At 54.1% G+C, this 101,683-nt stretch overlaps 1 protein-coding gene and 1 non-coding gene across 5 annotated transcripts; both read left to right on the top strand.

Moving 5' to 3' along the window:
- Positions 1-7,208: 7,208 nt before the first annotated feature.
- TRNAC-GCA (transfer RNA cysteine (anticodon GCA)) lies at positions 7,209-7,280 on the top strand. The gene has a single exon. It is a non-coding gene; the product is annotated as a tRNA-Cys (tRNA).
- Positions 7,281-14,631: 7,351 nt separating this feature from the next.
- On the top strand, positions 14,632-84,416 carry PLXDC1 (plexin domain containing 1). Of its 4 annotated transcripts, none has more exons than XM_075911684.2 (14): positions 14,633-14,859; positions 31,594-31,745; positions 48,646-48,789; positions 49,533-49,602; positions 50,250-50,372; positions 52,304-52,422; positions 54,286-54,385; positions 55,736-55,831; positions 58,285-58,366; positions 63,652-63,712; positions 65,064-65,193; positions 71,027-71,062; positions 74,402-74,562; positions 78,305-84,416. In XM_075911684.2, the coding sequence occupies exons 1-14, from the start codon at positions 14,739-14,741 to the stop codon at positions 78,419-78,421; spliced, it is 1,512 nt and encodes a 503-aa protein (XP_075767799.2). In that variant the 5' UTR covers positions 14,633-14,738; the 3' UTR covers positions 78,422-84,416. The 4 variants fall into 4 exon arrangements, with proteins under 4 accessions (XP_075767801.1, XP_075767800.2, XP_075767799.2 ...); XM_075911683.2 differs by having other exon boundaries at positions 14,635-14,859; positions 78,302-84,416; XM_075911686.2 differs by lacking the exon at positions 48,646-48,789 and having other exon boundaries at positions 14,632-14,859; positions 78,302-84,416.
- The last annotated feature ends 17,267 nt before the right edge of the window (positions 84,417-101,683 follow it).

The following is a 101,683-nucleotide window of genomic DNA, read 5'->3' as shown; positions in this document are numbered from 1 at the left end:
CCAAGTTCCATTACTTGGGATCATGCAAGGGGCACAGACGGTCACGAAGCAAACACGGGAATGTGGGTTTGTGAGCGAGACAGCAAACGAGAGAAGTAGTTTTGCTTTGACTAGAAATCTGTTTGGATCTGGCAACTCCCTGGCCGCACGACCGCTGAAATGTGCTAGCCACAGCATTGTTATTATTAGCTGCCTTGGAAGGCCTCGGTTTTTGCTGAGAAACGACACACAAGCCCAGGCAAAAGTACTTCCAGTTGGTGAGCCTCGGAACGGAGAGATAAGCCAAGTTAGACAAGTGCTGGTCGGGAACGGATTTGAGGTTGATTTACAGATGTTGCCTTTCCTGCGTCGGCTGCGTGACACTGACTGTTTGTGCCTTCACGGGGATAAAGCTTGAACGTTTTGAATCTCATCATGTCCAGTAATTTTCGGCTCTTCCTCTGCTCAGAATTTCCTGCAACTGTGAACACTGAAAAGGAAAAAAAAAACAAAAACCAAAACGATGCTTCAAACTAAACATCAATATTTATCTGTCAAAATTATACAAAAATAAAAATCGAATTCGGCCAGGCCTGAGGATATCCTGGCTCTGTAGAGACAGCAACATCCCTAATGGACTTACGAGCTGAAGAGACAAGGCAGACAGGCTGGCTGTCCCCATTTCACAGATGGGAGAACTGAGGCATAGCTCCTCAGAGGTACTGAGGTCCCTAATTCCTAATGACGTCAGTGGGAGCAAGGCGCCTGAGGTGACACAGGCTTAGCTGTGGCAGGCAGAAGGATTGAACACCGATTTTCTGAGGCTTTGTTGTGACTGGAAGTGGCTGGGTGGAACAGTGGGAGGGCCGGGGTCTCATTCAGTGAAGGGGTCACTACGAAGGATGTGTCCTTTCCTGTGTTGGGGTCTGTACAGGCTGGTGTGGTTTTCAGGTACATTACCAGGCACCGTTCATGCCAGTCTGCACCTGCCAGGGCTTTGTGACACCCTTTTAGATACTTGAAAACTGCTCTCATGTCCCTTCTCAGTCTTCTCTTTTCTAAACTAAACAAGCCCAAATCTTTCAGTCTTTCCTCATAGCTCATGTTCTCTAGACCTTCTCCAATTTCTCCACATCTTTCCTGAAACGTGGTGCCCAGAACTGGACACAAAACTCCAACTGAGGCCTAATCAGCGCAGAGTAGAGCGGAAGAATGACGTCTCCTGTCTTGCTCACAACACTCCTGTTAATGCCTCCCAGAATCATATTTGCTCTTTTTGCAACAGTGTCACACTAGTGACTCATATTTAGCTTTTGGTCCACTATGACCCCTAGAACTCCTTCCTAGACAGTCGCTTTCCATTCTGTATGTGTGAAACTGATTGTTCCTGCAAAAATGATGAGGGGTTTGGAACAGGTTCCATATGAAGAGAGATTAAAAAGATTTGGACTTTTCATCTTAGAAAAGAGGAGACTAAGGGGGGATAGGTCTATATCATGACTGGAGTGGAAAAAGCGAACAAGGAAAAGTTATTTACTTATTTCCACAATATATGAACTAGGGGTCACCAAATGAAATGAATAGGCAGCAGGTTTATAACAAACAAAAGGACGTTTTTCTTCACTCAGTGCACAGTCAACCTGTGGAACTCCTTGCCAGAGGACTTTATCAGGGTTAAAAAAAGAGCTAGATAGATAGAGGTTAGGTCTATCAATGGCTAATAGTCAGGATGGGTAGGAATGGTGTTCCTAGCCTCTGTGTGTCTGGAAATGGATGACAGGAGAGGGATCATGTGATGATTATTGTGTTCCCTCCCTCTGGGGCATCTGGCATTGGCCAGTGTCGGCAGACAGGATACTGGGCTAGATGGATCTTTGGTCTGACCCAGTACGGCCACTCTTATGTTCTCCCTAAGTGCAGCACTTTGCATTTGTCCTTATTAAACTTTATCCTATTTACCTCAGACCATTTCTCCAGTTTGTCCAGAACATTTTGAATTCTGACCCTACCCTCCAAAGCCCTGGCAACCCCTCCCAGCTTGGCAGCATCTGCAAACGTAAGAAGCGTTCTCTCGGTGCCGTTATCTAAATCGTTGATCGGGCCCAAAACAGACCCCTGCGGAACCCCACCTGTGATGCCCTTCCAGCATGACTGTGAACCATTAAGGTGCTGTCGTGATCTAGTGGGCAGGTGACCTAGTGATGGCAACTGGCAACCAGGACTCCTGGGTTCTACGTTCACGGAATGATTCTTGGTGGAGTCATGCCGTCGCCCCCTGCCTCGGTTTCCCCATTTGCAAGGAAGGGGCCTAATGATGCTATAAAGCGCTTGCAGAGCCTCTTGGCCCAGCTGAGGCATATTATTAGCCTCAGCTGTCTAGAGGCGTCCCTGGGGGTAGTTTATGGACCTGTCGCCTCATCCCCCTGCCTGAGCCTCTCCTAATGGGTTTGCAAATGGCTGTGTTTGCCCGGTGCTGCGGGCCTTATCTGGGACAAATTGGCCCAGCTGGGGGGCTGAGTGGACTGACCCACTGTGGGCAAACAAGCAAATGCAGTCCGCTGTGCTGATTCTCCCTAGACAATGCTGCTTCCCAGTGACTGATTCCTCCCCTTTACCTCCCCCTCCAGTTCCTGCCTCTTTAATACATTTTACAGTAAGTCAAATACACCCCTTAGCCCCAGAGACGGCCTGCGTAGGGGGCGGCCAGGCCTTGTGCTAGGCCTTGAATGTCACCCACCGCAGCTAACCAAGATCACAGTAACATTGGACTCTCCTGCCCGTTATTTCTGCTCCCGTGTGGCAGGGTATTTACACAGTTTGATGAGCTGAGCTCTCTTCTGCTGTCGCCCCAGCTAATTAGATTGTGTGGTAAAGTCTAGGCCTAAAAATGAGATTAACCCAGCGACTTTGCTAAGGGCTGTGGAAATAGTGGCAGCGACAGACATAATTAAGCACTGGAGAATTCTTCCGTCAGCCTCCTTACTACCTCTCGGACAGGTGGATTAACGACATTGACTGAAAACGCCTGTCTGTCAAGGAAGGAATGATTTATACTACAGCAAGGCAGTGTAACGGTGTCACTGGAGTGTGGGCACAGCCTGTGCTTTCAAAGTCTGTGTCTGGTGGCGGAAGAAAGTGGGAACCATCACGCGGACAGTTCCCAGAAACCATCGGACCCATAAGCAGAACCCGCAGCTGTGTTCCTGTTTGAAACCTCGTGGTTTGTAAATTGGCCGCCTGGCTCGGGGTTTGGGAGGGGTTGGAACGGACAATGCTGTGTGTGTGTTTTCTGGTGGTGCACATCCACACATGCCTTGGTGCACATCACAAGATGTATTCCACCCATGGATGGGACAAATTAGAGGGAACATGGCTTGTTGACCCAGCTTAACAAGATACTCTGCTACCGGGGTGGTGTAGTGCTATGGACCCCACAGGACTGGGTGTTGAGTAAGCTCACTATTCCTCACTCTGTCGCAGGCCTCAGTTTCCCCATTTTTAAAACAGGGTGACTCTCCTGCCCTCCTCTTTGAAGTGTTTTGCGATCTGATGAGGAGTGGCTCTATGCGGGAGCCAGGGAGCATGGGAGGGCTGCATGTTGTTTGGGGTCTGATTCTCCCCTGTAGTAGTCTAGTCTCCCGGGTCTTTCTGGAATTTGTCTCCAGTCCTCTCCTTTCTCCTCAGCGCTCGGGTTGCCAGCCCCCTGGATTGTGCTGGACAAGTCTCTAGGCTCTAAAGATTCGTCTTGAGTTAAGTATTCTATCATGCGGTGAAACCTCTGGGGACAGACCCAGCCAAGCTGGCAGTCCTCCTAGCCACAGCACATCTAAGCCAGCCCGGTGACCCCATTAAAATGGGATTGCGACCCACTGTGGAGTCCTGACCAGTGTTCCCCATAAGCAGAGCACTTGGACGGCCACCCAGAAGAGATTCCAGTGCCGCCCAGCTGATTAGCAGAGTGCCCACAGCTAGGTTTTGTGTTTCCACTGGTGGTGCACATCCACACATGTATCGGTGCATGTGGAAAAATTTATTCCGCACATGGGTGTAAAATATTAGTTGGAACATTGGTCCTGGCCCACTGTTTAAGAACGGCTGGATTAGTAGAAAAATGCAATTCTAGCAAGCAACTAGGGTTGCCAAGAGTCCGGTTTTCACCTGGACTGTCCATTATTCGGGTCCCCCGTCTGGTAAAAAAACCCAGAAAATATCAGACATGTGAAATGTCTGGTATTTTCTGTTTTTCTCGGACGGAAAGCTGGTGGGGACAATTTTCCCCTGCTGCATCTGGCGGGGGCAGGGGAATGAGGAGTGCGGGGCCATTTAAAGGCGTAGTGCCTTTTTTTTTCTCAACAATTTTGGTCTCCCCCTTTTTTTTTCTCAACAGAATTTTTTTCCAGTAGTTTTTTTTTTTGGGGGGGGGGGGGGGCGGTATTTGGTATTTTTTTGTTCAATCATCTGGCAACCCTACAGGCCACATATACGTCTACTGAAGTCAGTGAGTGTAAATCAAGTGGGAACTAAACCTAGTTTTCAGCCTCAGCTTGCAAACATGCCCCTTCCTCCGGCCCCTTCAGGGTCCCCCTGTTGCTGGCCCCGTTTCCACCCCAGGGACTGCTCACCATCCGGGGGGGGGGGGGGAAGAGAGGGAGTCCTAAGAAATCTTTTGAAAACCGGCTGTCGCAGCAGCATCCTGTCCTGGATGACACGCTTAGGCTCCAATCTAGGCACTAGGAAGCAGCTGATCTATCCTTGAAACAGAGGCTGGGAGCCAGGATTCCTGGTTTCTCTCTGCTCTCCCCCCGATTGCTGTGTGTTTATAGAGTGTCTTACACGGCAAATATGTATTTAGCGCCGTAGAGCGTAGGGTTGCCAGGTGTCCGGTTGTGAACCAGACAGTCTAGTATCTGAGCTTTCTGTTCGGGACACAAATTGAGAAAATAGAAATGAGAATATAGAAATGTCGGGTATTTTCTAAATCAGATGGAATGTCGATTGTGATGTCATGTCAAGTGTGTCCGGTATTTTTGTTGAAACCATCTGGCAACCCTACGGTAGAGCCGCTTCCCTTTATCAGCCTCTCGCTGGGCATTTGTGCTTGTCACATTTGGTCTAGGGCGACTGAATCTAACCTGTGGGCTCTTTGATTATGAAGACTGTTCAAAGCAGGCCCAGGCACTGAAAGGTGCGCGGGAAAGGCATGGTGTGATCCGAGCAGCACTGAGGACTGGCTGTCCTTAGCCCCGCCCCTTCCACCTGAGGCCTCCCCTTTCCGGGCAACATCTGTTGCCAGGCCATATTCCCGTATGTGGACCCGTTTTCTGCCGACCTCCTAGAAAGTTCTGGACCTTCATAGACTCTTGTGGAACCTTCTGGACTTTCTGAGAGTAACATTTTCCTGAATGCGCCTAGAATGTGGCCAGCCACGCCCTAACGGGGATAGAAGGGGCATCGCCCGTCGATCGGTGAGATATAGGAACAAAGTGAAGTCAAGCGGGAACCCGGCTGGGATACAGTGAACCTTGTCTTTGTGTGTCATTGTGCACGTGTACTCGTGTTTTTGAGACTTGAAGCGTGCAAGTAGTGCCCAGTAAAGGACACATTTCACGGGACGCCAAAGATATCAATCAAGCCTCTCTCAATGCAACAATATAGAATGGGGCAGGAAAAAACTCCTGCCCTGAGGCAGCGTTTGGACTGGGAATGGCCCTGTCTACCCTTTTACCTGGGTGTGGTCTTTGAAAAACAGGATTATCTGGACTTTTTCAAGCCAACGCTCGGGGCAGGGAGGATGAGTGGTGAGTGACAAAGATAAAGGCTGTAAGCAGTGAGCAAGGGCAAGAGAACACAACTCTTCATGGCTTGGCTTTCATGTTTACACGGCCTGTCCCCCTCCCGCCCCCTCCCCAGCAGGCTGTATTTCCTGGCTTTCAGAGGTTTCCTCTTTGGGGAATGAGGCAGCCCCAGGGAACCCGAGCTCTGTGCTAATGAATATTTTTGGCAGCCAACGAGAGGCAAAATGGAGTCTCCCGGGAAACTTCCTTACTCAGAGGACAACTAGATTCAAAGCCAGCCAAGCCAGGAGCAGAAGAATTTGGAGAGATTTCAAGGGCTGCGTAAGCCAGAGCGACCCCTATTCGAGAAGCAACACATTCAGCTCCCGTGGTCGACACAACTTCTCTGACACAGTCGCTTACCTACCAGTGAGGAAAATGCCGGGGTGGAAAGAGTTAACGGTGCTGGGTTATTTCCCTTCCTTCGTAAAGGCCGTCTCTTATCTAGCGCTTTGTCTCTCTAGATGCTCAAAGCACTTTACACAGGAGAGACTCATAGACTTTAAGGTCAGAAGGGACCATTATGATCATCTAGTCTGACCCCCTGCACAGTGCAGGCCACAGAATCTCACCCACCCCTCCTAGAATAATCCTCTCACCTATATCTCCGATATTGAAGCCTTCAAATACTTTGAAGATCCCAAGATGCAGAGAGTCCTCCAGCTGTGATCTGTGCCCCATGCTACAGAGGAAGGCGAAAAACCTCCAGGGTCTCTGCCAATCTACCCTGGAGGAAAATTCCTTCCCGACCCCAAATATTTCGATCAGCTAAACCCTGAGCATGTGGGCAAGACCCACCAGCCAGACACCCAGAAATTCTCTATAGTAACTCCTGTCATCCCTCCCTTGATATATTTCCCACTGAAAATGAATGGTCAATTAGTTACCAAGATCATATTCTCTCATCAACCCATCCCCTGTGGGATTAACCCCATTTTACAGATGGAGAAACTGAGGTGGCTCAGGAAACTTGTTCTTGAGCCCTGCCCATGTCAAGGGCCTGGCAGGGCCTCTCTTCTCTGGAGCAGGTGTCTCAGACCAAACGGGTACTGCTCTCCCCTTTCGGAAAGCTACGAGCCAGGCAGTGTTCTGGGCTGGGAATATTTCAGCAGCAGGTGTTGGTGGCTGTTATTTGTGCACTATGTCTCTGAGATCTGTCAGTCCTCCTAAGGTTTAATTCTCCAGCTTGTACCACGATGATCAGAAATGGAGGAACAAACCAGCATTCGTGAAAAGCTTTAATTCTCCGTCAGGCTGCGGCTCAGAGTCACTCCCTAGACAAACATTCCTTACAGCTCAGCCTCTCCCATTGGTGTATTGCAGTGTGAAGGCCCAGTGTGTTAATAACAGTCCTTGTGAAATCTACTCTGCAATAACAGACTTTCCTCCAGTAGAGGGGGTATAGCTCAGTGGTAGAGCATTTGACTGCAGATCAAGAGGTCCCCGGTTCAAATCCGGGTGCCCCCTCATTTTTTTTTTTTCTGAATGCCACAGATTTTGAGCTTGGGATCCCAGCTCTGCAGGGAAAATGCTGTAATGGGCAGTTGTTTTTGTAGCTCCTGCAGCATTAATACTGGGCTTAGCGTTGCCCATCCTGTCTCCAGTTAGTTTAGTTTTAAGGGAGTTGTTCCCTCCCACGTAAAGACTTTTGGGGAACGGAAGGGGATGGAGGAGAGGGGTGCAATGCGTGGGAATGTTTAATTAGTGTCATTTTCTGACTCTGTCCAGGTCCAGCCCCATAGCAAGGAAGGCAGGAGTTGCTACTGAAAATGTGCCAAGGGACTTGGGAGCCTGCAGATCTCACTGCAAGGGGGGGGGGGGATTGTCTAGCTGCCGCTCTCAGGCACTAATCTAGTTTTGATTTTTATTTCAGTGCCTCCAAAGCCCTGGGCGCTGTATCAGGCCTGGGACGTAAAGACGGCCTGGAACAAGGAGTAAGGACTTGGAGCCAGCCCAGCCTATTCATGTCATGGCCCCACTATGGAGCGGCTGTGATGGGGAGCTGCCGCCTGAGCATGGTAAAACCCAGCTGTGAGGTGATCCTGAGGTGGGCAGGGCAGAATTTTTTCTAATGTGGTCAATGCACGTGAGGAATAAATTTTATTTTGTGCGCCAATGTACGTGCAGATGTGCACCACCAATAGAAATACACTGGCTGTGGGTGCTCTGCTAATCAGCTGGGAAGCATTTTAATCTCTCCTGAGCGGCCGCCCAAGTGCCCAGCTTACAGGGAACCCTGCTCAGGGTCTGTGGCGGGACAGAGAGCTGCCTGGCTCAGAGGTGATAAGTGGGGGGACCTGGGAACTTCTGGGTTGAATGTGAGGTTGGAAACCCAAAGAGGGAAGGGCTGAGCACGCTACATGCTTGATCACAGACCCGCAGGGCTGGGAAGGTCTCTAGGAATTTCTTAAGCCTTCAGCCCCCCATGCTGAGGCAGGGCCAAGCAAACCCAGAAAATCCCTGTTCCAAAACCCCTCCATGATGGGGATTCCTCTCAACCTGTTCCGGTGCTTCACTATCTCAGAGGGGAGAGCGTCTCCTTAGTCTAAGGACCCTGGCCGGTTACTGGGAGCGCTGGGCTGCCCCCCAAGCAGCATTACTGTACCTCGGCCTGCTCTGTTGGAGTCAGTGGGGGAGTCAGACACCCGGAGACCCCCGAACGGGAGATGCGCTGGGAGACGCCGAGGCAGCGCCTTGTTGCGGGGCTGGGAGTGACGGGGGAGCTGTTGCAATGGGGTGAAATACAAGGGGACAGGACCAAGGGCGGAGTTTCGGGAGGATGGGTAGCACCGGGACGCGGCTTCCTTTTCTTCCCGTTCCCCCCACTCTCAGGGAGCGAGGGGCAAGTACTTGCATGGCCTGATTTACTCCTCTGCCCCCTCCCTTCGCCAGCAAGGGTCAGAGGCCTGCAGCAATGCAAGTATTTTCCCCTCGCTCCCTGACTGTCTGGGGAACAGGAGGAAAAGCAAGCCGCGGCCAGGTGTGCATGGCTGTAACCCTACAATAACAAACCAGGGGATCAAAAGCTGGGCAAGGCGGAGCAGGGCATCTAGTCTCTAGCCTGGACCGTGCCGAGTTTTCTCATAAGAACATAAGAACGGCCGTACTGGGTCAGACCAAAGGTCCATCTAGCCCAGTATCCTGTCTGCCGACAGTGGCCAGCACCAGGTGCCCCAGAGAGGGTGGACCGAAGACAATGATCAAGCGATTTGTCTCCTGCCATCCCTCTCCAGCCTCTGACAAACAGAGGCCAAGGACACCATTTTATCCCCTGGCTAATAGCCTTTTATGGACCTAACCTCCATGAAATTATCTAGCTTCTTTTTAAACTCTGTTATAGTCCCAGCCTTCCCAGCCTCCTCTGGCAAGGAGTTCCACAGGTTGGCTACACGCATTCTCCATTTGCCAGCGGTTTGTTTGGGCTGATCCTAAGTGCCCGATGGGATGGGGTCCCCCCCTTGCCCCAAATCCACCCATCTCTGCCAAGAAGCTTGCCTTATATTTGCTCTCTGTTGTCCCCCTTTCTAAATGCCGCCCTCTTATTCCTAGTCCCTCCCCTCCTTGGTCTGGGTATTTACGAGGTGCCGAGGCAGGGCTGAAGGGACAGTGCTAAGCAGGTGGCTTTTCAGCCAGGTGGCCACGGCGCAGCTCCGGACAGCACCATGCGCTGGGCAGCGGCTCCCTTCCGTCGGCGGATTGATTGGGGTTTAGGGGCTTCCAAACAAGCACCCGGGTCTTAGGGCTCTTGTTCTCCTTTTCCAGGCCCCAGGTCCTGTTTTTGCTGGGAGAAGGAACCGATGGCTGCTTGGATTTCGCAGAGCGGCACCTCCAGGCCAGCCGGAATCAGGGCTCCCCGGTCAAAGGCCCCCCAGAAGAGCTCACCGTAGAAGCCATGCTAAGGGAGGGGGGTTCGGTTTCAATGTCCTGCCGAACCGGACTGGGGAAGGGGAAAGGGCCTCGGGAAGGGGGGTGAGGAATAGACGGCATGAAACCAGGGGACAAACCGCAGAATGAGACTTTATTTCCCTCTGTGCCAGGAGGGGGCAGCAGGACTCCGTGGCTGCCGGGATGCCAGGCCCACGGGAGGCCCTGGGCTGCACCTCTCCCGGGCCACAGACCTAGCCCGGCGGATTTCCAACTTTTTTTCTCGTGACCTAGTTGAAGAAAACGGTCGATGCCGCGACCCGACCGAATGGGACTGGAGTGGGGGCTCCGGGGTGGGGCTGGGGATGGGAGCTTTGGGGGCTCCGGCTTTGGGGAGGTGGGGGTCACGCTGGGGCAGGAGGGGCTGACCTCAAGTGGGTCGTGGGCAGCGGTGCAGCAGGGGGGCTAAGGCAGCTCCCTGCTTCTCCTGGCCCCACAGACCAGGCTGCGCCCCAGAAGCAGCCGCGGCAGGTCCCCAGCCAACGGGCGCAGGGAGCTAGTGCTCCAGGCAGGGGCAGTGCACCGAGTCCTGTGAGCCCGCCCCCTCTCACACCTGGGAGCCAGGCCTGTTGCCCCCACTGCTCACCTGATCCCCTGCAGCCACGAGTCCCGGGGCCCGACATCCCACCCCCCAGTGCTGGGGCCAGACCCCTCGTCCGAAAACCTCTGGCCTGGGCGAATTGCAAAGCGGGAGGACGCAGGCTGCTCCCAAGAGCAGAAGGGAGAAAAGGGGCCCGGCCATAGGAGCAAAGCAAACGCTTCCCTGCGCCCTGGTGTCCCTGCGCCCAAGCCTGCGCCGGGTGGGTGTCTGCCTGGAGACGAATGGGGAGGCTCCAGCTTCATGCAACCTGCCCCCCTCCACCGAGCTGTGTGTCCTGTGCAGATCCCTGCCCCCCAGGCTGTCGTTAGCGGCCTGGGAGCCGGGTCTCCGCCTCCCCGCCCCAGCTCTGGGTCCCTGCAGCCCCTCCTGCGGGGCCGGGTTTCCTCTCCGTTCCCGGGTGCACTGGCACCCCCCTCCGTGGGCTGGGGCACACATGGCCTCTTTGGCCCGACATAACCAGCAGGGCCCTGTGGCTCTGGGCTGATGGACTCTGAGCACCTCTGTCCGGGCCAGGCGCTGCCTGGAGACTCAGGGAGGCAGCGGTTTGGGGTTGGCCCTGGAGGGCCGGTCTCCATGGACTTTCTCAGCCTGGGGCTGGCGGTGCGGACGGGGTGCCCCAGGCCAGAGCCAAGCAGGGCCCAGACGGAGGCGCTGCCAGACAGCCGGGGTGGGAGCTGATTCTTGGGCTCACTAACTACTCAAGAACTCAGTGAAATGCTGGCGGGGGCCGGGAGAGGGAAACAAGGGGGACACGTTTCCCCCAGCATCTCTAGGAGCATCGGGGGGGCTGTTGGCCCCCCGAAACTAGCAAGAATCGGGCCCCCAGTCCTGAAGGCCAGGGAGGGTGGGTGTGATCTGGATTTCTGCCTCACGGCAATACCCAGCTGACCCGAACCCGGCCCTGCCTCCCTCCCTCCCCGGTGCAGCCACTAGCCAGGCCAGAGCCGGGACGTGCCCAAGCGCGCAGGTGGGAGGCTTGTGCCGTTCCACGAGGAAACAGAGGAAGAGGGGGCGTCTGATGGTGCAATTGGCATCTGGGTGCCCTTGCGCTGTCGGCAGAGCAGACAGGAATGGGGGTGGGGAGCTAATGTACAGGAGCCAGGTGCTGGATATACACCCCCGGGATTTCCATGCCCCCCCGCTGGGGGGGGGTGCATTCCCCCCAAATTCCCTCCCAGTGGCCAATGCCGTGTTGCTACATTAGGCATTTTCCAACCTCCCTGTAAATTCCAGGGGGCTCTAGTTTCAGTTCCTGGGAGAATCCCTGCCTGAGACAGCAAATTCCAGGGGATCCTGTTTTGTCGTCAGAGCCCCGGGCCTGGAAAAGCAGCTACGGGTGGGCGGGCAGGAGGATGGGCTGGTAGTGGGAACATTCCAATAGTGGACACCCAGGTTTGCTTCCTGTGAATGTGCCCGAGTTCTGGGGAGCCCCAATTCCGCTTTCGGTGGGAGCCGTTGAACCAGGAATAGCAAACACCTAAGGTCACTCCATAAACAGCCAGATGCGGAGCACATAACTTTGCCTCCATGCCTCAGTTTCCCCAAGCAGGGCTGTGGGCTGGGATTGAGCTGTATTAGGAGAGGGGTGGCAGGCAGGGGGAGCCCAAGGCTGAGAAGTGGGGAGCAGGTGGCATGGCTGACTTGCTTGGACCCTACCCATGCAGGCCCTTAGTCCTTGGTGCCTCACAAGCAAAGATAACCTCACCCCCCCCCCCAAACCAGGAGCTTCAACCCTGCTGCTGGCTTGGCCGACAGAGGGTTAATCCTCTCTTGGGGGTAGGAGGCAGGCTCTGGAGAGAGTGAGGGGCCCTGTTCCCTATAAGCTGTGTGCTTGTGTGGCCACTTAGAGATGTAAATGCTGCCCAGCTGGTTAACAGAGCACCCATAGGTAGATTTTGTTTATACAGGTGGTGCACATCTACACATGCCTTGGTGCACAGAACAAAATTTATTCTGCACATGAATGGAAACAATCTGCACATGGACAGAAAAGATTAGAGGGAACACTGGTGAGGGGGGTCACTTGGACTGGATCATTCTTTTCCATTGTTGGTTTTCTTTATATGCCCAGGAAGGATGACCAGTGGAATACAGAATTACATTTTCTGCTCGCTAGATTCCCATCGGTAGCACTGGGGAGATATCAATAGTTCAGCTAGGGCAGTGGTGGGGAACCTCAGACCCAAGGGCCGGATGTGGACCCCAGTTTACCTGAATCTGGCCCCCAAGATTCAGGGGTTCATTGGGGAGCCCATGCTGGCATTCCAGCCCCTCCCCTCTCCCGGCTGCCCCACCACGGAGCTGGAGCAAACAAAATCTACTAGTCTGCCCCGCCCCCCAGGTTCTGGTGTGTGAGGGGAATGCAGGAAGTGTTCAGTCAAGGGCCCGTAAGCGCTGGGAGTCCGGGCTTGGCCTGATCCGGCTGAGCCGGGGCCGGGTTATTAATCATCCTCATTAATTGCAGCATCGCTCCTGGGGCTGCTCATCTGCCGTGCGGCTCTGCCCATTCATCTTCTTCCTTTAGCCTGCCAGAGCCTCTCTCTCCCCAAGCCAGTGTCCGCCCGGCCTACAGAGCTGGGGCGTGGGGCTGGCTCAGAGCCACACTTGGGGGTTCAGTCTATGGGGCTGCTGTGCTCTGGGGAATCTAGTTGGGTACCCCAGGGCAGATTCTGCCTGCCACAGATGGGTCAGGCCCCTCGTCCATCCCCTTCCCGGCTCTGGAAGAAATTCCCAGGGACTTTTCTGAGAGGGTTGAGGTCAAGGAGCTGGGTAGGGCCAGCGAGCCCTTGCAAAGGAAATTTCCGCCTGGGGATCTCCACCAGGACTCTGCTCCATGCTGGGGAGGGGGAGGGAGGGTGCTGGCCCTGCGGAGCAGAGGCAAGATCCTCTTCCAGCCTGCCCAGGGAGGCCCCTGCAGCGAGCAGTTTCCACCTGGAGAGGTGGTCTCAGGGAAGGTGGCTGTGTGTGTGTGAACCGTTCAAACTGGGCAGGGTGGGCGGAGGGTTAAATTAGTCAATGAGGGAGGGACACTTCTGCCCCCAGGTCCCACCTCTTCCTGAATTCAGGTGCATCCAGGCTGCTGTCCCTGCCCAGATTATGTTCTTATGTTCCCTCGCTGCCTCGCTCCTAGGACCTGGGGCTGGGTCTGAGACTGACATGGAACAAGGTCACAGATGCTGCCTGGTTGCTGTGGGGAGTGTGTGTGTGTGTGTGGGGGGGGGGGTTTCACAGGCGACTGGTGCCTGTGGAGAGGAAGTGCAGGGTGGGGGCCTGCTTCTTCACGTCTTCATGCAGCACACAGTCAACCTGCGGAACTCCTCGCCAGAGGATGGTGTGAAGACCAGGACTGTAACAGGGTTCAAAAGAGAGCTAAATACAATCATGGAGAACAAGTCCATTACTGGCGATTAGCTAGGATGGGCAGGGTTGGTGTTCCTAGCCTCAGTCAGAGGCTGGGAATGGGCAACAGGGGAGGGATCACTGGATGATTCCCTGTTCTGTTCCCTCCCTCTGGGCCCCCTGGTGTTGGCCACTGTGGGCAGACAGGACACTGGGCGAGATGGACCTTGGGTCTGACCCAGTCCAGCTGTTCTCATGTTCTTGGCCACCCAGAGGAACGGGAAGGAGCACCCCATTTAGCAATCCGAACTGTGGCCGGGGCACAAGGGGGGTGCTCCCACGTGTTGCCTCTTCCCCGGGCAGACGTGACTGCTGGTCCACGTCACCAGCCGGTGCTTTGTTCCTGGTGCTTCTCTAATACCCTCTGCCACCTGGGTCAGCTCCCCCCCCCAAGGATCTGGCTGGCTGGCACCAGTGCTTCCAGTGGCGCCTCCCCCCCCCCCCCCCACCATGGGAAGCAGGGTTATTAGCTATCACTTGTTATACAACCGGGGAAACTGAGGCAAGGAGCGGGGGAGGGATGCACCTGACATCAGACAGGGATTCAGTGGGATTAGACCCCCCCATAGCCCTGACTCACATTCCCCCCCTTTACCCCCACTAGCCCCTACTCCCCGCCCGGAGCCGGCAGGGAACCCAAGGGTCCTGGTTCCTATGTCCTCCCCATGCCTGCCAGAGCTGGGAGGAGAACCCAGGAAAAGCGAGGGGCATTGCCGGGCGCGGGCTGCAGGGAGTGGGGGGCACAGCCGGGCTGCGGCTGCAGGATGCCTCGGGTCCGACCCCCGGCTCTGGCTCCCCCCCCCCCCAGCCGTGGCCCCCACGCGCCAGCAGGGGGCAGGAGCGCTCGCTCTGCCCGCCTCAGTCTCTCCCGCACGGGCTGCAGCGCCGGGCTCGCGTCCCCGAACCGGGCGAGCCCAGCCAACGTCCCGCCCCGGCTCGGTCCGCGGGGGGCGCTGCGCTGCGGAGCCGCGGGACCGGGCGCTGCCGAGCCTGGACGGCCGATGCAGGGGCCGCAGCGGAGCCAGGGGCGGGGGGCAGAAGCGCCCCGGAGCCTGCCCCCCAAAATGCGATGGGGGGTCCTGCTACTGCTCGCCCTGCTGAGCGAGGCCGCGGGGGAGGCAGGTACGTCGGGGGAGCGGGGGGAGCGGGGAGGGGAGCGCGCCACGGGCGCCCCTGAGCGTGGGTGGCACGTGTGGTCCTGGGCGGGGAGCCCCCCCCGAGTGGGACTTGGCAGGTGCGTGTGCGCGCGCACAAGGGTCCCGGTGCACGGGGCAGAGGGGGACAGGCACCCCTGTGGGGGGCGGGGAGGGGGGACAGGCGCCCCCGTGGGGGGCGGGACGGAGGTACAGGCACCCCCGTGGGTGGCGGGGCGGGGAGGGGCGGGGGTACAGGCGCCCCGTGGGTGGCGGGGAGGGGAGGGGGTACAGGCGCCCCGTGGGTGGCGGGGAGGGGGTACAGGCACCCCCTTGGGGGGCGGGGAGCGGGGACAGGCACCCCCGTGGGGGGCGGGGAGGGGGGACAGGCACCCCCTTGGGGGGCGGGGAGGGGGTACAGGCACCCCCTTGGGGGGCGGGAAGGGGGTACAGGCACCCCCGTGCATGGCGGGGCGGGGAGGGGCGGGGGTACAGGCGCCCCGTGGGTGGCGGGGCGGGGAGGGGGGACAGGCACCCCCTTGGGGGGCGGGAAGGGGGTACAGGCACCCCCGTGCATGGCGGGGCGGGGAGGGGCGGGGGTACAGGCGCCCCGTGGGTGCACGGACTGTCATAGGCAGTTGGGCGCATTTCCCATGTGGCATCTCGGGGCTCCCTCAGGCCCCGCTTAGTTCCCGGGGGGAGCAGCGCCCTGGCCGGGGGCCGGTAGCACCCGCCGCTCAGGGCCGTGCAGCTCTCCGGGGGGGGGGGGTGGTTCAGAGGCTGCCGGCGGCTCCTGCCGGAGGGGAGGGCGCCGGCTGCCTTGGGGGATCCCACGCAGCCCACTGGAAACTGGGGAGAAGCCACAGGTCCCCAGCACTGGGCTGGGCCGGCTCAGCTTGTTGGGCTGTGACCACTAGGCCACCTGGTCACCCCCAGCTCCCCCAGTGTGTGATCTGGACGGTCCTTTCCCTGCCACCCTTTAGCTCCCACCCGCGGGCTGCCTGATGTGGGGGGCAGGGAAGGAAGGGGAGGGGAGTCACCCGGTGATTGCAGTTTACCTGGGGAGCCCCATGGCATGTGTAAGCCGAGGGAGCTGGATTCTCCCCCAGGCAGATCCTGCTCCTGCCTCTTGACTTTGCTGGGGGACTGCCCCCCGACTGCACCCCCGGGTGTGTCTGACCCTCATTAGGGCTGGCTGAGTGGGCCCAGCCTCTGGTGGGGAACCACCAAGCTGCCTGCTGCCACAAACTTCGCTCAGAGCTTGCCCACTGTTCTGCTGCGCATTGCTTGGACTCCACCCCAGAGGTGGCTGCATTTCCCTGTGGGCCTGGCCTGTCTAACCTGACCATGGTAGAAAGCGCTGCCATTGTTAGTACAGCGGGCTAGCAAGGGATACTGGTTTCCAAGGGACCAAGCAGCTAGGAGGGTGCAAATCATCAGTCAGAAGGTGCCTAATCTGTTAATGTTCCTGTTTTGGACTTTGGGGCCAGGTCTTCTCCTGCCTCCCACTCCTGGGGCACTCGGGGACCCTTCCTGCTGGCCAGCTCAGCCCCGGGACCTCTGCTTGAACACCAGACTCTTCCCCCTTCCTTTCCTTCAGCAGTGGTGCGAGGCAGGTGTGGGAAGGGGCGCTCCGCAACTGGCTGGGCCTTGGGTTGCCCTGAGCTGTCCTGAGGGGTGGGGTCTTTTGGGCATCCAACCCTTCCAGCCCGAAGTTACTATGGACAATTGCAGGGGGAGTTGCCAATGGGGAGGGAGAACATTTCCCTCTGGTCTGGAAGCGTGAAGCCAGCCCGACCACTAAAAAGAATTGCCCCTGATGGAGGAGGCAGGGGATGAGTTTGGCAGGTCTCAGGCCAGTTCTGAGCAGGCAGGTTGGTCCCTCCACAGCAGCTGCAGGGACCTGGTGGGACCAAGGCGGGGGTGTGGTGGGTGGGGGTCTCTCCAGGGCTGGGTGAATGGGGGAAGCTTGCCCTGCTATTACCTGGAATAGGCTGTGGTTATTTAATCTAGAGAAGATAGGAGGCTAGAAGTTTTTAAGGACACCTTTGACGAGCACATTAGGGGTGGGTGACTTCTTGCGGTCCCTTCCAGCCCTACCTTACTATGATCAACCCCCCAATCCCCCCGTAACCAGCCTATGCCTGGCATGAGACTGTAGGTTCTCAGCCTGCCCCCTCCCATCTGTTTCCTCTCACCCTTCTTTGTGGTTTGTAACCTGGCCTTTCAATCAGCTTCTGTACCAAATGACTGGAGGATAGCTAATGTGATACCAATACTTAAAAGGGCTCTAGAGGTGATCCTGGCAATTACAGACCAGTAAGTCTAACGTTAGTACCAGGCAAATTAGTTGGAACTATAGTTAAGAATAGAATTGTCAGAGGAATAGATGAACATAATTTGTTGGGGAAAAGTCGACATAGTTTTTGTCCAGGGAAATCGTGCCTTACTAATCTGGTAGAGGGGGTCAACAAGTATGTGGACAAGGGGAATCCAGTGGGCAGAGTGTACTTAGATTTCCAGAAAACCTTTAACAAGGTTCCTTGCCAAAGGCTCTTAAGTAAAGTTAGTTATCATGGGATAAGAGGGAAGGTCCTTTCATGGATTGATAACTGGTTAAAAGACAGGCAACAAAGGATAGGAATAAATGGTCAGTTTTCAGAGCGGAGAGAGGTAACTAATGGGGTCCCCCAAAGGTCCATACTTGGACCAATCTTATTCAACTTATTTATAAATGATCTGGAGAAAGGGTTAAACAGTGAGGCAGCAAAATTTGCAGATGATACGAAACTGCTCAAGATAGTTAAGACCAAAGCAGACTCTGAAGAGCTTCAAAAGGATCCCACAAAACTAGGTGATTGGGCAAGAAGATGGCAAATGAATTTTAATATTGATAAATGCAAAGTAATGCAGATTGGAAAAAATAATCCCAACACTACATACAAAAAGATGGGGACTAATTTAGCCATAACCACTGGAGAGAGATCTTGGAGTCACTGTGGCTAGCTCTCTGAACACATCCACTTAGTGTGCAGCGGCAGTCAAAAAAGCAAACAATGTTAGGAATCATTTACAAAGGGATAGAGAATAAGACAGTGGATATCTTATTGCCTCTGTATAAATCCATGGTACGCCCACATCTTGAATACTGCGTACAGATGTGGTTGCCGCATGTCAAAAAAGATCTCTTGGCATTGGAAAAGATTCAGAAAAGGGCAACAAAAATGATGAGGGGGTTTGGAACAGCTGCCATATGAAGAGAGATTAAAAAGACTGGGACTTTTTATCTTAGAAAAGAGGAGACTAAGAAGGATATGATAGAGGTCTATAAAATCATGACTGGTGTGGAAAAAGTGAATAAGGAAAAGTTATTTACTTGTTCCCATCACATAAGACCTAGGGGTCACCCAATGAAATGAATAGCTAGCAGTCTTAAAACAAACCAAAGGATGTTTTTCTTCATGCGGCGCACTGTCAACCTGTGGAACTCCTTGCCAGAGGATGTTGTGAAGACCAAGCCTTAGTTCAAAAAACAACTAGACAAATTCATGGAGGATACTTATTAGCCAGAACTGGATGACAGGGGCGGGATCACGTGATAATTCCCTGTTCTGTTCACTCTCTCTGGCGCATCTGGCTTTGGCCACTGTTGGCAGACAGGACACTGGGTGAGATGGACCTTTGGTCTGATCCAGTCTGGCCGTTCCCATGCTCTTATGTCCTTGTCCTTGTTGGGCTGGCCCTGGTCTCAGCATGCCGGCCAGTGGGGAGGGATTCCCACCAGCCATGGAGGTTTGGCTCACACAGCTCTGTGGCTTGGCCTGGCCTCTCACCACTTCCTGGCACTGAAGTTCGGAGCAAAGGCTGGTTATGAAAGGAGCAGCCCTGACAGAATCTGCGCTGTGGTCTAGGCAGTGCTGCCTTTTCCTGTTTCAACTGAGGGAGCCATTCTCAGGCTGGGAGAGACCTGGGAGAGACCTGGGAGAGACCAGAGAGAGAGCGAGAGAGAGAGAGAGTGTGTGTGTGTGTGAGAGAGAGAGTGAGTGCGTGAGTGAGAGAGAGAGAGAGACCAGCTGCTTGGATGGTGGAGCCTGGGGTTTGCAGGCTGTTTCCACAGTGAGCGCGCCAAAGGGCTGAGCAGATGATCTAGGCCTGAGTCCAAGCTCGGGGAACAGGTGGCAGTGGGGTCTAGAGCCGACAATGATCCATCAGGTTCTGGATTCTGCTCCGTGGTGGAGAAAGGTGCGTAGGCGCCAACGGGTGACAGGAATTGTGGGAATGGGTGTGGGGCATCCGGCCCTGGAGTGTGGATCCTGTGAGACATGGTGCAGGTTCTAGATCAGGGCTGGGCAAAATATGGCCTGTGGGCGGAGTGCAGCCCGCCAAGCTGCCAGATCCAGCCTGCAGACACACCCCACTCAGAAAAGTGGCTGCAGGACCCTGTTTGTCTTTGGACAGCTGTGAGCCCGGGGCGGGGCGGGGAGGGGGGGGGCAGGGGAAGAGGCTTCGCACGCTGCCGCCCCCCCCCCCGCACAATCCTATTGGCCGGTTTCTGGCCAATGGGAGCTGCCTGAAGAGCAGGTAGTCAGTCATAACATACATACCCATCCCCCCCACTCAGGTTTGTGACTCACATGGCCCCTGCAGCTGGGTGCAGGGATGGGGCAGGCAGGCAGGCTGCCTTAGAAACCTGCTGGGCTGCTGGCTGGGAGTCACCCAGGTAAGTCTCCCAGCCAGAGCCTGCCTCTGGCCCCCCAGCCTCTCCCTCTCCCCTCTCCCTCCCTGCATCCGTACCCCACATAATTCAAATCCTCTGCCTCCCTCCCAGACCTTGCACCCCAACCCCTACCCTCGGTCACAACCCCCCTCCTTCAACCAACCTCCCTCCCAGACCCCTCCTGCACCCCAGTCCCTTACTGCAAGCTCCCTTCTGCCCCAAAGCTCCATGCCAGACCCCGCACCTCCTCCATGAATATCAAGTGGCCCTTGACCACTTTCAAAATTCTTTCAGTGCCCCCCCCCCCACCGAAAACAATTGCCCACCCCGTCCAGATCGTGGGCTCTAGGGCGCACAGGTGAAGAGGAACATGCTGGAAGGGGGGCAGCAGGGAGACCGGGCTGGATGGCTGAAGGGAGGTCAGAGAGGGTGGAATTGTGGGTCGCAGAGAGGGGCAGGGCGAGAGAAGAAGCCAGGCGAGCGCAGGAACAGGCAGCGTGGCTGGGTGCCACGGTGAGGGGCACGCGGGATGTGCTGAGAGAGTCTGGATCTCTGCAGTGTTTCTCATCCCAGGGCTAAGTCTACGGCAGATCCTAAGTCCCCAGAGCTGCATCCGGTTAGCTCTGAGCTGGCTTTGCCTCCAGGGGAGTGGCCGGGGCAGTTGACGTGGGAGATCCGGGGTCCGTGGCTGGCTGGCAGGGCTGGGGAAGCCACCCATGTGTGAATGACCCTTGAGCTCAGCTTCTCCTGCCCCGGTTGGGAGCAGCCAAGAGCGGGTCCTATTGCAGGGGGGAACTGCAGCATCCCTCAGGCCGGGACCCTTGAATGCCTGACCCAGCACTTGGGCAGCGTCCCCCTCGACAGACACCTGCCCTGTCCCCCACAGACCCTCAGCCCCGCTAGGGGCAGTCAATAAGATGGGTCCTCACAGGCCAACCGGGAGGTGCCGGGGCCAGAGCCTCCAGGGCCTGGCGGTGCTGGGGCTATGAAGTGCCAAGCACTGGGCCAAATTAAGCACTGAGTCTGAGTGGTAAATCTTGGGGGGATCTGGCTGTGGGTTGGCTCATTGGGTGGCGGCCTGGCATGGCTCCAGGCTAGGCTCAGAGGTAGGGTTGCCAGGTGTCTGGTTTTCTATGGACAGTCCGGCTTTGGGGCCCTCTGTCCGGTAAAAAAATCCAGAAAATATCGGACACGTGCAGTGTCTGGTATTTCCTGGATTGCTGGCTGGGCGCCGGAGGGAAGCCTGGCGGGGGCGGGCGGAGGGGCTGGGAGGGGGCGCGATTGGCGCTGGGAGCCCTGGCCGCGTTGACGCCTTGGGGAGGAGGAGAAGCCCTGTCCCTGCTCCTGAGCGTGTGGTGGAGCCGCAGCCGGACTCACTCGCGCTTCTCCAGACCGTGCGCGGGACTGACAGCGCCCTGGGATCTGCACGTGCCTGGGTCAGTCCCGCCCCCCCCACCCCCATGCTTCTCCCGACCAGCTCCACTGACCCCGACCCCCCCGGCCACTCCTGCTTCCTGCCAGCTGGTTCTCCTCTGCCCGAGCTCCCCTGGCCGGCCGCGCTGCCCCCGACCCCCCGCCTGCCAGCCCTGCCTCCGACCCCCCCTTCTCCCCTGGCCGGCCACGCTGCCCCCGACCCCCCGCCTGCCAGCCCTGCCTCCGACCCCCCCTTCTCCCCTGGCCGGCCGCGCTGCCCCCGACCCCCCGCCTGCCAGCCCTGCCTCCGACCCCCCCTTCTCCCCTGGCCGGCCACGCTGCCCCCGACCCCCCGCCTGCCAGCCCTGCCTCCGACCCCCCCTTCTCCCCTGGCCGGCCGCGCTGCCCCCGAACCCCTGCCTGCCAGCCCTGCCTCCGACCCCCCCTTCTCCCCTGGCCGGCCGCGCTGCCCCCGACCCCCCGCCTGCCAGCCCTGCCTCCGACCCCCCCTTCTCCCCTGGCCGGCCGCGCTGCCCCCGACCCCCCGCCTGCCAGCCCTGCCTCCGACCCCCCCTTCTCCCCTGGCCGGCCACGCTGCCCCGACCCCCCGCCTGCCAGCCCCGCCTCCGACCCCCCCTTCTCCCCTGGCCGGCCGCGCTGCCCCCAATCCCCCGCCTGCCAGCCCTGCCTCCGACCCCCCCTTCTCCCCTGGCCGGCCACGCTGCCCCCGACCCCCCGCCTGCCAGCCCTGCCTCCGACCCCCCCTTCTCCCCTGGCCGGCCGCGCTGCCCCCAATCCCCTGCCTGCCAGCCCTGCCTCCGACCCCCCCTTCTCCCCTGGCCGGCCGCGCTGCCCCCGACCCCCCGCCTGCCAGCCCTGCCTCCGACCCCCCCTTCTCCCCTGGCCGGCCGCGCTGCCCCCGACCCCCCGCCTGCCAGCCCTGCCTCCGACCCCCCCTTCTCCCCTGGCCGGCCGCGCTGCCCCCGAACCCCCGCCTGCCAGCCCTGCCTCCGACCCCCCCTTCTCCCCTGGCCGGCCACGCTGCCCCCAACCCCCCGCCTGCCAGCCCCGCCTCCGACCCCCCCTTCTCCCCTGGCCGGCCACGCTGCCCCCGACCCCCCGCCTGCCAGCCCTGCCTCCGACCCCCCCTTCTCCCCTGGCTGGCCACGCTGCCCCCGACCCCCCGCCTGCCAGCCCTGCCTCCGACCCCCCCTTCTCCCCTGGCCGGCCGTGCTGCCCCCGACCTCCCGCCTGCCAGCCCTGCCTCCGACCCCCCCTTCTCCCCTGGCCGGCCACGCTGCCCCCGACCCCCCGCCTGCCAGCCCTGCCTCCGACCCCCCCTTCTCCCCTGGCCGGCCACGCTGCCCCCGACCCCCCGCCTGCCAGCCCTGCCTCCGACCCCCCCTTCTCCCCTGGCCGGCCACGCTGCCCCCGACCCCCCGCCTGCCAGCCCTGCCTCCGACCCCCCCTTCTCCCCTGGCCGGCCGCGCTGCCCCCAATCCCCTGCCTGCCAGCCCCGCCTCCGACCCCCCCTTCTCCCCTGGCCGGCCACGCTGCCCCCGACCCCCCGCCTGCCAGCCCTGCCTCCGACCCCCCCTTCTCCCCTGGCTGGCCACGCTGCCCCCGACCCCCCGCCTGCCAGCCCTGCCTCCGACCCCCCGTTCTCCCCTGGCCGGCCGCGCTGCCCCCGACCCCCCGCCTGCCAGCCCTGCCTCCGACCCCCCCTTCTCCCCTGGCCGGCCACGCTGCCCCCGACCTCCCGCCTGCCAGCCCTGCCTCCGACCCCCCCTTCTCCCCTGGCCGGCCACGCTGCCCCCGACCCCCGCCTGCCAGCCCTGCCTCCGACCCCCCCTTCTCCCCTGGCCGGCCGTGCTGCCCCCGACCCCCTGCCTGCCAGCCCCGCCTCCGACCCCCCCTTCTCCCCTGGCCGGCCGCGCTACCCCCGACCCCCCGCCTGCCAGCCCTGCCTCCGACCCCCCCTTCTCCCCTGGCCGGCCGCGCTGCCCCCGACCCCCCGCCTGCCAGCCCCGCCTCCGACCCCCCCTTCTCCCCTGGCCGGCCGCGCTGCCCCCAATCCCCTGCCTGCCAGCCCCGCCTCCGACCCCCCCTTCTCCCCTGGCCGGCCACGCTGCCCCCGACCTCCTGCCTACCAGCCCTGCCTCCGACCCCCCCTTCTCCCCTGGCCAGCCACGCTGCCCCCGACCCCCCGCCTGCCAGCCCTGCCTCCGACCCCCCCTTCTCCCCTGGCCGGCCACGCTGCCCCCGACCCCCCGCCTGCCAGCCCTGCCTCCGACCCCCCGTTCTCCCCTGGCCGGCCGCGCTGCCCCCGACCCCCCCACCTGCCAGCCCTGCCTCCGACCCCCCCTTCTCCCCTGGCCGGCCGCGCTGCCTCCGACCCCCTGCCTGCCAGCCCTGCCTCCGACCCCCCCTTCTCCCCTGGCCGGCCACGCTGCCCCCGACCCCCCACCTGCCAGCCCCGCCTCCGACCCCCCCTTCTCCCCTGGCCGGCCGCGCTGCCCCCGATCCCCTGCCTGCCAGCCCCGCCTCCGACCCCCCCTTCTCCCCTGGCCGGCCGCGCTGCCCCCGACCCCCCGCCTGCCAGCCCTGCCTCCGACCCCCCCTTCTCCCCTGGCCGGCCGCGCTGCCCCCGACCCCCCGCCTGCCAGCCCCGCCTCCGACCCCCCCTTCTCCCCTGGCCGGCCGCGCTGCCCCCGACCCCCCGCCTGCCAGCCCCGCCTCCGACCCCCCCTTCTCCCCTGGCCGGCCGCGCTGCCCCCAATCCCCTGCCTGCCAGCCCTGCCTCCGACCCCCCCTTTTCCCCTGGCCGGCCGCGCTGCCCCCGATCCCCCGCCTGCCAGCCCCGCCTCCGACCCCCCCTTCTCCCCTGGCCGGCCGCGCTGCCCCCAATCCCCCGCCTGCCAGCCCCGCCTCCGACCCCCCCTTCTCCCCTGGCGGGCCGCGCTGCCCCCAATCCCCTGCCTGCCAGCCCTGCCTCCGACCCCCCCTTCTCCCCTGGCCGGCCGCGCTGTCCCCAATCCCCCGCCTGCCAGCCCCGCCTCCGACCCCCCCTTCTCCCCTGGCCGGCCGCGCTGCCCCCGACCCCCCGCCTGCCAGCCCTGCCTCCGACCCCCCCTTCTCCCCTGGCCGGCCACGCTGCCCCCAATCCCCCGCCTGCCAGCCCCGCCTCCAACCCCCCCTTCTCCCCTGGCCGGCCACGCTGCTCCTGATCCCACTCCAGTATCTCCTCCAGCCAGCTGCACTGCCCCCGACACCTCCCCCATCTCCCCAGGCCAGCCGCGCTGCCCTGAACCCCCGCCCCCCATCTCACCCGGCCAGCCATGCTGCCCTGACCCCCCACCTGCCAGCCCCTCCTCCGACCCCCCTTTCTCCCCTGGCCAGCCACGCTGCCCCCAACCCCTCCCCCATCTTCCCAGACCAACCGTGCTGCCCCGACCCCCCCCCCCACCTGCCAGCTCTGTCCCCCGGCGCCCTCATCTCCCCCAGCCAGCCGCGCTGCCCCTGACCCCTCCCCCATCTCCCCTGGCCAGCTGCACTGCCCTGACCCCCCGCCCGCCAGCCCTGCCCCACTCCCAGCTGGTCTCCCCCCGCATCAAGTGTGTCCAATATTTTTTCTAAACCTACCTGGTAACCCTACTGAGAGGTGAATGGCACACGTCTGTGTGTATGGGGGGGCAGATCAGACCCACACCCCATTGAATGACTGGAAAGGTCACAGAACATCCCCGCCCTCCCCTGCTCCTCAGAGCTTGGGCCAACTCGCCTGCTGGTGCGGACAGGCCCTGCCTCGTGGGACATGGCCGGTGTGTGACTGAGGCCGAGGGCTCCCTTGTCTCACCCCGAGACTCCTCCGGACAGGGTGGGGGAAGCAGGTGGGAGCGGAGGGGCAGCGGCGGGGGGTGTCTGGGCTGGAGCGGCAGCAGGGGTGCAAGGCCAGGCCTGGGGGCAGGAGCGAGCGGGCAGGCCCCTGCAGGCATGTGGCGGGTGTCAGCGTGATGGAGGAGGGAGCTGGATGTCGAGGAGGACAGCCCCCCCCCTCGCTGGGACCCTGAGCCCTGCTCCCAGCAGCCCACGCCCCCCCGGGGCAGACTGTGTGCAGGGCAGGGGCTGCTCCCTGCCAGGCTGGTGCTATTCCCTGCCTGGGGCAGAGGGAAGCTGCTGCCAGTGCCCAGGCCCTGCAGGGAGTGGGGTGCTGGGGGTGGGGCGGTGACATGGGGGGAGTGGGGAAGGGGGATCTGAGAGCCAGAGAGCAGTGCAGGGGGGAGGGATGCAGGGGGCCCCCAGGAGCAGCCCGGCTCTAGCCCTGGCAGCTGCCCCCCCCATACAGCCCTGGCCCCCCCACTCTCCCACCAAGCCCACTGCTGGCAGCAGGAGATGAGTGGTGCTGCGGAGGAGGTGGGTGGAGTTAGAACTCTGAGCACACCTGTGCAGCCACGCCCCCTCGTGGGAACTTCCATGGGGGGGGGGGGGTTTGCTGGGGGGCGGGGGGGAGGGACAGACTGTGCACCGCAGCCTGATCCCAGAGGGGGTGCCAGCTGCGGGGCCATGATGGGGGCGGGGACCATGCGCAGCGTCCTGGTTACAGGATCGGGGTCACCTGCCGTGACCCCATTTCCCAGTCCTGTTGGGAGGGGCACACGAGAGGGCTAATCTCAGTAACACTCGTTTATCTCCTCTGCCTCCCACAGGGGACCACAGGGGTGAAGCTTTGGAGCCCGGCACTGCAGGGTTGGGAGCGGGTGGTGGCTTGCAATCCCCACACTCAAAGCCGGAGGCATTTCCCGGGAGCAGTGGGCACCAGCTTCCCAATGCGTGAGCCTGGAGATTCCCAACCCTCCACGGTGGGGTCCTCACCCTTCGTGTCCCACCGGGCCCTGTTGCTGTTAGCAGCTAGTGCATCCTACCCCAGAGCTGGCCGCATTTCCATGGTGAGCGAAGTGATCCTTTCCTGTAGCTTCGGACAAGAGGCACCGTGTGTGGGCGAACTATCTCGGCGCATGTTGCCTAGCTGTAAGAAGGGGTGTGAGCTGGGGTAGGAGTTCCCAGGCTGAGCTTGGAGCACTGGATTCTGGCGGCTACCTTGGGCCTGCTACCTGCGATTGTGGGGTATTTTCAGGCTAGTCTTGGCTCCTGTGTTCCCTGGAAGCTGAACACTTGGGTGGCTGCCCAGGAGAGGTTCAAATACCATCCAGCTGATGAGCAGCGTGTCCCCCTCTGGCACCCTGTGTTCCTGCTGGTGGTGCACCTCCACACATGCCTCGGTGCGCAGAGTAACATTTATTCCACACATGGATGGAACTAATTAGCAGGAACATTGCTTGGCTCATTCTGGAGCTGGGTGGAGGCCGAGCGTCTCTCTTGACATGGAGTTGTGTTGGGCTAGCTGCGTCTCAAGCTGCCGCTGACATTTACAGCTCTCGGTGCGGCAGGAGCAGTTTGTGCCGCAGTTGGAGGTTTGGGGAGGAAATTGGAGCTTCCCTGGGCTGCTTGCTCGGATGTGACGGTTAATCAAGGCTTGTTAGAGCCGCTCCTGATTCAAAGCAGAGCTCCGGGGATGCTCCGCTTTCCGCCAGCACGTCAGGCCTCTGCCTGCTGTAAGGGAGTCAGGGTATGTCTACACTACCCTCCTAGTTCGAACTAGGAGGGTAATGTATGCATACCGCACTTGCTAATGAAGCCCGGGATTTGAATTTCCCGGGCTTCATTAGCATAAGCGGGGAGCCGCCATTTTTAAATCCCCGCTGCTTCGAACCCCGTGTAGCGCGGCTACACGGGGCTCGAACTAGGTAGTTCGGACTAGGGTGCCTATTCCGAACTACCGGTACACCTCGTTTCACGAGGAGTAACGGTAGTTCGGAATAGGACCCTAGTCCGAACTACCTAGTTCGAGCCCCATGTAGCCGCGCTACACGGGGTTCGAAGCAGCGGGGATTTAAAAATGGCGGCTCCCCGCTTATGCTAATGAAGCCCGGGAAATTCAAATCCCGGGCTTCATTAGCAAGTGCGGTATGCATACATTACCCCGCTAGTTCGAACTAGCGGGGTAGTGTAGACATACCCTCAGGGATTTGAACCTGGGTGGGCAGAGCAAGACGGAGAAGTGGGGTTTGAAGCTGAGTCTCCATAGAGGGGGATTCAAGCCCTGCCCACCCCGTGCCATTTCAGAGCACAGATGCCACTAGCCCAACACCGGCGGTGTGGCCTCCACTTCCCCCCTCCGTGCCTCAGTTTCCCCATTTATAATGTGCGCAGAGCTCTGAGCATTGTTCTACGTTTGGAGACAAGACAGGCTAGGTCAGAGAGGAGGGGTTCTGCTGGACACGCAGCCTCCTCAGGGGGCTTAAATAAGTCCCCGAGGCTTTATGTAGCAGCAGAGTCAGAATTCGTGGCTGCTAGTAGGGAAGGAGGAGCGTGTGTCTAGGTCTCAGTGTGGGAGGGTGAGGTTCTCTGCCCCGTGTCACCTCGGAGGCAAGACTAGTTGATCAGAAGCCTCCGCCACCGATTCTTTCTGTGGCCTTGGTCAACACATCTGAGTTAAACCCCCTCGACCCAATGGTCCCTCTTGGTGTCGGGGGGCAGGTTGGCTCCGGCCCAGAACTTCCTGACTCTGGCCCATCTCCCTATGATGGATCTGAGCCTGAACTGACCCAAAGGCTCCCCCTCGGAGGAGTCCTGCTCCAGCCACTGGGAGCTGCGAAAGGCTGGCAGCTGTGTGTGAGTTGGAGCAACGTCCTCGGCAGAGCACACGGAGCTGCTGGGTGGGCGTGAGGCAACCAGGGTGCGGGGGTGGAGGGAGGCAGCCACGTGCAAGACGCTTCTGCAGCCGGGCCCCCATCCCGGGGTGGCTGATCGTAACCCGCCGGACCCACTGTGTTTCGGAGCCATGCAGCAAATTACACCCCGTCCCTGGGCACACATACATGTGGCCTCCCAGCCCCGAGATCTCGGCTCTGACCTGCCTTAGGTCACATGACACAAGTTTGTTGGACGCCGATGCCCCTTGTGCCGGGCAGTGCAGGTAGCAAGTGCTGGTGAGGTCAGGCTTTCAAAGAGCGCTGGCAGGGTGGGGGCAACGTTCCCTCAAATTTTTTCCACCCATGTGCGGAATACATTTTGTTCTGCGCACCAAGGCAAGTGCAGATGTGCACCACCCACAGAAACACATGCTGCCGGCTGTAGGCGCTCTGCTAAACAGCTGGACGGCACCTGAATCTCTCCTGGGTGGTCGCCTGAGTGCTCAGCTTACAGGGAACACTGGGTGAGGGGGAGGGCTGCAGGTTGGCACTAGCAGAGCAGGACGAGGGATGCAGGCAGAGAGATTTAGGGGCCCGGCAGTTGCTGCCGTCTGCGCTGATGGAGCCGGGTGGAAAGAATTTACCAAGGCACCCGCCCAAGTGAATCCTAAATCCAGCCAGGGCCATCAGGAGTGGAGAAGGCAGAGGGTGGGGGGGACGGTAGCAGGAGAGGGGAGCTGGGCGGGGTTGGGGGACTTGTGTGGCTGTGGATCTGGCGCCTCCTGCTGGCTGTAGGAGCTGCCTGCGTTGGAGAGGAAAGGGAGGAGTTGTGCTCTGGCCTAAGCCCTCCCAGCCAGCTGGTTTTTTGGGAGTGGGTCCCCATTTAGCAGTGGGGAAGAGCAGCCCCAAGCCACCCTGGGTTTGGCTGAGCAGGGGTGCTGTGCACCAGTTGGATGGCCCCCCCTAGAGACCCTTCCAGGCCCTCCCTCCATCTGTGGGCGGCTAAGTGCAGGGTTCATGGTGAAGCCAGGCTGAGCTGGGAGGGGCACGTCCCAGAATAACCAGCTGCGGCTGGATGCTCGTTGGCGAGTCCCTTCGCAGGCTGACCTCCCTCTAACCGCCCTGCCGCGTCCCGGGGCCCGGAGCAGGCCTGCTGGGCCTGGAACAGCTCGGAGAGGGGCCCTGGTTAGCTGGCATGGTCCAGAGAGGTGTCCGACCCTGCGCCCGGTGAAACCAGGGGGGAATTGCCCACACCCCAGGCTAGGGCAGCCTGCTGCTCGCAGGGCGCGTGTGCAAGTCATGTCACCCCAAGACACGCTGTGAGAGCAGGAATGGGGTGAATGTCCGGGGGGGGGGGGATTCAGTGTGGGTGTTGGGGGGATGGCTAGCGTGGGTTCCTGGGAGGGGGTTTGCATGTGTATGTCTTGTCCTGTGTGCTGCTGGTGGGGGGGGGGGTGTATTTTGTGTGTGAGGTTTTTTTAAGCAGAGTTAAAGATACACACATGTCAGGCTGTTTGGCTTGTGTTCGTGTTTGCTGGGGCTTTGCAGGCCTGGGGACCAGAGGCCCGTGTGGGTAGGTTTGGACATGCATCTCTTGGCGGTGTTTTGGGCAGCGCACTTGCCAGAGGGCTGGGTTGGCTGTGTCAGTTAGGTGATTGTGAGTTGTGCACGGGGTGTAGAAGTGTGTGAGTGTGCAGGAGGCTGTTGTGGGTCTGGTTGTGGCAAACAGGAGTGAGCATGCAGAGGGTGGTTGTGGCACACGGGTAAGCATTAAGGGGGCTGTTGTGGTACATGGTTGTGAGTGTGCAGAGAGCTGCTGTGTGTCTGGTTGTGGCACATGGGTGAGCATTTAGGGGACTGTTGTGGGACTGGTGGTATGTGAGTGTGCAGGGGGCTGTTGTCTGTCTGTGGCACACAGAGAGCTGATGTGGGTCTGGTTGTGTGGCACACGTTAGGCGTGAGCGTGCGGGGGGCTTTTGTGGGTCTGCACACGTTGGGCATGAGTGTGCAAGGGGCTTTTGTGGGTCTGCACATGTTGGGCGTGAGTGTGCAGGGGGCTTTTGTGGGTCTGCATATGTTGGGCGTGAGTGTGCAGGAGGCTTTTGTGGGTCTGCATACGTTGGGCGTGAGGATGCAAGGGGCTTTTGTGGGTCTGCACACATTGGGTGTGAGGATGCAGGGGGCTTTTGTGGGTCTGCACACATTGGGCATGAGCGTGCGGGGGGCTGTTGTGGGTCTGCACACGGGCGTGAGCGTGCGGGGGGCTTTTGTGGGTCTGCACACGTTGGGCGTGAGCGTGCAAGGGGCTTTTGTGGGTCTGCACACGTTGGGCATGAGCGTGCGGGGGGCTTTTGTGGGTCTGCACATGTTGGGCATGAGTGTGCAAGGGGCTTTTGTGGGTCTGCACACGTTGGGCATGAGTGTGCAAGGGGCTTTTGTGGGTCTGCACACGTTGGGCATGAGCGTGCGGGGGGCTTTTGTGGGTCTGCACACGTTGGGCGTGAGCGTGCGGGGGGCTTTTGTGGGTCTGCACACGTTGGGCGTGAGCGTGCGGGGGGCTGTTGTGGGTCTGCACACGTTGGGCGTGAGCGTGCAAGGGGCTTTTGTGGGTCTGCACATGTTGGGCGTGAGCGTGCAAGGGGCTTTTGTGGGTCTGCACACGTTGGGCGTGAGCGTGCGGGGGGCTTTTGTGGGTCTGCACACGTTGGGCGTGAGCGTGCGGGGGGCTTTTGTGGGTCTGCACACGTTGGGCGTGAGCGTGCGGGGGGCTGTTGTGGGTCTGCACACGTTGGGCGTGAGCGTGCAAGGGGCTTTTGTGGGTCTGCACATGTTGGGCGTGAGTGTGCAAGGGGCTTTTGTGGGTCTGCACATGTTGGGCGTGAGCGTGCAAGGGGCTTTTGTGGGTCTGCACACGTTGGGCGTGAGCGTGCAAGGGGCTGTTGTGGGTCTGCACACGTTGGGCGTGAGCGTGCGGGGGGCTGTTGTGTCGCGTGCCAGAGGTGCCCAGGCTGGGTGTCCGGGCTGCAGTGGGTGGCACAGACTCTTCTGAGGGCGGAGCCAGCTGAGGGGCGGTCCCTGGGGTGAGGTCAGGCGGCCGACAGGGGTTCAAATGGCTCTTAGCCCATGGTGGTTTAGGTCACTGTTGCCCAGTGACTTGGGAGTGGGCGCCAGGACTCCTAAATTCTCTTCCCTGCTCTGCCAATGAACTGGCACGTGTCCTTTCCCAGCTTTGTGCCTCAGTTTCTCTTGCCCACGCATTGTCTGTTTCGACAGCGAGGTCTTTGGGGTGGGGCCTGTCTCTCATTCCAGGTAGCTTCTGGCACCGGGGCTGCTGGCCTCAGCCGTGTGGCAACGCTACTGTGAATTGCCGGTGCCCTGCCCTTGGGGGGCTGTAGGTTTCCCAGGGAAGGGGGGGATGTTCGCTGACGTTCCATGTCCTGGGAGGGGCGGGGAGCCAGGCGAGCTGATGAACAGGGCTGGGGTGATGGCTGCCGAGGCTGAAACCCTGCTTTCTTCCCAGGACAGAGCGAACCTCCCTCTTCGCTCCTCCTCCCCCAAAGCCCTGTCAACCGGTCCCATCTCGCAGCGCCCCACCTCCTCACCGGCATCCACACCCTTAAATTTACCCCCCCAGCCCGTTTAGTCCCTACTGGGGCGCAGGAATCCTTTGGTGACGTCCCCTAAGATCTGGCCTGCGACACTGGACCCATCTCTCCTGGTCACACGGCAGCCCCTTGGGGAAACAGGAGGCGTTTGATCTCCTCCGGATTTAAGGCTCCCTATCTCGCTGGCTCCTCCCTCCATGGGCCTCCTGATCCCCCACTCCCTGTGTGCGCCTCAGGACGCCTCCACGGAGAAGGGACGAAGCTGCCAGACTGGAGAAGGAAGACGCGGGAGAGTTTGCCGGAGACTGACGGGACTCGCATAAGCCAGGACCTGGGAGGAGGCAGTTTGGCTATGGACATCCTCCCTGACAATAAGACGCAGATTGTGGTGAGTCGGGGTAAGGTGGGGGGTTGCACGAGGCTGCCCTGAGGGCATGGAGGCGGTTGTAGGTTTGAGGGACCTTCACCCAGATTCTGTGTGTTCTGAAAGGCCACGAGAGCGGCCGGTGAAGCAGAAACGAGCCACCTGTTGGGGGGAGGGGAGTGCCGGGAGCCCCGCAAACGCCACACGCGTGGCTCCGCCCAAAGGTCACGCGTGTCCTCGAGACACTCAAAGGCTGCCAGGAGAGCCACGGGGCTTGGCCACGGTTACCAGAGCCACGCAACGTCCACGTGGCCCCCACACATGCTGGGGAGGTTGTAACAGGGTGGCTTGTCCTGAAAGGGCCAGGGCCGCGTGGTTGTAGAATGAGCCACGCCCAGGCAAGACCAGTTTGATTGTAGCCTCCTGCTGGTTGTTATAGAGAAAGTGGGGAGGAGTACAGGAAAGCGACGAGAGGCTGTGGGGTGTGCTGGGTTAAATCACAAAAGTCCTGTTGGGGTTATCGCCTGGTGAGCTGATCTTGCCACTGACAGCTGCCCTCCTGCCTTCTGAGGCTCCCTACCACCCTTTCCTGCTGAGCCAGAAGCTCTGGTCCCCCCCCAACCAATGCACAGAGTTGGGGTTACTGTCCCCCCACAGAGCCCAGGAGGGCTCAGCTCTAAGTACTCAGCACCCAGAAACCAACGCCCTCCAAAGGGACCAATGCCCCAATCTCATCCACTTTACTCCGTGTAAAAGTTTTGCACAGAAAAGGCTCATAAGGTCGCCCTCTTCATGGATGAAAGAGAGAGATGCACAGTGGTTGCCTTCTCCGCCCCTCCCCCGTAACAATTATTGACACTGGGCTTGATAATAAACAGAAGTGTTTTCATTAAATATAAAAGTGGGGTGTAAGGGATTGCAAGTGAAAAGGGTCAGATCAAAGAAAATGCCTCAATTAAAATGAACAAAAACACTTGGGGCTAGTCCACTAAGAAACTTGTTACATGCAAATTCTTGCCCTAAACAGCTGTTCATCTCTCAGGTAAAGAGCTTCAGCTTCAAGTCAGAGCTGATCGTTACTCTGGCCTGGGTCTACAACTTTTCAGAGTTCTTCCTTGTTAAGTGTTCACTTAGTGTTGTCGGTTTTGACCGGACAGTCCAGTATTTGAGCTTTCTCTGTGGGAAACAAATCGAGACAACATCAATGGGGAAAATCTAAATGTCGGGTATTTTCTAAATCAGATGGAATGTCGATTGTGCTGTAACGTCAAGTGTGTCTGGTATTGTTGTTGAAACCATCTGGCAACCCTGTGTCCACTTAGGTGGGCCAGGCAGTTTTAAAGGTCATCTGAAGACAAAATCTTGGTGGTTTCCCATTGCTTAAATAAACTTCCCCCCAGGGCCAGAATCCTTTGTTCACGATCCTCTGTCTCATGGAAAAACACCAGATTCAAGATGGATTCCGGTCACATGTCTTTCTAGGAGCAGCCACTGTCTGGGCTCATAGGACACACAAGCCTAATCAGCGGTCGTTGGTTTGATCACTGAATCGTTCAGTTTCCGGGACATCGGTAATGGCCCTGGTGAGCCCCGACAGAATTACAAACAGCTCCACACCTCTCATTTCGAACTGCGCCGACAAGAACGAGACAGGCACAGAAATAGGACAGGCAGGTGCAGCGCATTGCAACTGCAACACTGGCACGTTACATGAATGGCTTTGCATAAAGCATCTTCGAGTTATGCATGTTCATAGCCATAAGCCAATGTTTCTAAAGCATGGCGGGGGGGGGGGAGCGGGGAGGGTGACAGGGTCTATGAAGGGCTCCTATGGGGAAGGCCCGGAGCCTAAGGATGTTGCCTGGAAACCCACCTGGAGTTGGCGCCTGGGAGTTGGGGGGCATAGAGGCCGGAGCTGGAGGGTGACGCTCCAGCATGGAAGAGCTGGGGAAGGGGCTGTGGGAACAGACTGGCCCAGAGGAGTGGGGGCGGTGAGGAGACCCCAAAGGGGCGCTTGAGAGGGCAGGCGGGAGGGGCAAAGGTCTGCTGATGCTGCAAAGCAGCCGTGTCCTTGGGCCCTGAGCCCGCGGATGTATCCGGGAAATGCTCGAGTTCTGTGACCGTCCCACTCTCCTTCCCAGCTGGCTGCAGGAGCCTGGTCCAAGTTCTGTGGGTGCCCCTGGCGGTTTGGCCTCCCTGGGTTATTTTAGTCTTGGGCCGGAAGCTGGAGCGGCTGCTGGCAGGCGTGTGGGGAGAGCCCAGAGGCAACCACGCCCGGAGGTCCAGCTGCCGGTTGGGCAGGGCAGTGTCCGGCTGTCGCAGGAACAGTTTCTCCTGGTGGCTTGAAGGGGCGACATCTGAGAGGCCGGGCTCCCTCCAGATTTACCCAGCATCTCGTCCGTAGCATCCCAGACACGGGAGGTCTTTCCCCTCGCTCTGCCCTGGGCTCTGCACCTGGCTCGGCAGGCCCTGCGCCTGGCCTGCCGCAGCCCCCTGCTTTCCAATCCAGCTCCCTGCCCCGCCCCCCGGCTCAGAGCTGCCCTGGCTAGAAAGGATGGGGCACAGGGAGGGGGCAGGGGGCAGCTCTCTGCTGTGATGGTTCCACCCCTCCCCCCCCCAGCCATTGCCACGGAGATTTGGGTTTTAATAAGCAGCAGCTGACGGGGTTGCCGTGCGGCGGATGGGAGTCAGGGAGGCAGCGTTACACCCCATGTTCCTGTCCGCCCTGCCACTCGGAATAACCCGCCTCCTCTTCCTCCGTCCCAGCCAGAGGAGCACGGGGGGCATTTGGGGGTCTCATTTCCCCCCTCCCACTGCAACCTCATCTCCTCTTGCCCCTGCCCTGCCCTGCCGTCCAGATAGGCAGGGCTCGGGGGCAAGATGGGCGAATGGAATCCCTCTGCCAGCTGTCATTGCTCACTGGTATCTATACCCTGATTCTGGGAGCGCCGCAGGGGGGGGCCTGTCCCCAAAGGGTTTCCCAGGCCTGGCCTTTGTGGCAAGGACTCAGGGCAGCAGCAGCACCCCTGGGTCCCCCTCTCAGTCTGCTCCCCCAGGCAGGGGTGGCCCAGACAGGTCGCTGCCCCACAGAGCTGGAAATCTCCGCGGAAAGTGGGCAGCTCTGGAAAGGAGGATCGCTCATTCCGTGCCAGCAATGCGACCGTCTCTGGGGTGCGACGGGGCAGCTGTCCTTGCGAGGCTTGCTCCCTCGGTACTGAGGTGCAGCCGCCTCTGGGGTGACAGACAGCCGCGGGTTATATCCAGAGATTCCCCCAGACGCAAACGCCTCTGAAGTGGATGGGAGGAGCATGGCAGCTACTTTTATCCAGGGGTCACTCCCAGCACTGAAATGCGGGCCCTGTTCCCTCAGCCCTTGCAGAGACTGCAGCTGCCAGAGTTAGGAGCCTGAGCAAGGCCCTGTCTTTTCTGGGCCCCCCAAACTTTGCTACAGAGGGGGGCAGGTGACCCGAATAACCAACCATCATGGATTTGAGACTCTGACAAAGCTCAGGGCGGCTTGCGTGCCTCTTGCGTCTTCCCCAGGGACTGAGGAGGGCAAAGCGAGGCGCCCTAGGTCAGTGGCACTGGTGGGGTTAGCCCTGAGGGCGCCTCGCTTCTGGTCCAGCTCCTTGTCCGCACGGCGATGTGTTGCCTCCACGGAGGTTGGACTCCAGTGTGGTGAACTTCCTCCCAGCAGTGCCGGCTCTGGCAGAGGCTGGCCGTACCGGTTGCGTATGGCCTGATGCCGACGGGGGATGGGCACGTGGCCCTGCCACAGCCCCGTGGGAGAAGGGGTCTCTGGGAAGGGAAGGGGGAGCCGGAGCTGAGGGGAGTAAGCAGGTTAGACCCTGTTGCGGAGGGAGGGACAGCTCCTGTCAAACTTCCCAGCCCCGGCCACGTCCTTCCTGCTCTGTCTCCCCCTTTTCCTCAGCGCCCTCCCTCATGGAGGGGGCCGAACCGGGGCCTAATAACTTGTTAGTCTCCATCTCGGCCCCCCCGCCGGTGCCTCTCTCTGCAAATCGTCCTCAGTGGCCATTTTGTGTCGCCAACCCCACGGCAGCCTCCTTGCCGGCTGGTGGAGGCCGCGGTGACTCAGCCTTTCCAGGCCGGGATGGGGGTGTGTGGGGGGGGGGTGGTGGGTGTGTGTGTGGGGGTGCGTGTGGGGGTGTGTGTGAGGGTGCGTGTGGGTGTGTGTGTGTGTGTTTTGCTTTGTGTTTAAAGAGCAATCAAAATCCACCCGCTCCTGTGAGATCCAAGGGCCCGTCCCGGGTGGGGAAGGCCCCTCTCCCCAGCAGAACAGGGGCTGGGCATTCAAGGCCCCGATCCCCCCGCCCCGCAGAAAGGCTCTGGTCTGCCCTGTGTGCTCAGCCCCAGCAGCTCCCTCTGTCCCTCTCCAGGGACCAGACCCTGAGGTGTCAAACCAGGGCATCTGGTGGCACGTGGGGCGGGCTCAAGGGGGAACGCCGTTTGCAGAAATGTCCGTGGCTCCCAGAATGCCCAGAGCCGGCTCCCCTCCCCAACTCAAATTCTCCCCCCCCCCACCTGCCCAAGGCTCTGGGAGGGAGTTTGGGTGGGGGAGGGGGTGGGCTCTGGGAGGGAGTTTGGGGGCCGGAAGGGGGTGTGGGAAGAGGGGGCAGGCTCTGGCGGGAGTGAGGTGCACAAGGGGCTGGGAGGGCGTTAGTAGATGATGTGCCAAGTTTACCTGGGGGCACTCCCTCTGGCAGTGGTTCCTGGGGACACTGGGGGGGTGTCTCTGTTCACTCCCCTTGCCTGTCCCCCATCCCCATCAGCCACCCCCGGGTGATTTCAAACTCCCGAGGAGGCACCGCTGCCACCAGGTTTAGTGAAGCTTCTGGCTGTTTGCTGCCCGCAGCTGCTGGCATGAGCCCCTATGTCCCGGGGAAGGGGGGTGTCTCCAGGCGCTGCTCCCAGGAGAAAGAGGAGGGACTGGGGTATGTGGGGGGCAGGGAGCGCAGGCAGGTGGTGAGTTTTGGTGGAGCCCAGCCTCAGGCCCATATAACTCACCGCGTGCGAGGCAGGCGACACGAGACGTGCACATTGCACGTGCACTACTGTGCACTCACTGGAGCGGGACTTTCAGAACGTGCTTGTCACCTCCCCCTGCGGGCTCTGCCCTCGCTGCAGCCTCCCCGGCGGGCGTGGGGTTTGCCCAGCATCCCCACGTGTCCCGCTCTGCCCGCCGGCAGCTCTGGCCCGGGCCAGGGGGAGGGCTAAGGGCCTGTATTTATGAGCTGTCACAAGCCTGCTTCATGGGGTGTCCGCGGGGCAGGCCGTTTGTATTAGGCATTTATGTGTCTTCACGTTTTCCTCTGGCTTGTTGTTTGCAACAGGCCAGGGGGACTTTACCAGGTCACTGCTGCCAACTGGCACCTCGTGGTGGATGGGACGGGGGGGGGGGGGGCACACAGGGGGTGCAGTTGTGCCCTATACATGGCTCCCGAAGGCAAAAACCCCACAAGGTAAGAGTGGGGCTTTTCAAACAGCCGCAGTTGCTGAGCCAAGCGGGGGCTGGATCAGAAAATCCGGGCTCAGGGTTCGACGCCCTGAAAGGCTGGGCCGACTGACCCTGGGGCTTAGGGGTGGGCTGTTCTCTAGCACGGGGATGAGCAAGCGGAGGAACGTGGCAGAGCCACTCCAGGGGGTCTTTCTTGCACTGTTGCTGTGACATACATAGCTGGCTCCCCTCACCGAGTCTGCCCATCTCTAGTGCATTTCCTCCTGGGGGTAAGATGGGGCCATCTGCCCCACGGGATAGATGGGGGGCTGAGGCACAGAGAGGCAAAGTGATCTGCCTGGGGTCACATTAGGAGTCGGTGACGGAGCTGGGACTGGATCCTGCAGGACAGCCCTTCCTCAGGCCGGCATCGGGCCCTGCATCCAAACCCCAGACCCAGATTTTGCTCCCTGGTTTTCTGCTGGGCCGACCCCAAAGCTGAAATCTGGCTTTGGGATGCAATGGTAGCAGAACTCTTCCCCACCCCAGGCCCAGTGCCTTGGTTCCAGGGGCTCCCCATCTCCTCTGGGTGAACGGGGGCAGGATCTCAGGACTAGGGCACCTATCGAGAGCCGGCTCCTCCAGGCAGCCGCTGACAAGAGCAGACGTGTGGGTAGCAGTGGAGCCGGGGGTGAGCCGTACATCATGGAGCCTCCGTTCCTCTCTGAGGCCATGTGGGGCGGGTCATGCACGGGACAGAGGGAGCATGGCAGGGAGTGATTTACAAGGGGGTGCATTAGGGCAGGGGTGGGGGGGACCGTTTTGGGTTGGGGGCTGCGGACCCACAGAAAAATCAGCCGGGGGCCGCACACAAGTAAGAAGCAAAGAAAAAATTCACTGAGGTGGCCCCCGACTGAGAAGCAGAAAGACCCCCCCACGTTCCCCTCGCTCAGCAGAGCGAATAGATTTTGTGGACCCCGCAGGCTCTGGGATGGAGTAAAAAATGCAGGGTTCAGTGGGTGGGAGGGGGCTGCCAGGAAGTGGGCTTAGGGTGTGGGGTCTGGACAGCAGGGAGGGTGCAGGAGCCTCAGGGGCCAGATCCAGCCCCCAGGCCGTATGGTCCCCATCCCTGCATTTAGGTATGTGGATGGAGGTAATGTTGCTTTGGGAGCAGGTGGAATGGCTGTGGAGGTTTGGGTCCTGACCTTGTCTGCCAGGACCCTGACACGGCTCTGCAGGCTGTGCTGTGTGTTTCTCCCCAGGAGCACAGGTGGAGAGATGGCTAACAGGCAATTCGATGGACTCTCGTCAGTGTTCCCTGTAAGCTGAGCACTGGGGTAGCCATCCTCAAGAGATTCAGATGCCACCCTGCTGATTAACAAAACGCTCACAGCTGGCAGCGTATGTTTATATTGGTGGTGCACTTCCGCACATGCCTTGGTGCACAGAACAAAATTAATTCCACCCATGGTTGTAAAAAAATTAGAGGGAACACTGGCTCTCATGATTGCTGCTGTCATTCTGAGTTCGTGTTATTGTGACGCTTTACAGGCAGCTGACTATGTATTTGTTGGAATTAATTGTTTTGTTCGGTTCTGCGTGTTAGGGCGGCGGTCGAAGCACTCAGAGCAAGGAGTAGGTGCTTTGGAGGAACAGAAAGCAATGCAATTAAATAAACGTACAAACGGGATTTGGTTTTATAATGTGATTACTGAATTAAATCCAGACAGAGGGAGAGGACAGCTGATAGAGAGGAAGGGGTAGCAAACGGAAGGGCAATGTTTGAGAGAGGATTTGAAATGACAGGGAGAATTGATGAGAGAGAGAGAGAGGTGCAGGGGGGCTATTCCAGTCATCAGGATCTCAATATATTGAATGACAAATATTCCCAAACAGAAGATGATTACTAAAGAAAGCAGCTACAACTACTGACTGAAACAGACACAGCTTGAGTTCCAACCTTGTCTGATTTACCAGGGACCACATCCTGCTACTGTGTTCATACAACACAGCGACACCTAGTGTTTGAACAAAGTACTGCAAGCATACTATGAGAGGCAAGAGCTGTGGGGGGAGAAGGCTCTTGCATCAGAAGAGGGTGATGGATGATGGGGAAGGGGGGATTGACTGGGGAAGGAAGCCGGAAGGTCTGGGGTATGGTTCTTAGGGTCAACATGGAAGGGTGCAACAAAGAGAGGGTAACTTCTGAGCTCCAGTTGGAAATGAACAGAGAGCTATTGGGGAACATGGCAGCCGTTTGGGGGGTGACCATCAGAAGAAGGGCAGTTCTGTGGTTAAAGTACTGGTCTGGCTATAGTAGATCTGGGTTCAATTCCCCATTCTGGACTGAGACCCAAGACTCCTGGGCAGAGTTCCCTGTAAGCTGAGCACTTGGGTGGCCATCCAGGAGAAATTCAAATGCTGCTAGCTAATTAGCAGAGCATCCAAGGTCAGCAGCATGTGTTTCTGCTGGTGGTGCACATCTGCCTATGCCTCAGTGCACAGAACAAAATATATTCAACTCATGGATGGAAAAACTTAGAGGCAACATTGCTCCTGGGGTTTGTACCCATCTCTATCACAAGCTCCCTCTGTGAGTCACTTAATTGCTCTGAGCCTCAGTTTCCCCACCTGAAGTAGGAGAATAATCATGTTCCCTTTGCGCTGCCTTTTGTTTCTTCAGGCCACGAGCTCTTTGAGGCAAGGACAGTTTCTCACTGTGTACGTGCAGCACCTAGCACAGCAGGGACCCAGTCTCAGCTGGGGTCCATAGGCACAAGCGTGGTGCTCATCGTAACAGACAAGCTGGAGGCCCAGGGGAGAGTTTCAGCGGGGGGATCGGGGCTGCGGGATGGGGTCTGTAGGCAGGTGGGGCTGCAGAACGGGTAGACCGATGACCATGGGCTGGGGAGCTCCACAGCTTCTCCTTGTGGCGCGTAGCAGAGCCAAAGGCACTGAGCGGGTCGAGTGGGCAGGGTCTGGCAGCCTTTCCCTGCCGGACGCTGCCAGCTGGAAAACGCAGCCTTCTAAACATGGTGGTGGCTGGGCGAGGCAGAGGCCTGGTATGTGCCAGTCCTGAGGGTGCATGGGAGGCCTTGCTGCGAGGTGGGGTGCAGGCAGGCTGGTGGCTGTGTCCTTGGCAGTCTGGATCACTAATTGCAGCTCCCTTCAGAGAAAAAACAAGGCCCCTTCCCCTCCCTTACTGTCTCTCTCTTCCTAAGTATTTTTCTCCTCTTCCTGGGAACTCTCACGTTTTCCAATGTTGGTGTTTTCCCCTTTCTCCAGCTCTCCGGCTGGATGGCGATTGCTTTGGGGTGTCTGTCTTGCCCTGAGCCTGTGGTTGGCCTCCCCCATCCCCTTCCACCCCCTCTGTGGCTGAGTGGGAAGAACCCAGGGCTCTTGGTTGCCGTGTGACTGCAGTGAGGAGCTGCAGAGAGCAAGTCAGCCCTGTGCTGGCTATGTGCAAAATAAATTTTATTTGGTGCACTGCAGCATGTGCAGATGTGCACCACTAGTAGAAACACATGGCTGTGGGCACCCTGCTAATCAGCTGGGCTGCACCTGAAATTGGCCCATGGGCTCAGCTTATAGGAAACACTGCTCTCCGCCCCTCACGCCGTGGGGCTTCTCTTTCAAGTGCTTAGTCAGGGGTGGGGAGCCTCAGGCCCAGGGCCCGGATGTGGTCCTGGGCTTGCCTGGATCCAGCCCCTGAGGCTCAGTGCTCCCCCAACATTGGGGAGTCCTCGCTAGTGCTTCAACCTCTCCCCCCCCCCCCCCCACATTGTTGAAGCACACACAATCTACTAGGCTGGGCCCCACTAGACTCTGGTTGCGAGGGGAATATGGGGAGGGTCTTTCGCCTTCTCAGTCAGGGATCATGTCAATGAGGGCTGGGCGGGGAGGGTTGGTTTTTTTGCTTCTCACTCGTGTGCAGCCCTCGGCTGATTTTTCTGTGGGTCAGCGGCCCCCGACCCAAAAACGATTCCCCGCCCCTGCGCTCAGTGAAAAACGGCACCTGCAACAATATTGATCATAACAGCCGTCGGCAGTGACCTCCGTGAGCGTGGTCAAGCTGGCAAATGGATTCTTTGAACCTGCAACTGATGTCATTGTGCGTGTGCCTTTTTTTTTTTGCACACACGAGTGCACCAAAAATTGTGTGTGTGTGTGTGTGTGTGTGTGTGATGTGCTATTCTGAATGACCCGTCTCGCTCTCTGTCAGACCCCCTCTCTCCTTCCCTCTCCATGGGCAGGCTATTCCCGGTCCAGCATTCATTGGGATAGAATGCCAGCTGACTAGGAGCACAGAATTTCTCTCTGCGGGGCTCTGAGTTTCGCTTCAGCATTGGCCACTCTGCTGAAGTGACAAGATTCTGAGCCCGTGGGGGGCGAGAGGTCTGCAAGTTGCCTTCTCCCAGACAGAGCTGGCAGCAGTGGGGGAAAATATTCCGACGAGAGGGCCTGCAGAAAGCTGCGGCAGACAGGGAGTTTGTTGGGTGGAGGGAGGTTGTCTAAACTACAGACAAATTAGAAATGAAAAGGTAGAGAGAGACACTCTACCGAGCTCCACCTGCAAAACCAAGCTCAGTCCACCTAGTCCGCTCAGTTTGTGTCCTCGCTTCCCTCTGTTGGATAGAGTCAGAACAATCCAGCTGTGTGTCATGTGTCCTGTACTGCGAACAGAGTCTCCTTTAGCTCAGTCTAGGCTTTTGGAACCTCACAATCTGAATTCTAGCTTTGCAAAATTCCAAGTGGCTCTGGTCCAAGTAGTGGCAACAAAATCTGGGAAGTCTTGGAAAAGTTGCAGTTTTTCCTTTCTTTTCAAATGTAACACCTTCCATCCATGGCCCTTACATCCCAAATATGAATTAACTTTGCAGCATAGTCGGGGGCTGGGTTCTCTCTCATTGCAAACAAGGGAGAAACTGAGGCACATAGAACGGGGAAGTGACTTGCTCAAGGCCACAGAGAGAGTTGGTGGCAGAGCTGGAAAAAGTATCCAGGAGTCCTGACCAATCCTGAGCTTGGACCGTCCGAACAATCCTTTCTTCTCTTTGATTAGACAGAAAGAAGCAGCAAGGGGGAAATGGCTCGGATCTTTGATAATCCCCCTCCCAACAAAAAACAAGGGAGAAATTTATGTGTGGCAGTTTGTTTCTTTAAAGGGCCTCGCTTTATGCTTCTGTTTAACATCCCTTCCCCCTGCATCTTCCTCCCCCCTTCCCCCCATTTGTGAGTGTGTCCAAAAGTTCTCCTCTTTAATTCCCGCTGTAACCAAAGCAAGGTGACGGGTTGGGACATAATAATGATTCAGAGATGAGGTCATGAGCATGGCTGAGAACTTCAGCGCCGCGGCAGCCAGTTCCCGTCCCCACGCTGCCTGTTTACATCCAGGCTCCCAGTTTTATTGGGAACACATTGGACAGGGCGGGGGCCGCCATGCGGGGGTGATAAGGACTCGTTTGGCCCCTTTTCCCGCCTCCTGCTGACGCAGTCCAGCAGCCCTGGGGGAAACGACGCCCTTTCGGAGCAGGGTCACCTCTGGATTCCTCCGCCCCCTTTTGGAACACGCTGTTCCCCGGGTGCTGGAGGGGGGCGAAAGACCAAAGTCCAGTGATCCTGGCCAAGGAGCTGCACAGAGCTCGCCCCATCCCCTCTCAAAGCAAGAGGGAAGCTGTTCCTGCCCCCTCCCTTGTTGACAACGCCGCTGCTTACAGGGATGGTCAGTCTGGCGGGGATCCCATCCATCTGCATCTCAGGCTAGCGGGGGTGACTCCGGATTTACCCCTCGAAAGGCGCAGCGGCCTGCCAGCCCTCTGGACGCTGGCTCCCAGGGTGACCATCCTGCTCACCGGCCTGCATGCGGAAGGTTATTTTATTACCCCAGCAGAGCAGACGAATGGTCCGTCAGTCCCAGTCTCCGAAAAAGGCGACTGCTGGATGCTTCGGAGGAAGCCAGAACTTTCCCCCCACAACTGTACGGTGCTCGCTGGTGGGTGGAAATACCAGGGCGATGATTAAAACATCGCGGCGGGGGCACCGGGTTAGTCAGTATCTTTAGAAACAACGTGTGATCCTGTGGCTTCTTAGAGGTTCACCAACATAAACAGGCTCGTGAGCTTTTGTGGGCCAAACCCACTTCCTCAGATGAATTGGAGTGGACATCACAGAAACCCAGAGATCTATATAACAGCAGAAAATGTACCTGTCAATTGTAGGCCCTGTGTCAAGGAGGCAAATTAAGTGGGCTGAATGTGTCCCAGTCATAGTTTTTAATGTGGAAATGCGGATGTTAAAGGCAGGAGAAATTGGCTTTGTAATGCGCCAACCAGTTAAAGTATTTGTTCAAGCCCAGGGTAACAGTGTCAGATCTGTAGATAAATGCCAGTTCTGCCAATTCTCCCTCTGCCTTCAGAGCTCACCATCTCCCATGCTGGGAGAATTCTTTCCTCCTCTGCCCATTAGCCCTGTCGTCCGCTGAAAGCTTGTCTCTCCTGTTGCTGGGCTTCTCACTAGTGTTGCTCCAAGATGATTCTCATTCACAATAATGTCTGCTCCTCCTGCCCAACTATTTTCTCACCACTGTCCTGCAGCAGAGAGTTCCACAGGTTACCTACCAGTTGCATTCTGATCTTTAATTGATGTTGCTTTTCGTTCTCCGTTGTGTGACGGTGCTGGGGTAAGACAGGAGCAACTGGGCATTTCTCTTCTTCTGGGCTAGGCTGTGAGACAACCAGCAGGGTGGCCAAGAGCCAGGACACCTGGATTCTGTTCCCAATTCTGTCAGCGCCTCTCTCCTAGGGTGCTGGGGCAGGTGACGCCACTGCTCTGTGCCTCAGTTTCCCCCACCACTCTTCAGGGCAGGGGCTGCCTTCACTATGGGGAGCCCTAATTGCGGTAGCAGCCTCTAGGGGTTACTGTAATGAAACCAGTAAGAGCACTATGTGTCTAATTAACCCCTGTGTTTCCATTGACTTCAGCCGGGGGCCAGAGCAAAGGTGGGTGGGTTACCAGAACAGAGAGAGACTGAGTTGTATGATGGCTAGACTACACCCCTCGGCTGTGTCACTGGCCTACTGTGGGCAATTCATTTCCCTGCTCCATGCCTCGGTTTCCCCACCGGTGAGATGGGGCTGGGATGCTGCCAGGCACTGCCCACGCCCACAAATCACTTGGCTCTGCTGGGTGACGGGCACTGGAGACGCGCCAAGGGCTCATCCAGTTCGTTTTGTCCGGCCGGGGAGCGTTTCACTTAATGACGTGGGCGGCTTTGTTCGGTGTTGGGTGGTTCAAGGAAGTGAGACGGTTTCGCTGGAGTTTTGCTGAAGCCGGAGAAAAATGGGCGTGGCATGATTCTCATCACGTTTCTGCTGCGCCCCTCTCTGCGACTTGCCGGGCTGGAGAAAGAGACCTGCTGCGCCGACTCAGGAGCGGTTTTCTCCTGCCGTTTACAGGCCGAGATGCTGTGAAATGGTTTGAGTGACAGGTTTTATTCTCTCTGTCTCACTGCTGCTTGTAAATTCTGCAGCCGAGGGACGGGGTAAAGCAGTGGGCACTGGTCACCAGCCAGACGCTCAGGATCGACTGGTCGATCTTGGAGTTTCTGACGGGATCCTGACTGGTTTGGCCAAGCGGCTACCAAGTGCCGGCGCTTCAGCTGCCCCTCCCCCTTCTGCTGCTCATCTCCTGCCCTTTGCCTTGGCGCTGCGCCCCCCAGAGCTGTCTGCTTGCTGTGCAGAGCAGGGGAGGGAGAGGGGGGGTGCTGAGGTCAGGATCCCCCCTTCCCACCCTGCGTTCGATCTCCACAGAATGGATGGGGACACAACAGGGCTTGGGATGGAAGGAGTTTGTTGGCTGCTTTGGAGAGTGGTGCAGGGCGAAGCCGGGGTGAACCTTAGCCCCACGGCCCCAGCACCCAGGAGCCACCAGAAGTAAGCAGTGTCCAGCTGGAGCCAGAATCCCGAACTCCGGCCCCAGTCGTGAACCCCCTCCTCCACTCCAAGCCTCTGTCCTAGCCCTGAGCCCCTTGAACCCAAACTCCCTTACAGGGCCTGTATCCTGAACCCCCTCCTGCACCCCAACCCCCTGCCCCAGGCTCAGCTCAGGGCCCCTCTCACACTCCAAAGCTTTTAGCCCAAGACCAGAGCCTGTGTCCCAACCCACTGCCCCAGCCTGGTGAAAGGGAGGGAGGAAGGAGAAGGGAGTGAGCAGGGGGAGGGCATCAGAAAAGGGGCGCGAAGGAGGCGGGGCCGGGATATTTGGGTCTGAGGTAGATCCTGGATTGCACATAAATTCAAAAAGCGATCTTGTGCTTAAAAAGCTCGGAGTGAAGGCGGCGAGCTCAGCTGGGCTAGGAGGGACAGGCCTGCAGGGGAGGTCAGGGTGAGGGGACATCACAGTTCCGTCTGGGGGAATACCCGTGAGGCGGGTGCTGCGGGAATCCCAGGGCAGGGAGAACCGGGGTGCGGGGCACAGCTGTTGGCATAGCAGTGGGGGGCTGCACTGTGGGGGTGGGGGGCTCGGGTGCAGCTCCCCAGGCCCGTACATAGCTACATGGGTGCTGTAGCGAGCTCAGGACTGGGATAACCCCACGGGGCAGGAGGAAGGGCAGAGAGAGCTGCAGGCTGCACCCTGAAGTCACTTAGCTTGTCCTAAACTTTAGCTAATACCAGTTGAAGGGACTGCACTGGGTCCCAGCTGGGGGGTGATGGGGTGGGGGGCAGGACACACACAGGCCTTTGTGTCTGTGCTTTCCTGGCCCTGTGGCCACTAGGGGCTGCTGTATTGCCCTAGAGGAGACCAGGGTCATAGCCGCGTTATTCCCAGGCACACGGTGCGGAGATCACGGGCACCACGATCAGCATCTTCCCCGTTGAAATCAAGACACCTCCACGTTCACAAAGCACGAAGCAGCTTCCAGCTGTCCCCTTCCCCCCCGCAGGTACAACAGACTCGGAAACGCTGCCTCTCCCTTGACAGCGCCGGGCCGGCCGAGAGGCTGATTCCTTGCACCGCTTGTGGGGCTGGATTATTCCTGCTGTTTGGCAGCAAACCTCCCCTGGCGGATTGCACGGCATTGCGGGTGGCACCACGCTCCAGGAAACGCTGCCTTTGGGGGCCTTGGGGTTTGGGGAGTGGGTGACTGTTCGGCTGCAGCCAGTCGCTGGGAAACCTACAGCAAATGGTGAGGCAGTGGGCGCAGAACGACAAGCGCCCAGCCCGGCTGGGGTGCGCTTCGTTGGGTAGATCCACCATCAGTGGTTGTAGATGGTTTTCTTGAGAGAGCTTCTGCGGGCCCCGTGCCTCTTGGGCGTCTCCGCTGTCTAGAGATTCCTTGGAGAGGAAGTGTGGTCTAGTGATTAGAGCAGGGCGTGCTGCTCCCAGCTCTTGGAGGGATCGTGGAGCAGAAGGAACGGGTGCCGGCCCTTCCCAGATCTGCCACAGAGACGCTGTGTGACCTGGAGGTACAGAACCCATTGGGACTCGATTTCCCCACCGAAATCGGTTGGTTGTCGGAGAACCTGGGATAACAACCTGGTGCTAATATCAATACTAACACTGTCCTGGGCAGGAGACTGGGAGCCAGGAACTCCTTAGGCCTCATTCCACTTCCCACACCAGTTCCCTATTTGCAGCTGCTGTGCCTCAGTTTCCCCCATCTGCACCGAGGGACTATTACTACCTCCCCCTCGGATATGGGGAGCTGAGCTTTGGGGAGAAGGGACGTGATGGGGGGCGGTCACAGAAGACCCCTTGGGGCTGCTTTCTGGTGTGTTGATGGAGCCACTGACCCTCACCTCCATGCTCTGGGGCTTCTCACCGCTCTGTCCTGCTGGGCCAGATCTCCTGGTCTCCCCCCAGCCACGGCACGGGGCTGAGAACACCTTCCCCCGGAGAGCAATGAAGACACTGAATCGCCTCCGGTCTGAGGAAAATGCCACTTCAGGCCCAGCTTGTGGGAAACCAACCCTGCAAATGGGATCAGGACCCCAAATAAGCCATTCAGGCCCAGCCCTTTTGACAGTGACAGAGGATGTAGACACTGATGACTCCGCCAGTAACAATCATTTGCCCGCGGCTTGATAGTAAAGAAAAGTGGTTTTATTAAGCACAAACCGTAGGATTTAAGTGGTTGCAAGTGAGAACAGACAAAGTAAATTACAAATTGAAACGAAAAGAGAAGGCAGAGCCAGTTCTCACACACTAACACTTACTGCAAATTTACCCTCAAACTGTTATTTCTGCTAAAACTCCAAGCCAGGGAAGATCTTCCCCCCCTCCTCCCGAGGTCTCTGATTATTCTCCTGAGTATATCATCCCAGCCAAAGACAAAGAGACTGCTGCTTTCCAGTTGAAATAGACTTCCTTGTGGGTGGGAATCCTTCGTTTCTACATTACCCCCTTCTGTGGAAAATTACCCGATTACAGTAGTACGCCAGTGTAAGCTGGTTTGGTCACGTGTCTGTCCAAGACCAACCACTGCTCGAACTTAAAGGGCACGTCTATACAGCAGGGTAAAAGTCGAATTAAGCTACGGAACGTCAGCTATGTCAATTGCGTAGCTGAAGTTGAAATGGCTTATTTCGGCTTTTGGTGCTGTCTACTCTCTTCCTCCGACTTCCCTTACTCCTCTTAAAATGAGGGTTATAGGAGCTGGAATAAGAAGTTCTCCAGTTCACCATTATTTGGACATAAATGTAGATGCACCTTTTCTTATTTTGAAATAACGTCAGTTATTCCGAAATAACACTGCCGTGTAGATGTACCCGAAGAGACACAACCAGGCTGTTTACAGGTCATTAAGTGGATCACCCAGACATTGAGGTGTTTCAGCACTGGAAACACCCTTGATGGCCTTCCCTTTGCACATTTAAAACCATAACCATTCCCTGCCCCATATTCTAACTTTACATACAGTGTGATACATACCCCAAAATAAGCTACACAGCTCCAGCAGATCAAGACATTAAAATTGACAAGTTACAGGAGGTATTTTGTCCAAAGCATCTTCGAGTTACGCATATTTGGGTCCTTAAGTCAATTTCATAAAGCATGTGGCTGGTCCCATCACAGGGAGTGAGGTTCTGAGATTTTAAGGCCTGAAGGAACCATTCGGCCATTTTTTCTGATCTCCTGTGTCAGATGGGGTCAGACTCAGATTTTCACCCACTTCCCCCTCTACTGAGCCCCACAACTTGGCTGTGTCTAGACTGGCAAGTTTTTCCGCAAAAGCAGCTGCGGTACCAGTCTCACTAGAACAGTATCCAGAGGTAAAATCCCCTCCTTGCTACGACTCACCGCTCCTCCATTTACACACCCAGGGATCGTTTTCGCCCGATTTGCCACGGCCTCCCCCTGGGAGCTCCTGTTGCATTGAGATCTCAGGGCCGATTTTCTGCCTTGGGCCCTGTCTCCACTGTCTGTCACCCTCCCCTGCTAACACCACCCCTCCCTGCTCTGTGGCTGCAGGAAGACAACCACCAGTACTACGTGTCACGGTTCTACGGGCCGGGGGAGACACGCACCAAGGAGCTCTGGGTTGATGTGGCGGAAGCCAACAGGAGCCAAGTGAAAATCCATGGGATCCTCTCCAACACCCACAGGCAGGCCTCAGTGAGTCCCCCCTTCCCTCCTCTTAACTGCTGCCATCCCTGCGTCGGGCGTCTGCCACAGCATCGCGCCCGTGACCAAGGTTTCCTCGATTCTTTTCCACCCAGGTGCGGAATAATTTTATGTGCACCAAGGCACGTGGGAATGTGCACCACCCGTAGAAACAAAACCTAGCTGTGGGTGCTCTGCTAATTATCTGGGCAGCATTGGGCTCCCTCCTGCATGGCTGCCCAAGCGCTGGGCTTACAGTGACCCAGAAGCTGCTCTCTTCTCAGGGGTTTCCTGACCTGGGGCACTAGCGTCTTGGCTGGAGGCCTGGTGTTCTCCCCACAGCTCCTGTGCCCGCCGGGCAGAGCCTCAGGCTCGAGATGTGCTTTGCCATCCACAAATGCCTGCTGAGTTTTCAAGCTTTGCTCATCACAGGACAGGCGAGTGGGCCTCGCCTTTTGCTCCATCTGGACCCCAGCCTGGCCACCCCCCCATCCCAACCAGGCCGATGAATCCATTTCTGGCTTTTCTCCTCCCAGCAGGGCTGTGCCCAGAGGCTAGGCCAGATGGGCACAGCGAACCTTGGAAAGAAAGCCTGCTGCCCGCGAGTGCCCCTGTGTCCCCCTCTGCTTTCACCCACCTCCCCTGGCAGCAACACCTCTGCCCCCCGGGCAGCCTCAGCCTTCAGCGTGGGGAACGCGGCTCCCCCCGGGGTGGCTCCCGCACTGACGCTGCCCGTCCCTGTCTGTCTCCCACAGAGAGTCATCCTGTCCTTTGACTTCCCCTTCTATGGCCACCACCTGAGGCAGATCACCATAGCAACAGGAGGTGAGTGCGGCACTGGGAGGCCGGGTGCGGACAGGCCGCAGCTGCTGGAGAGGCAGCGTGGGCTAGTGGGCTGAGGAGGGGGTTTCTGCAGCCTACTACTCCCAGCGTGACCAGGCGGGGGCCTGGTCAAGTCACGGCCGCTTTCTGTGCCTCAGTTTACCTCCACTGTAAAATGGAGCTCACTCCCACATCACAGGAGCTTAGGACGGCCTGTGAATTTTCTCTAATTAGTGCTGCAGGGGGAGGAGTCATGAGCCCGAACCTGGGATCCAAATGGCCCAGCTGCAGGGTACTTCCATTCAGGCGCAACTCGAGTCAGGGCAGGGGCAGGGGTAGAGGGCGTTGGGGGCCAGGGAATGGGGAGAAGCTGGTAGCGGGCGTCCTGGGACAGTGGGGTGTGTGTGTAGAAGCTGTTAGCGGGTTTCTGGGGACAGTGGGGGTGTGTGGAAGCTGGTAGCGAGTTTCCGGGGCAGTGGGGTGGGGGTGTAGAAGCTGGTAGCAGGTTTCTGGGGAAAGTGGGGGGTGTACAAGCTGGTAGCGGGTTTCCGGGGGGGCTGTGGCAGGGGAAGCTGGTAAGGGGTCTTCTGTGGAAGTGGGGTGAGGTGAGAGATGCCCCTGTAAATTGCCGTTGCTTGCTCTCACTCCAGGTTTCATCTTCACGGGGGACGTCATTCACCACATGCTCACGGCCACCCAGTACATCGCGCCTCTGATGGCCAACTTCAACCCCAGCTACTCCCGCAACTCCACCGTCAAGTACTTCGACAACGGTGAGTCCCACCTGGCCCAATGCACCGCCCTGCAGCCCCACACAGTGCACAGAGCCTCTGGGGACACTGGCTGCTGCTCCCCTCCTGAGCCAGGAACTGCAAGATCGTTGGGCAGCACTTGTCCCTGCAAAGCAGGGGAGAGGACCCACGACTGCGCAGCAGCCAGGAATGTGCAAGGGCCCAAGTGCTGAGAGCACAGTTAGGGGTCTGGTATTTCTCTGGCCTGCATCTCAAGTAGGCTCAGTCCTGGTACACAAACAGTGCTGCATGGAGAACCACAGACGCGGGCCTGAGAGGAGAATTCGCCGTCGACTTTGTGTGTGTGTGTGTCTGTGTGCGCGTGATATGTCTCTGTGTGCGTGTCTCGGTGCATCTATGTGACATGTGCCTCTCTGAGTGACATGTCTGTCCATGTGACTTGTCTGTGCATCCCTCTGTGTGTGAGAAGTGTGACATGTATCCTTGCAAAACCAACAAGGAGTCCTGTGGCACCTTAAAGACTAACAGCTTTGTTTAGAGTTGCCAGGGGTCCGGTATTGAACCAGATAGTTCAGTATTTTTGCCTCCTGTCTGGAAAAAAAAAATCAGAAAATTCTGGACACCTAAAATGTCCGGTGCTTTCTGATTTTTTCCTGGCCAGGAGGCGAAAATCCCAGACTGTCTGGCTCAATATGGAGGCAGCTTGGCAACCCTAGTGCGTTAACGGGTTCTGCAGGGGACCTGTCCAGCCCCGTGCAGGGAGGCAAGATGGCGGGTGGCCACCGGCTGCCTGTTAGGGCCAAAAAGCCTCACCACACGGTTTTTAAAGGGGCACGGTGTTTTTGTTGTTGTTGTTGTTTTGTTTTTTGCTTAACAACTCTCTGGTCCTTTTTTTTTTGCTCAACAAACTTTGTCCTGGCTTGTTGTGTTTTTTTTTTTCTTTTGGTATTTTTTCTGAAACCATCTGGCAACCCTAGCTTTATTTGGGGCTCAGCTTTCGTGGGTACATCCCCACTTCATCAGATGCAGGAAGTGGAAATCCCAGAGTTGGGAGACAGAGCTGTACTGGTGTCAGCCAATAGTCAGGGCAGTGTGTGTGTGTGTTTTCAGCTGCTGGGACACGAGGCCCCGTCGCAGTGGGCAGCCTAGGAGAGACTGACGTGTCTTTTACTGCTAGGACCAGGGTCCTGTCGTAGCAGGCAGCCAACAGCTGACAGACGCCCCAAAGTTTATAGGAAGAGCTTATTACATCTCAGATTTTAACTGCTAGGATACAGGATCCCTTCGCAGCGGGCAGCCTAGTTAAGGCTGAGAGATGCCCCTACGGATCTGTCCCCTAGAAGCAACACCATCCAAACGCCCAAGCTCTTCCTATATCTGTCCCTTATGACCGGCTGAAGTTCTTTTAAATTGTGCTTGGTTCTGTTACAGCAACTGAAGGAGTCAGGTTAAAACTTAAACAGTTACAGGTTTATTAAAGAAGCTTATAAATCATATGGTTACAATGGCTGTTGCTCTATTTCTTAACTGCTAGCAAATATAGATCTTAAAAATGGTTACAAAGAAAATAAAGATAGACAATAGAAATAATGGTACCAAGTGACAGCTTAATCTTTAAAGAGCTCTAAGTCTATGTGTACACTTAAGACAAAGGACTACATCCAGGTACAGTTTTTACCCCCTTCTGATGAGTGATGGCACCCGGGAGTGTTCCCTGTAAGCTGAGCGAGTCAGCTGCCGCCCAGCGGATTAGCAGACTAATAAGCAGCCAGCTGCATGGGTTTCTATGGGTGGTGCACATCAACACCTGCCCCAGTGCACTGAACAAAATTTATTCCACACATTAAATGGAAAAAAAAAAAGAGAGAACACTGGTGCACAGGGATGAAAATGACCTGTACAATCTCCCCTGCTGCTCTCTGCCCCATTGTGATCTCTCCTCTTTCTCCCAGGGACGGTGTTTGTGGTGCAGTGGGACAAGGTCTATCTGCAGGGGAAGGAGGACATTGGCAGCTTTACGTTCCAGGCTGCTCTGCACAGTGACGGGAGAATCGTCTTTGGGTACAAGGAGGTGCGTGGGGCCAGGTGCTGGGGGCGTGGTTATTGCAGGTGCTGCAACACACGCGGGTGGCGTGGGAGTTGCCTTAGCTGGCTGCCTGTCGAGGACGCTGCATCCTCAGGGCCGGGCAGCAAGATCAGGGAAGGTCACGCTTGCCAAATACTCCAAGCCAAGGTGAGATGGCGCACATAGGATGGGACGGGGGGGTCTGGTGGGGCGGTGAATGGGATAGGCCTACGGGGGTGGGGGCTTGGGTGGTGGGCACGGGGAGGGCTGGATGTGGGAGGCCCAGCTAGGATGGGGAAGGCTTAGCAAAGAGAATGGCTGCCTTCCTTCTCCACAGCAGGGCTGGGTTAGTGCAAACCCCTGCGAGAAAGGGAGCCTGCCCATCTAAGCCTCTGGGCAGGGGCTACAGGCCTGCTATGGCCCCACCTGTAGAGCCTGGCTCGTTAGCTGATGCTACGGACTGGCACCTGACTTGGGAGTCGTAGGCAGGATTTCCCGGCGTGGTGTCCCGTTCTGCCAGTGACGATAGCCAGTCGGCTGCGGGCGTGTGGGCCGTGCCAACTTGCACAAGGAGATGACACCAAGAGAGCCCCCAAAAGGCACACAATCAGATAAGGATCGGAGGCGCCCGGCCAGGTTTATTGTTACACAAAGTGCAGCCATAGCTGTCAGTAGGCTCTCCCGAACCGCTACACGTATGTACCCCCGCAACGGACCGACTTGGTCAGTGGGAGGCCCCACGGCCCCCAAGGCCGGACAAAGACAGCCCCTCCAAGACACCGCTTTCTACGCAGGTACCAACGAGCCGCACATCACTCCTGATGTGTTCGGTTGCCACCCTCTGGCGTTACTTAGATACCACTCCTCCCCCTGCACCTCGTGGTTCGATCGGAGCAGGGCTGGGGAACCTTTCTTGGGGTGGGGGTCACTGACCCATATTAAAATCAGTCGGGGGCTGCACGCAAGTGAGAAGCAAAAAAAAAAAAACCAAAACAAACTCACTGACGTGGCCCCCGAGTGAGAAAGACCCTCTCCACATTCCCCTCATGCAGCAGAGCCGTGGGGGGCCCAGGCTAGTAGACTTTGTGTGCTCCAGCCCCACAGGAACATCCTCACAGTCTCCCCAATACTGGGAGGGGAGCCCTGAGACTCGGGGGCCGGATCCAGGCAAGTCCAGGAGCCCCTGGGCCTGATGTTCCTCGCCCCCGGATTAGAACACCTCTATCCATCAAGCTGTCATCAGACCCTTTCCTGAGCCTGAGTCGGTATCTGTGGGGAGTGTGGGGACCCTGGTCTGTTTTAGCGAGCTGGTGGTACCATCCTTTCAACTTACGACCAGTCCCAAGGACTGTTGTACAGTCGGCACCTGGGACCAATGACTGTCCTACACCGGGGCCTATTCCCAGTTAGTGTTCTGCGCTCTCAGCCCTGTTTGCGCCAAGCTCTGAGAGCTTTGCTTTGTATTAGCCAAGCTTTGTCCATTGATAGCCAGGCCTGTGCTCCATGGGCTTTTGTTTCGGGCCTTCCTCTTACTATACTGGGATTTTGCCAGTCCAGTCCCTGCTGTTAATCATAGAATCATTAACCCAGAGGTCGGCCCATCCCAGCTGCTCAGCTGGCGTCCCATATGCAGCGCCTGGCCAGCTGTGCTGGTTATTCCCTGGTGTTTGGGCCTAGGGCACCTCCAAAGAGACACGCATGAACCCAGGAGAGGCCCAGGCTGGTCTAAAGCAGCCTCGAATGGGCTTCTGGGAGCAGACTCAATGGTGCCTCAGCTAAGTCACCATTTTCTCGCACTTCGCTCTGCCACGGCCCCTTAAGACACGGGAGCCCCAAGGTTTCATGGCCACTTCTCTCCCCCTCTTCCAGATCCCCATGTCGGTGCAGGAGATCAGCGCCACGCAGCACCCCGTCAAAGCCGGCCTGTCCGACGCCTTCATGCTCCTCAACTCTTCCCCTGTCGTTCCAGGTGGGTCTCAGCTGCTGGGGCTTCCTTTGCTGGCCAGCAATGGGGGAGGACGGACAATGTGGAGGGGGGCGCATCAGAGTCCCACTGGCCCACGGCTCATGGCCTGCTAAGAGCCTCGCTGCTGGACGAGGAGACCTTTCCTCCTTCACGCGATCCGGGCGGAGACTCGACTGGCTTTGCACAGCTGCTGGTGCCATGTTGCATGTCGGCGGACTGCACAGTCTGCGTGTGCTGCACGTACATATCATGCGAGCGGCAGGTGGTTGCAGGATGCATGTTGCCTGCGTGCCGTGTTACATGGGCAGTGTGTGTGTTGCGCGTACTTGTCATGCAGTGTGTGTGTGTGTGTGTTTAGAAAAGGCTGCTTCAGCCTCTCATCTTTTTTGTAATGAGAAACTTGACCATGGTCTCCCTGTGCTGCACCTGCTGCGGTTGCTGTAGCTTATTTATGGAACTTGCCATCTGGCCTGTGATGGGGGGTGGTCACAGAAGACCCCTTGGGGGTGTTTCCCTGAGGGCTGACAAAGCCACTGACCCTCGCCTCTTTGCTCTCTGGGGCTTCTCACCACCCTGTCCTGCTGGGCCAGGACCCCTGGTCTTCCCCTGCCATGGCACAGGGCTGAGATCACCGCCCCCCTCTCCCTCCGAGGTGCAATATAGACACTGAAACTCTTCAGTTTGGGGCCCAGCTTCCAGGGAACTTGGACTTGGCTGAGGTCACACAACCAGTCAGCGACATAGCCAGAGAGAGAGCACCCAGGGCCCTGGGTTCTGGGTTCTGGACCCACCTGCTCTGGCTGCTAGACTGAGGTAAGGAGAGAGGAAAAGGCAGGGTGAAGCGAGCAGGGGACGAGCAGCATGAGAAGCCTGTTAGGATAAGAGCCAGGAGGCTGGGGAGCCCGGAGGAGGTGCCTTCCGCCAAGGGGAGTCTTGGAGTTGTGCGTTGCCACGGCCCAGGTTTGCTGAGAACCTGGCCCGTGTTGCTTTCAGGCGTATGCGGGGCTGCAGGCAAGACAAACAGCTCCAAACTCTTCCCCGTGTGAAGCAGGGAGAACAGAGCAGAGGAAAACATCCCTCCATCTGCTCTCCTACTCTGCCCTCTTTTCCCCAGCCCCCCAGCACTGATGTCCCTTGCAGGGATGATGGCCTGTGGGCTCAGCTAGGAATTAGCATTTCAGCTAGGAATTTGCATACAAGGCCACTCCCTACTCCAGGGATTCAGGGACCCTTCCCTGTCCTGACTCAGTTCCCACAATGAGCCCAGCTCCGCAGCTCATCCCAGGTGGGTTGGGAGCAGGCAGGGTACCCAGGGCATTCGCCTCCGTCTCACGCAGCCCCTCGCTGTTGCAGAGTCTCGCCGCAGGACGATCTACGAGTACCACCGCGTGGAGCTGGACACCAGCAAGGTCGCCAGCGTGTCAGCCGTGGAATTCACCCCCCTGCCCAGTGAGTCGGACGCCGCCTGCTCCCCGCCTCCCGGCCCTCTCGTTGGGCTCCAGCCCTGTGTTTTGGGGCCGAAGGTCCCTGGTCCGACACCTGCCGAGCGTTCTGTTCGGGGGGTTGAAGCTCGTTACGCTCACTGGGATTCGGACCCAGCCCATAGCAATGCCAGAGGCCGATCGCTGCTGTGGCACGATGATCCCAGCAGTACCCCACCCCCACTCCATCTCGGTTTGCAGCCCCCCTGCTGTTCTCCTTCCAGCTGGGCCTGTCCCTCTCGTTTGTGTTGGCAGCCTGACACGGACAAGCACTCAAAAGAGCTGAGCGCCAGCCGCCCAGGGCCATGTCTGCGCCTGGAAGGCTTTGCCGGGATGGCCTCGTGGGTATAGCAATGGGATAGCTTATTCCAGCTCCCTCCCCAGCAAGCTCAGCTGGGCCAAGCTCCGTTTTGCCTGAGCCCACCTCTTCACGCCCCTGCCCGACACAACTGTGCTGGCCGACGTCCGTAGTGCAGACAGGGATGCAGTGTGCCTGGGATGTGTGTCTATATCTGAAAAGCTAGGGCATGATGCTACTCCTCTTCCATGCCATCCGGTTCCCCCACCCCTGTGGATAATGATTCTAAGCGTTGCAGCTTGGTTCCCGAGACCCTTTCAGAGCAAGGTGGAGAGAGCAACTTGAACAAATAACCTGCCTTTTCCCCCCGCCCCCCAAATTCCCGAAGGAGCCTGGTAAATAGATACCAAGGACACGCACACACAGGGAAAGTTGTCTTGCAGTACATAAATACCAGGCAGAGAATAAACCTGTCCTGAGTATGCCAAGGTTATGCATTTCAACGGCATCCCCTGGGTATTTTATAACCATCTTAACAGCAGGCAGGGTGACTGCAAAGCGGATCATAAATAAGGATTCTGCGATTTAACAAAAACCTCCTAAGACTCGCTGCTTTGTTTTCCCCTGACAGCTGGGGGGAGTTGAGAGCGGATGGGAAAGTATTAGATTCTCTCCTGGAGATGTGCATTTCGGTGCAATGTAGGTCACGAGTGGAATGAGCGTGGCAGGGCTGGACTTGTGCCCAAGAGGACACTTGTCCTCACCAGAGTGTGAGTTCACGACCCAGCGTAACTAGCAATCTCTGTGAAGAAGGGGACTAGGACTGGAATAGCTGAGTGCAGGAGTGGGTCTGGAGGCCAGAGTGAGGAGTGTCAGAGGGGCGTAGGGTAAAGATGTAAAGGACTAGTCGACTCTCCGATAAGCTAATTCTTATCAGATAGTCAAGTCGACTAGTTTCCCCCTCCCTCCCCCCGCTGTCTCTGTTAGATAGAGGCCGCAAAGGGGAAGGAAGAGGGGGACGGAGGTGCGCAGGTAGCAGTTTGTGGGTCGCAGCAGTGGATGAAAGCCGAGCTCTGGGCTCTGCTGCAATGTGCTGGATGGATGGACCTGCCAGGGTTAAACGCTGTTAAATCTCTGCCGCCAAAGAGACAGCTGGGGGGGTTTTACCAGCGGCTGGTAGAAGAGGGATCCTGCTCACCCAGCCTTCCCAGAGCGGGTGACAAGTGAATGTCTCTCTCCCCACCTACCCTGCCGCAAAGTCTTGGGCTGGTCTCTCTACTCCTGCTGTATCTTCAGGAGCAAAGTAGGAATGTTCTCAACAGCTGAGGTTTAATCGGTGTGTGTTCCCTCCCTTCTTCGCCCTGTGTCTAAGGGGGAGACAACACGGCTACGTCTACACTGGCACCCTTTTCCGGAAATGCTTAAAACGGAACAGTTTTCCGTTATAAGTATTTCCGGAAAAAGCGCGTCTACGTTGGCAGGATGCTTTTCCGGAAAAGCACTTTTTCCGGAAAAGCGTCCGTGCCAATGTAGACGCGCTTTTCCGCAAAAAAGCCCCAATCGTCATTTTCGCGATCAGGGCTTTTTTGCGGAAAAGAAATCTGTGCTGTCTACACTGGCCCTTTTCCGGAACAGTTTTCCGGAAAAGGACTTTTGCCCAAACAGGAGCAGCATAGTTTTTCCGGAAAAGCACTGATGATTTTACAGTAGATCATCAGTGCTTTTCCGGAAATTCAAGGGGCCAGTGTAGACAGCTGGCAAGTTATTCCGGAAAAGCGGCTGATTTTCCGGAATAAGTGGCCAGTGTAGACACAGCCCACAGGTCTGGGGGGGGGGGGTTATCTAGGTTGGGGGGGAGTTTCTTGCCGAAATATTATCATCCCATCCCTTCTAGGAAGATTCCGACTTTACTTCCAAACTCATGGCAGCCCGAAGTTGGTGCACTGACTCCTCTGTCTATGAGTGGTCTCCTTTGGCCACGCCCCCTCCCTTTGGCCACACCCTCTCCCGCCTTGGCCACGCCCCCTCCCGCCTTGGCCACGCCCCCTCCCGCCTTGGCTCTTGGTTTAGTAATGTACAGTAACCGATTGTCCTGATTCCAGTGTGGTGTCTTTTTCTTGCAGCCTGTCTCCAGCATCAGAGCTGTGATGCGTGCATGACCTCGGAGCGGACTTTCAACTGCAGCTGGTGCCACGTCTTGCAGAGGTAGCGCCGATGGATTTCCTCTCTGGGTCCTAGTGGTGACAACCCTTCGGTAGCTGGGAGAGCAAGTTGCAACCTTGGGCCTCATCTAAACTGAGACCTGTAACCGTATCGGTATCTTTTTAAAGTCGGTGCATGGATCTTGTTGGGAAGGTGTTAATGTGGTCCAGATCTTACGGGTAAGACTCGTTCACAGCCTACAAGTAGGTGGTATTTCTGAGAGTTGAAGGCTCTTGCACCTCGCAGACAAAGGCAGCAGGAGATCCAGACACCAGAAGCTAAAGCGAGACAAGAAGTCAGATGTGTGTTTTTGAGAAAGGGTGTAATTAGCCATTGAGACGATTTACCAAGGACTCTAGGAGATGCCCCAGCACTGGATATCTTTCAGTCAGAACGGGCTGGGGGGTGTCTTTCTGAACTGTGCTCCAGCTCGGCCGGAAATGATGAGCTAGATGCAGGAATCAGAGGGGAGGCTCTCTGGCACGTTGTGTACTGAAGGGCAGACAAGGGGATCAGAATCCCTGGTAACATTGGGCTGTGTCCATGTGTCCAGGGCTGATTATGAAAGAGGCGTTAGGGGCTCTGCCTGGTGCGTGGGGGGAGTAGCTCTGCCTGCTGCCATTTCCCCTCCCCCTCTGCAGCTGGATCTGCATGCATCACCACTAGCGGTGCTCACCTGCAGGCTACACCCCCACTGCACCAGGAATTGCAGCCAATGGGAGCAGTGGGGGTTGGTGTCCGCAAGCGCAGGGCCACATGGAACCTGTTCTGGGAGCTGCACCAGGTAAGCGCCCCCAATCCACTGCTGCCTCCTACACTCAGACCCTGCACCTCCCGCCCATCCTGCACCCAATCTCCCACCCAGATCCTGCACCCTACATCCCACCCAGACCCCCCATGCCCAGTCCACTCCTGCACCCTACTTCCCACCCAGACCCGGCACCCCTACCCCACTCCTGCACCTTACCTCCTGCCCAGACCCCATCCCCCAACCCCAGCCTTTCTCTTACCAACCCTCCCTTCCCGACCTTGCACCCCCAGCTCCCTCCTGCACCCTCCCTCCCAATCAAACCTGCTCTTTGGAAGCCCCTCCTCCACACTGCACCCCTCATTTTTGGCCCCATTGCAGAGCCAGGGGGGGCTCCACGAAACCTAATAGCCGCTGACCCCAAAAGAGTGAATCCGGCCCTGGCGGTGTCAGTGCTAGAAACGCCGTCCTGTTTGAAGCGAGATGTCAATTAGGGCAGTTCCTCCTTCTTTCTGTCCCCCTTCCACGAGCTAGTTCTGCCAACAGTCGTCCTGCTAGTGTGGGTGGGAGCGGCCACATCGAGCGCAACGCACAGCGGTGCTGAGAGCCTGCAACTCCCGTGGGCTTCCGTGGGGTTTGGGGTGCGGGACACGTCTGGGAATCTGTGCTCAGTTTGGGAACAATGCCCTTTCCCACCTGGGGAGGGGGCCAGTGGAAGGATCCTGGAGGGCTTGGCAAGAGGGGCAGCCCCTACTTTTTCCCTGTCTGCTCTTCATTAGCAGGACACCCGCCTGGAGTCAGAGCTTGTCTCTTTCTGTTGTCTGCCTGGGGCGGCCTCCCTCAGCGCTGCACCACGGCCCTCCCACCCTGCCATGGGCCTAAGCAACCCCCTGGATCGGACGCCCTGAAGCGACGGGAATGGGCTTGGATTCCTAATCTGGCTCCAGAGCCAAACTGGATCCAGCCCCGTCCTGCTCTCCACCTGGGCTTTGTGGCTCTGGCCCCTCTCGTTGTGATGAGCTGAGAGCACCGTGTGAGAGAGGGAAGCAGCCTGGGCGGGGGGGGGGGGGGGGGGGGGGGCAGAGACAAGAGCACCTCGCTGCCATAACTGGCACCCACCGGCCTGTCCATAGGATGGTTGGGGCGGCCGCTCCAGGTCCTAGGCTTTGGGGGTCGCTGCAGCAGCCACTTCAGCTGTCCTATGGATGGGACCATGCCTGTGGGGCAGCAGCAGAGGTCGGTCCCCCCTTCCACACTCACCACGGTGGTGGGAGCTGGAGTGACCCAGCAGCCTGCTCCGCTGCCCTCTCCCAGCCCCCTGCTCTCCCCTTCTCCACAGTGTGTGTGGGGGGAGGGCGAAGGGGAGCGCCGTGGGGCCGGGGCATTTTGCTTCCTGCTCTTATGGTGAAGCAGAGCCCAGTGGGCTAGGAGAGGGTGGCAGAGCCGAGCAGGCTGTTGGGTCACTCCAGCGCCGGCTGCTGCAGTGAGTGTGTGGGGGGAGATCCCCGCACCAGGTCCCCTGGTAATCCCCCGGCTCGCGTTGCTCGGGGGAGGGAGCTTCAGGCAAGGGGATGGGGTGTGGGCAAAGTTTGGGGGAAGGGCTAGAGTAGGGTGGAAGCAGAGGCAAGACGGGCATGGGGCTTGCAGCGGGTGGGAGGAAGTTGTCCTGGGCCCCACACCTGGGGCATTGGGGAGGGGGGTTGCCCCAGGCCTAGCACCCCTCCCCCCAGCGACAGCCCTACTGACAGGGCCCTCAGCTGGCATGGCAAGGTGTGAAAGCAGAGCTCCTGGCTCTACCACATGAGGCAGTGTGGCCTGCCGGTCCTGCTGCTCTGCAAACCAGGCCGCCTTCTATGGGCAGGGTCTGCCCCACCCCCCTCCCCCGGCCTTCCTCCCCGTAAGAACAGGCCAGACAAACTCCTGCTGGGGGGGGGCTACGTTTGGTCCTGCCTCCGCGTGGGGGGTGGGCTGGACCTCTTAGAGTCTCTTCCAGACCCAATTCCTCTGATTCCAAGTGGCAGAGAGAGGTGGAGGAAGGAGCTGGAGCTGCCCCCGGCTGATTTTAGGTTTTGGGTGGAGGCTGAATGGGTCACGGAGGCTGAGCTCCCTTCTGGGCCCTACAGTTGGGGGCCGAGGATCCCCTTGCTTTGGAAGTGCAACATGTCGTCAGGGGGCCTGCCTGTCAGCACTGTGCCCACCCCGAGGATTGATAGTGGCATCCAGTCTCCAGAGAGGTCAGCCTGGATCCTCCAGGCTCTGACTGGGGTTGTCTTGGGGCTGTGCGTGCCATCCCAGACTTTAAATAGGCTGCCTCCTTTCGCCGGCATGGTGATCAGGAGCATGCGGCCGTTGAATGAGGTTCCAGTGAGACAGGATGTATTTTGAGCTGGTGACAGGGGAGGGGACCCAGTAACACAGATCCAGCACTTCTGTGCCGAGCTTTTCATGCCAAGGAGACGCCAGGATGCTTAGGGACAGCATGTCCTTTAATGCCCTCTTCTTCATTCCCGACAGCGCTCTAGAGGGTCCAGCAGAGGGTAACCAAAATGCTAAAGGGGTTGGAGCGCATGACCTACGAGGAGAGGCTGAGGGAGTTGGGTCTGTTTAGTCTGCAGAAGAGAAGAGCGAGGGGGGATTTGAGAACAGCCTTCAACTTCCTGAAGGGAGGTTCCAAAGAGGATGGAGAGAGGCTGTTCACAGTAGTGACGGGTGGCAGAACAAGGAGCAATGGGCTCAAGTTACAGTGGGAGAGGACTAGGTTGGATATTAGGAAAAACTTTTTTCCCTAGGAGGGTGGGGAAGCCCTGGGATGGGTTCCCTAGAGAGGGGGTGGAACCTCCATCCCTAGAAGTGTTTAAGTCTCGGCTTGATAAAGCCCAGGCTGGGTTGATTTAGTTGGGACTGGTCCAGCCTTGGGCAGGGGGCTGGACTTGATGACTCCTGTGGTATCTTCCAGCTTTAGGATTCTAGCTAGGAGGAGTCTCTACCCTAACCCTCTGGCAGAAAGGGGGTTGACTGATGGTAGGGCTTTGCAGGAAGCCGTGTTCCTCCTCTCTGCCTCTGCTTTGTATCGCCGTCCTCCCGGCTCACGCTCGTGAGTTGGTGAAACAGCTCTGTCTCCAGGTGCAAGCGGGTCTGTGTGACACAGCGGGGGCAGCGAATGGCCCTGGCCCCCTCCCTCAAACTAGCCCATTAGGCAGGCATCAATCCTCAGTTCTTTGCCCCCCGCTGGGCTGAGGCTGAAGCAGACCCCCAGCTATGGGCGTTTCTTTTGAAACGACCGTCACCTGGTCAGTGGCTCCAGATGAGAAAATCTTCCATTGGAGAGAGGAGTGGGGCTGGTTGTAAAAACAAAACCCAGACAAAGGCAGGTCAGGTCTGGGCCCGGCTGGTCTGAAACCTTGGTGCTCATGGCAATCCGTTTGTAGGCCATCTCTAACGAGTGCTGCAGGCAGCCCTGATCTTCCAGGTGCTCTGAAACTCCACTGTGCTAAGATTAGTAGTATTACAGGAGCACTGAGGGGCCCTGGGTAAGATGCATTTCTCCCCAGGGCCATGCATGCACATCGGCCCGCTCAGAGCATACAGTCCTAATAGGCAAGACAGTCAAGGGCTGGGAGAAAGGCTGTATTAGAATCATAGAATAATAGGACTGGAAGGGACCTCGAGAGGACCTCGTATTACTCCTCCATTTCACACGCAAGGAAGCTGCAGCGTCCAGCGAGTTAGGGTGGGATTGTCGAGAAGCCCTAAGCTGGTCAGCCAACATCTTGCTGATTTCCGAAAGGAGCTCAACCCCTTTGAAAAAAATGCTGTGGCTTGCCTGCCGTCACACAAGCAGCTGGTAGCACATCCAGGGATTAAGCCATGTCCCCAAAGTCCTAGTCTAGCGCTCCTAATTTCCTTGGGAGCAACCTTTCTGCACAGTGGATCAGAGGAACCGTGTGGGATCTGAATTCCCCAGAGGTCTCCTTGTGGGGTGGATTCCTTGTATTGGCAGAGCCTTTGATTCACTCTTCAGTGATACCCTGCAACTTTCCTAAGGCCAGGGTTCAGCTCAGTTCACTCTGTTTTTGTTGAGATTTCACTAGCTGATGTTTTCTTGGTGCTGTATAGTATTATTATTATAATATGTTGCTTTTCCTGTGCAGATGTTGCTGGAAAAAAAAAAACCACTGGCGGAGTTCATGGCCTCCCCCTGGCAGAGTCCAGAGGATGGAAATTCAAACTCATTATATATCTATTATATATAGTCCTGCTTCTCTGCCTCTCTGTCTTCCACAAAGAGGAAAGTTTGGGTCCTTCCAGCACAGCTGTGTTGGAATCCCAGCGTCCATAGGGACCTTGTACGATTAGCTCTTTCCAGTCCTCGCAGTAGGCTCATTTCGTGGTCGCATCTGGGGTTCTCACACTGAGATGCAAACAATGCCACCCACATCAGATGGTCACCTGATCGCTACAGCTTGAACCCTGGCCGCTTTTGCTAGTTGTGTCTCGCAAAGAATACCTCCATCCCTGAGTAACATCCCTTCTCTCCTAGATGCTCCAGTGGGTTTGACCGATACCGTGAGGAGTGGCTGTCGCATGGCTGTGGCCAGGAGGTGAGATCCAGCGCAGGGTTATTTCCCTTGTGATGACACCAGTGTCCCTCAGCATCCCAGAAAAGGTGGAGTCTGCTCCACCTCTCTCTCGTGGTGAGCGATTTAGGGAGCATCTGGAATTCTCACTTGGACCGTTAGTTCACAGACCTGTTGGTAGCCATTTGGCTCCTGAGACAGGGTTGAATGGCTTATGCCGCAGACCACAGGAAAAGAGGCCCAGCCCTCCAGAGATGAAGACTCAATGAGCTCTACATGGTCCGTAAGAACGTACGGACTGCCATTCTGGTACAGAGCAGTGGTCCATCTGGTCTGGTATTATCCCTCCCTGCTCCACCAGCAACTGATCCATTTTGACCCGTATCTCACCTCCCTGCCTTAGTGGAATGATGGACGGTCCCTATGGGCTAGTATTCTGCCTTCTTGCTATACTGGAAGACACCACCGGTCCTTCTAATCTGGTGTCCTGTCTCTGGCATTGGCCAATTCTGGATGCTTCAAAGAAAGGTATTCTGAAAGCCTCCAGAAAGCACTTGAAGGTGAAATCCCATTGAAGAGATTTCTTCCTGAACCTCTGGAGTCGGGGTGGCCAACCTGTGGCTCTAGAGCCACCTATGGCTCTTCTGACATTAACATGCGGCTCCGTGCTCAGGCACTGACTCCAGGGCTGCAGCTATAGGTGCCAACTTTCCAGTGCTCAACTCCTGGCTCCACCTCCTCCTCCTCCAAACGTATTGCGCCCTCACTCCTTCCTTCCGCCACAGAGCTTCCGGAGGGCCATGAAACAGCTGATTGCAGTGGGAAGGAGGCGCGGGGAATAGGGTTGCCACGTGCCCGGTATTAGTCTGGACAGTCCAGTATTTGTGGCTTCTGACTGGTAAAACCCCCCAGAAAATACCAGCAACCCTAGCAGGGAAGGAAGAGGAGGCACTGGTTGGTGGGGCTGCTGGTGGGCAAAAGATGCTGGAGACGGCAGAGGAGGCATCCGATGGGGACTGCTGAAAAATTACTGTAGCTCTTTGGCAATGTACATTGGTAAACGATGGCTCCTTTCAGGCTCAGGTTGGCTACACCTGCTCTGGAACATCATTATTATCTACCCCGGGGCATGAACATGTTTATTCCTTGCAATTTCATTCCTAGCTCATGTAAATATCTCCACTCTGCCTGAATGAATCTGCCTCAGAAAGATCAGCTCTGTTCGCACATCATATTGGTTTCCCCCGCACCCAACATCCTCAGAATCTTTGCTTTATGCCCTGTTTACTGGCTGAGTTGATTTAGGCACAGAGAGTTTCTCTTGCAGGAAGATTACGGGGAAGAGCAGTCTTACCTTCCCCGTTTGTCTTTTCAGTCAGACGAGAGGACCTGCGAGGACTGGGCAGACACTGAGAGTGAATACTCCCCAACCCCAAACAGCCCCTTCACGTCATTTGAAGATGTCACTACCTCCTCTCTCTTCATTGGCAGCCTCACCACAGAAGGTACCGGTAGCTGGGAAGGGGGTGAACAGTTGGGGAGGGGAGGCTAGCCCAGGGCTAATGGGAAAGCAATAACCGTGCTCTCTGGGCACATTGCCCCAAATGTCTGTCCCTGGAGAGATTTTCCCTCCAAGGCCTAGTGGAATGACGTCATGTCTGAGAGAATACAGTTAACGTTCCCGGCCACCCAGCCCTGTAGCTCTTGGCACCAGCAGAGGAGTGGGGCAGAGAAACGAGAGATGAGAATAGAAAGGGGGACAGGGATCTAGAGGGCGGTGTCGGTCAGACCTCCCCTTAGATGGGAATGCACAGCTGCACTGCCGCCGCCTTGCACTGGGGGCATAATGTGACTGCAGAGCATCAGAAGACTCTTCTGAATAACCCCCGTGAGATGGGGCTCCCAGGCACGGCGAGTGGGTATAACCTTTGATAGAGCTGGGAAAAAAAAGCAAGTGATGCTAGACTCATCTCTGAACAGGCCCCCGCTTCTTTAGACATGGAGCCACTGAGTTGCTCCATGTCTCCTGCCATGTATTCTCCTAGTTTTGGGACTGGGGTTTTGATTTAAACTCTTCTCCAAAGCTTCCCCTTGGTGTAACCCCCGGGCTGCAGTGCACAGGGGAGAGGGCAGACTAGCTGTTGGTAGGCCTGGCGATGCAGGTCTTTGTCTTCTTCTAATGGCTGCTTTTTTAGCTCAAGCAGTAGAGAACCCATGTTCGATCTCCACCGGTGACCTTTGGCTGGCAGTGCTGTCACATCGTGGGTAATAAATCCACATGTGTGCATAGGGCCCTACCAAATTCACAGCCCATTTTAGTCAATTTCACAGTCCTAGGATTTAAAAAATCCATACATGTCATGATTTTAGCTATTTTAAATCTGAAATGTCAGTGCTGTAATTGTAGGGGTCTGACTCCTGATTCAAAAAGGATTGGGGGGGGGGGTGTCACAGTTTCATGGGGGAGACCGGATTTCACAGTCTGTGATGTGCTTTTCATGGCTATGAATTTGATAGGGCCCTGGTCATGTGCATTACCCTCTGGTCCAAAAATGGAATTATCTCCTGTATAATAAGCCCCCCAAAAATACCCTGAGTCTTTTGGGACACTCCTGCCTGTTAATCCTATTAACACGTGGGCTGAGTCCTACTAGCAAGTATCACTTCAGTTTCACGGTTTAATATTCCCTCATGCAAAACGCTAATTAGAATCAATAGAAAGGAACATTAGTAATTGTCCTTCAGCAGTGGAGAATGGAAGGGGAGGAGAGTGCGTGGCTGACAGAGTCAACTTTGAAAAGAGCAATTAAGGAAAGGGGGAAAAAACACCACTACTGGGATGAATTTCCAAGTCATGGTTGAGTCTTGGAAGAAGAACAAGAGGCTTTTTGTGACACATTCAAGCATGAAATTAATTTGTAATCTTGGACGGAAACAAGCAGCCAGCTGCGTTAGGCAGCGAACTTTATCTGGAGAAGCAAAGCAAAACGGATCCCACCCCTTAGCATCTTCCCTACCCAGCCCGGCTCTGCTCAGTGGAGATGTTTGTCAATGCAGCTGACTAGCTGGCGTCCTGTCATTTATTTCAGCGCAGGGGGAGGGAAGGGGGAGGCGAAACAGAATCCAAGCCAAGCAGCAGAGAAATCTGGGTCAGGATTTTTGCTGGACTGTCTCATAGGTGCGCATGTCGGACAGGGAGCCTCCTATAATGTGCCTGTGTTCCCTTCCAGGCAGAGATTAAGTGGAATTGGCACTCGGGCTCCTCATGGAGTAGGTTAACATCCCTTGCCTTACCTATCTGAGCCAGCAGAGAGCTAGCAACATAGGTGATCCATGTTTCAGTAAATGGCGCAGAGTGAATGTTAAGAGAGTCTTATGAGTGCTTACTTCATTGGTGTCTGAATTTTCCAGATCTAGGCTCTGGGGAATTTTGTGTGCGCACTCATGAATCAACTAGCTTTTGCCACTCATATCCACTCCTAGCAGAAGTCTGGCTAGGTCAACACAGGTTTGGCGACAAAAGCGCTGTCAACATGCAAAAGTTGCCAAAAGTAAAAACCAATCAAACCAGTTTTTCTGTCTCTAATTGTCAACATTTCATGGCCACATTGTTAGCACCCCTGTGGACAGAAAGAGCAAAGCAATGTGGGTCTGCCACTAAGCACCGTGGGAGTGCGCAACATAGTGCTGTGCATTTTGGGAACATGAGAATACATCCCGGGAACCACCTCTGCTTCCCAGCACTTCCAGCTTACTTTCGTGCTACTTGAATGTCAGTATTTGCTGCAAACTTCAACATGTGCCGTGAGAAATCCTGGGTCCCATAATTCTCTCCCATGTTGTGATTAATGCGCTTAAGGCATCGCGCCTTGCAGCACAGCTACTTCTGGGTTTGATATTTGACGACAACTCAGATGAGGATGAGAATGACGACGACAAATTGGCAATGCATTGGGCTATCGCAGGTCACCTGTGCACCCTAGACCATCACTTTGGGCTAGGGAAATCAGCCCGGAGTGGTGGGATCGCATTGTCATGCAGGTGTAGGGTGTAACACTGGCTACAGAACTTTCAACCATGTAAAGCAACCTTCCTGGAACTGTTGTTATGAGCTGGCCCCTGAACTGCAGCGCAAGGACACCAGAATGAGAGCTGTTCATTCAGTGGAGAAACGGGTTGCCGTTGCTTTGTGGAAGTTGGCAACTCCCGATTGCTACCGTTGGGTGGCAGATCAGATCGGAGCGGGGACATCCACCAGCAGAGCAGCACGTATGCAAATGTCAGTAAATCCCATTTGGCTGCGTAGGACTGGGGCTCGGGGAAAGGTGGATGACATAGGGGCTGGCTTTGCTGACATGGGCTTTCCAAACCGTGGCGGGGCAAGCGATGGCGCACGTGTACAGTACAGTGGAGACTTGTGGAGCAGGCGCACATGGGAACAGTTTGTAATAGTCCTACCCTGGTCCACAGGCTGCTGTTGCTCTGGCAGAGCTATCACTCCTGAGGTTAGCAGGCAAACCCGGGCTGAGCTGCTGTGTGCTAGCGGGGGCATTTCAGCTATTTAAATCTGAAATGTCAGTGTTGTAATTGTAGGGGTCTGACTCCTGATTCAAAAAAGATTGTGGGGGGGGTCACAAAGTTATTTGGGGGGGGTTGTGGTACTGCTATCTAAAGTTTTTCTTCCTATGTGTGGAATAAATGTTGTTACATGCACCAAGGCATATGTGGATGTGCACCACCAACAGCAACACATGCTCCTTGTGCAGTTAAATTCCGTGCCACCCTGCTTCCAGCAGCGCCGCATGAGGAATGGTTTGGGAGAGTGTCATACCACGGCCGCGGGGAAACGGCAGCCCTGCCCTGGGAGCTCTGTGAGAAAACTGAGAAGTACGTCAGGCAGCGCTTCGGCACCATCGCCCAGCAAGATTCAGCTGAGATTGGTGTGCTCATCGATGGACGTATCGGAGACCCAGGCAGGGCTTAGCCCGTTCCCAGAGATTTGGCCTCCATTCGCACTGCACCACTGCCCTCCGCCCAGGCTGAAAGAGCAACTTTCTGCCCCTCCGTCTGCCCGCTGCAACAGCAACTTTCCACCTGTGCTTTTTCAGTCCACCCCACCCCACCCCCATCCCATTGCAATATATAGCAATTAACTCTCCCCCCGCAATGGCCACTGTGGCCCTTCTTTGCTTGGCTACACTGGAACAACTAAACACCCTATATATCCCCTCCCCACCCCGACTGCAGTAGTGCATCTTAGCACCCCATGACCCCCTCCCTCGGCTGCAGGAGAACGACTAAATGCCATGCAGGGTCCCAACTGCATCACCCACCCCGCCTGCACAGCAACCGGCCCTGCGTCTCTTCCCGTGCGTCATGCTGCATGTCCAGTTGCTGAGAGGCCTCACAAACGTTGGGACTGGAGAAGAATTCCTCGCTGGTTGCCACCGGATTGACCCTAAGCCCTTCGTCCATTTCCACCTTGTCAACAATAACATCCGTCTCCGGGTCTCCGGGACAAGTGTTTCTGATGTCTCTGTGCTATGGGAAGTACTATGGGAAGTAGTCACACTCTCCTTGGGTGTGGGCGTGGGGTCTTGTGACAGGGCATCTGCCCCACACTGGCCCTTTAAGGGGTTAAAACCCAGCCCTGGAGAAGGGCTGGTGCCATGGAGCCAACAGCTGCAGCAGATAGCAGCCAATTGGGGCCCAGCTGTGGGGAGTATAAATAAAGTCTCATGGAGCGGCGCAACTTACTCTTGCTATGGAGAAGGAGGGACCTGGGTGCTAGGGAAGCTAGAGACTTCCTGATTTAAAGCTGAGCTGGGGGAAATCAGGCAGGTCTGGGGAAGCACTGGGCAGGCAGGCTGCAGGGCCTGAAGCAAGGCCTCAGAGTATTAGGGCTGCAGAGAGGCAGCCAGGATAGGCCAAAGCAGCAGGTCCACAACCCCTTGCCAGTGATGAGTGGCCATTACAGACTGCAGTTTGCCCCTGTGGCAGTGGTAGATGAAGACTGGCAGTGGGTCATTGAGGCAAGGGGGGCATATGGGGAATGAGGGTTCCCAGAGGGGGAGGACTCCATCGTGTGGGGACACTGTGGTAGGCCAGTACCCAGGTAGGAGGGTCCCATGGTCTGGGAGAGATGTCAGCCCTGACATAGAATGGAGGAGAACAAGTAACTGGGTGGGACACCAGCCAGAAGGGGGCGCACTAGCACCAAAAATGCTAATTCCCCGAGTGACCAGCAGGTTTCTTTATAGAAACGGCATGTTTTGGGTGCAGTGCCAGATGGGCTGTTTGCCTTCTTCACCTTCTGGTATGCCTATCGGAGTTCCTTTACCTTGGCTCTGCATTGTAGGGTGTCTTGCTTGCACCTCTTCTCACACAGGGCTGGAGAAAGGAGACTGTACTTCTCCCCAGTTCCTGCAGGTCACTTGTCACTGTGATTCACCCATTCTTCACCCCACACATGGATAAGATCCAAAAGCTCTGCATTGCTCCAAGCAGGAGAGTGTTTTGAGCGATACCCACCCCTGGCTCACTGAGAAGACACCAAGAGCACCAATACACTATGACCCAGATAAAGGGAAATGGATTTTTCAAGTTCCTGGGATTTGCAGGTGGGAGAGGCACACCTGTGTACCTCTCTGCAGAGCAGCAGAGTTCAAAGCACTGGCCAGAGTGGCTAATCAGGCATTGTGGGAAACATGCTGGAGGCCAATAGACTCAACAAAAAACCTGCACACTACATGACTGTCAACAATAAAGGCGGGGGAGAGACAAAAGTCTCATGTGGAGGTAGAAGGTTTTTGTTGCTAAAAATGGGGGGACGTCGCGACTTTTGGTTCTGCCTTGGGCAGGGGACTGGACTTGATGATCTCTTGAGGTCTCTTCCAGCTCTATGATTCTGCAGCATCACAGTGTGAATGCTCTTTGGGTTTCTGGCGATGAAACTTGCAAGGGTAGACAAGGCCTCTTCTATTGCACATTGCATACAAACATAGAGCCCAATCCTTTATGCATTTGTTAACATGCATAAGGCTTTCATGCTGAGAGGGCTTATTTGAGGAGCAATGCATCAATTGCCACATTCCCCGAGTGAGACTGTAAACAAAGACCCTGACATTTTATTTCACTGTTGTCTTGTCTTGTTTTCTGGGTGGCTTTACCAAACTGAATGAAGTAAAACCAAACTACTCTAAACTGTAACAAGACAACACAAAGAGGCATGTTTTAGGGGTGGAACTGGTGTGGAGAACAGAACTCCCCTAAAGGGGCTACTAACTTTCCTACCCCTCCCCCCCTTTTTTTCTTTTTTCTTTTGTTTCCCTCTCACAGATGACACAAAGCTGAATCAGTATGCAGGAGGGGATGGTAAGTCCTTACCCTTCAGTCAGATTCTTCCTGAGAGGGGATGAATTATGTGAAATCAAATGCCTGGGTTAATTACATGAAGTGGTTGTGTAGCCATGTCTGTCTCAGGATATTAGAGAGGGTGGGGTAATATCTTTTAATAGGATACGGCAATAAGATGGGTGAGGTGATATCTTTTATTGGACCAACTTCTGTTGGTGAGAGAGAAAGCTCAAAACTTCTCTCTCCCACCAAAATAAATTGGTCCCAAAATACCTCTCCCATCTTATTCTCTTATTCAGTCAAAGGGGTGGGCAGATTTAACGGGATGCAAGTAAGATCCACATCCTGCTATCTTCACTTGGGATACTAATACTGCCTTGGGTTGGTAAAAACACAGAGAATTGAAACCATCTGGTTATGCTGAAGTTGTTTGTCTGTATTTGCCCATTTCTCAGCTCTAATTAGCTGGTGGGTTTTCACTTTCCATATAATCCATTTCACTCTCTGATTCCCATGTGTTCCCACAGGTGAGTTCCAGCAGTTCAGGAGAATGTTTAAACAGCCCTGCTGTTAGTCCAGCTCTGATTCTTTCTGTTTCCTTTATGTCAGTGGTTCCCCTCCCACTAGGGTGTGTCTAGGTTACCACAGTGCTGTTACTGGGGTCTGTCCCAATGCTTCTTGCTGCTGTGTAATGAACCAGAGCTGTGCTACCAGCATCCCTAGACATCTGTGGAAGGTGTATATGCCAGGCACAAGCCCATCCCACTTATGCAAAAGTTGCTCCTAGAGGCTAATGATCAAGTCCCATTGACTCTCCTAGGTGCAGGTGTAACTCACACACCTAGCAGGTGTGGTTCTGTCCCATGGGTGGCACTTAGATCACTTACAGAGAGAGAGAATGAGTTTCTGCTCTACAGCCTTAGCTGAGAGCAAGCAGGCTTTATAGCTCAAGCACTAGAAGCTCCTGCACTAAGCTGCGGAGGTCCCAGGTTTGATTCCACCTGTCAGTGTTGCAGAGGTTTGGGCCTTCTGTAAGCACAAGGCATTTGACATCTGAGACCTTCTCAATTTCAGCCACGTTGCTTCTTGAATGTCTGGCAATGTCATTGCTCATCTGTGCTAGACTCACCCACCATGACTCTGCTGCCTCCTCTCCTCTGTGTGATTAAATATTCATGTCTGAGATATGAAAGGGAGTGTGGGTGAAATATGCTAAGGACACCAGGCAGCATAATGCTAATGAGTTTCCATCCGACTGAGCATTTGGGTACATGAGGAATATAGATTGAGGGAGCTGTTGATCACGTGTCTCTCCAGCCAAATGTTGCCATCATCTGAAATGGATTGTAGGATTCAGGAATCCCACACACACACACACTCTCCCCGTCAGTGTTCCCTGTAAGCTGAGCATTTGAGTGGCCATGCAGGAGAGATTCAAATGCTGCCCAGCTGGTTAGCAGAGTGCCCATAGCCAGCAGTGTGTGTTTCTACTGGTGGTGCGTATGCCATGGTGCTCATAACAAAATTTATTCTGCACATGGATGGGAAAAAAAATTATTCTGCACATGGATGGAAAAAAATTAGAGGGAACACTTTGCGGGAGGACAATTTGTTTCATCTGAATTATTTTGGGTTTAAAAACTCAAGAGCAGGATATGAAGAATGACCTGTCTTGTAGGCATCACTAATAAGAATGACTGTAGGTGAGTCCCACGCACAGCACTGGAAAGCCAGTACGAGACTCCTTCGGCTTGAGTCATGGGCCTCTTCTAATGGAGCTAATAGAGAGCTGCTTGACAGTCATAGTAGCTCACTTCTGCTCTCTATGAGCCAGCCTCACCCTCAGCTTTACAAGAACAGCATCCCTGGAGGAATGGTCCCTGGTTTTCCTTTCCACCAAGCTGCCCAACTCTGCCAACACAATGCACAGGGCAGTCAAGAAGTGTGTCCTATGTAACAGTATATTCAGTACGCCTGACCAGTGACCCGTGGGCGCTGTATGCACGTTACCATTTCATCGAGGATGAACACGTCCAAAGTCCTCTTTCCCCACTGTGCTGATTCACCTGTGCAGCTTTGAGCTCTCTAGTGCAATCGTTTAAGCCGATGGGACAGAGCTCTCCCTTCGACTTAATTAACCCACCCTGCTAAGCAACAGTAGCTATGCCAGTGGGAGGAAACTCCCCCACCAGCATAGCGCTGTCCACACCGGTACCTAGGTCAGTATGATTTATGTGGCTCAGCAGGGTGGCTTATTCACACCCCTGATTGACACAAGTTCTAGTGACAGAAGTGGTGGTGGGGATTAGGGATGTAATAGAGTAGCCGGTTAAATGATTAACCAATAAGTAGATGCTTATCCATTAATGCTATTGGCTACACGCATCCCCCCACCGGGCAAGTACATTTTTTAGCAAACTGTCCAGCAGGCCGGCTCAATCCCGGCTCACACCGAGTCCTGGCAGCTACCCCCATTGTGACCCTGGAAGAAAAACTATTTAGGAGCTGGCAGACTGGCTCGGTCCCGGTTTGCACTGGGTTTGGCCACTACGTCTCTACAAGAAGAGTTATTTAGGGGCCCGGGCTCCTAAATCATTTTTCTTGCAGATCCACAGCGGGGGTAGCTCCCTGGACCCAGTGTGAGCCAGGACTGAGCCATCCTCTCTGCCCGCCAACTCCCAAGCTACTTTTAATGCAGAACCGCTTATTGGGTAAACGTGTATGTCGGGGGGGGGGGCAAGCAATTCTGGGCAAAGAGCCAAGATATCAGTGGATCCAGCGCGAAGAGCCGGGGCAAAGTTGTCAAGCAAAATAAAAAAAAAGGACTGCCCCTTTCGCCTCTTTAAAAGGAGCCCCCGGTCACGTTCGGTCGAGCAAAAAAAAAAAAAAGCTCTGCTCCTTTAAGAAAACGCGATTTTGGCTTTTTGGCCACGTCAGACTCCCGCCGCCTGACACCATCTTTAATTCTCCATCTTTAATGGCCGCACCAGATGGCTCCCCTGCCCAGGTCAGCACAGGGAGCTTGGAGGAGAGGGCTGTTTTTGGAGGTGTGGGGGCAGCTTTATGAGCCATGGGGGGGGCTTCGTGAGCCACACCCTTGGCGGGGGAAGAGCCACATGCAGCTCGCGGGCCACAGGTTGACCACGGCTGGTGTAGCCAACAAAACATATTTGTTGGCTACAGGGTTACTGGATTACATGCAATTTAACATCCCTAGTGGGGAAAAAGCCTCAGTCTCTCCCCTTGTTCCGAGTTCGGTGTGCTTTCTCTGCCTCTCTGGCCATTTATTGCGCTAGGCCTACGTGATCCCAGCCATCCTCCCTCCATTCCCACCCTCTCTCACAATCCCTTTTTCAGGAGTGAGCAATGACCTTCCCATGAAGACAGCCGGAACCCCGATTCACACCGGCACCATTGTGGGGATAGTCCTGGCCGTCCTGCTCATTGCAGCCATAACCCTGACTGTGATTTACATCAGCAGCCACCCCACCTCCAACGCTGCCTTGTTTTTCATTGAGGTGAGTGTACAGACCTCCTGCTAGGCCGGCTCTCTCTTCCTGTGCTGTTATCAACAGAGCAGCTGCCGCCAGGAATGAGGGCGACGTGCCCCCATCTGCCGGCCGTTTGCTCCCCTGTTGAGGAGATCCCAGCACGTGATGTCTACACTGGGAAGATGTGGCAACGAAGCTGCTGCCAACCTGCAAAAGTTGCCAAAAGTGAAAAACGATAAAAACGCTTTTTCTCCCGTTGTCGACATTTCATGGCCAAGTTGCTGGCTCCCCTCTCAACAGAGCAAAGCATTGTGGGGAAGCATCCCGCAGGGCAGTGTGGTGGGAAGGCAGAGCCAATCCCTGCCCTTCTTGGGATTCCCTTATAGCTCTGGGAGCTCTCCATGCTGAGGAATGTCAAAGCAGCACAGCAGCCTCTCCAGCCCTCCCCCTGCAGCAGCAGCCTGCCCGCCGCTGGGTTCCTAGCAGGGCAGAACAGGAGCACTCCAAAGATTTGTTCCTTGTTTGTTCTCCAAACAGAGCAGCTCACTCCGCTGCCAGATACTTCTCAGAGCTTTGAAAGGGGAGGGGCACAGCCTGCAAGGCAGCAGAGATCCCAAAACACTGAGCACAGCCATCAGGACAGGTGTGGGGTATGGGCAGAAGCCAGTTCTCTCGACAAAACAAACAGCAGAGTCCACGCTGGCTCTTTGTTGACAATAAAGGGAGGGGAAAGACAAAAGTTTCTTGCAGGGCTGGAAGTTTTTTGTCAACAAAACTGGGTGTTTTTCCCGACAAGTCGCATGGCAGAGTAACGCTCTGGCTGTTTGTCACCAAAAGGCAGTTCGGGGTGACAAAATATGCCAGTGTAGACAAGGCCTACCTCAGTGGACTCTGAGGGCTGATCCTCAATCAGCATGGTTCCACTGACTTCAGCAGTGCTACATAGCTCTAAATCTATTTCCTTCCCTTATGAGGACGTCTAGCCTCAGCATTCACGTTGATTTGTGCCGCCGGTACATGCTGAGCCAGGCAGTTGGATGTACTGAGCTGTGAATATGAAAGAGCCAGTTTACCTCCAGGTACAGCTGCCCTTAGGGAATCCTCAACTTCTGGAGCAGGGGAGGGAATTTGGGCCTCTCTCCTCTAGGGCTTGGGAGCCAGCCATGCATTTAAAGTTACACTTTTGTTGCCGTCTGAATCCTGTGAGCAGGCTTGTTTCAGATACATTTCAATTAACCTTGCTGCCTTGCACTTACACGGGGTCTGGAGAAGCAGAGAGAGGAGGAACAGGGGGCCTTTGATATATTTCACATCTAAATGTTTCTTTTCATGGTCCTACAGTCAGAGCTAATCTTCAGCTTCCAGCTGTTGATGTCTGAAACCCGGGTTCTTTTTCTTTCACACCCAGCTTTTCTCTTTCACTCTCACCCACAGACTCTTTCAGGTGCTCTCCCACATTTACTCCGACGTTGTTTCTCTCTTTCGCACTCTCTTTGACAGCGCACACACATTCCAGCTGGCCTGGAGCTGTAACAAAGGCGAGATTGCTACCTTGTGAATTAGATTTGGGAGATTAAAACAGTTGGGCTTTAATAATAGCTACCGCTCCATCCCGGGGGATGTAACTGATGGTGTGAAAGTTTTTAATGCAGATTTTTAATTTCCAAATACTCAGGGGCTGTGAAGTTCTGTTACTCTCTGCAGTTTGCAAATGACTCCTTAGCTTTCACCATGTGGCACGCTCCAGGCAGCACTAAGGGCTCACTGGGGGGAGCGGGAGCAGTATGACACACTCTGGGTGGTGCTGAGGGCTGGTTGCACCCAGCCCTGCCCCTTCCGGGAGTTTAGAGGCTGCTGTCCCACTTGCCCAGGGGCCTGGAAAGACTGTCAGCCCCTTCGTGTGACATCTTGTGGCCCCTTCTACCAAAACTGAGTGACTCACAATGATTTAATGTATTTATCCCTACAACTCCCTTCTCCCCCAGCCAGGGCAGGTCAGAGCTATTATCCCCATTATACTGACAGGGCACTGAGAAAATGGAGGCTAAGGCCCAGATCCACAGAGGTGTTTAGGCTCTACGGCAGTTTCTTAAACTGCGCTTTGTGGTACACCGGTGTGCCGCAAGGCAGTTGGAGGTGTGCATTGGAGAACAACAGAATTCAAAATGGCCGTCCTTAAAGGCGACCTTTTTCTTTTTTTTTTTTTTTTTTGCTCTGCTCAACAAAAAATCCTTGGTGTTTCCCATAAAAAAAATTATTGTTTGATGTTCCTCTGTCTTAAAAAGTTTAAGAAACACTGCTCTATGGGATGTGGTCACAGAAGCCCCTTGGGATTGTCCCTTGCGTGCTGATCAGGCCAACAACGTCCATCTTCTTGGTCTCTGGGCTCCCCACCACCCTGTCCTGCTGGGCCAGATCCTCTGGTCTCCCCAGACAAGCACGGAGCTGGGGATACCACCCTCCCCCCAGCAGCACAACGCAGACACTGAACCACTTCAGCTCTGGGAGGACTCGGTTCTAGGGCACAGCACACCCAGGAAACCAACCCCCAAAAGGGATCAAACCCCCAAATAAATCCGTCTTTGTGTAAAAGTTTTACAGAGGGAAGGTTTATCAGGTAAGTTCCCTTTGTCAATGGAAGAGTGGTGCACAGTGGTTGCTCCACCCCAGGTAACAATTATTTATACTGGGCGTGATAGTAAACAAAAGTGTTTTTATTAAGTACAAACAGCAGGAGGTAAGTGGGTGCAAGGGAAAACAGACAGATCAAAGTAAGTTGCTAAATTAAAATGAAAAGAAAATGCAGAGCTAGTTCTAATTCTCTAAGAAATGTATTGCATGAATGCGTGGGGATGCCAGGCTGTGAGGGGGCGGGGAAGATGTGTGTGTTGGAGCACGAGGGAGTGAGGGTTCTGGGCAGTTGTGTTGGAGCTGTAGGCAAGGGGGAAATGGGCAGAGTTGGTGGTGTGCAGGGGAGAGGTCTGGCGTGGGGGCTCTGGCCACAGAGAGTTGGCAGAGTGTGTTGAGGAGGAGAGGAGGAGATGACATGGCATGGGCCTGCCCTATGCCCCATTGCATCTGGTCGGCCCTCATTGCCTCCCTGCACTTTGTTCCATTCTCCCCATGGGGGCCCACAAAAGGTTAATCCAGCCCTGCTTAGTATAGATCAGGGGTGGGGAACCTTTTTTGAGCTGGAGGCCACTGACCCACAGAAAAATCAGTCGGGGGTTGCACACAAGTGACCCTCACTAACAGGGCCTAACTGAGGAGGAGAAAGACACTTCCCGCATTCCCCTCGTGCACCACGACCCCGGGGGGTGTCCAGGCTAGTACATTTTGTGTGCTCCAGTCCTGCAGTAGGCATGGGCTCCCCAATGCTAGGGGCGGAGCCCTGAGCCTTGGGGGCCAGATCCAGGCAAGCCAGGGGTCACATCTGAGGTTCCCCAGCCCTGGTGTTGATGTTGCCTCAGTTTTTCATGCGGTATTGTCCCAGCACTGGGGGATATGAATATGTAACCTAAGTGACCACAGATCTACAAAAGCCAGCTGCTTAATGAAAGTAGGTCTTCTCCTAAAGGCGGAAAAGGAGGATACTCCATGTCATAAGGAGTGATCTCTTAAGGCAGGAAGTTGCCTTATTAATAAGGATGGGCTCTTGTACAGGATACATGTTGCTTTTTCAGGTCTGGGTTGCAAACTTCCCAGCATGCCCCCCAAATTAAAGCTTCTTCCTTGGCTTTTAACACACTTATGTCTTTGTCCACAGCAGAGACCACACCATTGGCCAGCCATGAAGTTCCGAAACCACAGCAACCACACCACCTACTCGGAGGTGGAACCTGCTGGCCACGAAAAGGAGGGCTTTGTGGAGGCAGAGCAGTGCTGAATGCATTCCTTCTCCTTCCCTGCCCCCACAACCTCCCTTGTCTTCAGGGTTAGAGTCTCCTGTTATTCTATTACAAACTATGTCCTCTATCTGGAAAGAAACAGCAGCCAGAAGAAAAAGACCCGATGGAGCATTGAAAAAGAATGAATCAGGGTAATGCAAGGCTTGCAACTCTGCAGGCCTCCTCTGGGAACAGCAGAGGCAGTGTGGCTGGCCTACCTGCAGCAAGGCACCAGAGCCCTGCGGGTGTCAGTAGGGAAAGCTGAAGTCCAGTTGGAGGGGGGTTGTGTGGTGTTGATTTCTTCACTCCCACCGAAGGCATCTAAGATTAGCAGTTCCCAATCTGGGCCCATCTGCTTTCCTCTTCTGCCTATTATCCCACCCCACTGCTTTGAGCCTACCCTACCTGCTCTCCTTCAAGCTAATAGCTCTCCCCGTCTGTCTAGGGTCTGTCTAGGGTCGGGAGCAAAGCAAAGCTGACCCATTCTAAGGCTGATGCTCTCTAGAGGATTCACCAAATGTCTGGGTCAGTGAGAGAAATTTGATTCTTTCCTTCAAACTCAGGTTGTCTTGTGCTCTCATACCCGCCGCAAAACCCAATCAAATCACAGTGGGAGAGGGTGTGGAAAGAGCATTGTGGAAAATACTATTCTCCCAGGGCTAAAAACTGAAGTAAACTCAAGCAAAATTTTTCAGTGAAGTCAATGGAAGTTTCACCTTAGTGAGGACAGAGGACTGGCGTTTGAACTCAGTTGCTCTGTCACAAATCCAGAGTAATTCTATTGGGACCAATGTATCTAAGGCCTGATCCAAAGTCCATTGCAGTCAATGGGAGTCTCTCGGTGTACTTCAGCTGGGTTCAAATGAGCCCCTTGCTGGGGATTTTCACTGGTATCACAATGTGGCCTTGAGTCGGGAATTTAGCATTAGACTGCTAGACGTTTTCTTTTTCTTATCCTTTGCGATCAGAACCAAAGACTAGTCGACATAAAATACAGGCTCTCTCCTGCTCCCTTTGAAGCCAGTTGCGTAACTCCCATTGACTCCATCTGAAGCAGGAGTAGGTCCCTAAACTGAGGAAAGGCAGATACCTAAACAGACCCCAAAGGCTGGTGTGAAGTGCTATTTGCATTCCCAGAAGAAACAGGGTGAGTTGGTTGTGTTGTTTTCTTATGGTCCTTGTCTATTTATTCTAATGTAATGTTTGGTGCATATTTTATCTACTGGCTGGTTCAGCTGTCACAGACAGTGATTACTGCCAAAGGCAGGGTCTGTCTAATTAATGTTTTCTGTCTCATGGGCTGAATTTATATAGCCATTAAGGATAAATATGGATGCTAGGTAGCATTTAGACCCTGGCTTATCCTCCTTCAGACATAGCCACTAAGGAAGCTTTTGCTGCATCGGATTATGTCATGAAGACATCAGAATGCTCAAACAGGGTAAGTCAGACTCAATCATGACAAGGTCTTGTGGACCATCAGTCCAGACATATCTCTCCAGGGATATTTAAAAGATAAACTTTAGCTCCAAGTAGGATCTTGTACTAGAAGCTTGATTTCTCTCCTGCCCCCCTGTTGAATAAGTTTAAAGGAACATAGTCATGTAGAGCAAACCCCAAATCTGGCCTTCTTTAAAATGGTTATAAACTAGTAAACTTCCCCTGAATTTTCATTCTCTTTATAAAATAACCACACTTTTTTCAGACACTTCAGGGGGTAGCGAGTTAGTCTGTACAGGATAAACTTTAAGAACAACAAATGGTCTGGTCTTTATAGAATACAGGCAGTCCCCGGGTTACATGGATCCGACTTACATCGGATCGCTACTTACAAACGGGGTGAGGCAACCCCGCACTAGCTGCTTCCCCCCAGCAAACCAGGGAGACGCGAAGCTAGCGCCCCCCTCTAGCAGACCAGGGAGACGCGGAGCGGCTTTTCTCAGCAGACACTTCAGCTTGAGAATAAAGGACTGAGGGAAGTGAGGTGTGGGAGAATAAAACTGAGCTCTGGAGAAATGTTTGGCTAGAGTTTCCCCTACAATATGTACCAGTTCCGACTTACATACAAATTCAACTTAAGAACAAACCTACAGTCCCTATCTTGTACGTAACCCAGGGACTGCCTGTAACAAAACATATAGATGGTATAAGAAGTGGGCTGTGCCCATGAAAGCTCTTGATACCATTTACATGTTTTGTTAGTCTATAAAGCGCTACCAGACCATTTGTTGTATTTTAAGTTCACACTTTTTTCACTTTTTAGAGGTATACAAAATATTAACTGACAAAGAGAAAGTCAGTAATGTACTCCTGCTTATGTCTAATAATGTAAGAGGGCATCCAGTGATTGTGAAACAAATGTAAAACAAATATACTTTACATAATGTATAATTAACCCATGTTACTCCCTACCACAAAAAGTTATTGCAGCCACTATCTTAGTAGGATTCAAAAAAGTATTAGACATTTTGAAGGAGAATTAAAACATGAAAATTTGTGTGAATTAGGATAAAAGTGCATTAGTTATATAATAAACTCTCATGCATCAGGGAATAAACCAACCTCTGAATGTCGGTGGTCAAGAAGAAAATTTCCTTATGGGCAGTTATTTCATAGTAGCCCAGTAAGGGTATGTCTACACAGCAAAGTTATTTCGGAATAACAGCCATTATTCCGAAATAACTATGCGAGCGTCTACAGAGCCATTCTGTTGTTATGAAATAATTTCAAAATAATGGGCAGCTTATTCTGAAATCTATAACCTCATTCTATGAGGAATAACGCCTATTCTGAAATAGCTATTTTGCAATAAGACATATGTAGACGCTCCACTGCTGCTATTTCGAAATAGTCCCTCACCAGGGCTGTTCTACGTTATTCCTCCCTAGTACCTCCTGGGGATCTAAATCGAGGTAGCACGTCTATATTAGGGAAGCCTGCCTTGGACTAATCTTGAGGTTTCCCTGCAGTGTAGACGTGCTATTCTGAAATAAGCTATTTCGGAATAACTATTCCTGAATAGCTTATTTTGAAATGGATGTGCAGTGTTAGATGTAGCCTAAGGGGTTTCTTCCGTTCAGGTATCTGGTACTGGGTACTGAGAGAGACAGGAAATCAAATGAAATGAATAACCAGTATGATATAGTAAGGCAATGTTCCTCATTTCCCAGCAGTAAACAAAACATTTTCATTATTGATTATACTTGATTAGGTAGTAACTATGGTTACTGGTCTTCATCTTTTTAATAGTTGTGATTGTATGATTATTTTTAGATACGTTTATGGCTAATTTTCAAGTTTTATTCTGTGTTAAAAATATGGTTCTCTTTGAACTACTGGAAAAAATCAGATCTTTACAGAGCCCTACACTACTGAGCATGACTTCTCAGTGACATTGGAGTGTTTGGGGTTTCCAGAAATACTCGTCAAAAGTGCAAAAAATGTAGAGATTTATCAAACGTGAATTTTAATTTTTTCTTTGGTAGGCTTTGATCAATTTTAACTGAAAATTGCCAATATCTGTGGAAGGCTGCTGCACAGACAGGCAGCCAGCCAGCCAGCAGGGAATGCACAAATTAAATTGAAAAAAAGACATCCTTTTGTTTCACAATGTTGATGTCACTGAGGACGCAAATGGCAGTCAAGGGAGTAAATGTGGCAGGGCCATAAATAGCAAAGGAAGAAGAAAAAATGTTTGCCAAATAGAAAAATGGAGCCAGGAATGTTTTTTGTTTTGTTTTTTCGTGCTTCTAAGAGGTTGGAAGATGAAGAAATTACTTTTTAAATTTTACTTGGCAGTGCCCTTCTAATGAAAGTGATATGTGATCAGTGCCATAAAAACAGCACCCCGCCCATGAGTTTACTTGTTAGTTCTTTACAGCTAAATCTGAATGGCCTCTTCCACTAATTTCCCCCAGATGAAAAGGTGGCATTTTATTTCACCATATATTTATGATGTAATTCATGTGATCAGTCTCTGAGGTGACATGTTCAAAGGGAAGGTCTACACCAGTGTTTCCCAACCAGTGGTATGAGTACTCTTAGGGGTACTTGAGAGAAGTCTGGGGGGAACGGCACCACAACTGAAATTTGGAGAAAACAGAATTTTTGTTTTAAGTTTTACTGCGTTTTATTATTTTTGTACTTTTTACACCCAAAAATTTTATTACCCGCACGGCTACAATTAAGTTGTTTAAACAAATGTGTTGCAATGTAGAAAAAAATTGGATGTGTCTGAAAACTGTAGGCACTAGGGATGCTTACAATTTTTTTTTAAAGGAGTACTTTATAAAAAAAGGTTGAGAAACATAGAAGTGGAGCACGGTGGGCTGGGAGATGAGCGGCAGAGCGGAGCAGGCTGCCGCTCCTGCCGCTGCAGTGAGTGTGGGGAGCCCCACCCCTGGTGCTGCCCTACACCAAGTCTCCCTGGTAACCCCTGGGGCCGCCCTGGGCCCTGCGGTTCCCATCCATAGGATGGTTGATTCAGCTGCTGCGCAGTCCCCCAAAGCGCAGGGCTTGGGGTCCCAAACCACCCTATGGATGGGATGGGTCTGTCCACTGGTTCCTTCACTGCCTCATGGATCCAGCCTGTCGTGAAGACATGTCCTGAGAGGCAGTGCAGTGTGTTGGCCTCTGATGCCTCTTTTTTCCTCTCTCCCCCCCCCCCCCTCCTTGAAGAGGACTGGAGTGAAATTCTTCGTTATCCATCCTTTCACCTAGCTACTGTGGGATCCTGGATCGATGTTGTGAGAGAGCTGAGATGCAGTACAATGTGCCAGTCCCAGCTGCCTCCTCCTTTATCTCCTAGAGACAGATGTGAGCAGAATCTGTACTTCCCAAGCCATAACCTAGTAGCTAATTGTCACGGTTGGACCTAGAGTCACATGAGTGAACCACAGAGGGGCTAAAGAAAGAAATCAGCAACACAGAGACAACAGTATGCTCTGGAATCCTGATTATTTGAACCCCTATTATCCAAACCTCCCTCTTGCTGTGTCTGCCGGTTGTTGAATTCTTGTCTGACTGCCAGTTATCAGAACTCCAAATTATTCCTACATATTTGGTATCACCCAGGCAGTTCAGATAGTGCAAGTGTTAAAACAATGAGTTCCCATGGACACAAGCTTCCCTGCATTTCTTTGGAACCTCAGGGCTTGTCCACTGACCTAAGCAATGAGTGGACAGCACTGTGTTGGTGGGAGAAGCCAGCATAGCTAATGCATCTTGCAGTTGATTTTATCACGTCAGGTCATTGGCAGTGTCTCCTTATCAGATGAGTTACAGCAGCACAGCTGCATTGGCTAGCCCTCAGTGTCAGGTGAACCCATTTGGTCCAAGTGCATTGCTCATGCGTCAGGTATCCCTAAGGAGTTAGCCCACAGCATTAATTTCAGAATTAATTTGCATATAGGAGCATGAGAGTGGGATGGAAGAAAATAAAGGATCCCAGGCATTTTTCAGTAGTGAGGTGTGGTTCTGGGAGCTCTAAGAACACTTTGGGTCAGTGGAATCAAAAGGGGCCAACCTTTCAGCATGCAAGGTCTCTAGTTTGCATTGCATGTGGTTTCACAGTGGAACAGCTCTACAGAGCAGTGGTTGTTGATGGCATTAAAGAGCGGAAGGGGAAATACATGTGAAGGATGCTCACTGATGACCTGCAAACACTGCACTCTTGTTCAAGGAAACGGAGGTGGGACCAAGTAGAAAGTCATCAGTGTAACTTAGCTGATTTGGGAGATGCAGGCTTTCCGCAGCTCTGATTGGCTGGGAACAGCAAACCGCAGCCAATGGGAGCTGCGAGCAGCCATACCTGCAGATGCTTAGGTAAATAAAGCATCAGGCAGGCTGTCAGGGGTTAATCCTGGTGAACTGTGTCTAGCCCATGGGCCTCTTATTACCCATAGCTGCGCTGCTTGTCTTGAAATGGAGAATGATCAGGGCATATGTTAATTGACCACTTCTCTGTGCATTCAGCAGTTGGGAAAATATACAACAGGGTGCATTAAAAACAAAACAAGGGCTTGTTTCTGTTCCTGCTGAAATCAGTGGCCAAATCCCTTTTATTTCAATGGAAGCAGGACCTGGCTTCAAAATATTTTCTCTCTACTAACGGCCTACTTTCCACATACTTGAATTTACAGCACAATTGGACTATTTGGGGGTGACTAAAGGCACTTTAGCTGTCTTTTAATGCAATGTATTTACTATTGATTATCTGCATGGAATATAATGTTAATACTTAACAAAAAACACTTTTTGGACTGCTTTGGTTTTAAAATAAAAAGAGCCAAGGATTGTTGGTGATGTTAAACATAATGGAAATAACATTTTATTTATGTCTTGTGCAATGTTTAATGGATACTATCAGAATAATAGTCATATATTTTTAAATGATTTCTTCTCTGTGTTACTAATAGCATAGTAGATTATTAAAACAGAAAGAATTTTAAAAAAACATGGTGTGATTTCGATTTTATTTACCAGAGTAACTCTACTATCTTCAGTGGAGCTGCTCCTGAATTACACCAACGTAACTGAGATCTGAATTGATCCTATACTTCAGATCATTAAACTTATTTAGATTTTTTCCAGGTTATTCAGCTTGGACAAGGAAATTAGGCAGGTCAGTTTCACTTTCTTAGACTCTGACACTAGTATTTTATAAATGCAAGATATTTATTTTTTATATATTAAAAGATCACTGAGGTCTCCAGGAATCCCATGGCTTAACCCACTGCCTTCTGGTATGGTAAAGGAGGAATTATATTATGGACACATTGTTGGCACCTTAGGTATGGTACGGGAAGGCCAGTACTACAATTAGCAATGGGGCAACTGATTAATTCCATAAAGAATTTCACTTTCATAGATGATTGTTCTCAGAATGGAAATGAATACAAACACAATGGCTACATCTACACTGGTGGCTTCTTGCACAAGAACAGCTGTTCTTGTGCAAAAACTTGCTGGGTGTCTACACTGCACACGCATTCTTGTACAAGTAAATTTACAGTCTAGCGTCAGAAAACAGGGCTTTTCTTCCAGAAGAGTTATTCCTCTCCCCACGAGGAATAAGCCCTCTTACGCAAGAACTCTTGCACAAAAGGGCAGTGTAGACAGGCAACATGAATTTCTTGCGCAAGAAAATCCTATGGCTAAAATGGCCATTAGAGCTTTCTTGCGCAAGAGAGTGTCCACACTGCCATAGACGCTGTTGTGCAAAAGCACATCTCTTGCACGAAAGCACATGCCAATGCGCTCTTGTGGAAGACTTTTTGTGCAAGAACTCTTCTGCAAAACAGTTCTTGTGCAAAAAGCAGCCAGTGTAGACGTAGCCAACAAGTATTTTCCTCAGGCATCTTCAGAGCCACTGATAGATTTTAACCCTTTGAAAGCTTAAACTTTCCAATCAGATAAAGAAAAAGATCAAGGTGTGAGAATGTATATGCCCTCCCCCCTCCAAAAAAGTGTGTGTGTGAAGATAAATCTCTTCAATGAACCTTCATGTTTATGCTGACAGTATTTCTATCCCTAGCATTTCCATTGAAAAATCAGAAAGCACTGTCTTTAATTACTTGATTAAGCTTTACAGCATCTCTGGGAGGTAGATATTTGTCCTGTTTTACAGATATGTAAGCTGAGGCATGAAGAGGACCACAAGAGAGAATGGATGGTCTTTTGGTTAAAGCATTGGCGTTCATGGGATCAGTCCCTATGGATACGACTTGAATGTACATTATGATCTGTTTCAGGAATTTTTCTAAATGATAGGCTGTAGTGCAAGCATAGTTTGGACATGAAGCGGGAATCCTCTGTTATACAAAAGATCACATGAGAATCACAATGGTTCCTTCTGGCTTTAAAATCTATGAACTACTAGACTGGAACTCAGGCTATTCAGAATTGACTCCTGAGTCTGCCACAGATTGGCTGTAAGACCTTGGATGAGTCACTGAATCTCTGGGCCTCACTTCCTCCATCTGTAAAATTGGGAAAATAATACTCCTTTTCTCCCAAATTTTGTCTTTCATTACTAGTTAGGTTGTAAGCTCTCTGGGGCAGGAATGGTCTCTCATGCATACAAACAGCACCTAGCTTCATGCAGCCCTGTTCATCGCTGGGACCTTTGGGGCTACAGAAATAATCATAATTAATAAATAAATGTGAGGTAAGTGACTTGTTCAAAATAACACAGCAAATCAGTGGCAAAGCTAGTAAGAGAAAGCAGAAATCTTCTCAATCCCTTGTTCTAGCCATTTCTCCTCACAGAGGCAGGCATGCAATGAACGACAGTTGGCTAGATTTTTTTTTCTCACAACACTCTTAAATTCCCTCCACTCACCACAAAACAAAACCAAAACAAAACAAAAACATTGCTTCAAAATATCCAAATAAACAAAGAGATAAATATTCCTGATCCTGAGCTAATAGCTTTTGTACCATTCTGCAAATAAACAAGGGCTCTGTATAGTGGAAATGCAGCCACAAGCAAAGGTATAGCAGAACCCTCTGCTATAATAAACAGGAGTATGAAAACAATTAGATGGTGAGCTACTGCAAAAAGGCCTAATGGATGATGGAGTCCAGTCTCAGATGCATAGATCTGCAGCTGCAATTTTCATTCGTGACATGGAGTGAATCTGGGGTTACAGCTGGGATGAGGCATTAGGACTCCTGGGTTCCCTGCCTGATGTGTCAGTTACTTGTGGTCATCTTGGAAACTCAATGACCTATTATGTGCCTCAGTTTCCCCCTTCCTCCCCCCCATAGGAGGACTGTGATTGTAACTTTTTAATATCTGCAAAAATGCATTGAGATTCTTAGGTGAAAGATGCTTTTGAAAGGGTAAATATTAATAGCCCATATGTACTATAAGAATCTTATTGCAGATGTCTGTCTTCCTAAGATTAGAAACTATTAGCATCAAAGCTATCTCCCTCACCCTCCCATCCTTAAAAGAGAATTCGGAAGCCTGCTATTTAGAGCCTAAGAGATCAAAAATGTGTGTCTGTCCATTTATTCATCTTCTCTTGCTGGAGTATCACAACTTTATTCACCACAGCTGTGTGATAGAGAAAGAGGCAAAAATAACACCCATCATTGAGTGCTAGTTTGTATTATCTTTGTGAGACAGTTTTATTAGTCTGCATAAAATACACTTCCCTCTTTAAGACCACAGATATTAATAGCAGATTCTTGATCTCAGCAAAGGGAAACGCTATGTCAGTATGTTAGACCACCCTTTACTTGTCCAAGGATGCTCACCCTTTTCTCTGCAGACTCTGGGTGTCTCTAGACTACAGGGTTTTTTCAAAAAAAGTGGCCTTTTTTTAAAAAAAACTTTCCCTGCGTCTAGACTGCTGCCATGTTCTTTCGAAAGTAAATCGAAAGAACGCAGCAGTTTTTTCGATCATGGAAAACCTCATTTTACGAGGAATAATGCCTTTTTCCAAAACTGCCCTTTCAAAAAAAAGGTGTCGTCGAACGCAAACTGTGCTTTTTCGATAGAGAGCATCCAGACTGCCTGATTTGAAAGATTCGAAAAAGCCTCTTTTGAAAGAGGCTTGTAGTCTAGACGTACCCTCTGTGTTTGCCAACCTGTAAGCAAGTGCTCCAGGAAGAATTAAACACTATCTTCTATGCCCAAAAACTGATGGGTGGATTTGCTACATATGAATGTAAACTGTATACTACCTAAGCTAAAATGCAAAGCCAGGATCCAGATGAACTAACAGCATCTCTGCCAGGCGAGTTGATAGGAAACTGTGTATTCAACTCCTTTCTCTGCATCCCTAACTAATTTGGTTAAGCTGTAAAATCAAAGATGTCCTGAAAAGCATCACATTTACAGATGGCAAAGATGTAGTAGGTCACCTGCCTACCCCAACCCAGTTTAAACTTGTTCCCTATATCGACCAGTTTCAGGCTTTGTCCATTCTGCTTTCAAGTGTCTTGAACAGTGAGGCTTCGACCACCTGCAAGAGGCTCTTTAATCTTCCCTCCTTGGATCTTACAAACAGTGCCTGAGGTTAGTATGAGGAAAGCATCTGGTAGTGTGATGGCTTGATAATTTTCCTCTCATCCTCCAGAAAATCTTGTCTACCCAGCTGAGTCTAGAAGAGCAGAAAACACCTGCACCGCTCCCTTTAGCAATATCAAGCAGAGCAGCTCGCTGCACTAACCTTCACCTTCTCCAATCCCTTTCTTATTACAAAGAGACGAGGAAGAAATTCTGAGTCCATTTCACATACTGGAAATGTTCCAAAGGCTCTGTTTTGGGGAGAAGTGGGGGTGGAATGTATTGCTGTTTACTAAATAGGACAGAGTAGGCAGCAGGTTTGCCTTTTTCTCTTGAAACTGACCTAAATTACATTGATCCCACCCCCTCCTCAACTTGTGCTAAAAGTCATAACAATATGTAGGCAGTTTTGTTATTTTTGAAAACCCAATGAAAACCGAGACACGCTGGCAGAATGTGTGTTAAGCCCTTTTCCTCTGCACAAAAATCCGTCTCTGGGATGTTTTGATAAGAAAGAAAAATGTGCTCATATTCTTTTTTTTAAAGGCAATGAAAAGAAAAGAGCAGGTTTGCTGTTCTTTTCAGAATAATAGTAGGTTTCATGCTCCCTGACAGGCTGCATGCTAATTCCAGGTGCCTGCTGCTAAGGGTTAGTTCTATGACTCTATTTGGCTGTGGAGAGATTTGTAACTCTAAAGGCCTATGGAATAATAAGAAAACTCGCAGTGAGAATTTCCTACTTCTTCCTTGCTTTCCCCTGCCCTTGGCTGAAGGAGGTAGAAGTATCCTTATGTTCCAAACAGTCCACCACAGAATGAAAACATATCACAGCTCTTTCTGTTGGGAGAAAAAGTGATGCCTGATGATTCCTGATGGAATCTAGTATATATTTGGGTATGTCTACACTACAAAGTTAATTCGAACTAACAGATGTTAGTTCGAATTAACTTTGATAGGCGCTACACTGGCGCTCCGCTAGTTCAAACTTAATCCACGAGGACTAAGCCTAGTTCGAACTTACTAGTTCGAATTAAGGGCTGTGTAGCCCCTTAATTCGAACTAGTGGGAGGCTAGCCCTCCCCAGCTTTCCCTGGTGGCCACTCTGGCCAACACCAGGGAAACTCTATTGCCCCCCTCCCAGCCCCGGACCCCTTAAAGGGGCACGGGCTGGCTACGGTGCCCGTGCCAGGTGCAAGCCTGCCAGCACCCAGCCAGCAGACCCTGCACCTGGCACGGCTCGAGCCAGCCACCCGATGCCCTCCAGCCCAGTGCTCCCAACTCTCTGCTTCTTGTTTCCCACCCCCCTCTTTTTTTTCCTTCCCCCCTCTCCATTCTCCCCTATTTATTTTGGGTCTGCACATCCTAAACTCAAAACTCAGGTCATCTAAAGAAGTGGGCTGTGCCCATGAAAGCTCATGATACCATCTACATGTTTTGTTAGTCTATAAAGTGCTACCAGACCATTTGTTGTTTTGAAATAAAAACTTGAGCAATGCTGAGTAAATCTTCTAGTAGAGCATAAATGTGTACTCAGTCCTCCAAGATGCAGGCTTCAGAAATGGAGACAGGCAGCTGCTCAGAATTAGGCACATGACAAAACATAGTTGAACAGGAACCTTGAAACAGTAGTGGGGCAATTTTCTTTAATCTTTATGACATTCCTTGTTGTTATTTTACTCTCTCGATTCAGCATTTTTAGTATCAAGATCCAGAGGACAGGTTCTCTTCTGCAGCCTCATTGGTGTACTTCTCTGGAGTTTCCCTGTGGTAATGTGGAGAATCTCCATCTGGTTCCATGTCAGACTATGAGAAACTTGGGTTTATAATGAATCAGGAGCCTATTGTTCAAGTTTTGGAGTCATGAGTGTATGATTGGAGGGGGTGGAATACATTTAATTGTTAAGAAGTTACATGATAATTTCCTCCTCCCTTTGTTATTTACATATCAAGAAATCCTTCAGGAACTCAGTTTTTTCTGTATCTCTAGAAAACTGAAATCCTACCCCCTTAGTATGAAGATCGATATCCTAATACTTCTAGGATTTGGTGTTTTTTTCACTAAAAAGGAACATTTCAAAATAAGGTGGTTTCCTGCAATCCTGGCTCTCCCTACCTTTCATTGGAAAATGTAAGATATTTTAACAATTATGTTTAGGATTATCACATTTTTACAGCATCTTTCATTCCAAAGGATACCAAAATACACTACAAATGTTAGATATAAATGTATCACTGAAATGCATCAAACTCTGATGTGGAACATGACAATTGCTTCATTGTGCAAAGCAGCATTAGACAATAATTCAGGGTAGGAGTAAAGAAAACTGCCAAGTTAGTGGGGATTTAGGTTTTCAAAATGCAATCCCCCCATTGGAATTTGATAACGATTGTAAGGGGTAGCATTCTCACTTTTGCAAAGAATGCCATGGTGCATTTAATCACTAATGTAGTCAGCTCCTTGATTTTCTATCACCATCTGTGACGGCGCGTTGGGGGTTCCCCGTCTCCTGCACCCCGAAATGGCACAAACAGACTGCACCAGCCAGTGGAATTGAGGGTGGTTTATTGCTCCTCCAGCTCAGCGCAGCACCGATGTAGTCTGGTCACAGGAACTGGGCTAGGATGCCTCAGGCCCCCTTGGGATGGGGGAGACTGGGCCCCTAAACTCCAGCCCCTTCTCCTAGGCTCCCCTCCATGCCCTCCGACAGCCAGCAACCAACTCCCTCACTTCCAGCCCTGCCCCCCAGCCAAGGCAGCATTCCACCTTCCTTTGTTCCTCTCCATGGGGGGTGTCTGGCCACTGGTTTGCATAGTGACTCATCCTGTTTTGCTGGGTCGTGGTACCCACGGCAGCCAGTGGGGGTTCCCCCAGAGCCAGCAGCATAGAAACCAGCCAGGTACCCCCACTACGTCACAGTTCTCCCCCCTCCGAGAGCGAACTGAGCAGGGTCACTCCGCTCGTGACCTAGGGAAGTTCGGGTCCTCTGCGTGGGAACCCGCCCTGGGGACATGGGTGCTCCCCTTGACTCGGGCCGGCCGTGGCGAGGCCCCACATGAGCTGGCTTCCCTCTGTCCACTCGCCGCCCCGCTCCAGGGCGACTGGCACAGGCCTGTCCTCGGGGGTCACACCCACCCTTCCACTGGCCTTGATCTCTGGCCAGGGTCTCTCGGGCTGGGGCCATGAGCCCAGCGAGCCTTCTCTGGACAGCCAGGGCGGCTTCCACCCCCGATGCTCCATCCAGGGAGGTCTTCCCCTCCCATAACTCTCTCAGCAAGCCCAGAGGGTCCTCTATCTGGGGTAGAGACCCCCAAGCCGCTTTCCTCCTGTCTTGGGCCTTCCCGCCCCTCTGGCAGGAGTCACAGGACCGGCAGTACCGCTGCACGGCTGTAAAGATTCCCGGCCAATAGAAGTGCTGGAGCAGCTTCAGCCGGGTGCTCCGGATCCCCCGGTGGCCCCCAACGGGGGAATCGTGGGCCAAATACAGCAGCTTGAGGCGATACTTTCGGGGGACGACCAGCTGCCGCTCTACCCTCCATGCCCTCGCCTTCCTGGGGGGAAGCCACTCACGGAACAGGAGCCCACGCTCCCGCAGGAATCTCTCCTGGCCACCTCTCCCCAGGGGCTGAGCTGCACGGAGGCCAGCCTGGTCCCTCAGCCTCTGCAAGGAGGGGTCTGCCTGCACCTCAGCCTGGAATTCAGCTGCTGAGGCAGGGATCGGGACCTGTCCCCCACCTCTGCCTAGGTCCGGAGTCCCAGCCTGGCTGGACCCCGTGTCCACTGGGATGGGACCCTGAGGATGCTGCCAGGAGTCCTTCCCTGGACCCACGTTGTCAGCCCCCCGCTGGCTCTGGCTCCAGGTAGTGACTAGAGCCCGCTGGGATTCATGGGGCCACTCCTCTAGGTCATTCCCCATCAGCACCTCGGTGGGCAAGTGCGGGTGCACCCCCACTTCCTTGAGGCCTTCCTTCGCCCCCCATTTCAGATGCACCCGGGCTACAGGCACCTTAAACGGGGACCCATCTATGCCCTTCAGGGTCAGCTGCGCGTGGGGTAGTATCCGCTCCGGGGCCACTATGTCGGATCGGGCCAGAGTCACCTCCGCCCCCGTGTCCCAGAAGCCCGTCACCTTCCTACCATCCACCTCCAGGGGTATGAGGCACTCGCTCCGCAGGGGCCGTCCTGCCCCCACCCGGTACACGGAGAAATCCGCCTCCTGAGAATCAGACCTCCCAGGGGAGGTGCACTGAGCATCCTTCCCCTCTCTCTGAGCTGAGGTTTGCCTGCCAGCCCCTGCCTCTGGGGCAGCCTGCCCTTCCTCCCGCCCCAGCCAGTTAACCCTGGAAAGTCCCCGGTCCTGGGACCTGGTGCACTGAGCCCTCTTGTGGCCTTTTTGCCCACAGCGATGGCAAGTTAGGCTTTGGGCTGTCTCTGTCCAGGCCCTGGCTGGTTCTCTGGGGCGCAGACGACCTGTTCCTTGGTCTCGCCCCGTAGTTGACTCCCTCCGTCGCTCAGCCGAGATCCGATCTCTGCGCGGTTCCCTCTCTCTCCGGGACTCCCGTTCACACCCGGACCGGCTCTCCGTGAACTCCTCCGCCAGTCTCCCGGCCTCCTGGGGGTTCTCTGGTCTCCGGTCCTTGAGCCACAGCCTCAGTTTGGGTGGGCACGCTTCATAGAACTGCTCCATCATGACCAGCTTGAGCAGCTCCTCTGCGGTCTGGGCTCCGACTCCAGACACCCACTTGCGGCAGTATTGCGCCAGGCGGGAGGCCAGATCCACATAGGTCTCCCGTGGCCCTTTCTGTACCCCCCGGAACTTCTTCCTGTACATCTCGGGGGTCAGCCCGAACTTGTGCAGCAGGGCCTCCTTGACTCGGTTGTAATCCCCTGGCTGTAGGTCCTCCAGCTGACTGAGCACTCCGGCCGCCTCCTGGTTCAGTGCGGGGATGAGCTCCTGCAGCCAGTCAGCTGGGGGAACCCGTTGCAGTCCACAGGCCCTCTCAAAGGAGCTGAGGAACCCGTCTATGTCGCCCACGTCCTTCAATTGGGCCACCACGAGCCTCTCCAAGCGTCTGGCAGTCCTGGGACCCTGGGGCCCATCCGCACTTGGCGCAGCCGGTGCCCCGCCGGTTCTCCGCTCTGCCATGGCCAGCTCATGCTGCCGCTGCCTCTCTCGATCCTGGCGGTCCTTCTCTCGGTCCTCTACTTCCAATTCCCTGATCCGCAGCTGGATCTCCAGGCGCCGCAGCTCCGCTGGGCTGGCCCCTGCCCTAGATGGGCTACGGCTTGCAGGCCTCCCGGGAGACGCTGTCTCATCTCTCCGGTGGGTTCCAGCGCTCCTCCCCCTCTCTGAGCCTGACACACTCTCAGGGGGGGTCTGGCTGCTTCCCCTGGGGACAAGATCCTGGCCCTGTGGCTGGTCATTATCTTCCAGCTGGGCAATCAGCTGGGCCTTGGTTGCTTTCTGCACAGGCAAGCCCCTCTCTCTGCACAGCCCCACCAGCTCTGCCTTCAAGAGTCGGGCGTAGGCCATCTGCCCGCTGGGCCCCTCGGTGCAGACTCACCAGTCTAGTGCTGCAGCGCCCCACGATTCCCAGGAACCGCTTCGCTCTGTCTCCAGCACGCCTGGCTCCAGGGCTCTTGCTTCTACTGCGCCTTGTCGCTTGCCGCTGGAAGCTCCATCCACGGGGTGCAGTGCATCCCACTTCTGACACCAGTGTGACGGCGCGTTGGGGGTTCCCCGTCTCCTGCACCCCGAAATGGCACAAACAGACTGCACCAGCCAGTGGAATTGAGGGTGGTTTATTGCTCCTCCAGCTCAGCGCAGCACCGATGTAGTCTGGTCACAGGAACTGGGCTAGGATGCCTCAGGCCCCCTTGGGATGGGGGAGACTGGGCCCCTAAACTCCAGCCCCTTCTCCTAGGCTCCCCTCCATGCCCTCCGACAGCCAGCAACCAACTCCCTCACTTCCAGCCCTGCCCCCCAGCCAAGGCAGCATTCCACCTTCCTTTGTTCCTCTCCATGGGGGGTGTCTGGCCACTGGTTTGCATAGTGACTCATCCTGTTTTGCTGGGTCGTGGTACCCACGGCAGCCAGTGGGGGTTCCCCCAGAGCCAGCAGCATAGAAACCAGCCAGGTACCCCCACTACGTCACACCATCCAAAGATCAGCAACCACAAGATTTCTTAGCTAAGTTCTGTGTTAACGTTCTGTAAAGACCTAGAGACAAAATCTCCAGGCTCCTGGCCAAAACTTTGGAACAAAGAAAGAAGAGAGACTGCTGCTGAGAGAGATCCCTTCTGCAGTTTATTGCAGTGCTGCCCAGATAACACACGCAGTGCCGACATGATCTGTACAGCTCATAGTTACATACCAGGCTGTCAAATCTAAGTGCTTTGATATATGGAACGCCTACTGACTCACCAGCAATATTACCTGCAGAAACAAGATTTGCCTTGGATATGTGTCAACAACAACGATCAGGTCTACCAACCTGCCTAACTTGGGACAGTGAATAAGACCACAGGCCATGATGGTAATGGCTGCAGTAGACTTTTTTATCTGTCGAGAAGCTTCCCATTCTGTGCAGGAGTGATTATCTTCTCCATGTAGTGCTGATACCGGTTCCTGTCTGTTTAAGAGTTGAACGCTGCATCTTAAAAAGCATCAGAGAAGGAAAGAGCAGCTGTTACATTTTGGCAATCATGCTTAAGACATCCAGAGGAGTTTGATTGGAGAGGTTAATGAAGTCTTAATGTCTCTTTCAATCTCCCACTTTCTCCACTGAAATATCTTAGCGTTAGGGACAAAGGACTCCTGGATTACCTGTTACATGATGTTCAGGAAGTCAGCCTCTCTCTGTTTCACTTTGGGCACGTCGACGCAGCAGGGCTAAAGCCGAAATAAGCTACACAACTTGAGTTACGTGGATCGCGTAGCTTAAGTCAAAATAGCTTATTTTGGCTTTTGACACTGTCTACACAGCAGGAAATCCGAGTTAGAGCACTCTTCCTCCGACTTCCCTTACTTCACATAAAATGAGGGTTACAGGAGTCAGAGTAAGAAATTCTCCAGCTCAACATTATTTCGACATTATGTCGACATAACTGCTTGCTGTCTAGACACGGACTATATTATTTTGGGATAACATCAGTTATTCTGAAATAACGCTGTTGTGTAGATATAACCTTTGTGTCTTAGGGTATGTCTACACTGGCTCATTAATTCGAGTTAGGTAGGCAAATGAGGTGACCGGAGTTGCAAATGAAACCTGGGATATTTAAATTTTATTTGCATGTTCCCATCTGGTGGCCATTTGAAATTTCACTAGCCCGAACTCTCTGCTGCGCGGCTACACGTGGCAGTGAAATGTTAATTTGAACTAAGTCATTAGTGAAATGAGTAGTAACAGTTAATTTAAATCCCAGCCATCATTTTCAACTCTGGTAGCCTCATTTGCCTACCTAGCTCGAATTAATGAGCTAGTGTAGACATACCCTTACTTACTTCCCAGGGAGTGTTTGAGGCTCTGTTCAATATATACATAGCATTTAGAGATCCTCAGATGAAAGGAACTTCAGAAGAACAAAGTATTATTAATATCTAATAACTCTGATCACCTTCAGAAAAGGTGGGAGAGATCATTAATTCCATTTCTGCTTTCCTTTAGACTCAGTCTCTCTTCTGCACTGGTGCCAAGAGGAATGAAGGACATGGGGAAACACCTTTAATTGCCTGCATGCTGGTGAACATCCCATTATGTCCTTCTGATGCTTTGAGGTTGCATGGTGCTTCAAAAGAATACAGCTCTGTTCTGCTGCTGCAGAGGGGACCAGCAGTAAAGGGATTAATATAGCACTACAAAAACCAAGATTAGGAACACTACTGCAAGGGTTAACCTGATGTAATGATCTCCATGAGAGGCCTACACTGGAGGACCAAATGGATCTTCAAAGAGGAGATTAATGCTTTGTCTTTCCCTCTAATTATTTTGTGCTTAATTTTCCATGGTTTTTTATTCCTCCTACTGCATCTGATTCATGTTTCCCTTCTTTCAGTACAGCAGAGGAAAAGCAAAAGCATGGTATGGAATTTCTGCTACTCAAATATACCAGGAGTCAGACCTTTCTTCCTCTGAGCACATTATCAGGACTTAGCTGATGTTTTCTTTGAGCGCCAAAACCTGGGTTCTGTGGACTCCTACTCCCTCTTAGATCTGAGCCATACCACTGATCTCCTCTTCTTACACAGGAGACTCTGGCTATATGGAAACTCTAATCAACTAGAACATTATACTTCGATCTTGAGATCTCATTAAGGTGATCGTATGAGGCAAAATAATAACCTTAATTTGTTCCTCATGCTAATACAATGAATGGCAGAGCTGATGCTGACACAATCTAAGGCTTACTGAAGATTTCCGTTGTTGCATAAAAAGCTTTAAACTGCTCTGTTCAAGTGTCAATGAAAAAAGACATTGGAACAGTTTAACAGCATCACAGAGTTCCATTTAAGTCTCAGGAGAAAACAAGTGTTTGGCAAATGAAGGAGAATTTTGACTTAGAGTTAAAATAAGCACTGAGAGGCATTTAAGGTTATTTAATGCCTCTCGAGCCTCTGTGTGGAATGCCATCAATAGGTGTATATTCCGTTCTTTCTTCCAGGTGTTAATCACTGTTATTTATTTTCATTGTGGTGGTGCCCACAATGAACTGGGTTCTGTGTGCACATATAGGAAGATACTAACCATGCCACATATCATTTTATTGTGAATTTGACCATATGTGGTATTTTTCCTAAAGCCCCCACTCATGGAGTCGAGACCATAAGAGAATCTCAGCTTTTTAGCTTTCTGTTATGATACAGCTTTCTAGCTATTCATTAAATGTAGAGTCCTCAGCTGGGATGAAAGACATGAAAACATGAAACGAGTGTACCTTAAGAAGGCAAATAAAAATAATGCTTTTCATCTCATGATTTTTGACTGCTTGGAGGTGGCAATATTTCAAAGTCCATCCCAAAGCAGTCAGAATCTAGTGATAGGGCAAGCCAAATCAGGGATGAAGAGACGTAGAATCTATGGTCACAGAAATTCTTCCCCTGAAAAAAATAAATGGTGCCATTTGCTAATTTGACCTATGTAACACCGACTAACTAGACTGCACATTAGTTTCACTGAACCTATAATCAATGCCGGCCCACAACATTTTGGCACCTGAGGCGGGGAGCTCAAATGATGCCCCAATGCCCCCTTTTCTCCTGCCTGCCTGTTATGTCTCTTGTGCCCTCCTTCCTCCAGCAGAGCACTCCACCAGCTCTGTGCATCTAGAGCAGAGAGAATACAGATGCACCAGCAGCAGACACAATTTTCTACACTCTAGGTCCTAGTGGCACCCCTCCCTGCAGTCTGGCATCTGAGGCGGCCACCTCAGTTTGCCTCATGGTAAGGCCAGCCCTGCCTATAATCATCTGGGTTGGAAGAGACATGGAATGGCTCCTCTAGTTTATCACACTGTATCCTAGAAGGCTGACTTTTTTTATTTGTACACCATTCCTCACTGATTCGATGACAGCTCTTAATTCCTTTTCTTCCAAGGTAAAGACCCATGCTAGTTGAGTTAAACCTATTTGCTGCTGCTGTAGGAAGGTTCTAGCATGTTTTCCCTGAGCAGTATAAAAAAAGATTTTTAGTTTCTGAGAACTGTGAAATCGTAATGGTGCTAAAAATCCAGGTACCTGTCTCTACTGTCCTTGCAGCTGAGTTTAACAACCGCACTTAAATAAGGTTGTAGCTACCCTTATTTCATAGAACAGTGTTTCTGAAAGTATACCACAAAATCACTTTGAGAAAACACATTAACTGGCCTCCCCGGTTTGTTTATTTACTGGCGCCGTGGCCATGGAGCCTCACGGCTCCCACTGGCTCCGTTTCATCCTTTGCAGCCAAGGGGCACCGCAGGAAGTGATGGCTCAGCCCACGCCATTTCCCACAGCTCCCCTTGGCTGCAATCGGGGCTGGACTACAGGGTGGGCTAGCCGGGCAGCTGCCCAGGTTGCCAACTTACGGGGGCTGCCCGGCGCCCGGCTCCCGGCAGGCTGCAGCGGCCGCCCGGGGTGGGGGGGCCGTGTTAACCCCCACAGCACTGGCCAGCAGCGCCCTGGCTGCAATGGACAAAACTGAGTGAATGGCAGCCGTGAGGCTGCGGTGCCAGTACATAAAAAAATCAGGGCAGCCAGTTAATATGTTTCTCAAAGTGATTTTGCGGTACACTTTCAGAAACACTGTCATAGAACACTAGAACTGGAAGGGACCTCGAGAGGTCATCGAGCCTAGTCCCCTGCCCTCATGGCAGGACCAAATACTGTCTAGACCTTCCCTGATAGACATTTATGTAACCTACTCTTAAATATCTCCACAGATGGAGATTCCACAACCCCCATAAGCAATTTATTCCAGTGTTTAACCACCCTCACAAAGTTTTTCCTAATGTCCAACCTAAACCTCCCTTGCTGCAGTTTAAGCCCATTGCTTCTTGTCCTATCCTCAGAGGCCAAGGAGAACAATTTTTCTCCCTCCTCCTTGTGACACCCTTTTAGATACTTGAAAACTGCTATCGTGTCCCCTCTCAGTCATCTCCTTTCCAAACTAAACAAGCCCAATTCTTTCAGTCTTCCCTCATAGCTCATGTTCTCTAGACCTTTAATCGCTCTTGTTGCTCCAATCATCCAGTGCATGCAAAGCACCTAGCCCGTCTACATACTTTTGAAAATTCCAATAGGCATCTTTCTGTATCTTTAGGCACCTACAATAAGAATATAAGAACAGCCATACTGGGTCAAACCAAAGGTCCATCTAACCCAGTATCCTGTCTGTCGACAGTGGCCAATACCAGATGCCTCCCAGGTAATCCTCTCATGATTCCTCCCCTGTCGCCCACTTCCAGAGAAACAGAAATATCTTTGAAAATCTCACTCTGTGTTTTTAACCTAGACTTTTCGTCTTAAAACTTCCCACTATTGATAGCCCTGGTGCAGCTCCACCAATAGTAGGATGATGGGAGCACTATGTTAGCCATCTTGCTTGTATTTAACCACAAAACCATGCAACTTTGCTTACACATACAAAAAAAAATAAAGCAAGACAGATTAGAAATATAACGGCACTCATGTGCAGCATGATATACTTAACACTTCAGTAGGATAAAGACTTTTCTGTCAAGTAACTTGCCTGATAGAGAATAGCATAGGTTGCTGTAATAAAATCATATGACCAGCAAATGTTTAGTATTTTTAATTACGTTGATGGTCTCATAGTGCACCTTTGCTTATAATATATATATATATAAGGATTATACTTTGCTTTCTTTAGCAACTTTCATCCAATTATCTCAAAGCAGTTTACAAACATTAACTAAGATTTCAGTGTGATTTCAAAGGAAGATATGAATAGGCATCATCCCTTCCTCCATGGGAATGCAGCTATCTCTGGGGTGGAGCACAGCAATATAAAGGAACAATTCACACTAGTACAGGAAGTGGGGAGAAAAAGAACAGTGCACAATTGAAAGTGCAAGGGGAATTTAGAGAGGAACACTATAATTCCACCAGGTAAAATTTAGTCAGAATACAACGTTAGCAATTTCACTCTTCGGAAAAGAGCTATGGGGTATTTAATAAGCACAAGTGGTTAGGATATTAATCAAGAGAGAGCTGGCTTGCTGACAGCAGAAGGCTTAATGAGGTCCCTGAACACAGCAGGTGGGAAAAGTCAAGCTGCAGAAATCCCTAAATCTTCCAATTCTTTACCTTCATTTGGGTCCTTCATGCATTACTCCCTGCTGCATCCCAAGTGAATGCTCTCCATGCCCCATCAAACACAGCAGTTTATAGTATTAGCAAAGCCTCTTTTAGAGTGAGGGTAAACACACGTTGCCTTTGGAAGACTCCAGAGAAAATCCCAGCTTTCAGATGTAAGATTTGCTTTTAAAGTGCAAGTTGTCAGCCTACTTTAACTATACAGACAGTGCATATGGCAAAATATAAGAACTACTAGTTGTTTTTACATTATCCAGTTTTCTTATGCAGCAAAATTTCTGCATCAGAGTAGCATCATCATGGCATTCCCATTCTATGGAGTTGATTATTCTCTTCACTGGACAGCTCTCAGAAGCCATTATGGTTTGATTTTAGTTTTTGTATTGTGCTTCAATTTCTAGGAGAATAAAAACAGAATACCACCCCTTCCCCAAAAACCTCCCACTGACTTTACAAACCTATTGAGGAAAGCTCTATAAAATCTACTGCAGCCCTCTATTGCCATCTTCTGGAGACTTTTTTGAGAGCACCAGCTGGTATACCAAGGAGTTTATTTGGAAAATCAGTTAATAGTGATTTTCATTAGAAGCTAAACCAGTTGCAGCTGGAAAAAAACATTGTTTTTAAAGTTCATTTTTCCAATGGCTTAAACCTAATTACTAGTCCTATTAGTTTTTCTTGGCCTGTTCAATGTCTCATATCAACAGTGTGACTTTGTTTTACAATGTCTCAGAGGGGTAGCTGTGTTAGTCTGTAATTTTAAAAATAACGAGTCGTCCCATTTTTTAAATAACAAGTAGGCACCTTATAGACTAACAAAAATATATAGTATCATGAGAACAATGAAGTGGATTTTACCCATGAAAGCTCTCTCTATATATTCTCTCTCTATATATATTTTAGTCTCTAAGCCCTGGTCTATACGAGGGAGTTATTTCAAAATAACCCCCCCTTATTTTGAAATAAGTGGAGCGTCCACACTACCAAGCCCGTTATTTTGAAATAACAGGCTAGTTATTTTGAAATCTGTACTCCTACTCTCCTTGGGGAATAATCTTATTTTGAAATAGTTATTTCGGGAGTTATTTCAAATTTAGTTATTTTGAAATCATTTCCTAGTTGCAGATATGCCTTCAGGTGCCACAGGACTGCTCATTGTTTTTGTTTTACAGTGTAAGGACTGTGTGGCAACTTGTTACTTCACATTGAGGCACAACTTCCATTGGAAATATTCTGGGTTTATGTGGTTCAATGCCTTTGTTGAACAAAACGACAATATTGCTTCAGGACATTGATATTCTGTGCCTTGACATTGTGGTGCAAGAACCTTGTACAATGACAGAATGACCCTATCTCATGCAGCCCATTAAGTTATGTCACTACAGACTGACTTTGCATGGCATAGTGTTCATCTCTATTGCTAGTGTTCA

This window comes from Pelodiscus sinensis, chromosome 29 (genome assembly GCF_052426305.1).
Source record: "Pelodiscus sinensis isolate ZL-2025 chromosome 29, ASM5242630v1, whole genome shotgun sequence".
NCBI classification, from domain to species: domain Eukaryota; kingdom Metazoa; phylum Chordata; order Testudines; family Trionychidae; genus Pelodiscus; species Pelodiscus sinensis.
The sequence above is the reverse complement of the archived record's forward strand: the minus strand, read 5'-3'. Positions and strand labels throughout refer to the sequence as shown.

Excerpts from the sequence above, each read along its gene's own strand:
- PLXDC1 (XM_075911683.2), top strand. The coding sequence starts at position 14,739 with ATGCAGGGGCCGCAGCGGAGCCAGGGGCGGGGGGCAGAAGCGCCCCGG. Across the intron at positions 31,746-48,645 it reads ACAATAAGACGCAGATTGTG|GAAGACAACCACCAGTACTA; the intron begins GTGAGTCGGGGT and ends CTGTGGCTGCAG. Across the intron at positions 54,386-55,735 it reads CTCTTCCCCTGTCGTTCCAG|AGTCTCGCCGCAGGACGATC; the intron begins GTGGGTCTCAGC and ends TCGCTGTTGCAG.